The sequence below is a fragment of the Phaseolus vulgaris genome, chromosome 3 (genome assembly GCF_051622355.1).
Source record: "Phaseolus vulgaris cultivar YP4 chromosome 3, ASM5162235v1, whole genome shotgun sequence".
NCBI classification, from domain to species: domain Eukaryota; kingdom Viridiplantae; phylum Streptophyta; class Magnoliopsida; order Fabales; family Fabaceae; genus Phaseolus; species Phaseolus vulgaris.
The window spans coordinates 32288092-32415402 of NC_143500.1; the positions used below are offsets into that span (position 1 = coordinate 32288092).

Here is a 127311-nt window from a genome sequence, read left to right on the forward strand (position 1 = left end):
ATATCAGAGATAGTGGGAGCAAGAACAAAAGAAGGAGTCAGTCAAAGACTTGGGATTATTCAAGTGTAACATGTTGGAACTGCAAGGAGGTGGGGCATTTCAGGAATCAATGTCCAAATGATAAACAAGTCAACATTGCAGAAGACTCCGCGGACGAGGACCTTTTAGTCTATTGCGTGGATAGCAGTGTGGATTCCTGGGTCATGTATTCTGAAGCATTGCAGAATCTAGTTATTGGAGACTTTGGAAAGGTAAGATTAGCAGACAACAGAACTCTTGATGTTACGGGCATGGGTGACATAGTGTTGAAGACACCAGTTGGTTTCTGGACTTTGAAGGATGTCAAAGTTGTTCCAAGCTAGAGAAAAAGTTTGATTTCTGTTAGGCAGTTAGACGAACAGGGACATGAAGTGAAGTTCGAAAATTAGCAGTGGAAGGTCGTCAAGGGAAATCTTGTCATGGCTTGCGAAAGAAAGAGAGGTTCGTTGTATATGGTCGGATTACCGCGTCTGAGGGAGTGACCATCCCAGTTCAGAAGATAAACAAAGTTCGGTTCACAAAATCTCGTGGGTAGAAGAGGGTTGTCTTTACAAGAGAGAAACCTAGAGCCATAGGTCAGATTCAGGATGAACGAGCATGGAAAGGTTCAGGTAGACCAGTCAGAGGTACTTGTGGCAGTGGGAGCACGGGTCGTGCTTCAGCTAAGGTTCTTAGACGATAGTGGGTTAGGAGAACCAGTATTCCAGCGGTTGAAACTTCTCTAGAAAATTTCTTGTTGAATATGGAGAGTGTTTGTTCTCAGGTTATTCCAGGATCCGGCACTTCCTATAAGTGGGAGTCGGTAGGAACGGAGAACGGGTCAGTGACTGACGTATTAAAACTCAGGGGGAGTTTTAACGAAGTCTTCAAAATGATTAAGAAGGTTGGTGGCAACTAGAGGTGGAACATTGAGTTCCGTCTACAGATTACAGAAGTACATGTACACAGTTGAAGCGCAGGTGAACATTGTTCCATGACTTCAAGTGGGAGATTGTTGGGTATGAAGTCAAGACCAATTAGGTTGGGCTGACAAGACACCATGTACACGGTTGAAGCGCAAGTGAACATTGTTCCGTGGCCTCAAGTGGGAGATTGTTGGGTGTGAAGCCTGGACCAATTGGGTTGGACTGACTAGGCACCATGTTCAATGGGTGGGCTTAATCATTATGTCCCTTTTATAATCTCTATTTAAAGAGATCATTGTACTTGTAATTGGTGTGCAACATGACATAATGAAAACCTAATAGTTGCCCGTGTGGATGTAAGTTGCAGTTGGCGACCGAACCACGTTAAATCTTGTGTCGTTTATTTTTCTACAGTTGATTCGTGATTGTGTGTGTTGCTTCCGCATGCGTTTTTCCCATCAGATATCCCATATATTAAAAAAAAATGTGTATCATTTCACAAAGTTTGAAGATATAAACAATTAAAGGTTGATTTTGATTTACTAATAGGCAATAATAATAACCTTTTTGTATAATATTTTTGAATTATTTTTATTAACTAGTGAAGTTCTTATATGATACAAATGTTATTGGAGAATTAGTTGAGGTGATCCAGTTGATACTTAAAGGCAAAGAAAGAGTTGTTTTAAACTTGAAAGATAAATAGTAAATGAATGCTACTGTTTTTTTTGCTATTTGTATAATCAGGATGAGAATAGAAATTAGTCTGGGCGTAAAATTGGATTGACTCGTTCGCATAAAGAAAATACGATTTGATTTTATCAGTATTTTGTGTATAAGAATTAGTTCGCGAATCGGTTGGTTAGCTCGCATAATAAATGTTTTTTTTTTAAATTAATAAAAAATAAAATTTTAAATATAAATTTAGAATAATATTTTTATTAAATTAATTAGTTTTCTTATTTAGATTAATTAGGTAAATATATTAACACCCATGTGTAATAAGACCGTGACTACCCTTTCTAGGTATTCAATGGTCTGTTTTCTCTCTCAACTATCCTTTTTTCACCTCCATCTGCTCTTGTTTGATTACGAAATTCTTTTAGCTCTTCCATCTGCATAAACTTCGATGCTCGTTGCCTTAATTCATCAAGGTTAGTTGCCGGCTTCTTACCGAGACTGTTGGAAAATGGTCCTGGTTTTAGTGTTGTTATCATGTGATGCATTGTGACTTATGGGCTAAGATTTCAAATACCCAAAGCCACCTTTCCAAATCGTTCCATGAACATCCTCAACAATTCTCCCTTCTCCTGCCTTATGTTTACCAACGCAATCGATGTTAAATGATGAGCCCGACTAGTCGTAAACTGAGCCATAAACTTCTCCACCAATGTGTCAAAAGAATCAATGCATAAAGGTGATAAACGTGTAAACCAACTCAGAGCTGCTCCTTTCAATGTGGTTGGAAACACTCGGGACATTATAGCATCATTCCATGTGTATAAACTAACCGGAGTTGTATAAATTGGAATATGTTCATCAGGATCTGTATTTCCATCATATTTGTCTATGGTTGGGCTTTCGGCTTCTCTTCAGGTTTGGGCTTTTGACTTCTCTTCTCACAGATGAGTGTGTGTACCGGCAAGACGCTTCAATGCCAAAGTCGAAAGTAGTTTTACATTCATCAGATAAAATTCACTCTACCTTACCTATAGAGTTGATCATCTATTTATAGGATTTTCTTATTAGACTTATACCTTGTTTAGGCTTTTCTTTCTGCACCTCTTTATTATTTTATACACACCCATTAATTTGAACTCTTGATTTGGATCATGCTACAATGATTATATATATGTTTATTTTATCTTATATATATATATATATATATATATATATATTTCTCGGTATAACTTCTCGATATATTCTCTCGATTATACCTCACGTGTTAGTTCAATTTTAATTATTAGATATTAGTAGAGTTTAAGCCCAAAGATAATTAAATCCAACAAATTAAAGGGTTTGACAGGGGCAATTTGAAAACACAACCATTCTTAAAAAAACTCAACAAAACTTACTTCTTTTCACAATGCAGAAAGGCTCATTCTCCCTGCACCCAATGCTTTGTGACTGGCACCCAATCAGATTTGTGAAAAGACCATATTACCCTTAATGAAATTAAAAACACTTAAATTATGATCTGCACCCAATGCCTGCACCCAACAATAGGGTTCTTCTTCTTCTTCTTCTTCTTCTTCACCGTGAAGCAGCAGCCACCGTGAAGCAGCAACCACCGTGAAGCAGCAGCAGCCACCGTGAAGTTGCAGGGAGACACCGTGAGCCACCGTGAGCCACCGTGAGCAGAGTTGGTTTGCTTCGTCGTGAGTGCTTCATCGTCAAAGAAGTTGAGGTACCGTTCATGGATTTTTCTTCGTAGAGTAGTACATTCCGGATAATTTTATCCGTAGATCACCCTTTGCTTCTGGATAATTTTATCCGTAGACCACCATTTGGTTCCGGATAAATTTATCCGCAGAAGAATATTGGCATCCGGATTTTTTCATCCGGACTTCATTAATGGCTTACGGATATTTTTATCCATAGTGCAAGAATTGGTTCCGGATTTTTTTGTTCGTAATTCAAAAGTGGGTTCCGGATATTTTTATCCATAAGCTACGTTTGACTTGCGGATATTTTTATCCGGATTGTTGTTATTGGTCTGCGGATATTAATATCCGTATTAGTGTGAAATTTTTCACAAGTGTTTTAAACTATATGTGTTATAATTTTGTTATATATGTTGGATTGAATGTTACTTTTATGAAATGTAAGATGGTGCGGACTAGAGGTGGAGGAAGTTCTAATTTGGATCGTGTGCGTCCAACTGCATCGATTAGAAGAAAACGGGGTGGGTCTAGTACTTCAATTCCAAATCAAGAGTTTGAAGATTATATTGAACAAGAAGAAGTTGAAGTTGATGATGAAGGCTATCCAGGAGGGCCATTGGATAAGTCCTTACTTGTTAATTATGAACATCACGTAGCCAAACAGTTGTGGGATGGTTTGGTAAGTAATGAAAAATAAATTTTTGTATTTGTTATGTATTCCTGATTATTGATGATATATGTTGATTATTGTAGGATCGTGGTGAGCTGAAGGTCGTTTCACATGGGAGGAAGATAAATAAGTTAGGAGCACCTCATGAGCGCATAGAAGCTGCTGTAGAATTGTCTGGCTTAGGTGGTCTGCTTCATGCTAGTTATGAGAGTCTAGACCGAGGACTGTTGTGTGCTTTTGTAGAGAGGTGGCATGCAGAGACAAACAGTTTTCATTTACCGGTTGGGGAGATGACCATCACTCTTGATGATGTGTCAAATTTGTTACATTTACCCATTGTCGGTCAGTTTTACACACAGGAAACCTTAGATTCTGATTCGGCGACTGATTTATTGGTAGAAGCCCTCCGTGTTGACCATGCACTTGCATCTGAAGAAACAAGACACTGTCGGGGAGCTCATGTGCGCCTTAGCTGGTTAAGAGAAGTGTATCAAGATGCATGCTCAAGGAGGCAGTGGACTGTGGCTGCCAGAGCATACTTACTTCACCTTGTCGGTTGCACTATTTTTGCGGACAAGAGTGCTACATCAGTAAGTGTGTTTTATCTTGGATTTTTTGTTGATTTGAGGCTTACCGGGGGATATTCTTGGGCAGCAGCTGCCCTAACTCACATGTATGAACAGCTAGGAGATTGTAGTTATGCAAATACAAAGCAACTAGCTGGTTATGCAACATTGTTGCAGGGGTGGATTTATGAGCATTTCCCGTCTATAGGGATGAGACGTATGCAAGCATTGTATTCTGAAGATCAACCTCGGTGCAGGCTGTATGATGCTGGAAAAGGTACTTCAATTGTTGTTGTACGATCACAGTTGGATACATTGACACCAGCTTCCATTCGGTTTTGTCCATACAACGAGCACAGGGAAGAACGTCCATTCGAGTGGATTTCCTTATTCTGTGGTTATTTGAGGCTTGGAAATTGGACACAGCTGCACATGCCAGAACGTGTTCTGCGTCAGTATGGCTATACACAGATCATCCCTCGCAACCCATCTGTAATTGGACATGGTCATCCGGATACAAATGAAATGGACCGTCGATGGTTACATTTCAATGATTATGTCATACATGACTATGCCATAGCACGTCATCCTGACGCTTGCGTTCAAGAGTACATGGGTTGGTTTAGATCTGTATCACATCCATATGTGATTAATACAGATGAGGATGACCGTCCTGTACCGGTACCCTCAGATGCACGTCATCACGAAGCAGTGCCAAGTCATCATGAGGAGTCACATTCTGCTCTGGTATGCTTCTAACCTTGTTAAGATATTAATTTCTATTGTTTTTTTCTAATAGTATGTCATTCATGCTTGTAGGGTATTTGTCGTAGAATTACAGAGACATTGCAGCCATTACTTGATCATGGCGATGTCGTGGAGGGCAGCCCTGTTTGGGAAGGCATACAAGCAGCCATTACGTTAGCACGAGGAGCGACTGATGAAAGAGCTGTTTATGTCAGGAGACATGCACGTAGGAATGATTGATTAGGATTTCTCAATATGTCAGATGTATTACGATTTCTTTTTATGTAATATTTTGATCCATGACAATGTATCTGAACCTTAATTATATGTTTCAATATGATCCATGACAATGTATCTGAACCTTAATTATATGTTTCAATATGATCCTTATCGGTTCTTGCTTCACGTTACTTTTATTTTATATGTTTCAATATGATCCTTATATGTTTCAATATGATCATTAGTACAGAAATCATTGGCTTACGCATATATTTATCCGTAGGCAAAAGTATGACTTACGGATATTTTTATCCGTAGGCATAATAGTGACTTACGGATATTTTTATCCGTAGGCATAATTGTGACTTCCGGATTTTTTTATCCGTAGGCATAACTGTGACTTCCGGATTTTTTTATCCGTAGGCATAACAGTGACTTCCGGATTTTTTTATCCGTAGGCATAACAGTGACTTCCGGATTTTTTTATCCGTAGGCATAACAGTGACTTCAGTGAATATTGTAGGACAACTGCAAATGTACTAAACATCCATAAATCTAAATTATGCTATTACAAATGTTATAATTACAAATATCGTCTAATGGACATTAGTTGGGTATAAACTTGTATCCGGCTAGTGTAGTATGTTGACCAAGTTTGGGCCGCCGGATAACGATGTGATGCCCACAATATATCCGTAGGTGGAATTGGACAACCATCTTTGAGCTTGACCTATAAAGGTAATAAATATAAGGTACACAAATCTTGATTTAGCACATCAATCTTGATTGGTTTAGTTTATACCTGGACAAAATGATTTCCGTGGACATGTCCAATTGCAATGATTCGGTGTTGACGGAAGTTACTTGGTGCTTGGGTTCTTAAAGGAAAAATACTCAATGATTGTAACATGGACAAAGAAACAAGAATGACATTATACCGATTTGCAATAACATATCCCATGTCTGGAATTGTCATCCACTTATCTGTTCCTGCCTGCAAGTACAATTGACAAACAAAGTTAAATAAAGAAATGCAATGTAAAAATGAAATGGTTTTAGTGGTTGGTACCATAGACATGTGTTCCACTAGAAGTGAGTTCTTCAAGTATTCATATCTATCATCACCACCAAAGAGTTGAACATATTCTTGTCTCCATTCACTTAGTTCTTTTAACAAATTCATTCGAACAACAGCCCATGACTCCTCTCCCATTCCCAATTGGGCAGCAACAGCACGGTAGCCACAATGGCCATCAGCCCTAACGTCAACAACATCAACAATATATGGATGATACCCTACAGGGAACTGATCAAGGAAAGGAATACATTTTGCTGGTACAATTTCTGGTAAGCTTTCTTCATTAGATTTTTTGCTTGCACAACTATCATGTTGTGAGTGTAAGAAATCCACATGTTCAAAATAAGAAGGGATTCGCTTAGTTGATCTCATGAATTTGGTAGGACGAGACATCTTTACAGCACCTTTTGTTTTCACCTTATGATCTGGTGCGTAAATAGATGTTTTCTCTGGAAAGGCAATATCCTGCAATTTACTCTTGATGTTAACCTTACCTGCAACATCCAACTCTTTAAACCGCTTCGCGATGACCTCAAACTCTTTATCAATTGACAACTCAGATGAAGATTGTTCAGTAGCAATGTCTTCAAAACTTAAACGAGTCCACATCACATGTACTGATTTAAGTGGTATGCTACCAACACCAAATGAAGCCAATTGACACGCACAAGGAAGACCATGAGTACATGTAAGACTACATCCACACCTACTTTTATCAAACCCCACTGATTTAACCCTATCAAGTTCTTCTGAAATAAGGTTCAAAGCATATTTAGACACAAAACCTAACAATTTTTTGTAAGCTGTAACCTTGAACCGATGTCCAACCACATGCAAACTCTTTTGGAATGAATCTTTGATTGCATTATGTTGTAAAATAATCATCTTATTGATGGAATCCCAGCAGAAACATAAATCCCCCATCGAATTCTGAAGAACTCTCTTTAGGCTCCAGTGTGCCGACTCAACTCTGTTACTTGTTGTGTTTCCTAAGTGCATCACCTTATCTATCCATGCCTTGACAAATTTTTCTTTATGTGGACGTAACCATGTATCCATCACATAATCAACAAATATAGGCCATGGAGAACAGACAACTCGAAGAGCATTGACACGATCTTCAAAGGCCTCAACAATATCACAATCCACAACAGATCCCCACACTTCCATTACTTGATCCCATGCCTCTCTTGGATGCACCAGCATTTTACATTTTGCTTTCACATTTTTATCAATGTGAAACCGACATAGCAAATTATAAGCTTCAGGAAACACCATTCTAATTGCATTCATTAAGGCAACATCTCTATCACATACCACCACCCTAGGGCATGAATCAACTCTTAAAAACAACCCTTTAAGTCTGTCAAGGGCCCAAAAAAAATTATTTTCCTTTTCTGCTGCTAGTAAACAAAATGCAACGGAGAAAGTCAAACCTGTAGACGTAATCCCAACAACCTCAAGTAACGGCATCCTATACTTGTTCGTCTTGTACGTACTATCCATTAATATGACAATGTTAAATGAGTTCACCAATTTTACTGAATCTGGGTGTGTCCAAAATATATCTTGCACAATATTAGAGACCTCATCGCACCTACACCAATGCACGTACCTGTCTCGCTCTAGTAACAACATCAGTTGTTGCATTTCTGTTCTGTGACCTCGTTGTGATCTTCGGTGAACAGTGATTGCATTATAAACCTGCTTAATCGTTGTCACATTCTTCTCATTTCTCTCTTTCATGGTTAGTAAAATATTTCTTGGCTTCACCGCAGTTTTACTCATATCCTCAACCATAACCTTTTCCTCTATACTTAACCTTCCAGCATAGGGATGACCCACCATTGTCTCTGCCAAGTCATGATTGTGAGAACCACAAATTAATTCAACCTTCCACCCTTGACCACCTTTGACTGGTTTGCCTCGCAATCTGAAAGGACACTCACACTTCCTACTTCCAGTTTGAATGACATCTACTTCTTTTTTATACCGTCTGTATTTACCTCCTCTCTCACAACCTAACAATACATAGGTCATCCTTCCTCGTTGGCCCGTCCATGTATCTGACCTTAATATAACAATGACAAACCCATAACTATAGCCAACACTTCTCGCCCAATCTAACAGCTCATCTCGATCACGAAATACCTACAATAACATTCTTAAAAATTTAAAAGAACATCTTGATCATCATGCCAAATTTAAAAATAATTCATATAAAAAACATTCACAACCCAACATTGACCATACCTCATTTGTAGAAAATGCCTCACTACATTCATGTGCCCTGTGTTCATTATCTAATGCGTTATAACTTGTTGACTGCTCCAGATCAACATCATCTAATCCATCCCACACATCAATCTCCCCTAAAACTCCCATGTATGACTCTGTTGAATCCATTCGGTTGCTGAAAAAAATTAACACTTCACTTCCGGATAAATTAATCCATAACCAAAAAAATATCAACAGTTAACTTCCGGATATATATATCCGTAAGGCAATATTATGAACTACGGATATTTTCATCCGTAAGGCAAATACTAGTCCCGGATATTTTCATCCGTAAGGCAATATTATGAACTACGGATATTTTCATCCGTAAGGCAAATATGAACTACGGATATCAGCGTCCGTAGGCAAATCCTAGTTCCGGATATTATTATCCGTATACAAAATTTTGACTTCCGGATATTAATATCCGTAGGCAGAAAATTTGAATTCCGGATTCCGATATCCGGGACCAGCTGAGCTCGAGAAAATAACCAAAGACGAACGAAAATGGATTAATTACCTCCTTTAACTTGCCAAACGAAGCTTACACTCAACTTAGCAACAATGAACGAAGCACAACCTTCTCTTTTGCAGCTCAAACCAAAGCTTCACACATTCATGAACTTCTTCTTCCTCACCATTCAATGTTTTCATAAATGAAGAAGACAAGGGCATTTTTGGATTTTAAAAAATGTGTCGGGTGCCAATCACAATTGATCGGGTGCAGGAAGCAATTGCCATGCAGAAAAGGATTAACTAGAGGAAGATGATGATTTGAGATGAAAAGTGTGAAAGTGAAGTAGAAAGAAGACAACACCCAAAAACTGCAACCACCGCAGACCCATTCCATTCCACCACTATAGTCGTTGCACGCAAAAAAAAAATAAAAAATCTTAAACATAAGTATCTACATGGACGTACCATGTGTCTTAACTCCACGTATGTAAAATTATCATAAGTTAATGTTGTTTGTGACAAATTAATAAAAACGGTTAAATTGCATACTTTTTAAAAAAATGAGATTAATTTTTTTTTTAAATATCATTGTAATAAATTAATATTGACCCTAACCAAAAAGTTAATTAAGAAAAACAGAGAATCACAGAGAAAGTGAGAAGGGTGATTTGGGTAAAGAAAATGGAAGGTATTTTAGGGAGAGCATAGAGGTAAAGCCAAATTGTTGGTCTGTGTTTCTGCGCCTTCTCCACCGCCACCGTCACCGTCACCGCCAGATATGAGCTCTGCCGGTAAGGCTTTTCTTTTCTTTTGAATTCTATTCATTCTCTGTTTCCCCTTCCCTCTTCTTTTCAGCTTTCAATCCAAACGCCCACAATTCCATTTCCCCCAAAACAAACTACTCAAAATGCCGATATCTCTTCTACACCATCTTACTTACACGATTCGTGATTTTATGCGTACTTTTAAATACCCATTTTATTCATTCTTTTCACACTCACTCTCTTTACTAGATTTCTTTTCTCATGCTTACTGTGAAAACCCTAGTTCTCTGCATTTCCCCATTTCTTCATTTATTTTAACGTTTGATTTTGTGGTGGTTGATGTTTTGTTTCGTTACACGCATGGGTAAAGGTAAAGGTAAATCAAGTTTCAGTTTTTCTTTATGGGTCTTGATGGTCGAGTACACTTCTTTCTTGAATCCTATATATGGTTTTTATCGCTGTAGGTCTATTTTTGGGATATAAAATGGAGTTTCTTTGAATCAAATTTAGGTTTTATGTTTCAGATACTGTCAACGCAAGTTCTGCTGAGCCTGTCAAAGAACCTGACATGGGGTCTAGCCTGGAAGCAAAACAGGAGGATACTGGTGAGGTTTTGGCTTCGATATGCATGTTGAGACTTTTGTTTATCTTTGACAATGATTGTGTCTGTGGTGGAGAGTTTAATGTTTTTGTTGGGGATAAACTTGGTCACATCACATGCTCTTTCTCTTGGTAGAAATAAAAGCTCAAGCTGATGCCATGTGGGAACAAATGAATAAGGGAGTATCTAACAAGGTCCTCAATAGATTTACAAGCAAGCCTAAATCCGCCCCCAAAAAAACTGCAAGAAAGACATCTTCTGTAAGGAATTGCTGTTGTTCTCTTCTTCAAGCCACTTGTAAAAAAATAAAATAAAACATTTTTCACTGTTACAGGGTTTAATTTCTTTCCTGATAAATTTGAACATAGAATTGGATGTCTTATTTGGGGTTGGCACCAAAGGCAACTGAATCCTTTGGGCAAGGTGCTTCAAATAATGAACATGGCATGACACAGAGCGGCACCAGTGAAGAAGCCAAGAAGATTGCTGCTGCTGCTCTTGCAGCAGTGAAAGATGATGCTGCCATGGCTGCCTCAAACAGGGGGAAACTTGTGGTAAGCTTAGTGCTATCTATTGTACCTATTTTTGGTCATGTGGCAATCTAGCTGAATTGGGAAAATTTTGTGTGCTTTTAGCCAAATGGAAGCGCAAAATATGTAGACTTGAATATTTTATTTAGTTATATTTCCATATGTAGAGATGTCTGAGTTATATACAAAAAAAAAAAATGCTTTGACATAGATAGAACAGGATTTAGCTTATATCAGGCTGTTTCAACGTGTAATATACTAGGGGTGCCTACTGTTAAGCCCAACGCAATTACGGTGTATACCGTGCACAAAATTTTTCACTTTAAATTTGAAATGCTTTGGATTCTTTATTTTTATTTCAATAGGTAGAGAAGCCTGAGTAATATAATAAAATGCTTTGATATAGACAGGACATGATTTAGTTTATATCCAGCTATTTCAATATGTCATGGATCAAGCCCAGCACAATGAGTATGTACCATGCCAAAAAAAACACTTGAATATTTGAAATGCTTTGGATTTCAACTTGGTTGATGATCTAGCATTCCCAGCACCCATGTGGGGCATGATTCTCCGTGTTTGTTGATTTCCTTTGTTTATCAGATTACTGAGGTTCGGGATTTTGCTGGTCAAGAAATTGAAGTTAAAAAGCTTGTTGATTCTGACTCAAAGGAGGCAATGGAAAGAGCCAAAGCTCCTCCACCGTCTGCAGTGGATGTTGTCCTTGAACAAATCAAGAAGAAACAGAAGCTCAGTGTACTTGACAAGACCAAAAAGGACTGGGGAGAATATAAGGAAGAAAATAAGGGATTGGATGTAGAGCTTGATGCCTATAAGAAAAGTTCCAACCAGTATTTGGACAAGGTTTCTTTCCTACAACGAACAGATTATCGTGAATTTGAGCGAGAGAGAGATGCACGATTGGCTTTGCAAGCCAGGAAGCGACCAGATAATATGCAAGAGGATTGCATATGACTGAAGGTAGTTGAAGATTGGAGTTGCTACAAGAATTATTTACGGTTATGTATTCAGTTGATGGTCTAAGTGCTATTGTTCATGGGAAGGTCTTGGTCTCTCAAGAGGTATAAGACCTTTGATCACATTAATGGAGTGTGATGCTTGTTGAGCATTTGAAATGCTATTCAATGACATGGGAAGGAAAAATACGGGGCTAAAGAGAAACAGGTCTAAATTTTAGACTGACATTTGTTTATTCCATTCCTTGAGAGCCTCAAAAAACACATTTACAACTCGCCATAGGTGGTTTCAAAGAACAGATTTTGTGTCTGTTCATTATTTGGTTGTTTCATTTCCTCTTTTAAGTAAATACTAGGACTCGATTTTTTTGCAGAGCAACTCGATTCTTAGTTTCAAGGCGTAAGTTATCGTGGCCAGATTACTAATAACTTTAAAGTTTTATACGATGTTTTTATTCTCGGCCACTTAATAGTTATTTTATTTTTGTCTTTGATAATGGTATTTTCTAAGGTATTTTGTAAGTTTTGTATCTTTTGCAATCTGCTTAATAAGTAATATATGTGGTCTATTTGAGATTTGGGATTGAAGGAAAAAATACCTTTAGTTATTATTACTTTTAACCATCGTGCCAAAAGCTAATCATGTCTAAAAGGATTTGAAACAAGGTATGTGTTACCGTAGTCTGCCTTACTGTCCTTAAGGATACGACTAAACTACAAATAACATCCATAAAAAACATCAATCCACGTCACGTAAACAATCATAATTTTTTATAATACAGTGTAGGAAGGTAATAGATAAGATAACGCATAATTGTGGCAGCTGTTCATCTTGAAGATTTTTTTTTATCACAAATACACCATGGAGATAAATCATGTGTTTAACTGCTTACTCTGTGCTCTGATCCTACAAAGAATGTTTTTCCTCTTAAATTATACACCGAATTAAATTTTCTTTCAAAAAGTTTGTTTTGAGTTAATAAAAACTGCGTTTGACTTAGTTTTGATAATTTTAGAAAAACTTTCTCAATTTTAAAAATAATTAAAATAAAGTAAAACTAAAATAATTCTCACGTTCTATTTAACTTTTCCACTTCCTTGAAATGAAAATAAAAACTTTACGAGAATAGAACTATTGAAAAATAACAAAAATCATATTATTTTATAACATTCTAACTAACCAAAAAAATTATTCTTCACACTCAAAAATAAAGATTCGGTAAATGAAAATATCTCTAATTTCATCTATAAAGATATCGTAACAACGTTCCGCAATCCCATTAAGTTGTCTTCGCCCTGTAAGAATTACAACATAGTCCCAGAGAGAAGGGGAGATATATATTATTGAACAAAGACAAGAACAACACAATTATTCCTCTTATTATGCAAACAAGTAAACAAGGGGATAATTTGCATTTAAAAACCTGAATCTAAATTTAACAGAGGTGGTATCATCTCCAAGTCAATGTAAAATTGTTGGACAAAAATGAAACGAGAATGAAGAAGCAACTAGCTCTTCATATGTGAATGGGCTTGTCATAAGTGGCCATTGCGGCTTCTTTCACAGCCTCGCTCATTGTTGGATGTGCATGGCACACACGTGCAATGTCCTCACTAGACGCATCATACTGTAATGCTATTGCTGCTTCATGAATGAGCTCTCCTGCATTGGATGCCATAATGTGCACTCCCAATATCTTATCTGTCTCCTTCTCAGCCAATATCTTCACCAGTCCTTCAGCATTATCAATTGCCTTAGCTCTGCTGTTAGCCATAAATGGGAATTTGCCAACACGGTATTCAATTCCAAGTGCCTTCACCTGCTCCTCCGTCTTCCCAACATATGCAACCTCGGGGGTTGTATAGACAACACCTGGGACTTTGTCATAGTCCACATGGCCAACCTTACCAGCTATGTATTCGACACAAGCAACCCCGTCTTCTTCTGCCTTGTGTGCCAACATTGGGCCTGGAATTACATCCCCAATCGCATAAACACCAGAGACATTTGTGGCAAATCTTTCATTTACCAAAATCCGTCCGATCTTGTCAGTTTCAACTCCTATCTTGTCTAACCCAAGTTCAGAAGTGAATGGAGTCCTACCCGCAGATACAAGGACAACATCAGTTTCAAGTATAGTTTGATCACCACCAGCAGCTGGTTCAAGGGTTAGCTTCACCCCATCCCCAGAAGTATCGACTCCAACAACCTTCGTGTTCAGCTGGAATTTCATGCCTTGCTTCTCAAGAGAACGCTGAAACTGCTTCCGCACCTCAGCATCCATGGTTGGAACAATATCTGATGCAAACTCAACAACTGTTACCTCAGAGCCAAGTCGGCGCCATACTGAGCCCATCTCGAGCCCAATGTAGCCTGCCCCAATAACTACGAGTTTCTTGGGGATTTCAGTCAAAGAAAGAGCTCCAGTTGATGATACAATTTTCTTTTCATCAATAGTGACGCCAGGTAGAGATTTCACATCCGAGCCAGTGGCAATTATAATATGCTTGCCTTTCACAACAGTATTTCCACCGTCAAGGGTATCCACAGAGACCTCGGATGGTGAAACAAACTTGCCATAACCTTTGACATAGCTTACCTTGTTTTTTTTGAACAGTCCTTCAATACCCTTGGTAAGATTCGAAACAGCTTTATCCTTTTGGGCCATCATGGCAGCCAAATCAATCTCCACGGATGAAAACTTGACTCCATGGTTGGCAAATGCATGTTTAGCCTCATGGTACATGTGGGAAGAATGCAAAAGCGCCTGAACCAAAATATGGAGGTACCCTCCTAAATGAGTACATAGATCTCTAAAATGCTAATCAATTACTTTATTCAAACTATAAATGGAAACACAACAACAAAAACCATAGTCTTTCACAGCAGATAGATGGATGGATCAAATGAGATGACATTGTTTGTATATAGGAATATATTTGTTTAAAAATACAACGATTGAGATCATATTGGTGATCAATACAGAGAAATTATAGAAAAGAAGTTAAAGTATAATCTGCAGCAGGATGTGAAATGTCTTTATATGGAAAATCAAATAAATTACAATGAATGAGATGAACTTTATTGGAGGGCAGGGTCTCAAGGTGAATTATATCCCTGAATTTTTTTACCAAGTCCCATACCGATTCATGAAACCAGTCCCACCTAGTGAGATAAGACTTGTTGAAGAAAAAACAATTAATTGTATAAAAATTGGAAAGCCAAACAATAAGAGTTTTCTCATCCAGCTAATATTCCGGTTGAGACCTTAAATTTTGATATTGCAAATCAAGCAACTCATCCACACAACAAGAAAAATATACAAAATCCGCGGAAAAAAACAGAGCACAGAAACATACTTGCACTCAATTCCTAGATAGTAAAAACCCCAAAGAGGAAATGAAAACACATGCTCACACACAGTTCATCAGCTTCACTCCATCCTAATTACTTCCCCCTACCACCACCACCACCACCACCACCACCTCACCATAACAAAACATCATCCTCTCACTCCAAAAAAAAAAATAATCTGCAACGCCAAAAATAAGGCCTTTAACTACGAAAATCCCCAATTCAAGAGTTTTTCCTTTTAATCTCTTCCAAAAAAAAAGACAGCAATCAGAAACGACGCAGAAAATATAAACGATCAGGAAACCAAATTCCCAATCCCGTACAGAAAGAAAAGAAAAAATTCATTAAAATAAAGGAAAAACAAAGCGTGAAGAAGAAAATGAAAAGGTAATGAACCTTGGAAGGGATGCATCCAACGTTGAGACAGGTGCCGCCGAGAGCTCCACGCTTTTCGATGCAAGTGGTTTTGAGACCTAACTGCGAGGCTTTAATGGCGGCCACGTAGCCGCCGGGACCGCCGCCGATGACGACGACATCGTTCTCGTCAGATCCGGATGCGAATCCCCTGAAAGTTGTGAGGAAAAGCGACGACCTGGATGATGAAACGACGGCGTAAGCCTTCCTTCGAGCCAAGCTTGCCATGGCCATGATTCTTCTCTGTCTTCGGATTTGATTTGATTTGAGTTAGTTGTTACTCTTCCTCTCACGACCTAACACACCACACAATCCATGCTCTTTCTCTTTATTATATAATTATATATAAACTCCTTCATCTCTCACATTATAATATTATAATTCTAATAAATTAAAATTAAAAATGACAAATAACTAATGTTTCCGATTAACTCTCCCTACCATCTTAGCCCTTAGATGCATTTCTTCCCCTTCTTTACTATTTTTTATTGCACTTTTTTTAAATCTCATGTTTTTCTGTTAATTATTGCTAAATTGCTTTTTATTTATTCTACTTTCTCGCATGGCTGTGCTTTTTGGACCAACAAGTTAGAATCGAATTAAATTAAGCAGGGACATTGTTTTCTTAAAATTATTTTTAATTAACATCGTGTTTTCAACAAATTTATAGTGTTTGACTAAAAAATACTTTCATGTTTTATTACAACATGAAAAGTTACTTATAAAAAATATCATGACATGATTTTTTTTTAAATATACACAAATATTATTTTTTTAAATGATAAATTCGAGTATAATTTGTCATTCTCAAAATTCAACTTTTCATGATATTTGATTTTTCAATTTTCCATAATTTGAAAACATCATTTTAAAAAAGCAATTACAGTTTTGGAAATGATTTGTAATGGGAACATTTGAGTGGAAGAGGCATTTTTTGTTTATTTCCTCATATATTTGTTTTTTCTATACATACAATCAAGAGTTGAAGTGTAAACACGTTTAAGGAGTTATTTGTTGCTGTGATGCTGCATCTTTGTTGGGTTTTGATTTGATAACAAACTCATTGGAGTAGCATACACTTAATGAAATAAATTAATGTACTTTGCAGAGCATAATTTGCAGAACATTGGTCAGGTCTGTACTAAATATTTTACTATGTCAAATTCAATGCATGATAAGATATTGAAATACCTTTTTTATAAAATTTTGAAAAACTTAAATTTATTTTAAAAATCAAGAAAATTTGAATTTTTAATTCAGATTTCTTTAATAATGGCTCTTTCTATTATTGTTACCACACTGTTATCTGAACCCACTAGTATTACCATTATCATCACTCCCTTAAATTAAAGGTTTAAAACTCAACAAGAAATCGTTGTAAGAGAGTTTTATATTCACCGAAAAAACAAATACTAAATAGTTTTTACAACTATATATTTGAGATTGCAGTTTCATGGTCATAATCAATTAGAGGTTACATTACATACTTATACAAATCTTCTTGGGGCAGAAACGGCTGCCATATGTTTAGGATCTGGAAAAGAAGGGATCTGATAGTTGGAACATCTGGGAATAAGGATGCCACACAACAAATTTCCCTAGTCATACGTTTGCAAGATTTAGATAACGAAATAACGGCCTTACACACCTTACCAAAGCCTCTAAGTATTTGGTTGGACTAGGGCAACTGACAGGCTCCATTCCCCCCTCCTAGAGGACAAAACAACACAAGTTGAAAATAATATTTCTATTATAACCGAAAAAATTCATCACATGTGATAAGGTATTAACTTGTATGATGCCAAACGATAATATTGCCCCATTACATAGGTCCTACAGTGATAAGATGGGCCATGCATATCCATCCATAAAACATGGAGAGGGTCAGGAACAATAAACAAGGCTCAAACATGAAATTAGCTATGCATTCGGCTATTGACGACACCTCATCTAAGTAAATATGAAATAAATTTGAAATGAGTATCAATTTTTAGTGGCATGCAACCCAGAGAACTACTGAGAAAGCCTCTAAAATCATTTCTATTTACAGCAGCAGAAACTGTTAAAATGGGAACGGCCATGGTGGCCACCGAATCTAATCCGCCAAAATTACGATTGTCTCTATACCAACAAAACCCAGAACTAAATAGGTCTGAACCCCCTCTACCCCTTACCAAATATCTCTTCTATCCCTACAAAACTGCTGGCTGCTTTTTAGCTCTCTGAAACAGCCTAAAAAACAGATAATTTCTTTTAATAAAGGAACATTTGTGAATCACAAGAATTGCATTTACAGTCAATTTCGCTCAATCAAGCTCTTCAACCTATTACGGGCCTCTTCAGACAGGCTGCAAGCTTTGAATCTTCGCCTTTGGGGTGGACATGATTCAACAATGGTTTCAATGGGCGACAAACACACAACAATCACAGTGAGATTATCCGATGTATCCAGGCGCAATGCTTCCTTGACTAGTTCCATAGCACACTTCTGTGGGTCATTATGCCTTCTTAATCCTCGGCGAACAAGACTAACTGCAACTTGGCTTGACATTACATCCCAAATCCCATCACACCCAATGATCAAGAACTCATCCTCCTCACTCAATGTGGCCAGTCGAACATCTGGCTCAGCAATAAGAGGAGATGCAGCACCGAGTGGAAATTTCAAGTCCCAATCCCCAAGGGCACGGGTTACTGAAAGATAACCATTGAGGTATCCATCATCAAAGAATCCACCTACCTCCTCCACCCTCCGCTGTTCCGGCAGAAAACTTGGCCTGTGATCATTAGACATCTCAACAGCCACACCCCTCCGGCAAAGAACTGCCCGACAGTCACCAGCATTAGCAACAAGCAAGTGCCTTCCAAGTACAAGGGCAGTCAATGCAGTAGTTCCACATGAACTACTAACAGTTTGTTCATCAGCCAAGGCAAGATCTGCCCGTATAAAAGCTCTCCTATGAGAATCCTCTAACTTGTCTAGAAAGAACGCATCAGTATCATATGTCTGCAGCATGTTCGCATCTTCAAAAAATAATCTCATAGCATTCCTCTTAACAAAAGCAGCTGCATCAGGCCCTCCATGACCATCAAAAACTGCATAAAAAGCACTCCGTATCGGGTACTTGAACACAAATCCAAGATGAGCACCTAGATCGTCAATACAAATGTGCTCATCATCCATAGAAACCCGCGGCCCAATCTCAGCATAGCTACCAGAACGCGCATTTGGGACAAAACTCACTTCAGGGGTCTCCATACTGGAACGTTTAATGATATCAGAGTGATTCACTGCCTAACAAACATGTAACACAAAAGTCAGCACATCAAAATTAAAGAGATCGAATCAAAGTGTTAAAGAATAAACATGAACCTGACCATTAAACTCACAAAGCATAACAGCTCGAAACAACTAAAAGACGATAAATAAATTATAAATTTCAACTGAGTGAGGAACCTACGTGTTAATGGCGATAAATAAACATCCAAATCCAAATTCTACTTCCAAAATTCAGATTCATAAACTCCACAAACACTAGTCCCTAGTTTGGTAGAGAAGAGAGCTAATTTTGATTGTTTGGTTTAGGGAGGAGAAAAAACTGATGAGACTACTCTATATTCATCAACTATTTATGTTCATCAATTTATCATTATTCTTATTTTCTATCAAATTACTCAACTTTCAAAATACTTTCTCCTTTCTCACATATTTCTCCTCTCTACCAAACAATTAAACATTCAATCTATTTCTTACCTATTTGTCTTTTCTCAGCTTAATCCTTCTCTATTTTCATCATTTCTACTTATTTCTTCTATACCAAACATACCCAGAGGAGTATTTGATCTTCTCACATTTATCAATAAAAAGAAACAAAATCAAATTCACAAACCCGATTCAGATTTGACAATAAACTAACCTAAAAAGACGACTCAAAAACCAATTCCTTCAAGCATATCAAACCAATAATAACCGCAATTAAAATCAAACCCGAAAGGAAAAAAAAAAAAAAGACAAAGGGATTGAGATAAAAAAACATACTTGGCCAAAGATCGGAACAGAAGGTGAAGGCGATTTGGGCGAAACCTCGACCTCGACGTTGTGTTCTTGCGCAACGCAAATATGATACTTCACGTCCAACATCGGAATGGTCTGCTGACAGATAATTTCCGCTTCCGCTACCATCTTGGGGCTCACGATCATCCTCAATTGCCGTTCCGCAACGAAATCAACCAACTAGAATTTCCTTAATTGAATTTGAGAAGATTTGGAGTTTTCTGTGAAGAAGAAGAAGAAGAAGAGAACAGTGACAAAATTAGGGCTTCTCTTTCTTTCACCTCTATGTATGTGTCTGCTTCGAATTATGCGCACATGATACTTAAAAGGGTGCTTAATCCCAACACACTAATAACCACGTCGGTGCGCGTGGCATGAAAACTCAGTAATGCCCCTCGAACACGGTGTCGTATCGTGTTTGTATTTCCTCTCTTTCTAGACACTTCGCTGAAAGGTTATATGTGTGACGCGAGGACAAGAGCGTGAAGTCGTCACGCCTCTTCTAAGATAAAATTAAGTTCGTGAATCCGTGGAATGAAATGACGTAAGTATCCCTAGATTTGCTTATGATTAACGTTAGTTGTTAGTTTAGTGACCCACAGATTAATTAATTAATACAAATTTAAAAGTTTAACTTTGCGGCTAAGCACGTGGCAATCCATGAGTTGTATGGTTGAAGGTTGAGGTTGCGTATAAGTAATTATGAACAGTGAAGATTGTAGCTTTGCCTTCAGACGTTGACTTAATAGTTAGTGAATAACTAACAACCACGTAAAAAAAAAAAAGTTGTGGTTCTGGCTATGGATGCATATAAAATATTCCAATCTTTCTGAACACGGATGAACTTATCCATATAAATTTTGTAAAGTTTTTAATACTATTATTATGAGTATAAAATGAAATTTTGAGAAGAATGATTTACTTTAATCCTTAATTCAATATGAACTTTATCTAATAATACTAACATTTCCTAAATTTATACTGCTTTTATTTCTCAAATTCCTTGAAATTTTGGGCTGCTATTATTGTGGACGAAGGGTTTATTCAATAACTATACATCATCACTTAAAACGAGAATCCCTTGTATAAGATACTTGAATGGCTTTTATGATATCTTAGAAGAAGAAGAAGTAATAAACACACTAACAATATAAAATATTATAATACACTCACAAGTTATCTTACATTTTTTTTAAAAAAAAAAAAAACTTAGTCAAGAATTCCAATTGCGCATTGCTGAAATTCCACCTTACGTGTATCCTAATGTTTGATGCCATACTTTTATCAAAAATGGTGATGAGTGTCTTATATATAATATGCATTTGAAATAAAAATAAATAAATAGTTTATCTTTTGTTTAAATTACTTTCGAACAAAGGAGATTTTAGTATGTAGGAGATGTTAATGGGGTTAAATATTTATGTGAACATAAACTTCACAGTGACATCCAATTAAAGAACATTTTTATCATAATCATCTTAAATAATGTAAAAACTTTTATACGAGTAACATATATGACTATGAATTGTTAAAATTAATGGGGGTTAACAGGTGGATACATAGGTTGTCTTCGATATAGACGTAGTAAGGTTATTAAGGAATTGACTAAGAGAAGTAACTGCTCCCCAGTTTCCCACACAATGTTCAAATTCAATGCATGCATGGTTAAGTCTTTGTTTGACTATTATTACTATTGGAAAAGAAGCTGTGGAAAGCACCAGTAGTTTCCATTTCAATCCTACTCTAATTTTATATAGTTATCCATGTTAGTGGCACGTTTAGTCATAATCTGATTATGAGTTGAGTTTGATTTTTGCTCTCTCTACCCACTAAACAACAACTAACTTTTCATTTTTATAATCAATATGGAGTTACTTTTTAAGCATGATATAAGATAACCATTATTTTTGGACTAACTGGCTCCTAGTATACTTACACTGATTAAGCCTTTAATAATGCAGAATATTTTGTGTAGTGTTTATATACATGCTACAGTAGTATTATAGGATACAAGGGACCAAATGGAAAGTAGTGGTATTTATAGAGGGACCAGAAGGTAGCACTTCTGGAACAAAACTAACAAAGACAGTGCATGGGAAATGAACAAAAATACAAGACTAAATTATAACCCCTTTATAAAGGGAGATTAAAAGGAAAAGTAATATTTTGAAGGACCAAAAACACCATCCAGAATTCAATGTTCATTGTTCAGCACCAAAATGCCAGAAGTTACAAAACAGTTTTAAGCATTGAACTAATTGTTTCTGCTGAAATGATTGTAATGAACGAATAAATGAATGAGCAATAGGATACAACATAGATGTAAGATGATTAGCGGTAAGTTACATATAACCTAAACATTTAAGAAAGCTAAGACCTCAGAATCAACTGTTACAAGTATAAAAACATAGATATAATCTACTCACAGCATAGTGGTTGGCGTTCTTTCTGCAATTTCTCCCAAAGGCAAAGCACCATCCTTGGGCTTTGATAGTGGGCAAGGACATAATTTGATTCACATCCGGCATTATAAAACCTCTCATCATTCATATAACGCACTTCTTTCCCACCATTTGCGAACTGTTCAATCCATATGCCCATCGCAACATCTTCCAGTTTAAAGAGCTAAGAAATATATAACAAAAGGCAGTCAAATAAAGGTGATCTTCCATCAGAAGACATTGAAAATAATAAATAATACAAAATTTTGTTCAATAAAGACATTTATGACAGGGCGAACATAGGAGCAGTGCAATGATCACAATTAAACTTTTTTACTAATACACCCATATATAGTTAAGATAATACTGGAATTATACAAGGTTATCAAACTTGCGGGGTTCATCCTGAGTAAAATTGTTTTTTGGAAGACAAACAGACTTGCAGATGTATAACTTTAAGTTGAGAAACAAACAAATTAGAAAAACTGTGTTGCTCTCTTATTTGATGAGATTGAGTCTAATAAAATGGATAACTAAAGAAGGAGACAGTGTTGAGGTTGAAGATGATGGTGTAAATGTTGACTTAGCTGAAACAAGTTTAAATGATTCTAGATGCAGCTAATCTTGATAATAAATTTTTTTCATGATAATGTTGATGAACAATTTTCATCATAATCTCGGAGATGATTTTCTTAGAGGATTAGATGAATGAGACATTTAAACTTGATATGTTTTAGTTATTTAATTATCTTATCAGTTTGACAACTAATATTTTGTTGGTGTATGAACTTGTTTATTTTAATATTATAAAATTGGTATTATGAATATTTTTTTTATTAAATTTTGATATGAAATAACGAGTTGAGTCGGGTTTACAAGTCGAATTTGCACACCTCCCATGAGTTTGAGTAGACTCTCGAGTGTGATATCCTTGCTCTTATAGTAGTCAAACTAACTTATATAAATTAATCAAATACATAAGAACTAGCTTATTAGCCTTACCAAACACACCCTATATCTATTTATATATCTATGTAGCATACACCTAAACTTTTCTTGACCATTAGAGTTGGAATATTATCAATTTCCACACACAATAAAATTTATTTCCTACTGTAAGACCATTTATGTAGAAATAAAATTCACAAATAAAATTTTAATTCATAATATTAAATAGACATAATTAAAACTGTTATAGTCTTTAACACCCAGTAGACCAATATGCAACCCATATTATTATATATTGTAAACTATGAAATAAACAAAAAATTGTTACATTTTTTAAAAATTGTAAAAGCTTCTTAAAGCTCAATGGATCTCCAAACCGTGATCACGCACCTAAAATGTTTCAAACTTTAATACTTAAACACACTATTATTACAGTTAAAATATTATATATTACTATAAAATAAAATAAAAAATTGTTACAGTTTTTAAAACTCAGCTAAATTCCCCGATATATTATAAACTTATATATACATATATATACACACGTTTCTGTGCGCCGTTTATGCATGTTTAAAGAATGTTTAAATCAATATTGTATTTTATTTGGTACGAAGGGAATATATTATTATTTGTCTAAATAAAAAAGTTAAAGAAAATAGTAGAGGATATATAAATAATTCCTACATTCTCTTCTAAGTGTGCCGTTTCTGACAGATTTTTGTTTCTGTTTAGCTGGCATCTTCAAAATTCAACACAACATTGTTTACTATATTGTTATTTAGACAAAATATTTAATTAGGTTACATGTATACATTTATTTGATGTAAATATGAAAAGGGTAAAATAGAAAATCTCATAAACATTTTATTAAAGTCAAGAAATTTTTTGGTTTCTCCATAAACCTTAAGGACACTTAAAAAGGAACAGTGAGAATAATTTAAGGTACTATTAATTAAATAAAAAAATGAAAAAATGTTATTGTTTTAAATCTAATAAATTCTCTAATTTAATTTTGTAAAATTAAAATTCCTTCATTATTCTTGTACATTCTGCTCCAGAAATTTCCATTTTCTCAATGTCTCTTTTATCTTGACTTAACATTTTGTTTTCCTCGTTCTCTTATCATAGGTTGAGATAATATGTCAGGTGACTTACAACTAGCAAGAAGAAAGTTTTCACACAGTGCATCATCCAATGCATTTACATCATTGAATGAAAGTATGGATTAAGAGTCGATGCAAATTATCATGTGTTCTTTTTGTATTCTTTTTCAGTCTCTCATTCTACTGTCATTTATATTTTAAATTTTTTCATAAATTTTATCATGTTTTCCTTTCTTCTCCTAACATTTTCATTTTCTCATTGTATATTTTATATTGGTTTAACATTTTTTTTTCCTCATTCTCTTATCATGGTTGAGAGAAAAAAATATATAGCCCAGTATGTCTAAGGTGACTTACTATCAACTTTTTTTAAAAAAATTAACTACTTTGAAATTTATTTGATAAAAAATACTAATTAAAAAAAAAAACTTTAACAAGCATATCCTTGAAATATCGAAAAGACTCTAAAAAAAACACATTTTTAATCTGCCATCCTGTAATGGGAAAGAAGAAATTCTTACCTTGAGCTTTCTCTCTTGGTGGCCATTGACAATGAATTTTGCTATGTCTCGAGAGATAACATAGCCAGGACCATGTGCCCATAGTGGGTATGTATCATGTGGCCATTCCTGAAATTATAATAATTAAGAATATAAATAAATTTGGGGAAAATGATAATGTAATTAATTAATAGCACCATACAGGCATGAATACCTCCTCACTGATGTACCACTTGCTGCCTTCATCCCTCTGAGGAGATGATTTAGAAGATATGAGACCGTATAAGAGGCCTTTGGATGGCTTTTCTTTAAGGCTCGAAAGCACTTCATCAATCCTAACAAAGGCATCATCATCTGTTTTCATTATGTATTTAGAAGGGATGATTTTTGTCTGCAATTTTCAAAAATAAGACCACATTAAATACCTTGTAGAAAGTAATGGCCAAAATAGAGAGTCTACACAACTTTTAAATGATATATTTGAATAGATGGATAACAATTGTTCAATTGTTCAATTGTTGAAATCATTTTATGGTCTTGAAAAAAGTTACAGGCAACTTCTTGATTTTGATAAACAGATAAAGTTACAAAAGCCATTGCTTAGATAAAAAATGACACTGTCACAGAAATAAAGGTTGTTAGAAAGAATAACTCAGAATATCATTATTGGATCTTTATAATACAAAGTGTCTTACATGATCTTTTAGGACTAGGAATTAGTGTTTTTTATTTTTTATTTTGTATCACATCTTTCACAACAATTTCAATATAAGTTTACTGTTTTGATAATTCCTATTTCTTTTCTAATTTTGATTACTCTTTCAGTTGTATCCCTCAAGCTTTCCCCTTTCTGTTCTTGGGCTGTTTCTTGGCATTCTTAAGTTAGAACCATAATTACAGGAATAATTAACTCTTGAAGAGCTCTTAGAACTTTAATTAAAGTGTATACATGCAGATCAACCAGACCAAAAGTGCAATTTAAACCACCATATGCGTCAGGTAACATTTTAGCAACTGTACTGCTATCCAATGCTTTTGTTAAATATTTAACAAAAAAAATCAAAGAGACCAAAATTGTATAATTATGACATTTGAAGAATCAAAAGTGCAATTAAGTGTAAAACTTCATACCACACCAAAAAAAAGTGTATATATATACCTTCATACCACTCTATCTTAGGCTGTAAGCAGTTGACTCAATAATTTGAATCGAGATAAACAATAGCAATCCCAATATATTATGTGCATAATATCTTAATCAACTTACCCCCATAATGCAAATTGCAATTGTCTTCAAAGAAATCAAACTATAGTAATCTACAAAAGGCATTAATTGAATATCTCCATATGCTTGAGCTTCAGTCCATAACTCAAAATTAACCCTATTGTTCTTGTGCTGCAATAAAATCAAATAAATGTCACCCAACAATTATTTGAAAAGAGAAAAACATTTTAAAAAAATTGCTATAATTTAGAATGCTTGGTGGACTCCGAGATACAGAATTTTATGGGCTAGAGTGCTAGAGATCAGCAGCTTTGGTTTTAGCTTTCGATCACCATTTTCCTGTGCTAAAAACTAAAATAAATTAAATATTCATTTTAATAATGAATCCAACTTGAGCAATTCAGCTAATATCCCAACCACTTCATACTGTCATTCTACATAATGTAATTACTTGAGTATATTCCTTAATGAATATGGCACTAGCACTCCAGACCCCAGTTGTACTAAACTATTTTACAAATTGATCTAAGGAATCATAAAACAAAGCCAAGAGAAGAGCTTGACTTAGGAACCATTGACTGATTATACGTATAACAATGAAGGTCAGTATTCATCGATCCCTTTATAAACCAGCCAATTTCATCCATATTTCTTTCAAACAAAGAGAAGTGCATAAATAACCAGGAAAGCAGATCTTTAACAAAATTCTCCGAGGCAGAATTAGTGCTAAACTAGAACAAGAATTATACTAATGTATAGTTTCACTTGTACAAGTTTAAAATGCATTGCTTACAAGCCCAATGAAAAATCGGACAGCAACTTCTCCAGAACGTACAGCCTCATATTGCATCCAAGACCTCCTCAGGGCCATGCGACGCTCAAAGTTGTTTCCAGTAGAGAATACTCCAATTAACAAAATAAGCCTTTTTTTGGGGATTGAAGGAGCCTTCAGATTCTCAACATCAACAACTATATCATTATCTTCAGTAACAGGTAAACCTTTAGCCAGGATTGATAAGAGACTTAAACTGCCTGCTACTTTAATACTGCTGACTAACCACGGTTCAAGGTTCTGCATTCATATAAAACCTGTACAAGGTTAAAATGACTAGTCTATCAAAAGCTTTTGTTTTTAGCAGTATTTCTCTTCCCATACCATACCTCCCTATATGCAAAAGATGTTTCATGCCTTCCATTCACAGTCATATGAAATCCCTCTGAACCAACCCACAACGTGGAAGTGAAAGCATTACCCTCAGAAAAAGGGAAAATAGCATTTCTATGTGCACTTTCTGAGGAAATATTAGAAGGTACACTAGCAGGTTGACCAAAATTTCCATTCCCTTTGGTGTTACTTCTGACTGCTTGCACATTGCAGAGAACAAGTCCATCAACTACAACATCCAGTTAGATTATTTAGAAGTTACAGCAAAACTCCCTCTTAAACAATTGCACTCAAGAGTAATAATGGGTCCACAATAACACAAAACAAAAGAGCTTTTTGTTACGAATTATTATATGATTAGTCTTACAAAGCTATAGCCTATTGTAGAGGGGAAATGATATTTTTAAACAAGACATCATCCTGGTTACGATATAAATTTACAATTTTACATCCTCTACAAGAAAAGGAAGATATTTCTAGTTAAAAAGTGCTTTTTATCCATTATAGTGTGCAGAATAGACTAATTTAACAATTAAAGATCTATAACTGCTCATCACTTACAAAAATAAAAAATTCACGATTAAAATGAAAAATTACTAAATATACCTTCTTGGATGTTGGCAGACCCATGTGCAGGACACCTTTCCTCTTTTCCCCACCCTAAATCACTAGTCCATGTATTTTGAACAATATATGGTTCCTCTGTCATGTTTTCTCCTGGAAGACTCACATTATAATGCAAGATAACTGGAGGATTTGGCTCCCCTTCTAGCTCTTGCCCAGCAAGGCCAATCTGGAAGCTTCTGTTTTGTCCATTGGGGATTCCAATCAGTGTAATAGAAGAATCTACAACCAGACCACAGGGGAGATCAAGAGTGATTCCACTATCTAGTTCAGCCTTACCAGGTGAGGTCACAGAGAATGGGCAGTTTTGATTTTCAGGGCCATCCATCCTATTAACCTTAGAAGCTTTGTCCTTTTCAATGGTGGACAGCAACTCTTTCCATGCTACAGAAGCCTCTTTAATTCCTTGAGCCGTTTCATCCAAAGCATCTGACCTTGACAGCAAGGTACGTAAGGAATCCCAAATAAGCACAGAATCCATATCTCCTTTGGATAAATTTTTCATGCCATACAGATCATTAAGCCCTGCAACATGTACCAAATGTGGCCTTCTTGTTGGTTTCGGTACCCTTTTTAGTTCCATCTCGGAAGAGTTTACTGAAAGATTGCTGCTTTGTTTGATAGAATCATCTGGTGTATGGTTATTAAAGAAATTGTAGGCTGATTGTTTTGCTGACTGCTTCTGTGGCTGAATTCCTTTTAGGTTGTAGAGGAAAAACAACATCATACCCAAAGCTATTATCAACAGGCCTCCATACCACTTCCTCATTTTCAGTAAACCTTGAACTAAATATAGTTTTTTTCTGCATGCAGATAAATTACACAACTTTCACTACAAAATAAATGGATAGAGTCGCACCACCCACTCGATAAAAAAAATAAAAAAAAGAGCTTATTGACAGAATACAATCGATATGATCTAATCAATGGAGAGATCCTATTATAGTAATGAATTATCATCAGCGCTCCTTTTATGCCCTTTTGAAACTGATGATGGGGAAGGAGCACATCCAGGTTTTTCACATCCGCATAGGAAATCCATACCATAATAAGGCATGGTATATGAGTGGATGGGCATCAGAGTAACCTATTGAAATATTGAAAATGCATTACGAGCACAAGCACTTGATTTGCAATTTGGTGTTCAATTTACCATAATAGAGAGAAAGTGAATAAAGTTCAGATTATTGATACCATAAGCTCTATTCAATTTAGTCCTTGATATTATAATAAGAAAACCAAGTTCCCAATTATCAGAATCGACAATCAATTTTACCCTGAAATTGGTTTGACCAATCGGTCTCTATTAGTCCCTCAGATTACATAATCAATTACTTTAGTTCCTGCATGTGTTAACATTGACAAACTGATCGCTAAATTTAACACTCATCAATCAACTAGATACATACATTAGGAATCAAATGCTTGACGCACATCAAAGATAAGGATTATTAAATTGACCAATGTGTACCAAAGTCAAAGACCAAAATGACTATAGTAGTCAAGCATAGAGACCAAGTAGACAGATCCTTAACATCATGGACTAAATGACTCAGTTGCTAACTTCAGGGACAAAAACATGTACTTAAATGTAAGTAATGGTCACTGCAACTGATATTCAAGTTCTTTGCAGTAGAACTGAAACAACAGCCCAGAATAACATAATGTTCTGGTCAGCGTTTAATTCAAATCTTATGGGGCATAAGAAATTTTGTTGTAAAGCCTCCACCTTTATTTTTTTTTTCCTCCACAAAGGTGTACAAAAGAACAAGATCCGGAGAACGGAAGAGAGAGAAAAGAGGGACTGACCATTGAAATGGTGGTTTGAAGTTAGAGAGAGAGAGTGGGACGATGGGTGACACTGAAATTCCTCCATAGTTGCACCACCATTCCCATTTCCTTACTGCTACTCTACACCCACTGGACGACGTCGTCTGGTGTTTGGTGATGCGAAAGACATGGATGGACACTGTGGACACTAACCTAAATATGATGTATTGAACACATCCAATAACAGAGTGACACTCATTAATAAAAATAATGTTAAATTAAAAAGAAAAGGAGTTGTTTCATTTCATCTCTGACGTTGCATCTTCCAAATTTGAATGTGTTGTGAAGTATTTTCGACTAGGGAGTGAAAAAAAGCACAGAAAAATAAGTGAAAAAAAAAAATCATATTGTTTGGATTACGAAAGAAGAGTAAAAGGTAAGTCAAATACTAGTTTAAAAAACGGCTAATTCTCCTGGATTAGATTAATTCTGACTTACATTCAACATTTTTTTAAAAATTCTAAAATTTTTCTTGTCACTTGTATTTAAAAAAATATCGATATTTTGACACCTTTAGTAAGGTTTTCTAGAATACAACTAGGTGATATGTCAATTTTAATATTAAAGAAAGAGTGTGTGGGTTCCACTTGTTGAGTTGGAAAAATTATAACATTTGAAAGGTGTGTTTCTGAAAGGGTTATTGGAATGCGTTCGTGAAAGGGTTTGTCGAAGCAATAGGGATTTTAAATCCATTGATCGGTGCGTTTGAAAGGTAGGATTGTAGATTGTGAAGGATTGTGGACATCGTTTGCGTTTGAGGTTCTTCATTGCGAAAGAACAGGTTCGAATTTGTGTGCATTTTGAATTGGGAGGTTGTCGATTGGTGGGGTTTCAGAGTGTAGTGGTTTAGGGTTTTGGATTGGGCGCTAAACAATTGTGTGACGGTTATTGAAGGTAGAAAGACGTTTCATAGAGGTCTGTTGGCATTAGGGTTTTGGTTGAAGAGTGCAATTTCGAATCGAGTATGTATTTTGGTTCGTTTGCAATAAGCTTATTTGTTTGATTGTTTTGCTTTTGGTTTGATTTTCGTAGTGTAGCGTTGAGTGTAATGTAATTGCGTTTGATTGTTTGTTGTTGTGGTTTTTGAGTTTTGAATTTTTAATTGATTTGGATTTCATTGTTTTTTGTTTTTTGCTCTGCGATTTTTGGAGTGGTTTTCAACTTGTTGTGTGTGTTATGAGTTGCTGGTGATAGAATTTAATGTGAATGTTTGCAATGTGGTCTGTCTAGGTAAGTGGTGACCCCTTTTTATGTGGTCACCTATGAAAATTTGATATAATTTTTTTAAAGAATGTTAGTTAAAGAAAATTTGTATCATTATGAAAAAGTGCAATATGTAATGACTGTTAATCATAAATAAGTAAAATTGTTAGTAATCATCATTGTCATACTGTTCAATAAGAGGGTTTGATTACATAAAAATCATGAAAATGTGTAGATTGTTGGACATATTAGAAGAAAAAAAACAGAGAAGTGCTTGGAATTATAAATTTAGAGGAATAGAAAAGGAAATAATGCAAAAATAATGGACCAAAGAAGGATAAGTGGCAAATAGAATAGTGGTTGTAGGCCACCTAACATAGATTTGGTATAAAACCTTGTGTAGTTTAACTGAAAAGGGTCAATACGACTAAATTTATGCCATTGAAAAAATGAATTTAAAAAAAAACTTGATCTGCAAAATGCAATTTCGTTAGTTTGTTTGGTGTTATGGTTTTTGAGTGTTTAAGTTTAAATGCATTTGATTTTCATTGTTTTTTGTTGTGCGATTGTGGGACTGGTTTTGAAGTTTTTGTGGGTCGAGTAGGTTAGGGACTAAGTTAGTGGTGATAAAATTGAATGTGAATGTTAATGTCCTGAATTAGTGACATTGTCATGGGGAAGTGGTGATCCCTTTGTTTTTATGTGGTGACTTATGAAGCACTTTTTGCACTGTGACATTGTCTTACCACTGTTATGTTTGCATGTGATGTTTTGGTGTTGTGAGGGTTGAAAAGGTAGTGCACTGAGGCGATTGAAGGTTAGAGAATTGATTATTGTAAGGGTAGGTTCAAATGTAATTTGTATAGGTATTTATGCATTGCCTTGTAACCTTCAAAGTTAATGTTTGCATTTGGTTTTTTTAGGGTTGAGATGGGCAAGGAGGATGGGGAAGGGGTGAGATATGTGGGAATAGGTGGTGACCTGCCACCACGTATATGCATAGTTAAAATTCGTGTGCTTTTTATTAATTTCTTGCATGTATTTTGGTGGGGCAGTATTTATTTTGGTTTTTGTATAATTGAATTGTGGTGTTCATGGTTTTCAATTGATTAAGTAATTACTTGTTCAAGATATAATGTCAATTAGCGGATGTTCAGATGAGGAGGTTCTTATGATTGATCGTCATCCCGAGCCTCAAGCTAAGGTTTAATTGAAATGATGATTTGTGTTTTAAAGTAGACATGATGTTATATTTATTTTTTTATAATTTTATATATTAAAGTGTATTTTTATTTGATTTGATATACAAATGTTTAGGCATAATTGCATGTCAAAGTGTTTGGAATAAGCAATTAAGTTTGAAACGTGGGAACGATATTTCCTTAGAGGACTTTTGTAAGTTGTACATCCTGTTAGGTCTGTCAAAGTTTATTTTGCCTACTAGAATGAGTTTAGTTCATGATGGATTGTTTAACATTGTTAATGATTTAGACAAACTTGGTATGTATAATTGGGGGGTTTAGTGTATGACATTTTGGTTGATAGTTTGTGTTTGACTTCAAAATGGATGACCTAGGAAAGTATGTCGTCTATCCATGTGGATGGTTGTGTTTACCTCTTGCGGGTAATATGAAACATTTTTCTTATTGGTAAATGTTTGTAATAATTGTGCATGTGTTTGACTTTGTAATAAATGAATTTTTTGTATTCATTCTTCAGATATGGGCGATGGAGCATTTGTTCTCTTATAAGCGTCAAGTACCTAGGAGTGGAAATAAATATCCTCGTATCATACATTAGATGGATGTTAGAGTTGATGACCATGAACCTCGACGTGGTTTGCGTAAGAATAAGGTATGTCATTTGTATTGGAATTTGTATTACATTAATGTTGTTCTAAATGTAGATAATTAAGTTTGGAATTATATATGTCAACGAACATGTTGTTGTTGAGTTATGTGCTTCCAATGAAGAACTTTGTAGTGAATTTGTTCAAGAAGGTTTTCACCAAATTGGCTGTGGAATTAGGAAGAAGAAAACAACAAAGGATGAAGTTCGTGCAATGACGGTGAAAGTTGTTGAACTGATGCGCAAATATGAGGAACATGAAGTATTAATCACGAGTATGGAGAAAGAGGTCAACGACATACTTGAGTTAATTGCAAGTAGAAATTCGGTTCCTGATGATACTTGGTCGGAAGTAGTTGAAGTTGAACCTCTTTCAGTGGATTGCACATACTTCAAAAAGCCAAAAAGTAGTCACGAAGATGTAGATGAAGAGAAAAACTTACATGGAGATGAAGATCAACCAAATGAAGAAGTCAACATGTTTCCTAAAATGAACCATGAACCCAAGAAACGTTTCAAGACTGCTATTTTAAGTTAGTGAATGTATGGTTTATTGACATTGTTTAAACGATTGTAATTTGTGGTTTTGTACAATTTATGTTCTTATGAAATTGTGGTAACACAAATTTTTGTTGAAGATTAATTTATTGTGGAAACTCACAATGTGTGAGTGGAATAATTTTGTTATTCATTCATAAATGTTTATTGCCTTGGTCAGCTTTGCAACTATATTTGTGATTGTTTTGTATTGTTCAAATGTTTTTGTTGAACTTTGTAGTGAATGTGGTCAATTGTATTGTGTGTAAATTGAGTTCAGTGGATGTAGTTGGTGACCCATATGTATTTAAGTGCGGACTTGTGAAGAACTTTATGCATTGTTATGTTACAAAGTTTGCATGTGATTTTTTTGGTCTTTAGAGGGTCCACATGGAGTGCATTGAGCTTAATCCAGGTTATGCAATTCAATAGTGAAAGAGTACCTTCAAATGTGGTATGTGAATGTAAGTGGTCACCCCTTACTTTTTAGGTCGGGACCTATGAAGAACTTTATGCAGTGTGGTATAGACATTGAAGTTAATGTTTGCATCTCATTTTTTTTGTGTTTTGAGGGTTGAGATGGCAGTTCAGTGACCTCATTGCAGGTTAGGCAATTCAGTAGTGGAAGAGTAGCTTCAATTCTGGTGTGTGAATATAAGTGGGGACCCTTTCGATTTTATGTGAGGACCTCTGTACAACTTTATGCACTGCCATGTGATCCTCCAACTCAATGTTTGCATGTAATTGTTTTGGTGTTATGAGGGTTCAAATGGGACTCCAGTGAGGTCATTGGAGGTTAGACAATTGAATACTGGAAGACTAGCTTCAATTCTAGTTTGTCAATCTAAGTGGGGACCCCTTTGATTTTATGTCGGGACCTGTGTAGATCTTTATGCACTGTCATATGATCCTCCAAGTCAATGTTTGCATGTCGTTTTTTTGGTGTTGTAAGGGTTCAGATGGGACTCCAGTGAGCTCATTGGAGGTTAGGCAATTCAATACTGGAATAATAACTTCAATTTTGGTGTGTGAATGTAAGTTAGGACCTGTGTAGAACTTTATACATTGTCATATGATCCTCCAAGTCAATGTTTGCATGTCGTTTTTTTGGTGTTGTGAGGGTTGAGATAGGACTCCAGTGAGGTCATTGGAGGTTAGGCAATTGAATAGTGCTAGAGTACCTTCAATTCTGGTATGTGAATCTAAATGGGGACGCCTTTGATTTTATGTGGGGACCTGTGTAGAACTTTATGCACTGTCATGTGATCCTCCAAGTCAATGTTTGCATGTCATTGTTTTGGTGTTGTAAGGGTTGAGATGAGACTCCAGTGAGCTTATTGGTTTAGGCAATTGAATATTGGAAGACTAGCTTCAATTCTGGTATGTGAATCTCAGTGGGGACCCCTTTGATTTTATGTGGAGACCTGTGTAGAACTTTATGCACTGTCATGTGATCCTCCAAGTCAATGTTTCCATGTGGTTTTTTTGGTGTTGTGAGAATTCATATGGGACTCCAGTGAGCTCATTAGAGGTTAGACAATTCAATACTGGAAGAGTAACTTCAATTCTGGTGTGTGAATGAAAGTGGAGACCCCTTTGATTTTATGTAGGGACCTATGTACAACTTTATGCACTGTCATGTGATCCTCGAAGTCAATGTTTGCATGTCATTTTTTTTGTGTTGTCAGGGTTTAGATGGGACTCTAGTAAAGTCATTGGAGGTTAGACAATTCAATAGTTCTAGAATACCTTCAATTATGGTTTCTAAATCTAAGTGGGACCCCTTTGATTTTATGTGGGGACCTATGAAGAACTTTATGCACTGTCATGCGAGCCTCTAAGTGAATGTTTGCATCTGGTTTTTTTGGTGTTGTGAGGGTTATGCAATTAAATAGTGCAAGAGTAGCTTCAATTGTCCTATGTGAATCTAAGTGGGGACCCCTTTTATTTTATGTGGGGACCTGTGTAGAACTTCATGCACTGTGATGTGAGCGTCCAAGTGAATGTTTGCATATCGTTTTTTTGCATCACCCCAATTTGGTGAATATAGCAAACAATATGTCATTGAAATATAGGAAACAATATCTCATGCAAATGTTAATAATCGTCATTTAACATTATTCGACGTTACATAGAAGTTCGACCTGGATAACATTGATGAGTCTAATTCGTTATTCTTCGATGACCTTGAATAATAACTCCATCTTGTTTGCATATGAAAATACATCAGGAAGTGAAATGTTTGTCAATAAACATGGGCAACTTCCATTATACTTTGTAAAGTGTTGCTCATTTATGGTATTGTACCTCGAGTAGGTGGTGGAAGTCTTATTACTGGATAACAAGCACGAACTAAGTCCTCAGTGGGTAGACATATGTCAAAATTGAAAACTTACATGTATGACAATTTAATTAAAATCATGTAATGTAATGTAAAGAAAGCTATGATTCTATGAAGTAGACTTGTATTACACTTATGTTGTTTGATTACCTACCTTGACAATGTTGTTAAGAGTTATATTAAGGTAGAAGTTCCTTCGATTTAGACTGAAAATGTGAACCTAAAAAACACACAAAACTACTTCTATGAATGAGATCACATATGGAATTGTAAGAGAATTGGTTGTTTTTGGTGGATTTATACATTCTTTAAGACTAAGATAGAGCCAACTGCAATTAGACATCCAAATTATGCATCCATTAAGACCTTTCCATGAACACTTCCACTTGTAGTCCCCGTCGGATCCTGTAATGCAAAAAATTTAATATACAACTTCTTATGCACAATGTATGAAAGACTACATAATACGTATGTTACCTTAACCGTTATTAACATGTGTCTTAGACCAGTGGGTTTACATGATTTGATAACACAAGTTAGGAGTGGGAAAACATCTAACTCTTTCAAACTTCCCAGGGATGATATTTGTTCACAATCATGTCCATCAATTTGTCCTTCAAAATAAAATTAAAAGATCATAATAATTATATTTGGCGGTTGAATCATAAAAAGGTAGACTCAATATTACATTGGAATTGAAGGATTTTTTCTGCCCATTTCCATGGGTTGGATGTAAAATCACGCTCATAACTTTGTTGACCTATACGGTTTATAAATTCTTGAGTGTTTATTGCATCGTCAGAGTTCCAATTAAGAATCACGACTTGCACATTACCAGCTGGTCCCGAAATGACATTAGCAGGAGAATTGCAACGACATACAAAACTACCAATGTCCTTGTCGTCGATATCAAGTCGTTCCCATGGCTCCATTTGGAATGGATGTTTACATAGAATTTCTTAAGAATGTCATGCAATTTATGTATGACCGGTGCCCACGCCTAATGGTTGAAGGATGATTGACTATGGCTGAAGTGCATTGTGCAAATAACTTTAGGTCATGTCAATTAATTAACATAATAGGAAAACAAATTTATTTTTAAAAATTTGTTAGGTGAGCTGCAGTAAGTCTACCTAAAAAGTAGATCAAATACTACTTTTTTAAGCTATAAAGATGGAAATAAAGCTTCGATTGAAGTACAATTTTGTAGGAGGTAGGTGGCCTCCTTAAATGCTCACCTTCCCCACAAATAATATTATATTCGTGGAATTTATGTTACCAAATTTCCATCTCCGTGCACACAATAAAGACAAAAAAATCGTGGGCTTCATCAAACTACATGAGCGTCCGGGTTCCATTGCAATTCTTTCGAAAGTGAAGACATACACACGTGGTTCTTTCATTCACTGCCATCGTTCTTGTTCAGGACATTTACTACACATTCAACTTTGCATAACCATTCAAGGGATTGAAGGTACAGTTACATTCAATATAGTTTCATTGTTGGGTGGAAAGTCATTAAATTTTTTTTCCTTCCATTCCATTGACGTTTTTGCCAATTCTATGGTGCATTGAATTTTTTTGTTCCATTCTCACCCACATTGAAGTCTCCTAATGGTGCCACTGTGACACACACATTGCAACTTATTAGTTAGGTGGTTGGACTGGATGTGGCTTTTGCAAATTGCAACAAGTTATGCTAAAATTGTTTACAAATTTTTTGTATGCATGGTATGTATACTTTATAAAAACCTATTGGATGAAAAAGTCAATGCATTTAAAATCTTAAAATGAATTAGTATTCAATATTTTTGTTTTGGTTAATAGATTTCTTGCGTCTTTAGATCTTTAATATTTATTAATTTTTCACAATGGCTTCTGGTAAAATTTCGTAAACAACAACTACTTTTGTTTCTTCTGCAATCCACGTTTGAGGTGTGTGGATGAGAATCCAAAACACAGCTGTTGATCTATCCCAATTCTATATGAATAGGTTATTAATAAGTTACTGCAAAATGTTAAATAATTCATAAAACTATTCATAGCTTTAGCCAAATTGTTAATACATTCAATGTAAAATCATATTCCTTAGTCTTGATAGTTTTATCTTTTAATGTATATTTAGAAGGAGAAAAAAAGGAACACGATGAGTTACTTTTAGGGAGACTTCTCTGTGTCTAAGAGTTAGCATAAAAAGTTTGTTTTGTCTTCCCTTTAGTTAATTTTTTTTTATCAATTCAAATGTATCTGAAATGTAGAATTATTTTTTTCATTGTTTCAAATATTGAAGTCAAGTTATATGAAGAAATTTGTATTGATATGCATTTATCTTTTTCGTTAATGTAATTTAAGCTAACCATAGTATGCACAACCTTTTAAACTGCACAGTTCTAAGTTAATGGAAAATTTGTCACTTGATGACATTTCCTTCTTTGAAGAATCTTAGCATTGGAACCCTTTAAATGTTGATGATTCAGTGGCAAATATAGTTGATGAATCAGATTCTCATATAAATGTTCATGACACAGTTCCAAATGTAGTCCATGAATCCGTTCCTACAGTTGGAATGTGTTTTGACACTACAGATGGCGTCAAAAGTTTTTACTGACAATATGCCATTAAAAAGGGTTTTGCCATTAGAACACGAAGTTCAAGGAAAGGACTTGCAAGGAATTGAGGTACTTTATCTTGGCATGTGAAAGGGCAAGAAAATACGTGTCTGCGATTCCTCCCGAAATGAACACTCGCCCTACTCAGATTGTTGAATGTCCAGCTCGTATAACTGTTGGCTTAAAAGAAGGGAAATGGTATATTATGTTCGTACATGAGGAAACACTCACATGATATGAGCCCCACGAAGTCTAGATTGTTTCACGGTAATAGGAAAATAAGTTTACACACAAAAATAGTGCTTGATATAAATGACGATGCTGGGGTCCATATAAATAAGACTTTTAGGTCTTTTGTGTCTACTGCTAGTGGTTATGAGAATCTTGACTTTGTTGAACGAGATGTGTGTAATTATGTTGCCCAAAGTAGGAGAGTATTGAGGAAGGAAGGTGATGCAAAAGCTCTTTTAAGTCATTTTTGTCGGATGAGGGAATTGAATCCATAATTTTACTTTGACATTGATTTGGGCGATGATAACTGACATGTATTTTGGGCTGATGCTAGAAGCAGGGCAGCATGGGATAGTTTTGGAGACATTTTATGTTTTGATACCACATACCTAACAAATAAGTATGATATGCCATTTGCACCTTTTGTTAGTGTAAATCATCACGATCAATCAATATTGTTGGGATGTAGACTCCTATCTTCTGAGGACACAAATGTATTTGTGTGGCTTTTTCAGAGTTGGTTGCGTTGCATGTCATACAGGCCCCCCGTAGGCATTGTGACCGATCAATGCAGGGCAATGAAAAATGCAGTTGAAGTTGTTTTCCCAAATGCACGACACAAGTGGTGTCTCTAGCACAATATGAAAAAAATATCAGAAAAACTTCAAGAATATAGTTAGTACAAGGAAATCAAACGTGCAATGAAGATAGTAGTCTATGAGTCCACAAATGTTGATGATTTCTTGTCTTCATGGGCGAATTTCATAAATACGTTAGACTTAAGTACAAAACGATTGGTTGAGTACGTTATTTGAAGAACGACAACGTTGGGTTCCTTGTTATCTGAAATCATTTTTTTGGGTCGGAATGTCAACAACGCAGAGGAGTGAAAGCATTAACGCTTTTTTTATGGGTACATTAATTCAAGCACAAGTTTGCAACAATTTGTGCACTAGCATTGAAAGACAGTTCCAATCACAATACACACATGCAAAATTCAATGAAGTGCAAGCTGAGTTTATAGGAAAAATGAATTGTGTTGTTAATAATGCCTATATTGAGGGTGATGCATGTCGCTTCACTGTTATAGAGGAGCCATTCCGAAATGGTCAACCAGAACACCGTAATGTAGTTGTTCTTTTTCACCGGCAACACCTAGATGTATGTTGCACTTGCTTGTTATTTGAATTCAGGAGAATTTTGTGCCGACACTGTCTCATTGTCCTTGCCCAAGAAAAAGTCACAAAAGTTCCAACAAAGTATGTATTGGTAAGGTGGAGTAAAAACATAAGACGAAAGAACACGTACATAAGATCATCCTATGGCACAAAAGATAAGGATCCACAAGTTGAAAGGTATGATGGGTTGTGCAAGAAGTTTTATGACATAGCTGAACATGCCAGCAGGGAAAATAATATAACAAAACTCTTGCATAAACATCTTGACACATTTATGATGGAATACGGTCAACGAAGACATGATAAAGATACAACAAAGCATAACATGTGTGGAGGTCCTGAACAAGCAACACCAAGTATTCCTACCACAACAGTGAACATTAACGGTGATGTCCGTAGCCCTATAGTTGTGAAAAGAAAGGGTCGGCCGTGATCAACACGAAAAAAATCTTGGTCTGAAAAGGCTCCGAGAAGAAAAAATAGATGTACTAGACGTCAACTTCCATGTCATCGAACTACGGTTAATTAAACTATTTCTTTTGATTACCTTTTTGTCAATGTCTTTAGTATGATGTCTGAAATGTAAATATTATATCTAGTTCACCATTAATTGCCTCAGGAAATTGAGCAAGAAAGATATGTGGGAGGTGTTTCTTCGGTGTTGACCAATGAAACTGAAGTGAACATGAATACATTGAATGGGATGAGTCATGCAATTCCAGGGGTACGTGTAAATTGTATTTGTTGTTGTAGTCATTCACTATTTTGGACGTTTTGAAGTTGTTGTTTTGTTGAATTAGTACAATTAAATTGTAGGTGTCAAGTACAGGGTCTGTTGGCTTTCTTTCACTGTTGAACTCAGTCGACACTAATTTACCAATTTTCCAACAATCAAGTGCATCACAGTTGTTTAGGTTTGCTACCCAAGCCAACAAATGTTGTATACATTTAAATTTGTTCATATAACTTAAATTAATTCTTTGGTTGCAGGTTGTAATGAAGGAAGCACAAAACTTTTTGCACACAAGGAAGTGCTTAATATGAGATAAGAGAGAACCTTTATGATTTTTTCTGCATCACAACTCTTAACTACCATAACATACAAGGGATACATTTCTATATGTATTGAATATATTTATTGTGGTGTAAGTTTAACTTACAAATGAATTTCATGTCTTCTTTGTTTGAATACATGGTTATATAAAAACCACTATTGCACCAGTTGGTTGTACGTCGGGAGATGAACAGAATGATATGCATGATATGTTCAAAATACAATCATTTATAATTTATTGCATTGAATTTGATAGAAATGAATGGCAATTAGGTTCCTGAAAAAATAATATTAATCCCCTCCCCTGTGCCCTTATAACATATTGTCCAACCATTCATCAACCCAAATACAACCCGAGGCTTCACAAATATGCTTTATTGCAACTGCCCCAATCTCGTTAAATCCACGCCACATTGCCATGACCATGCAGAAACCTTGTCATGTGTCCCCACTTACACTACAAGGGTTCATATGACCACCACAACATGCCTTCACCCACCCAATTCACGTTCATACCCTCCACCTAGGTGCCTTCACACACATCATGCACTGACAAGTGCTGAATCCCAAAAAGCAAGATGAAAACAATGACCACACAAAAACCTTGTCATAGGTCCCCACTTACACTACAAGGGTTCCTATGACCACCATTACATGCCTTCACCCACCCAATTGACTTTCATTCCCTCCACCTAGGTGCATTCACACACATCATGCACTGCCAAGTCCTGAATTCCAATGACCAAGATGAAAAAAAACACCATGCACAAACCTTGTCATGGGTCCCCAATTATTGACACCTGGGTCCCCACTTACACTACAAGGTCTCCTATAACCACCACTACATGTCTCATTCACCCACCCAATTGACATTCATACCCTTCACCTAGGTGCATTCACACACATCATTCAGTTACCTGTATGTCGAACACTACCAATAATTTTTTTCACTCAACAAACAACATTCAATATCGGTGAATCTATTAACATACAACTTCACATTCTTCCGTCCAATGACACATTTGTGCCGAAAATATGATATATAACAATAATACACTATGTACAATGCATACCTGCTTACACAAAAACAATAAAGAAATTTCTTGCATTCCATTCAAATCATACTTTAATTAAATAACTTAAATCAAATTGAAATTGCTTCCATTCATCAAAGAAATGTATATACATAGTTCACTTGTAGTCATAATAACTAACATTTTTGTAAATCATAACAAAACTGTAAAATTACAAGGAAAAAATGTCATCAAGATCAAGGCCAATCCACTACCAAATCTGTCAACACGGTTTGTCGTTCAACATTACGTTCATCCAACACCCAAGACAAAAGCATTTCTTGATGAAACTGTAGGAGGTCCTTTGAATAATATATGATGGAATCAGTTTCCAATGACCAAACTCTAAATTAAATGTGTAAACTCATCAAAATAACTATTACCGTAGTATAATCGGGAAAGATATTCTCATCCAAGTGCTGTGAACCATTCCACAACTCGATATATTTGACAACTAATATGCCACAGTCATAACTGCATAGAACAAATAAATTTTTAACCCTAAACAAAAATTCTAAATATTAAGTCCAAACCAATTAAAATACATATAACATTAAAATAAATAACACTATTACTATCAACACTAACTCATTTGGTTGTAGGGGAACCTTTTCTTTTATCAATGAAATTTGAGAACCACTCTTTCTAGAGAAGTCATCAATAATTTCAAAAAGATGTTGTAGTCGACCAATCTACAACATGCAATTTAACAAGAATTATAAACAAATCCAAACCAAATAAATTCATTAACTATTGAAGAATATGCAACTATTTACCATTGCTTTATCAATCCTCTCTTGACCTTCAATTCCATCACCAATGGAGTCCAACACATGCAATTGCCTTGTCTGACAATTGAGTGCGTACAACCACCAATGGTCATTGAACACAGTTGGCACAAAGACCTACAAAACAGTCCAAAATTTAAATTGACAGTCAACATGAGCATTCTAAACAACACCAACAAATTTTACACAAAACATGACTAATACTAACTTACAAAATGACAATAACATATTCCCTGATATGGGAATAAACCATTCCCATAAAATGACATGTAATTAGAACTGGACCACGAAATATGTCCCCCATTCATGTTCATCTCCTCAATTACACGAGTCTACAACAAACAACTCTATTATTACTATTACCAAAAACTTAAAACAGATAAGAAGAAATTTAAATCACACTAATCGTAAAAAACAGATTGAATGAAAACTGATTCAGCACTCCAAATTTCACAATTTGATTCAAATTTAACAACCCGGTTACAAATAACATTACCTACAACCACATTCAACATAACTATGTAAATAATATAAGCAAATACAAAAAACACAACAATATGTAAAATTTTACCATGTTGTCAACTCTAGACCGCGACCTTAATGATTGCAAATTCAGGCTCGTCAAAATATTGTTTTGTATGTCCAGAGTAACACTACAAAACATTTAACACCAAATCATCAATCATGCAATAACAACAAATAAAGTAATGACTAAATTACTTATGTTGGAGAATCAATATATTTACTTATCGTTTCATGTCAAACTTAAATGCAAAAAATGTTTTCATCTCCAAAATATCTAAACTGCATGACCTTGAACCAGTACAGGTTGCACTTGGAGAGGTTGGGTTGGGTTCACGCACGAATCCAACTGACCACTGATTTTCTTTAACAAGCAGTTGTCGGACCTCTTTAAGTTGCTTATCTAAATCAACAATTCTATTCTGGTTATCTGCAACTTTCTTCTAACAAACTTCCTGTTGGTCAAGTAAGTTGCCCACTCACTTGGTCCAACACTACCTTTCCCAACTCCCTCATCTGAATCAACTAAGGCTTCTTTCACAATTTTTAAACCTGCCTCTTGAGTAGTGACTGACCAATTCCATACAATCTGAAAAAAAATAATAACTTATAATTACTGCAAAAGCATGTACAAAAAATTTAACAAATCAAAAAAATACCTCAGCAGATAAAAAAGGTTTATGTAACCTTCTTCCATGATTATTTACACACGGTCAGTGCAAAAATCGTGGAAAACCAATACACTTGGCACAATCACCAACACCCACATGGTGAACCGCCCACACCTATTTCCAAAAAAAATAATACACAAGTAAATAACATTTAATCAAAATGACCAATTCATTAAAAAAACATAATTGTACAAATTTTCACTAACCTACAAGATGGCAACACAACCTACCAAATATATTTCACTAGCATTCTTCTCTTGATAGTACACTTCGGATGCCCTCGTTAAACTTGTACATAATACATTAAAAATTGCACCCCCAGTTATATAAATCTAGCGCATCTAAATTGTCTAACAATTTAAAAGCAAAACAACTAAATGTCCTAGAAATCCTAAGAACATAAAAAACACACAACCCAAGTAATATGTATAACCTACAAAAATTGTCTACACTTTTCTTTCTATTCAATATCTTGTCCCCCAACTTTTTTAAAATTGTTTCTAATTTAATTTCCTCCCCATCATCAAACAACCTATTCACCAAACCTCCCCCATCATTCTCCATTTTCACCTCCTCCCCCACAACTGACAATCCTAATACAAAACATACATTAACAACTGAAAAAGGAAGTAAACCTTTTGTAATCCTAAATGCATTGTTATCGGATGACCATCTACTTAGCAACTCTCTCAGAAGACTGTTTGAAATGTCCAATACCTTGTCCATTTCAACCATCCACTTAAATGGAGTTTCTTGTATCCTTTCTCGTTGATAGCTAGCTGGTAAGGTTATGGTTCACATGAACAATATATTGAGTTTGCACATTGTGCCTAACTCGTACCTGCAAAATAACAAAATAAAACAAGACCATATTTATTTTTTCAACAATGACACTTCTTAAAGTATTAAAATAATATGCACAAAATAAATAAAAAAAGTACCTTCAATTCAGCTTTTGCATGGGAGACAAAATTCTTGGACAATGAACTTTCCATTCTCTAAACCTTAAAAAACAATTCATTTAATAAAAAACAAAACAGAGAACACAATAAGTAACACAACAAAAAATTGAAAAGCTCACAAAAAACACATAAAAAACCAACTTAGTTCTCATACACAATACAAAAAACAACATGCGAACATTTAGTTAAAATGTTACATAACACTGCAAAAAGTGCTCCATAGGTCACCAAATAAAAATAAAAGGGTCACTACTTACATTTACATACCACATTTCAAGCTGCCCTTAGAATTATCGTTTGTGTAACCTACACTGACCTCACTGGACTCTCTATTCAGCCCTCACAACAACCAAATAGGACATCCAAACATGACAGTGCAAAAAGTGTTTCACAGGTCACCAAATAAAAGCGAAAGGGTCACCACTTCTATTCACACACCACATTTCAAGTTGTCCATACAATTATCATTTGTCTAACCTACAATAAGCTCACTGGACTCTCTTTTTGGCCCTCACAACACCGAAAAGGGACATGCAAACATTTATTTCAAAGACAACTTGACATGACAAAGTTTTTCATACCCTAAACCACATAAAAATGAAGAGATCACCACTTAGCTACACATATCACATTTCAAGCTACCTTTAAAATAATCAATTGTTCAACATATTCAATGAGCTCACTGGACTTCCTTTTGAACCCTCACAAAAACAAAAAAAAAAGACATGAAAACATTCACTTGTAACACATCACAGTGCAAAAAAGGGCTTCACATAAAACAGAATGGGTCATCATTTGTCCATGTCACTGTCACTAATTCAGTACACTGACATTCACATTAAATTCTATCACCGGTAACTCACAAGACACAAAGAGTTCTAAACCAGTCCCAAAATCGCAGACCACAAAATATTAAACAATGAAATCCAAATCAGTTCAAACTTCAAAACCTAAAAACCACAACACCAATCCTTCATGATAAAGTTTAATACTATTTCTCAATAATACAAACTTTCAAATGAAAACAAATATACAATGATTAGGTTTCAGTCCAAAAATAATATCAATCATCAAAGAAGAGAACAACACACACAACAGAAAAACTCACGTACTAAAACCCTAAATAAACCCTATATCGCAGAAGCCACCACCACAAACAACCCACTATAAACCCTAAAATGCAAGAAAAATCAAAATAAACCCACTTACCTTCTTGTTGTTCCTCACACTTCAGTCACAACCTCTCACACACCACCACAACCTAAATCGTAAACCACCACAACCTAAACCCTAAACCACTGCAACTTCGCACTGCGACGTCGTCGCCCTTCGCACTACGCCGCTGTTACCCTTCACACTTTGTCGTCGTCGCCTTTTGCAGTTGCAATGTTCGTTCCAAGCACTCTTTCCCGTTGGTCCTCTCTTCCACGAATGTACTACTCAATTGCGCTTTTGGTAATTTAAATATCCCATATGCCTTTCTCATTTTATCGAAATGACCCTGCCACGTAATCACCCTCTTTGCCTTTCTCATTTTACAAAACTGCCACTACCACTTAATCAAAGTTCTCATGTCAGCGCGTTGTAATCTGGCGCAAGGGGCTTGGGGATGTTGAAAAACCATTTTCCATTTAAAAAAGATGTAGAGGAGCTCCTTGAGCATGGTGGTCCAATCGGGTCGACCCACAACCCGCTAGTCAAAAACGCAGGACGAGCTTAGTTTTTCAAGCCACTAAACTGCTTCAACCCGTCCCGCATAACTCGTAGCCCGCGCGGGCCAACCACGGGATGAGGCGGGCTGGCTTGCTAGCCCGCAAAAAAAAAATTGTATGTTGACTTGGGTTGGGCTTGGCAGTGATAACTTGGACTAGAAAAAAAATATTAATGTTTTTGAATTAACTATGTTAATTGTAATGGTGTTTATGTTTAATGTTTTTAAATTAGTTATTTTTAATGTTTTGAAATGGAAGAATATTGATATTTGATTTTTATCTTAATTGAATTATTGATGTTTGACTATGTTTGAAATGGAAGAAAAAAATATTGATGTTTGATAGTAGGAAATATAAGGGTTTAATTTGGAAATTTCAAGAACAAAAAGTAAAAAAAAAATTTATTGAATTTCTAAAAAAAAAAAAAAATGCAGGTTGCCCAATAAACCCGCGGGTTGGCCCTTATGTCGGGCGGGGCATAGAATCTAGTCCACATTCATTATGCGGGACAAGCCAACCCGACCCGCATTTTACAGGCCAAGTGCGGGGTAGGCCGACCCGCTTCGCCATCCCTAATCGATTTCACATTGATAAAAATGTCATAAATAAAATGTAAAATATTGGTGCATCTAAGAGAGACATGAGATCAAGTAATGCAAAATTATCATAGACGCCTATAAAGAATTTGAAGTTTGTTTTTCATTACTTATATTATTTGAATATGTGATCCATTTACAAAACACAAAAAATAACAAAATTGCGGCTGAAATTCGATGAAAGATAATTATTTTATAACATTATCCAATTTTTCATATACCGTGATACTTGTGATACTTTTCTTTCATTAAGTATTTTTTAAATTTAAATAAGATTATTTAAAAAAATATTTTTTTAAAATATAAATAAAATAAAATATAAATTATTAAAGATGAAACTTTTTAGTTGGAAGACCAAAATACACATCACCTCCAAAAGACTAAAACCATATTTAAGTCTTCATTAAATTCTTCCAAAAAAAAATCATTTTACTCAATTAAATTCAGATAAAAAGATTTGAGTATATAATTATTTACTATATCTTTAACATCACTAATTATTTACTATATCTTTTAACATCACGTCTACTCCTTGAGATATAAAAGTAACATGTAACAAAACTAAAAAAGAAAACTTAATTGGTGAACCTAAAGAAAAAAATATCCCCAACTTGAAAAATTAAAGACATACTTATATTTTAATATAAATAGTTTCATTTAGATGTCATTGTAATTAAAATAAAATAATGTTTTTGATTGCTCCATATATGACTTGGAGATATATATATATATATATATATATATATATATATATATATATAATCGTTGCAAATTTTTGTATATTTTATTTAAATTAAATTATGACACCTGATTAGAAATTATTATTATTATCTTAGTTTATAATTTTTAACGTGATAAATTAATAAATTTATTCTTATAAAATTAAAACATAACCACCGTATTTCTATTATAAAAATCAAATTGCTTAATTATCCTAGAGCGTTATCTTAAATCTTAAATAAGAGGTGAGAATTGATTGTCTTTGCTTAGTGTTTTTTCTCTAAACTTATCCATCTACTTATTATCTACAATCATTGTCCTTTACATGAAATTGTCACCAGCTCTTTTTCTGAAATTTTAATTTATGGGAAAATTAATAATTTGAGAAAATGATGTTATATAACTTTAATAATGTTATTGTAAATTTTAAAATATGATATAGTAATATAATTATTAATGACTATCAATATTCAGTCTTAATATAGTGTGTACAGAAATTGTGATTGTAATAAGAAAGCATTTTATATTCTTGCTTAGTCGATCGCGAGAGGAAGTTAAATACTAACTTTTGAGAAGCATTAACAATTTTTGAAATATGGTTCCAAAAAATGGAAGATACATTCAGATATCGTATTCCGTCATGCAAAGCAGACGTAATATGAAGATATGAAACTTGAAAAGGGCATGATGAGGGCAAGTAGGATCCTCCTATCCTATCTTAGCTGTGTGATTTTGTATATGTACAACAAAAGCTATTACATTCAATATAATACAAGAACTATTGGATATTATATTTGAACAAAAAATGGGAGACACGGGCCTTCTACAGGATTCATAGATATTGAACCAATTCCCTCCAACTAACCGTAACTGTTATCATCGGGTAGGTATATGGTTCCAGAAAGCAGCATTATAATCTCAATGCTGATACGGTGGTGAGACAAATGGAAAAAAAGTGATACCATTTAAACTGAAGGGCAACTGGGGTTCATCTTGACCAAGTACGCTGATAGAATTCAATAGAGCACAGGACTGTTGAAAGTGATGAACAATGATGGTCCTAGTGACGGGCACTGCTTCCGAAAGTTGAGGAGAGAGGGGTTGATCCAGGCATCTGTTGGGGGGATAGATCAGTACTAGAGGCATCAAAATGGGGTGAATATGGCTTTGTCACTTTATTTTTCTGAACTCCCTGAACAATGAGACAGTAATTTCACTCAGAAGTCAGCTTTAATATTGTGTGCATAAACATTGCGAACAAATAACTGATTTTTAAGCATGTTTTATGAGTTCGTTAGTTTTCCAACAGTTTAGGCTTGGTGGTCACTAGTGAAACAATTGCTTGAAGAACTAAAAAGTTTAAGGAAACTTATGAAATAAAACATACCTTTGATACTCCTGGGCCGTATGTGTTCAATGCATGCATAATAGAGGAGTAAGCTTGAAGAGCTTGACGGGTTTCAGAGATGCATTTTATAATGCGATGATTTTCTTTCATATCCAATGACCTAGACTGCAAATATAAAATGAGCCTTGAGGGGGGACCTTTCGGGTTGTCTTTTTTGCCATGAGTTAGTTCCATGGTACCAAGGTCATCCCACAGAATATCCCACAATATTGAGCATGGATCCCTTGCAGGGCTGAATTTCCTCTGAGCAATCATATTCGATGGTTGCTGGCAATGACAAACAAATATTGATAAGTAACAGTCGATTAAAGAAAATGAGGTTTTATTCATTGTTCTCAATCACGACTACATACTTGCAATAGTATGACTCTTGTATGCGTGACCATGAGAATTTTTCCTTTTGGAAGCATAAAGTGATCTTCATAAGCATCTGATAAGGCAAACTTTCCGCGAACTTTGAACAGATCAACCTGACCAAAAAATGAACCTGATTCGGCCAACTGCAATATCACCTTCAAGACAGAAGTATTGCAATAGTCAAGAGTAGGAAAAGGACATGAGGTAATTTCATTGATAGGACTATTTACTAGTGCAGTATAATCAGTAAATTACAAAGTAAAATATTTTCATAACATGGCCATCCACATAATTAAGGATAACAGCTAATGAAGCTCAAAATAGGTAATTGAAAAATTTTAGGTTTTGTCACTACGTTAATAGTGAGTTAATAAATTTAGTTGAAAGATAGGTGAAAAATTATGTCAGGGAAGGTGATAGTTTAACAAGAAATACAAGGGGTGGGGACTACAAAAGTCTGACATTATAGTTACTCTCTAATGTCAGAAATGGTCAATAAAATAAGTAAGACTTGTTGAACCCTGAAACTCTTTAATGAACATACTACTTGAAAGAAGGATCCTCAATTGCATTAATACAATTCCAGCTTTTGCCTTTTAGCCTATAAACACAGTATCTGTCAAAATGTTGCATAATTTAGAATTAAATTGTATATAATTCGAACATTTGTTTCTTCAAAAGTGACAGAAGGCAATATCTCTACTTTAATCTACTCATCATGGGTCTAAACCACTGTGTCTTTTGAATTTCAATTAGAACTAACTTTCTTTGTATCAAACATATATCGTTTACAATATTTTACGATTAAATCTCAAATGTTAAAATAACAGATGAACTTCAGATCTGCCATAGCAAGCGGAACCCATGTTACCTGTCCTTGAGCTTTGTACTCATCATATAGTTGAAGCAAATTATCACCACTTATAACTCGAGGCAGTCTCCTCCGGAGAAGTTGTTCATCTGATGTTATAGCAGACGCAATTTTCATTCTCATAGCATTAGCACCTTCTGTTGTTTTTGACAGAAGATCCAAAACTCCACTCATTGGCTGTGCAGCTGCACCAATAATTCCCTTCCCAACACCCTGAACAAAACCCTCGACGCCAGAAGATTTTGCTCCTTCCAGAGGCTTTGTTAAAATACCAGTTACCCCTCTGAATAAACCTTTAGCAAATGCTCCACCACCCTCTCTTATAACATCACCAAAATCCTCGACACCTTTGTTTTCCTGCACACAGTTATATTAAAAGCAGGTGTTTGCATTATATTATATTAAATGTCTAACACATTAAGCATTAGAAACAAGGTAAAAATTGCACAGGAGAATGTCCAATCAAACCTGTCTCTGTCGACTTTGAATGAATTTTTTATCCATAGACAATGCAGCTACACCTTTACTCATGTGTCCAAGTGCACTACTTGCATTGCCCAATATATCCACACCCGAGAGAAGCTGAAGTGGTTGGCCCAGAAGATCCTTTCGGACATTTGAGATAGCCATGCTAATCATAGAACTCTGCCTCATGCATACGTTCTCATTAAACCTCTGGTTTATCCTAACCTGGTTAATGAATAAACATTCATTGTTAGCATTATTTCACCTTGTTCCCATATCCAAAAAGTGAATAAACATTCATTGTTAGCATTATTTCACCTTGTTCCCATATCCTAAAAGAGGATAAACATTTCTGAGATATTATAACATGTTGGAGATCACACACACTAAAGATTAGGACATTTCATAGTTCATAAGTGAGTACAAACCTCACCTTATAAGCCGGTTTTATAAGATTGAGTTAGGCTTAGAGTTCACTTCTTAATACGGTATCAGAACCATTTAGAGTCTATTCTAGCGAGTGTTTATTGGGCTTATCAGGTCACCCGCTATCGGACTATTATCGAACCACCCATAATATATGGTCCCACACACGAGTTGGTAGCCTCCGCGTGAGGTGTGCATGTGTTAGAGATCCCACACCGACTAAAGATTAAGACATTTCATAATTTATAAGTGGGAGCAAACCTCACCTTATAAGCCGATTTTATGAGGTTGAGTCAAGCTTAAAGTCCACTTCTTAATATAATACAATTAGTTAAACATTGCTAAAGTGATAAAAAATATTTGGGATATTATTATGTATCATAATTTATGAGATTATTTACCATTTCTTTTTATTGCAGAATTGGTGTTTAGGGATTCATACTTAATATAGGAATTGGCTCTTTTTTCTTTCCTTTTTTACCCTTTTTTATACTAGTTCAATCATTCAAATAATATATGAAGAAAGTCTTGTGATCCTACATCTATGCTTCATCTTTACTTGTACAAAGAAGATAATATTTTATGAACCTAGTAGTCAGTTGTCATTCTGTAGGTGAAATTTAATCACTTTGTGAAACTTACACAATGTACTCCTAGTTTGAAAACAAATGAGACATAAGATTGACAACTTGCGTTCAGCAAGTACAACAGATTTTGAAGTGGTTCACCAATTAAGGTAACTTACAGAAAGAAATTAACATACTTACAGGCATATTTTCTGTATTACCCAATGCAGTCATTAAGGATGCCCAGAACCCAAGAACACCCCTTGGTCTTTGACTTGGTGACATAGCCATTGACACTTTGAATCGAACTTCCGAAATATTAAGTACACTGTAATTCAATATAATGTCATATGCAGTTTCAAGCAAACCGTACAAATATAACAAGACATTTCAAAGAGTCTTACATACCCAATTTGAATGATTGGATCAACTGATGCAGCGGTAGTTTGAGAATCATACAGCCTACTGAGCTTCACCTGCTGGATCATTTCATGAAGGCGCCAAATAATAGGTTCATGAATGTTTATCAGAAAGGCAGCAGAACTTTCTGGCCCCTGCGTGAAAGAAACCATGATTAAAATAAAACAGTGTCATAATTTATAAACTTAAAACATTGCCATTTTATTTTTCAGAATAGTAAATATAACATCGTGTGATGCTCACATGAAGACCAATATACGGATAGACACAAAGATCCAGTGATCCATTTGACTGCATTGTAATGGAGCACTTCAGGATATAGTCAGTTTCTGATACAACTCTCTGTGGCCTGAAGAGAACTGGCATTGGAGTTAATGGCAGCTGGTTGTCCAGTTGTAGCCCACACATTCTGACTTTGAATCTGGAATAGGATTCAAATTGTATTTCAAAATCAAATGATTGTACATACAGGAAACCTAAACAGAAATAAACCTTCTAAAGTTAATTTAAATCTTTTATGCAAATGATCAAGTTGTCTTGGTTGACTAGATAGTTAGATCTACCAAGACACATGAGAAAATAACTAATGGAAGATAAATGACCATGATGCAAGATCTAGCCAAATTCAAAGATTGCAAATCTTACCGACTAATTCCTGAGCCCAGACCAGTTGAATATGCCAGCACAAGATTCTGAATAGAGAGATACATAATTTCCTCAGGTGTATGGTCAACAATAGATATCCCAAGCTCAGCAAGATCAACATTGATGTGGAATTCACAATCTGTAATTGACATTAGTTGTTGCTTTTGAGAATCATTCATTGATGATAAATGTCTTCTTGGAGCTCCTGTAGGTTCATTTTCTGGCAACCAATCACTTATCTTAACAACATTTGATTTTTCATCCTTTACTATTGTAACACGCAAGGCTCTAGTTGATCCATCTTTTACATTGACAGCTTGGTGATCAGAAATTTCATCAATATCATACTTTAGGGATTTCGCTGGGTCAGTTCCATCTACCAAGAGTTCCAGTAAATGTCTTCTACCCAGATCTTCCCATAGAAACGAAGCAGCAGAATGTGGAAAAAGCAGCTGCCAGGAATCACTAATACCTTCAACTTGACGAAAACGAATGGGCAAGAACATGGAGCAATTTTCAATCCTGTGAACATAAATGCACTTAGAAATCATTAAAAAGCTAAATAACAAACACAATGCTGTGAAGTGTGTCATGAACGAGTCCATAAAACTTTTGGTCTTGACTCTGAACAAAATCAAGATCATGACAATATAAATAGATGAAGAAATGGGGAATCCACTCTACTTCAGATGTTAATAAAACATAGTAGGTTTGATTTCAGCTAAAAACCAAAAGACATTTAAATGAGGTAGGAAACATAGGACTTTCCAATATAATACATGAATACAAGTGAATTCCTATATTTCCCTTCCTCAATATAGAAAAAAGAACAGACAGTATTATGATGGTTCAAAGGGAAGAAACTAAGAACAAAAACCTATAAGGACTTGAGAGTGAATCTGGACGGAAAACAACTTCAAAGCGTGATCTCTTGGCACCACTTCTTACTGCTACCCTTATTTGCATTGGTTCATCTCCAACATCTTTTTTCAAGCTAATGCGCATTACACCTTCGTAGCTTACACTAAATGGTGTACTCCATTGGTAGCCATCAATCCGCAACTGAATCAATATAGGATTCTTTATTAGGATATAGAAAATAATACAAATATGTAATGTAAGTTTGACATATATTTTGAAAATTGATAAAACATACTTTCAAAAGTTCAACTCTGGCTGATAACTTCCAACCAAAAGGCTTTGGAGGATCAGTGGGATGGATCCATACAGCTGACTGAGTATCACATTGCTGCAGGCAGATACTACATCCAAACCTATTAATGAACATTGTGTGTGGCTGGAAATGAACAACCTGGACATTAAATAGCTTAATAGTTAATTATAGCTCAACTTTAGGAATAATCAGTCATATATTAACTTGAATGAGAGAATAGTTTTTATTGAATTGATTATTTGAGACAGTACATCTACATCTGTATATTGAGAAATCTAACCCTAAAGTAATGATTACAAAGATTTCTAAAATCTTCTAACATATCCTAACAAGACACTTGTAATTAGTTACAATATTCTACCATAGCTTATCAGTCAAGACTCCTATTAAGTTGATGAGTGATATCTATCATTCCTAGCTTGCATGTGAGATCATGAAATTGTTCAGTGAGAAGAACTTCAATAAATAGATTTGCTAACTAAAGCCTAGATGGGACATAAGAAGGATGATATTGCCACTATCTAGTTTTTCTTTAATAAAGTATCAATCTATCTCTATGTTCTTGGTCCAATCATACTAAATTGAATTGTGAACAACACTAATAGCTGATTTATTGTCACAATAAAGAGTCATAGACTCTTCACAATCACTTTAAACCATTTAGAATAATTTTCAACCTTAACAACTCACACACACACCCCATGTGCCATAGCTCAGAATTATCTACACTAGACGTTGCAACAACATTTTGTTTTTTACTTCTCCAAGTCACCAAATTTCCAAGAACATGCAATATCTTGAGGTGGATCTCCTATTTGTGACAAACCTTGCATAATTCGCATTAATATACACATCCATTCTTAATTTTTCATTTCTCTAGAACAATAATCCCCTTCTTGGACTTATCTTCAAATATTGAAGGATTCTTGTTGAAATATGGGTGTAAATGTTGCACATTTATTGTACAATAAATATAGATTTGTTTGCAAGAAATTCTTAAAATTAAGGATTGGCATTAGGAGTTTATTTGGTAGATTTTCTCCTGATTTAGAGTCTTTATGTCTAAAGATTTATTTCTTTAGATATTATAAATATTGTTAGATATTTCTATTTATGTAATGGACTTAGTCCATATGTTTCTTTTCTTATATAAACATGACTTTATGTGTTCAATATACACAAGGGATTTATCCTATTTTTTCTTTTCCTTTAATATGGTATCTAAAGCTAGGGTTAGGGTTCAATTTTTATTGGTGAACCCACAGTTCACTAGAATTTTCCAGCCACCGCCGAAGCCGCCACTGCCGCCGCCTCGCCGGATCCTCCGTCGGAATCTTGCCGAAGCCGCTGCAAGAATCTCGCTGCAGCTGCCGCCGGAGATGCTGCCGGAACCGCTGCTGCCGCCAATTGACCAGTGATTGGATTTGTCCTTATCATCTATGGCTTCTTCCGTTCCTTCCTCCGCTGCCATTATGCCTGATCTGTCTATCTATATTAATTATGTCAACGTCCTTTTGTCCATTGACAAATTGGATGGAACCAATTATGACACTTGGGCCTCAGATATTAAATTATGGCTTAAGAGTCAAGGTTATGTTGATCATCTTACCCGTCCCAATGTTACTGAAAATGAGATTTGCCGTAGGTCGAAAATTGATGCTCAATTATGCATTGTTATCAAATCTACCATTCACTCATCTTTAAAACAAATTTTTCATACCTATGAGACATGTTCAGAAGGTTGGGAACAAGCAAAATTATTATACACCAATGATACTTAATGTCTTTATGGTGTGTCAAATTCTCCTCAAAGTTGTTGCTCCCAATCGTTTTGATGGTACAATGGCGGAATATCTAGGTAAACTTCATGCTCTTCTTCATGATTTTAATGAGTTATTACCTCCTATCCCTACTCTTTCTCAAGAACTAGAACAAAGATCCAACTTCTTCATGTTATTGGGTTTACATGGCCTTCCTAATGATTACTCTCATGTTCGTGATCAAATTTTGGGATCTCTTACCGTGCCCAATTTTACTTTTACTTGTACCCTTCTGTGTGTGTCAGGTAAAGACACCACTGATATAACACCTCATGTTGATGACTATTCTGCTTTAGTCTTTCTGCATAATGTTCGTGCTCATCCTCACAAGTCAGGCAAAGCGCGTCACAAGTGTGACCATTGTGGCAAACTTGGCCACAAAATTGACAAATGTTATGCTTACATGGTCGTCCTCCTAAATCTGTTGCGGTTGCCCGAACTACTCCTGTGCAACCTTCTACTCATACTTCATCTTCATTTGATACCCTAAGTTAGCCTGTTATTTTCAATGAATATCTTAAATGGTATGAGGATCGTCAGAACCCTGGTTCCACTGCTTCTGTTGCACATTCAGGTAGATCTTTTGTTGGCCTCACTCACTCTACTTCCCTTGGCCCTTGGATTCTAGATTCAAGGGCTATAGATCACATTACTGGTAATAAATCTTTTTTTCTCTTCATAATGTACTACGAGTTATTTACCTTCGATTACCATGACCAACGGATAAAGGGTACCATCACCTGGTGTTGGTACTATTAATCTTTTTTCCTTCTTTATCTATTCATAATGTTCTTTATGCCTCTGATCTCCATTTAACTTATTATCAATTAGTTGTTTCACTTGTTCCCTTAATTGTGTTATTTCTTTTACCAAAGATTTTGTTTCTTTACAAGACTGGAGTTCGGGACGGATGATTGGCACCGAATGTGAGTCTCATGGACTTTATCAACTACAGATCTCTGCACATGTTGGTGCGATTATGGATTCTCCATCTCTCATTCATGCGGGTTGGGTCATCCTAGTCTTGCCAACATGCAACAACTTGTTCCAAATTTGTCTATTGTATCTAGTTTATCGTGTGAGTTGTGTTAGTTAAGGAAGCACATTCATAGTTCTTTTCCTAGTAGTGGCTCACAACGTGCTTCATCTCCTTTTGCCTTAGTTCACCCTGACATTTGAGAACCAAGTCGTATTAAGTCTAATTTAGGATTTCAGGATGATTATTCAAGATGTACTTAGGTGTTTCTAATGAAAAACCGTTATGAGTTGTTTTCTATATTTCAAAATATTTTACAATAAAATTAAAAATAAATTTGGAATTTTCATTCAAATTTTGAGCAGTGATAATGGACGTGAGTATATTTCTCATTCTTTTAAAAAATTTATGGCTTCTCATGGTATTCTTCATCAAACTTCATGTGCTTATACACCTCAACAAAATGGGGTAGCTGAGCACAAGAATAAACATCTTGTTGAAACAACTCGTACTATTTAATCCATGGGGAAGTTCCTCAGCGTTTTTGGGGTGATGCGCCATCTTCAGTTTTAGATGACAATATTCTTCATTCTATTTTAGGGTGTCTTTTTAGGGTTCACTAGATCACAAAAGGGATATAAATGTTTCTCACCTTCTCTAAACCGTAATTTTATTTCAGCAGATGTCACATTCAATGAATCTTCCCTTTACTTTAAGTCTTGTCCTTCTCCTTCTACGTCTTTATCTAATCAAGTTAATATTCCTCTTGTTGTGCCTAGTGCACCTAAAGATTCACCACTGCCACCAACTCTTCAGGTGTATAGTCGTCATCAAAACGTCTCAAGCTAGTGTCTGTGAAGCATTGGTAGCAATTATGGACACAAATTGATAGCAATAATATAAAAGGAGAAAAGAAAACAATTATCATATATGTGATGAATTACACCAGAGTCAGAGCCACAAACTAAAGTAAGGAGTATGCCACCAAAGCTATGTTACTAGTGGATTGACATGTTGCACACCATTTGTTAAAGTCTTCAAATGTTGTTAAAGGTTAATGTAGAAATAGCAATTGACTCAACAATATATTCTTGATATGGTGTGAACGAGGGAGTTTCATGTAGCTTTCAACACCTATCAAGTGTACGTTTAATGTGGTGACAATGTTCGTATTTTTGACAATATTTAGAAATACATAGAGAAAGCATCTAAATTTACTTGTTATGCAAAGGCAATTTTTTCCTTGAGGTCAAAGTATGTGTCTTCATGTTTATTTTCTGAGGGATAGGGAGGAATGTAGATGATGCAATAGTCATAGTAGAGTTTACTGGTGATTCCAAAATCTGATCATAGGTAGCAACATAGTTTTATGGGAAACCATTAAAGCAACCATAAAAGCCCAAGGTCGTAAAGAACATATAGTGGTTTTGAAGTTCCTTCTTCACATATTCAAATGGTGGAGGGAACTCATTGAAATCAGGCAAGGCAGCATGAAATCACCCAAGATAAGTGGACATAGGACCTCAAAACGTCAGCAAGAAGTGATAAGAGATCTTGACACACACCATACAAACGCTGTGTCATTAGGTACAGAATTAGGTTTGTGTGAGATGTGAATAGTGGATTTAATAACACGACAAAGTTGAACATCAATCTTTATTCATTGTTTTGATTTTCTGCAGGAAGAAAGTCAGCAATGATGGTGAGATGGGACTTGTAGCCTAACTCACGCAACCATAACTGTTAGACTCATCCTACTTCTTAATACTAGCAAAAATACAGCAAGGAAGGTTAAGTAATATAAAATTTCCTAAAATGCATCATGAACAATCACGATTCTAAAATTATGTAGGTTGGTCTTGAACCAAGTGATATGCAATAGGCATTGATAATAAGAATTTCCATAAGAATAAAGGGAGATAATCAAATGATTTTGATTTATTAACTTGTAAAGGCAAGGAACGATGTATACAGACTATAGACAACCTTTGTTCTGTCTGATGTCATGTTCAACAATGCTGAAAGCTTGTAGTAAGATCCATCAGAATCGAAAGTTTTGACATCAATACGTTCCTGTGAGAGTTTCAATGAACATTAAATACCAAGATATAATCCTGAGGAAATACTTATGCAAGTAAAAGAGATAGAGTAGTTGGTTAGCCCCTTTTTTAAAAAGCACCTTTTTTTCGAGTTCAAGCAGAGAAATGCCAGAGCTGTAAACTTCAGAAGACTGCATAGAAACAGAAATGCCCAGCCTAGGTGACAAATACGTATCTTTAGGAGAATGAAACATTGTACTTCCACTACGCCCAACATAATCATGTGGAGAAAGCATGCTCGGAAATGGATTGTTGTCTTCAATAACTTCAAGCACTTGCACGCTTCTTCTTGAGTTAGAATGCCTTCTATCTAATGAGCTTATGGGACTTTTCAAGGCAGTCTTGGCAGACTTAACTGCCCTAGAGAGTGAGACGGAATCCATCTCTGCATTTTCCAGAGGTTCTACCTCCACCACACGATATGCCAATGATAGAGAAGTATCGTTGACAATCCAATAAGGGACAAAAAGTCTTAATGTTTTTGGAGCAGCACTGGTCCCACCCATATCATGTTCAATGCTCACACGTAATTTCCTGCAAAATGATGATGAAGATAATCAAGGTTAAAATAAAGCTTATTCTAATTAAATAAAATGAAAATTGGCAGTGTTATTGAACAAAGAGTTTGTTAAAAAGAATAGCCAACAGTTGTTCACCATTGCATAACTCTTGGGATAAAATTGTAAGGAGGAATAATGCATTATTAGACTAAAATTTGCACAAGTGAAAGTATACCATTCCACTTTTAACTTTCTACCCGACACAACAAGCACATCATATAAACAAGAACATTCATTTCAAGAATACAAAGTGTGTAAACTCCTTAATGGAGTAAACTAGTTCTAGTAGAAAAATATAAAGGTACAAGAGTGATAAAATATACTGTTGGAGATACTATATCAACTAAACATACGATCAAATTATAGGATACATGTGATGTGCAAACATCCGCTAACAATTTTGGTTTGTAAGATTTAGTTAGATATGAACTCACTTTCTAAGAATCTATCATATTGAGATTTGTTGGCCACCTACTATCAAACCATTATCATATTTTTTGAAAATATCTAACCAACACTTGAGATGTCCCATCTTGGGCGAGAGGGGTTGTAATGAAAATTTCACATTGATTATAAATATAACCAAGTTATATTAATTAAGTGGGGTGTAACTTTATCTTACAAGCCAATTTGTATGGTTAAGTTACACAAGGGGAATTCTCCAATATGATTTATTGATTTTCCAAGTCCCCTAATGGTCTTAGATAATCCTCTTTAATATGGTTTGGTTGCTATTCGATTATTGTACAACAATTTGGTTTGATTTTTTGTGAAACCAAATACTTTGTCTTCTATCGCCACCATTCACCTAAGAAAAGCATTTATCCCACTGTATCTGTTAATGATATTTTCACTAGAGGCAGTGGCCAAAATGGAATTCTCAACCTCAAGTACAACCTATTAGTTCTAGACTAAAGACCTTGGAGAGCTTTGGTATTTTTAGGTATAGAAGTTCTGCAAAGGAACTATATTCTTAACATACTAGAAGAAATTGGCCAAGCAATATCAATCCAAGGATTGTAATGTCAAACTACTACCTAATCAGAGGGAGCCCTAATTACATCCTAGAAAGTGTTGGTTGGTAAACTAAACTATTACACAATCACTTGTACATATTCCTCTAAGGGTGAGCCAATTCTTGAGTTCTCTTTGCCAAGTATTTAGACTGTAGTGATTTAGATATTCAAGTATATTAAGAGTGCTCCAAACAAGGATCTTGTTTATGAAGACAGTGGACATGAGCATAGATACTTAGAACTGATTGGATTAGTTCACCTAATCATAGGTGATTCACTTATGGGCATTGAGTGCTGATTGGAAGAAATTATATATCTCAGTAAAAAGCAAAATGATATAGCAAGATCAAGCGCTAAGGTACATCTCTTTAGAATCTTGTGAATTTGTATGACAAACACAACTACTTAGAGAACTCAAGTTTGAAAGGGCTACACCAATGCTAGTAATTTATGATAATCAAACAAATTTACATATTGCTTGCAATCATGTATACTATGAGAGGATCAAACATGTAGAGTTAGGAGAAAACATTTTGTTAAGTTACAAAAGGATATTGAAATTTGTTGAAGACTCTACATTGACTAGGGATATGGTCAACTCATAATATATATGTAAAGTAAAAACTTCACCTTACAAGCCTGTTTTGTTAAGTTGAATCAAGCATAAACTCACTTACCAAGATGGTATCAAAGCATATTATTAGAAAAGAAAGAATAGGGTAAATCCCTTGTGTATATTGAACACATAGGGTTATGTTTATAAAATAGGGTTATGTTTATAAAGGAAAAGAAACATATGGGCTAAGCCCATTACATAAATATGAGATATCTAACAATATCTATAATATCTCATAATATCAAATAATATCTAATTATATCTAATAATATCTAACACATATCTTGACAAGGTTTGTTGGCCTATCATGCTACTTGCTATTAAGTCGTTGTTAAATATCTAATTCCATGCTCTAAATGTCCAATCCTTGGCATGGAAAAGAATGTTAGAGATCCCACATAAATAAGCCAAATTATAATATATAAGTGAATGCAAACCTCGCCTTATAAATCGAGTTTGTGAGGTTAAGATGGATTTAAAATCCACTTCCGGATAATATGATATTAGGGCATTCAAAACCTATCATAGTCATATATCTAATCCCACGCTCAAGATGTTCATTCCTTGGATGACAGGGGTATTGGAGATCTCACATTGGTTAAGAATATAATCAAATCATAATATGTAAATTGGGTGCAAATTGTTGAAAGTCAAGATGCAATTCTTTCTAGTTAATAGCATAATAGTCCAAGCAACATGATTTGATTGTGACTTGGCTCATTTGGCTTACGTCACGGGACAATTCATGCACCTTGCAACAATCTCTTTCTGAACAATTTTCCCACTAGGAATCCAACTTTACGATTGTGATTCGGCCTACCTGGCCTATGCCACAGGTTAATTATGCCTGCAACAATCTCCCCGTAAAGAATTGTCCCACTGGGAATCAAACTCTTGATCTTGGCTCTAATATCAAGTGTTGGATCGAATGCTAACCACTAGGCTAAAAACTAGCTAATAGTTAGGACGCAACCTTTTCTACTTAAGTATATAACACACAAAGCGCCACAATTCAATTATGACTTGGCCAACCTGGCCTAAGCCATGGGACAATTAATGTACCTTCTAACACAAACCTCATGTTAGAAGTCATTTTTGTGAGGTTGAGTTAGACACAAACCCATTTACTAAGATGGTATCAGAGAATTCAAAGCCTATCCTAGTCAAGTTTGTTGGGGTTGTTGTGCTACCCCTTACTGGACTCCTATTAGACCACCAACAAAAATCTAATCCCACGCTTGAGATGTTCATTCTTCAACTTGAACAAGTGTGTTAGAGATCCCATATCAAACAAGATTATGGCGAAATTGAATATAAAAGTGGGGTGCAAATCTTACCTTACAATTGGTTGTGAGATTGACTGATTATGGTATTAAAGCCTATTCTAGCTATGTTCGTTGGACCTATTGTACTACTTGACTGATTATGGTATTAAAGCCTATCCTCGCGATGTCCAGTCCTTGGTGTGAGATGCATGTTCCAATATAGATAAGAGATCCACCTTAGGATATTCTTGTTCATGGGTGGAAATTAAATGACTTGAAGAAGAAAAAATAAAATGTTGCTACAAGGTCTAGAGTAGAGACTGAATTCCAAGCTATGACACATAGGGTGTGTGAATTGTTACGTCTAAAAATTATTCTTAACGATCTTAAAGCGACATGTGAAAAGCCTATGGCTCTTTATTATGATAATAAATCAGCTACTAGCAATGCTATCAATATAGTTCAATATGATGGGACCAAGTACATAGAGTTAGCCCAAAACTTCATTAAAGAAAAATTAGATAATGGCCTAATCACCGCTTCTTATGTCCCATCTGGGCTTCGTTTATCTTATATGTTTACAAAAGGTCTTCCCATAGAACGATTTCATGATCTCACATGCAATCTATGAATGAGATTTCCATTCACTAGCTTGAGAGGGAGTGTTGAGTCAAGAGAAAATATTTGTTAAGCTACAAAAGGATATTGTAATTGTTGGTAATAGCATATTATTAGGATAAAAAGTATATCTTGATATCTCCATAGTAATTAGGAAAACTTATCTTTAGAATCTTTCTATTCATTTCAATAACTTTTTATTTCCTTTTTCAAAGGTTTTAATTGTTACAAATAGAGATGATGAGAATGTAATTGGTGTGATTGTTATCAATCAATAAAATAATTATTTTCTTACATAATTCATGTGTTATCACTACAAGTGTGCTCTTGACGGATAGAGATGCCTAAGTAGTGTTTCATTTATTCAATTCAATTCAATAAAATCTTTTTTCTCCAATATAGTTTGATTCTTCTCAAGTAAACAAATTAAGATTGACTGCTATTTTCATAAGGGAGAAAATCAAGTTAGGAGATATTGCCACAAGCCTCATCAAATTTGTGACCAAAAGAAACTTGGTACACATGATTTATATATTCTAGCTTAGGGAGTGTTGACAATCAAAATAATAATTTTGTTCACTATTATAGTAATGTAATATTTATTTTAGAGGAAACAAAATATTCTTTATTCATGCATAATAAATGTATGGAGTATATATAAACGTGTATCCGTCATGTATTCAGTCACATATTCAGTCGCACAGTACTCACTCCAAATTCTTGTGTTCTCTATTTTAACATATACATAGACAACGTTATGCTGGAGGACAAACAAATATTCATGTTTCTGTTTTCATTGCAAAAGAATATAACATACTTAACAAGTTATAGTCATATTGCTTTGATGATATGATAAATATACAACATAATGGGTGTATTTCAAGGAAAAATACTGATCAAAATATGAAAGCCAAAAACTTTATCCCTCGGAACATTATTGAAAGAAATGTTTGTATAGAATTTAATACACCACAATTGCAAATCACTTAAAATAAAATTTATGCTACTTACTTTGAATGAAAAACAGATTGCATACCTTTTACTTTGCCTGTGAATCATCCAGAAAGATGAAACGTGATTCGAGAAAGAAGGATCGAGCACTAGAATTGGGTCCTGAGCAAATGAATAGAGTAAAGAAGTCTAACCATATGAGCTAAATTGCAAAACACAGACAATTTAAGACACTTTCTTCAAAATAAAAGTTATCACCTTTTCCATGACCCAGCCATCCTGCACACTCAAAGTAATATACAGAAGTTTCTGAATATCTGCTGAATAGATATGTACACTATGACGAGAAGATACGGTACCACGATGTCGCTCAATACAATTTCCTTCCTTTATTTTTTCTGAGATTGAAAATTCAACAGGACAAGGTAGCCGGTTCTCCAATTTCAAAGGAGAGCTGATAGATATTCTCCAATCATATACAGGTACATTTAATTCAGTATTGAGAACTGAGGCATCTGTACACACACTAAACCACAATTGTTTACTTCCACTATTAGGATTACAGCACAGAAGTATATCTTTTTTCTCAATCTCATTAAGCTTCAAAGAACAATTGGGTGTTACAGAAGGTAATCTAGAACTTGGATCTAATAGTTGATCTTTGCTATATATATAACTTGAACCAACAGCAATAGCACAACCCCATGAGTATGAGGGCTGAGAATTATCAAATTTAGGTCGAACTTGCAAACATTGGTCAGAGTCCTTGGATGTACTTCTCCATGATAAAACAGCAGAAGCACCAGGGTGCACAGTGCTTGCTCCACTCTGCAAGCACTCTGTACCTTGGTCAGAAAAAGAATGTCTAGTACGAATCCAACGTCTTCGACGCACAACATCAGAGGCTGATTTGGTTGAAAACTGTGAAGAAGTAGGAGGCCATCTTAAGCTTATAATGTCAGGCCCATATGCCCAGCCTTCCTTGTCAACGTATTGAGACTTATCTATGGACCAACCTGAGGACCATTTCCACCCTGGAGGAAGTGGAGGTTCAAAGAAATCCTTCAAAATGATACAAGTGAGTTAGGACAATAATCATAATGACAGTATCTTACTTGGGCGAGTTAACTAGGGATGACAGAAATATATAAATATACCGACCTTAGATGAGTTTGAGAAGTCCCTCGTGCTCCAATGTCCAGGATTATCATTGTGCACACCTGGCCAATTGTTACCCCAACCAGTTGACGGCTGGTAATACTGATTTTGAAAGACTTCTTCAGTTACAGTATTAGAACTGTTTACTCCAAGTGAGGGACCAGTACTATGAGATGCATGGCTTGTCATAATATTCAAAATAACATCTGAATCATTCACTACTGTAACAAGACCCCTGAAAATTACATGCTTCTTTCCATTTTTCATCACAACTTCCATACCAATATATTGCTTCTGTAATGATACTGGAGTCACTGAAAGTGGAAGCAGGGCTCGTATACTCACCCACTCACTCTCTAGGCTGAGCCCCAACCAAAAACCTATGTCTCTATCACCATCGTTCTCACTTTCCATATCATTTTGAAGGTTAGCAATTTTGTTTCTTTCAAAATAAGAGGTTGAAGCAAAGAGGCATCCATCATGCATGGCTTCAACATTTTGCTCAACCTGAATAAGTGAAAGAGGATATAAGTAAATAGAAAATTCTAGACATTTGATGATTTAAATTATAGAAACTGACCAATCTACTAAGTGGATATGTTCTAATACTCTGGGCATCATTTGGTGGTTGAAACATTCTCACGGAAGCAACCTTCTTTAGAGTATTTGCACCATGTCCGACAGAAAAGGATAGTGCACCCACAACTTCCCCTGCATGTTGACTACATTATTTTTGGGAAAAAGCAACTGAGTTGGAAGAAAATATATAATTCCAAATAATAAATGAGAACTAATAGTTGAAATTGAAAGAAAACATACATTGATTTAATTGATTAAATTACTCCAATGGATTCAATCAATAGCATTAGACTTTGTACAAACAAAGTCAACAGGACATCCATGATATGTATAAAGTCTCACAGAACAAGTCATCAAAGAATTACCTTTCCCAGCTTTTGCTGCGAGATTTGTAACTTCTATTTCCAACTTAGCAGGGGCCTGTAATGAATTTCTCAATGTAACAGTAAATGCGGTGAATGCCTACATAGTTTAAATTGATGAATGCAGACACCTTATGTGCTCACACACATATATACATAGGGTGATGTTGGGTAGGCGAAAATGTGGACTGAATAAACATTTCAAAAACTCCAAGGGATGACCATGCTACAGCTTGTGTTAATACTAAAGCAGGTATGAAGTATAGAATTAAATGAACACAATCTTTGATGCAAGAATTAATAAAATAGAGAAACCCCAGCTGGATGTAAAATGACAATGTAGATATATGAAAATAAGTGTTGCCTAATAAAAATAACATTTCTAAAGTAATGGCGTTATTTTCTAGTAGGCCAAACTTTCAGCTCAAGATCTTCCTATAAAATTTTCAGTTAATGAGCAAATTGGAATAAAAAGTGAAGCAAAATTATAAAACCAATCAATTAACAATGCAGTACCTTTCGGGGGACTTCAAATATGAAAAGTTCGTTCCACTTTACTCTACCTTCAACCTGATCTTTAATTCTTGATAGAACAGGCTTCACACACTTAGTTCTTGCACTCTGGGGAAAAAGCTTTTGCTGTTCTGATGCCTGGCTGTCAACAAGAAGACGCAAAGCACAGAAGAAGTTGTGGCTGTTACCATCATCAATGATAGGTAAGCCCTACAAAATATGAAATGAATTGAATTCAATGTTCTGGGTAGGGAGGAAAATCAGGAAGGAGATTGGCATTATGTATAAACCATTTTCAACTTATTATAACCTTGGCTTCAAGTATCTGCACGGCAACATAATAACGTGCTTCCCTAGATTCATTTGCTACATTTAACCTATTTGAAAACCTTGGAGGTGGAATCCAGACAGAAGCACAATTGCCATGTTCCAGCTTGTCAACTGTATCTACATCATGCTCAACTTTTTTGACAAAGATATCACACCCAAGTTTATTTTCAACTACCACAGTCTGCAAGTCATCCTCATCTAGTGCAGAAAAAGTAGTATTTTCTCCTTTGCCTTGTTGACCACCAACCTCCTGCAAATCCAAACAGCAAGGTTAAGAATTGCGAGCTTAAAAGGATAAAAGGGATTCTGAATTTTACCGCATTTAGCTTCGATGTTTTCTCTTCTAGCTCTAACTGTTGTCTCCATGAAAGAATGCTTCCTACAAAGGATTCAAGATTTGCTGCACTAACATTTACATTCAAGATACTGGTAGCAGAAATTCGAACTCTCTTCCCAACTCCTGATGGTGATTGTGCATTGGTATCAAAAGTTTCAAACCTAAACAAGTTATAAAGTAAGCATCTAATTAATGGAATATTCTCAACAGGATTGACTCATGCTAAAAACAAGAAGATATTAGGCAATCAATATCAATATGTAACTAAAATATTGTACGAAGAAAATTAAATAATGTTAATTACTTGAATATTCCATCAAATGGTTCCACAACAGGCTCCCATGCCTCTAAATGGGCATTGAAGGTTGATGCAACAATTGAAGCAATCAGTACAGCGTTCATCCCATGTAGTCCTCCATGAGTTGCAAGCTTAATATTAGTAATTGTAGTGTCAAATAGGGGTCTCATCTGCAAGGGAAGTTGAATAATACATAATGATTATTCCCTACATAAAAATTATTGTTGGAGAAGAATATAGGGAAGAATGACAACTATTTTCACAATTCATAAGAGGTATAGAAAATAAACCATTCCACATAAGCTGTCCAAAATTGTCAAGGAAAAGTATCGCAGCTTTAGCTCGGCATTTATGTTTTCACGAGTCTTGGGCTTCACAGAATCACCAATTATGTATGCTAATCTGCTTGATGGCTTTTTTAGATCAGAACGAGCTAGAAATGTGCAAGCCTGCAGACACACAGTATGATAAGTACATTTTTTTTGTTTCACTTAGGAGGGGGAGAGGGTTGAAAATATGCTATGTAACAATAGCTCAATATGATCATAAGGTCCTGCTAAAATTTCTCTGCTTTTGCTTTCAAAATTAAGAGTTTCCTATTTTAATAAGTTTGTATAATAAATTAGGAATGTGGATGCTCCCCTAAGCTTTTTTCCATATCACGTGGATCAAATTAGCATCACCCAAATTGGGAAAAACACCAAATTCCACATGGAGTAGAGATAAAGCTAAATTAGTGAATATAACTTGAAGGTAACCCTTACCTTATAAATCAATTTTGTGAAATCCAGTTAGACTCAAATTTTAAGATGAGATAAAAAACTGTTCCATTTATATTGTTGGTTTACCTACTACAATAACCACGAGCCAAACTCAATAATGCTAGGTGTGGGAATTTAGACCCAAACCCAAATTCTAAGAATAACTGCCATTTCTTAATACCACACATAAATAGAGCCTTCAATAGAAAATAATTTTTTAGAGTAAGCCAAGTGAATTGGATGTCATGTTTAACCTGATTTTCTACTTTCCATATGCTCCAGCATTGAGGAGACTTTGAACTTGAAGATCTTGAAAGAGGGACCTCATGAATGTTTGCTTGGCTAACCAGATCCATCCTTGGACAGCAAAACAGATCCAACCGTGGAGGTTCATCTAATCTGGAGACAACACATCCTAGAGAAACATAACCAGGAGGAGCTATAGGGTACCAAAAGAAAACTTCATCAATCCCTTTCACTGCAATATGGGAAACTTTGGTAAATTGAACAGGTTTTGAAGAGATATCAGGACTGTCATTCTTGAAGATTATTCCTAGTGCAGGAGGTTCTAGGCTGAAGACAGGAGAAGAAAGAAAAAAATATTAGTCCCAACCAAAACATTGAAGTAGGCTGAGTAAATATAGATCATAGAAAGTTAGAAAAAGGCATAGAGGGCAACAGGTCTAACCCTTCAGTGATGCAATCACCCAAGACAGCATAACCATGACGTGCAATTGGTCGCCAAATGGAGACTGGACGGCGGAGGTCACTGCCTTTGTCCCACCATATCCTTTCAAAGTTAGGTGTAGACATATAGCAGTTAGTTGCTTTTGAAATGGACTTGAGAATATCCCATCCAGATGTATTCACACTTTTGCTTGTCTGTGCATTTTTATTTTCATGATCAGAAGGATAATCTGGCACGGGATTTATCAAGGGGGCTCGATTTGAATTCCAGACAAGCAGATGATTTAAGTCATAACATCTGTCTTTGGGAGGGCAACCAGTGGAAGAATGTGCAAAAAATGAACCAATAGCATTGTCAAAGCGCCATATGCTAAAGCCAGAAGTAAAGTGACTATTTAATGGTATATTCAATACGCAGTCTGTATACTTTGCTGATGTTACCAGATCAGAGCGTAAGCAATGAACAATGTGATTTGGGGGTGGTTCGTTCCCAACATGCACAACACAGCCTAGAGCTGTGTACCCAGAGGGTGCAATGGGCATCCAAAGAGAACAATCATTTCCATCAAGAGAATGATCTTCACTTCCACTACACCCTTGAATGTTGAGGAATGACCCAATAAGATGGAAATCAACTGGCTTCCTTACACGGCCATATGCGTTACTAACAGCCATTACTGCCTGTGAAGGAGGAATTGGCCTGAAAAGACATGGAAATGTAAAATTAACACAGTAAGGAATCTATGTAACTTAGGATGTGTCCTATCAAAAAAAGAGGAAAAGAAATCATAATTTACAACCAAATCTGCTGGCAAAATATTTAACGTAGAATACTAATAGAACACAACTATATTATCTGTTGTAATCCAAAATTGTTTTTGGCAATTCAAAGTAATCAAATTAAGAGCTCAGATGCAACAGATTCGGCGGTGCAGAATCTCTCTTTTCTCTCTCATTCTTATTTCACAAAGCATAGAGCGTACAACAATATCAAGAAAAGGACCATCTCAAACTATATTTCATGACATTTTCCTGATGTGATTTTGATGTTTGACCAAGTTGAAAACTTCCTAAAAGTATTACATCGGGAAAGTGAATTCCTGAAGATTAGAATGCAAAAGCAAGGTATAAATGGAAAAAAATAAAGAACCTTGAAGTTACACAATCTCCCAATACAACATAATTTGCAGGAGCTCGAGGCCTCCAAAAAGTTATATGACCAGTCTCTGCAAAAGAAAAAAATCAGCCAGGTTGATGAATTGATTACATAAAAATAAAAGAAAAATTGCAACCAGGAAATTCCATAATTAGGAATAAACCTTTCTCAGACACCCAAATTCGGTCGTAGTTGGTACATTGAACCAGAGGAATTGCATTTCCAAAACTTAATGCAGCAGATGCCTGACTTTGCAGATTTAGCACAAGAGAAAGAGCACTAAGTGAAAGATGTACACAGATGTCCGTTGATAGCAAAGATATATTTGTTTTGTCTTTCACAGATGTATATCCCCCTGAAATATCCACTGGATCTAGAATGGTAAGACCAGAACCAGCCTCAACACTGAAATCCTTCAACAGAGCTCTAATCCAAGTGTCTTTTTCCTTGGAGGCATACCTACTCAAATATATTAAAGAAACTAACAGGTCAAGTTCTAGTCCGAGAAATTCTTAGAGTTTTTTCTGAAAGAATCAATGCAAAAGAGAGAAATTGAACACAAAAAATGTTATGAGAAAGTTAGGAGATATAGTTTGGGAATTCTTGCGCAAAACAATTCCACCTGAAAAACATTAACAAAGTTTCATAATGTTCAGAAAGACTAATTAGCTAATGGTCTAACCCTGAACAGGCATTAGGTCTGTTTGAACAAACTTTATCGTAAACACTTCTAGGAGAAAAAAATAAAAAGAAAAACGAAAAGGCTAATTTTACCTTAGAGAGATTCTAATTTCAATTTTTCTCTAGATTTCTCTCTTAGAAGTACTTATGAAAAAGCACGTCCAAACAGGTCTGTGGTCACTTTGTTCCAAAACTGGAAATATTTCTAACAGGAATTCTAAAACCATAATTCTCTCAAGAAAATTTAATGCTGTATTCAATGAAACTCACATGAAACTTAGATCCAACTTTGCACGAACAAGCTTCTCGCCATAAGATGAATCATCAAGAAATGACTTAGTGCCATCATAGAAGGTAAATTCAGAAGAAACAACCTAACAACAAAGTACAATAGCCATCAGACAACAAAAGAATATGAAAATATCATCTCTTGGGGGGTGGGTAGGTTTAAAGTTAAACAAATATCTAAGTTCTTTTGGATTAAAGTTTGACAAATATATCTAAACAACATTACCTTGCATCAATAAAGCATTTTGGGAGCTATTATTCTGGGCTTGGATTATGATGAAATTAAGGGCTTGTTTGAAGAAACTTCTTCATAAAGACTTCTAAGAGAAAAAATAAAGTTTAAATAAATGAAATTGACTTCTCCATAAATAAAAATTAGTTTAAGCACAAACAAATTTGTACAAGCTGTCTCTTCTTATAGCTTTCCAAATACCCAATTTGAACGTGTACATAAGCTCATTTTTAAATTACAGAGAAGTCCATTTCCTTTTTTTCTCACTTTTTTTCTCCAGGAAGTCTTAGTGGACAAGCTTGTCCAAATAGACCCTACGCATGGATAATTATTGATTCAGTTCAACGCGGATTGATAGGTTAGACATGCTGAACCAAAAAACCAAAGCCAGTTTTTTTCAATTAAGAATGTTGGTAGGAATTTCATATACATTGTATTTTCTCTGTTTCTGAACATCTTCAACATGACTGAAGAACCAAGCAATGGAAAGAACCAAGCAAAATTGCGGCAACAAATGATGCAGTTGCCAAGGCTGTTTAGATTCTATTAGAATATACCAAATGATCTAGGCTGGTATCAAACAAATATCCTGGTAAGGACAAAAGTATACCATTATCAATGTACTAGGAGTTTGAGTATTATGAGGTGCCCAATGCTTGGTGGAGTTCCCCAAGTGCATGGGTACTTATTAATTGGTATAAGAGCTGGTAGTTGATAAGAATGAAACCATCAAGACATCCCCTCTTAGTATGGGATGCTCGATGGAGTATGTCAGTGTCTGGGCTTTATATTCCTCCAAAAACTATTGAAGTACAAAACCAATTTTCCCAACATAAAATAAAATTTCTGATCATAATTATCTTGTGAATCTTCTATATAAAAAGCAATGCATCTCTCTTGCCTCTCAAACCATATACACGGTCACACAACAACAAATTATGATGTCAAAAATATGTTTTCAAAGACGCAACAAAATCTGATAGACTGGCATAGAAAAAGGTGGTGATGTACAAAGGACAGAACCAAGAGAAAATACACAAAATGGCAGATTCTAAACATTTAGAGTCAATAGTAGAGTCAAGCTCCCCAAAGATTGAGAGAACCTAAGACAACAATACAACAACTAGGACAGGCAATCCAATCTTAGGGGTCAACAATAATTCCTTATCCAGAATCAAAGTACAGTCCTGAGCTGACTAGGGATAAGATATCACAAAAGGGATAAACCTGAATATCCTAACTACAAATAATAATTCTCTTGCCAATTACTCACCTTAATCTAAAATAATTATAATTACTTACTCCACAAATGAATCATCCCCTCATTCGGTTTTTTATTGTCATTTCAAAAAACTAGTTTTAGTCAAAAGAGAAAAGCAAATATTACAGAGTTTGATAAAAAAATTCAACTTAAGTACACTCATTCTAGTATCTAGATCAACTATGACCTGATGTTGCAGTAAAAGGGCTTTGGTGAGCAGGTGGTGTTACGATTTAATATACAAGTTCTGATCAATGAACTACCAAGCGACAAAAAATATGCAGGCAGTCCAAATACGCTAATGGTAATAACAAGAAGGAATGTAATGTCTTTTTGCATATGTGGCACTAAAAAGCTTTGTACATATTATTCATGGAAACATGAAATATCATACCTGGGTCTCAAAGGAAAAACTCTGAGATCCATTTGAACCACTTTCAGAATATGTAGAAGCGCTTGATAACTGATTCAAATTGTCAAGGCTTTTGTTATCATTAGATAGAAAATTGCCTGGATCTGCCATGTCAACACAATCTTCACTAGAGATTGAGTAGCTGCTATCATTACTGAGGTATGTATACTTCTGTAGAAGAGAACCATTCTGGTGAATAAACAAAAAACTGTGAGCTTCTAATAAGCAAGCAAAATAGGGAAAGGGCAGTAACCCAAATTCTACATTGAAGTGGCTACTGGACAGTGTAAGAACAAATAAATTGTGTGCGTATTCTTCTAGGTGTACATTTTACAAATTATTATAATTAGTATTAGTAACATTGAGGAAGCTTTGGATTCCTTCGAGAAAAAAAAAACTATAGAACTCTCAAGTAAACGAAGGAAATTAGAAATTAATTACAGACAGAGGAAGCATATTACCTCAATTTTTACATTAACAAATCGCAATTTTTTGCCATGTCCAATGACTATAATTGGTCTAAACTTTGTTATGCGAACTTCCTTTGCATCTGTTTCAACAGATAAACAAATAACCTTTCCACAACCATCATATGTATATTCATCAATGCCTACCCAATCAGCAATTAACTGTTTAGATGGGGAGAGGTGAACCACATCTTCTTTCTGCTTGTAAATTGATTCCATCAGCACTATGCTACTATTTTTGCTAATTGGATCATTCTTTGGATCCAGTTTCTCTTCTCTTCCAGTTAGTGCTCCCAAAGAAGGCACAAAAAACTCAGCCACAGCAAGAAGAAAATCTGGCACAACAAGGACTCGAGGTTGCTGCACACGAATTACATATGATTGGGACGATACCCGCCACCTGTAGTCAATCAAGAACATTGTTGAAATAGGCATATCATCAATTCCAACTTCACTGGTGGTCTTTCTAAAGCTACTCGGGTTAAACAAAAAGGGAACATTTCCAGTAACTGCTTGCTTGGAAGCATCAGCAGAAGATCCTAGCATCAGACGCATTTCAGGTTTTGTATCAGGGCGGACATCTAGTATAGAGAATTTGGGAATAGTCACAAAAAGGTCTGTCTCTGATAAAGAGGTCATACGATATGAAACCCATAGACCTTCCATCTGCAAAATACAGAATAACATAAAGCAGAAAGAGAGATGTGCATGTTCCATTCACACATATCAAGCTAAGTGCAAAAGGTGAAATGATTTAGCTAAAATAAAATCAAACTATTGAAGAAATGCCATGGAAATGAATTCAACTGTGTAGACATTTAACTCATTTTCTTAAAGTATGAACTCACAGCAATATGTGCCAATGGAGATTCCCCACCAGTGCCATTACAAAGCTCCAGCAGTGCATGGTTAACTGTAACAGCTATGATTGTAACTGTTCGTGACAACAGAAGTTGACTGTTCAGATTAACCTTATCAACCAGAAGCCTAATGGTATCCCTTGAACCAGATTTTCCACCACGAAAGCTAGCAGGAAGCCTTGGTTCTTCAGATAAATTCATGTATGTACAATCCAAAATCACCTTGTATTCTTTATCCGACATTATACCATGCAATAGATCCACCTGCTTACAAGCACAAAAAAATTAGAATTTGGTCCCTTTTTTGGGGTGAAATACAAGAACTTGAGCATAACAACTACTTGCAGTATGAAACTGATTTATGAGATACACAGATTTTCATATTTTTAGATATATTCTGTTTGGAGACTTGCTTTGAGTCAGATCTAGAAGACTCCTTATAAGTAACTGCTGGGCCGTAGGCTAGACAACTAGGGAAAAATGTTATAGCAGTGTATACTATGTTGTTTTTAGGTGTCTTGGCAGGAACAGAAATAAAAATTTATTGAGGGAGAATCTGAGTCCCTACACTTGCTTCAATAGATTCACTAGAAAAATATTAACTACAAAATTTTATTGGAAAGCTTAAAAATCTACAATAATTCATACTACATTAAGGTTGTCTAGTACTTGGGTTTGGATATGTTAGAGAGCTTATTTCCTCTGTTTTACAGTTGTAGTTTGTTTCAGCTGATCTTTCTTTATATACATGTATATGTATGTATGTATGGGCTTTGTAAGTAGGAATAGGATCATTGATCCCTGATTATTAGGCAAGATCAGGTAGGATAAGTCAAAATCGAATCATGTTTGATTCATAATGGGGCATTGCTGAGGAGGAGATTATTGTAAGTTGCACCAATTTTCCCACGGCATAGACCAAGTGAGTCAAACCACAATTGAATTGTAATGCTTGGGCAGCTACGCTCTTAAGTAGAAAGAATTGTCTCCTAACTATTAGCTATAACTTTTAGCTTAGTGATAAAATGCTCCTTTCAACAATTAATATCAAAGTCATAGGTTTGATTCTTAGTGGAGAATCCACAACTACCTAGACCAATTTAGGAATCATGTATTTATGTCAATACTTAAGAAGAACCCTTACTAAAGAATGACTCTTTATTTATACTTTGTCAATTGTTGCATTTAAAAACATAATAGATGGTTCTCACCTATGACACCTCAACGAATCACACCATTATGCTTTAAAAAAATACTAACATGTTTGTTTCCCAATGTAACCAATATGACCACAAATACCAAACATAAATACAACAGTTTCTACTGAGATTAATGGAAACACAATTTATTCCATACAGAAAATAAAAACTATAAACACCTTTGCGTCCAACTCTATGCATTTAGTGGATAAGTACTTCATCTTATTTTGAAAAGTTGTAATGGTCTAGCCGAAAAACATCCTCAACAATATCCACCTGACCAGTTAATAGCTATTAAATATGTCAATAACCTATGACCTAGACCTATTAATTACTTGAGGCATATTTAACCATTAGTTCCACAAGTTGATAATCGTATTCAAACATTCATTTTATAACCACTTCTGAAAAAAAGTTGATCACCATTAGACATTTTAATAACATCATGACACTATTGATCATTTTTAAGTGACATACAAATTGATAATTCGATGGACCCATTCATTTACTCTTAACCAGTTGCGAGGAAAAATTAACCATCATGGGGCATTTCAATAACTTCGATGACATTTTTAGTCATTTGAGACGTTTAACTATTATTGTCCCAACCACAACACAATAAATATATAGAATCACAATATTTTACATATAATTATCCACACAATGGGTGAATGTTTTGATGAAGAATCCCAGCAGAAATTTGTCATTACCCAATTATTTTGGTACAAGTGATATATTTGTTCCAGAATTGGAAAAGAAATACCAGAAAAGACTTTAAAAAATAGGGTTTGGAATTGGACTTGCCTTCACTTCAAGTGAAAATGTCGGAACTTTCCGGAAAACATCCCTCAAGCTTCGACGGACAAATATATCAAGTCCTTGACCCTCGCGTATCATTGGTTTTCCAAGACAACCATCAATTCCAACAGACATGTTAATACCCAGAATCTGTCATTTCATTTTGACTCAGAAAGATGATGCCTATGATTTTAATTGGAGAGCACTTATGACAAGAAATGTGTACCTGAGCATGAAGAAGATCAATATGCACAGCTGAAGGATCTTCTGCTTGAGATCCATGCCAACTTAATTCATTTTTAATCTGTAGCTTTCCAAGATCAAGTTGTATAAAACTGGAAGTCAATAAAAGAACAAGAATAAGATTTTTCAGCTTCTAAAGTATAAATCTATTCCACATCAACTAGAGATATGACTAAATTTTAATATATAAGTAGTACAAACTTCCATTACAAGCTGATATAGTGAGGTTTTGTAATGTTAGGTTCAATTAAGTTTAAAGTCCAATTCTTAACAACTATTTATCATCTTTCACCTAATAATAGCTTAAGCTTAGGAGAGGTAGCTTTGATAAGGTATCAGAGTTTCTATGGCAAAGTGGTCAGAATTTCAGTTCTTACCACCCACAATCTTCTAATAAAAAGAAGAAAGTAATCATAAGGTGCCTGGAGATATGCATTGTCTATACTTCAAGTCAAAAGGAATCTTGCATGGTAGAATTTAGAAACTTCTCCATACTTACATATCCTACCAAATGAAAGATATAAATATATACAATTTTCTAATAGAACTATTACCATCTGAAACTCTCATATAATCAAGCACACACTATCATGCTTATTGCAATTCAATATTACCATCAACTATAGAATAATCATGTGATGCAATTTTCACCTATTAAATTTGGACTTTTACATGTCTAGTCTGTTTAGACAAACTTCTCCATAAGTACATCAAGAATAGAAAAATAAGAAAAAAATGAAATGAACTTTTCTGTAAGCTAAAATTAGCTTATAAACAAATTACAAGAACAATTTAAAGAAACTATGAGAGAGAGAACTTTTACAAATTAGCTTACAGAGGAGATAGTTCTAATTTTTACTCTTTTCTCTTTTACAAGTGTTTATGGAGAAACTTGTCCAAACGTTATGGCATCATAAAAATCACAAAGCATATTAAATAAACACTTCAATTGACACCACAAACGAATCTAAATATCACTCACTCTTTGCTCGTTGAATTCCTTGGAACAATGATAATTGGGGTGTCAAGTGCCAGATCAAGTTTAAGTGCAGTAGCTCCATCCATTTCATACTTCTGAATGAACCATTCAAATCCTCCAACTTTATCAACAAGTTTTATTGCTTCATCGGTATTAGGGGAGGCAAGTTCCATAAAGTACATCATTATCTGTAACAACCAACAAACATACAAACAGTTTCTCCTTAAATCAAAATACTAAATGAACCCAAACTTTTTCTTTTAGTCCTCCAAATTTAAAAATTGTTTATTTTGTCCCCAAATTTCAAAAAATTATCTTTTTTGGTCTCTCCCTACAAACAATGTTACACTGTTTGCCCATGTGGCTACCGATGTCCATGTTAATAGTGACATTTACCATTCAAGTAATTATGCAAAAATTTTAAACCAAATTTTATTTTGGTCCCCTAAATTTAAATTTTTTTTATGTATTTAAATACTACCAATTTTTAAATACTTCCGATTGATTTTGAAAGTTGACATTGTTGAAAATTTGTTGGCTAACTGACACATGTTTAATTTGAGAAAGACAAGTAGTGACCTGGATGATTACTACTACTACCACAACGATGCAGTCCCTTCTTATCTTCTATCTTCCTTGGTCTTGTCACCTTGTCATGAATAGAGTTTTGACTTCAAGTTTGGAAGGAAGGAGATTGAGGTGTGCATCCTCCGGATGACACTATTTTTCTATGTGAAGACTCCTTCAACAACGTGGTAACCTTGAAGGCCATCCCAAGGGGGTTTGAATTAGCCTCAGGGTTGAAGATCAACTTCCATAAGTCAAAGCTTGCAGGCATCAATGTTCAAAGTAGTGATGTAGCATGTTATACAAAGACGTTGAACTCCAAACAAATGGGAGTACCGTTTAAATATCTGGGCCTTGAAGTGGGAGGTAACCCCAGGAAGAAGTAGTTCTGGGATCCGGTCGTTAACAAGTTAAAAGCGAAGCTCAGTGTGTGGAAAGGGAGATTTTTATCCATGGCAGGGAGAATTTGTCTTATCAACTCTGTCATATCTGCTATACCTCTGTATTATCTCTCCCTTTTCAAAGCCCCTGACTCAGTCTGTAAAAAGATTACCTCTATCCAAAGGAGATTCTTGTGGGGTTGGGGGAAAGAAAGAAAGCCAATTTGATGGGTTAGTTGGGAAGATGTGTGCAAACCTAAAGAGGAGGGTGGATTGGACTCAAAGTATGGGTTGGAAAGGTGGAAGGAGATATTGGACTCAAAGTATGGGTTGGAGCCTGGAAGCGTCCATATACTAGTCAAACTCCAATCTTGGTGGTGGAAAGATCTCTACAAAGTGTGCAAGGAGGGAGGAGGAAAAGGATGGTTTCAAGAAGAACTAAGTTGGAAACTAGGGTGTGGAGACAAAGTAAAGTTCTGGGAGGAGGTGTGGGTTGGGAGCTCTGATCTCAAATCCTTGTTTCCTAGATTGTTCTCCCTATCCTTAAACCAGGGGCAAACAATGGGTGAAGTTGGCGTGTGGATTAATTCGGATTGGAGATGGAGGCTGACATGGAGGGGTGCCAGATTTGAGTGGGAATCATCACTGGAAGCAGACCCTGTTACACTGCTATCAGAGGCACTAATGAGAAGGAATGACGTGGATGTGCAGGTGTGGGGGAAGGAAGAACCAGGCCTTTTTTCTGTGAATTCTGCTTATGAGTGCCTTGCCAAGCAGTCTCGTGGAACCCAATCCGATGTGTTTAATCTCCTTTGGAAGACTAAGGCATTCCCAAATGTGATCGTGACAGCTTGGAGAGTTGTTGGATAGAATCCCAACAAGGGTGAGTTTGAGTAGGAAAGGGGTGATGATGAAATCTACGCTATGTGCAATGTGTCAACTTAAGGAGGAGTCTTGTTAACATATCTTCTTGGAGTGTAAATACGCACAAAGGGTATGGTCCTTGTGCTTCAAATGGATAGGTATCTCTTTTGTTCAACAAAATGATTTAAATCTGCACTTTATGAGTTTTTATCTGAGCAATGCAAGCAAGAAGCAAAACCTGGTATGGAAAAGTGTTTGGACATCTGTTATTAGGTGTATCTGGGACCAAAGGAACTTGATTGTATTCAAAAAAGGGCTAGTAGATGCGGAAGAGGTGTTTCAGAAGGCTCAACTCAAATCCTGGCTTTGGATGAAGCATAAGGTGCATTCCTTTACTTATTCTTTCGTAGACTGGATTCTAAATCCAATGTTTTGCATTAGAAGTTATAATTAGGACTCTCAGGTGCCAAGAGTTTTAAGACTACGGCCTATACTGGATTTATAGTTGGTTGGAAGTGTTGGTGGGTTTGTCACGGCCTGCAGCTGGTGCAAGATGGAAAGGACATATGTGCTTGTATGCAAGGGAGTCAAAAGGAATGTTAAGGACATGATGGAGGATTCTGTTTTGGTGTGTCTTATAACAGACCAATAGAAGCAGGGTGTATGCTGGTTCAGGTTTCTTTATGCAGGAAACAAATCCTGTGTTTTTTATGTGGTGTTTTGGTTGTTGTGGAAATCCCTAAGTGTGTTTGCTGATCAACTAGTGGTCTCACATGTGGATGGTAGCAGTAGAGGTTGTGGTGGGTATTCAGACATGTTGGGGGATGTAAGTCGAAGTTGTAAACTCCAACCAATCTAAGTGCGAGATGGACCTTGGCAAGTAGGAAGTTGGTTTCTTATAAAAGTGAGTTTAAAAGGAGCAAATAGGGGGAAGCCAAAGTCCAAAAAGGAGCGAATAGAAGATGATGCATTGAAGTGATTAATTCTGTGACAAGTGCTACAATCGTGCCACTGCAAGCTAGGTAAAAGGAATGTCAATGAGGTGGTGGAGATAACCAATATTTTGGTGTATTTTGATAGTATTGAAGCTGCAGTTTGCAGTGCTTATAGCATTCCAATACGAGCACGGTGCTAGCTGGAATAGGATGTTTAGCTTATGCAGCAAACATTATCCATCTATTGCTTCTGGGGTGTTTGTTCATCTCTTTATTCTTGGAGATTCTTAATGTGGTTTGGTTTACGTAAAAGGATTGGGATACCCCTTTTGTATCCCTCTTAATTTAATTTCATTCTTTGGTGATCAAAAAATAAAATAAAACTTATGACAGTATAGTATTTGTTGTGTATAGAATGTGTGAATACAAGGTTTTTGTTTTGCTTCACTAAAATCAGGAACAAATATATCATAACTGTATTTGAATTTTAGGAAATATGTGTCTAAAATTTGTGTGTCTAATCATATGAATGACTTCTCTGTGTGTATTGGGACTTCCCTGCTGTGGGCTAGACTAAAGTGAACACTGAGGGTGCAGCTCGGGGGTCTCCAAGCCCTGCTGCTTGTGCGGGTATCTTCAGAGGGAGTCCCAGGAATATAAAAATATAGGTAGTTTTCCTGCTTTTTGGGTAATCAGAATGCCTTGCTTTTTGGGTAATCAGAATGCCTTGTATGCCAGAGGGTTGAGTTTAGAAAGCTTTTGTTGGAGGGTGATTCTACTTTGCTCTATCAAGCTTTTTCTTCTGCAAAAGTGGTTCCTTGGACTCTTAGAGGGAGGTATGTGTTCGCATGGATTTTAAAGTTTCTCATATTTTTAGGGAAGGAAATGCTGATATATTGGCTAATTTGGATGTTGATAATAAGTTAGACTTTTTTGGTACTCTGTTATGCTTCCTTGTATTACTTTCGATTTTTTCCATAAGAAATACCAATTTTCTTTATTTCGTATTTAGGTTGTGTTCCTTTTTATTACATGGGTTTCAGTTTGGTCCCCCCATGTTCTGTTTTCTTTTCTGTTTTCTTTTTTGTTATGTTTCATGTGATGGCCGATGATTGGTGGATTTTGAGATGTCCACCAAGCTAAGATGTCAAAATTCTTAGTGATACCTAACATGATTTTTTTTAATATCATTTGATAACCTATTCATACAATAAAAAAAGGTTGACAAAGATTATATGGGTAAATTTATTTATTTATTTTTTCACGTAAAGGAGTGGAATGAAACAAAACTTTCACATTCAGTCTTGAATTATAGACGTTAATTCTTTCCCAATTTGAGGGACTAAAAAATAATTTTAAATTTGAGCGACTAAAAATATCATTTTTAAATTTGGAGATTACATGAAAATTTGACCTAAATTCAAGTAATTAAAAATATATTTCAGCCAAAAAATCTAAAAATAATTTCCACATCATTAGTTTTGGTATACGTGTCATTGTTGACGTCATGTCATTAATCATGTCAACAACAAGCATAACGCTATTAGAGCTGAAGGATACAAAAGAACATTTCTAAAATTCAAGGACTAAAAAATGCAACTTTTAATTTGGAGAACTAAAAGAAAGAGTGACCCAAATTCGAGGGACTAAAGATATTTTAACCTTAAAATCTTAAAACAAAAAAATACCAATTAACATCTGACTCCAAATTTACTGAGTTTTGGAGCATACCTCTTGCACAAATCTATAAAGGAAAACAATGCGAACTGCTGAAAGTTGGCCTTGCAAGCTATAATCATATCCTTTATAGTCATCGTCATCAGCACTATAAGAATGAAATTTGAACTGAAAAAATAAAGATCGTAAAGTTGTCATTCCAACATTAATCAGTGTGAAAATCTATTTTGAATACATTACCGAATTATGGATTCTTAAATATTAAAAGACAAAGATAAATGTATGTGTGTATGAGAGAGACCATCACAGAATTGGGAATTTCAATAGGGTGCCCACAAAGACTGTTATGGGTGCATGGTTATCAAATTCACGAGTTGTGAATAGTCTGGTTCACACATATTAATGTTACCCTTTAATTTTTAAATCAACCGCGTAACCAGGAAAACTAGTGTTTTACACAGTCAAACTGATATGGTTTTAGTAACTATGGTTTTCCACGAACAGCTTGAAACTTCAGAACTTTTTTATCCAAATATAATATTAAATTAAAAATAACAAAACATAATAAAAACAGAGTATAGTTTTAACATATAAAACACTAAAAATAATAACACAAAATTAACTTTAAAGAATTTCTTTTAAAATTACACATCTACATGTAAATTATAAATGATAAACAAAAACACAAAATTATAAGGCATACAAATAACATAAAAAACAAGAAAAGCAACAATATTTTTTTATAAATTTAGAATGAGTTCTGTAATTATTCTTTACTTTGTTCAAAGATTTGATAGATTATATTGAATATAAACTTCTCCAAAATCAAAACAAACCAATTTAAGTTGGCACAGTGTGTTGATAAAATAAAAAGATATATGAAACCCAAAATAATTAATGCAATACAAGGGGTAGAATAATTTGTTTGAATAGTGGAATATTGCAAAATGTAATCGAAATAAATAAATAAATAAAAATACGCAAGAAGAATTTATAGGCAGAGAACACACCTTTATAAGGGAGTCGACACCAGGATTACGAATGTCACACAGCCAATCCCAACACTGATCTGACCCAAGGGACGTATCACAGAGTCTAACATTGCCTAATGTTCCATCAATGGAAAGAGAACTTGGATGAACCTTGACAGAAAAAATATTGGATTTCAGAGCTTGCATACATATGACAGTGAATAATAGAAAGCACAAGTGCTTTTAGAACAGAGGAAAATGAAAAAGAATAACTTGTATAGACAACCAATAGCATTGAGAAAGCCAGGGAAAAGAGAAAGGAAGACTCTAACTTGCAAACAAAAAGGTTTCTCATTACCTTAAGATCCAGAAGGAAACTTTCTTGTACTAGTGTAGCGAGCTGAGAACCATCTTCCTTGTTAAGAAAAACAGTTACACTGTCCACATTCATGTTCAAATAAAATACTACACGGTCTTTACCATATCCCAACAAACCCCTAACGGCCCCTTTTTCATCCTTTACTGAAAGTTTATCTGAAGAAGTTGTGGCCGTGTCAGTAGAACTTGTGACTTTATTTCCAGAGCTTATATCCAAGCCAAAATTTATCAAAGCAACTATAGTAGGTCGGTTGCAGAAAAATTCCAGTTTGGACATACGAACACACATCTGAAGAATAACATTCAGAAAAGTGAAAACTACAATGTATCATACTTAAGAGAAGACCAGAAACTCCAATTCATCATCAACAAGGTGCAACAAGTACCTGTGTGTCTACACCATCATAATCAGGCGAAGCAGAACTCCTTGTAATGAAGGAAACAGACACAAAATTTGAAGTATCACTTCCCTGCGCCTCATAATATACCTCACGAGGAGTGCCTTTTACCAACTCAATATCCTTTTCATGTATTATTCTTTCCAGAGACTCAAAATCAGAAGCAATCCCCACAAATTCCTGATGTCCTCCATCAGTGTGAGCAATGAAATCAGATAATGCATCCGTAAAGCAATCATCGTCATCATGAAACAATTCCTTCCCATGAGAATCAAACATGTCGGAGGATAAAGTTTCATTTGTCAAGACTGAAACTGCAAGATAACAAGGAGCCACTGATACACGACTCTGAAGTTCATCCTTAATTTTTAAAGAATGCAATTTCAACTTAACTGTCAGGTCACCATCTGCAAGAAGGACCTGGACCTGAGAAAGAAAAAAGCAGCCACAATGCATTTATAATTGAACCAACTTACAAAATAGGAAAAATACAAAAATCTACTTCCAAAATTGGAATAATTTTATTGGCAAAAAGCATAGTTATAATCACTCAATGGATTAGTTGACATAATATTTTTAATTTCCCCATTCCTAGGTCAGAACTACAAATCATTTTATGTGACCGAGCACGGCCATGTTCTTATGGGGTTCCAATTATAAGCAGATAATAATCCACTTTAAGAGCTCACATTTTCACAGCAATAGTCTATTCCTATTTCTGGCAGCTGTATAATATTCACGCATCTCAAAATAATTTTGTCAAGGTTCTAGAAACTATAAGATGCTTCAGGCTCTCCATGTTTATGATCAAAATATTTAATCTGCAAAATACCAAAATAATTAAATTACATTTCTCCCAACAGTGTCTCTTTTAGAATTTGGAAATGAACTTAAGTCAACTCCATATGGATAATATGGTAGGTAACCTTCCTTAATAAATCTAGGATGTGGAAAAGCAAGAGAAAGCTTGTTAGACTAAATCAATAATTGTTAGTTTGTACAAGTGTTACCTTTTACCGCTACAATTACTTTTGTTGTAAGCGGTGCCTATAAATAATTTTGTATTCCTTTTATTTCATGTAAGCAAAAGTAATAAAAGTTTGTTTGTTCATCTCGTTCTTTTTCTTTAAGATGGTATCTAGTGCTAGTTTTTTTACGCTTCATCTTCTCCAAATTTAGGATTCATCTTCATAACATTTTCTTCGCGATTTCGCTCTGAGAATCTCTCTTCACAGTTTTCTTGAATTTTTATTCCTGAATTCAATCTCGTAAATCTTCTTCATAGCATCTTCATTTTTGTGAAGTCTTCCTCTATTTCTATGGCTTTTGCATCACAATCATTTCCATCCTCCATTCCTGAAAAGCATGATGATTTGAATTATCTTCATTAACAAGAACATGTTGTCGTAAAAACAACAACGATCTGTTCTGAATCTCGTGGTTCCACCTCGTTATCTCACAGAAAATAATCACACACTTGATCGTGTTAATCCAGAGTATGAAGTGTGGGAAGTTTAGGACCAAATTACTTGTTTGGCTTTAGTCTACCATCTATAAGTTTGTTCTAACTCGCACCCTTGGTTCCAATCCCTCTTTTGGGGTTGGGGAGAAGATTCATGAATATTTTGGTCGTCAAACCATGCAAATCGACTTGATTGCAAAACAATGGAAGATTATCTTCTCAAAATTAAAACTTATGTTGATGAACTCGTTGGTGTTGAAGTTTTAGTACCATGAAGAAATGCTAATGCAACTCTTGAAGGACTTCCTTCTGATTATACACCAATACTTTTTGTTATTGAAAGTTAAAAGTGTACACCATCCATTGTTGAAATTGAAGCTCTTCTTTATGGCCATGAAACTTGTTTTGATCGGTATGTCAAGGAGATGCAAAATTTGGTATCTCCTTCACTAAATTATACTCAAGCCTCGTATGATCCTGGTGGTGGAAATCATGGTGGCTGTTGCAATATAGTTACTTCTTGTGGTTGTGGTTTTGGCAAAAGTCGTGGAGGTGGTAAATCTACCAATTTTTAAAGCCCGTCATTTTAGATCTGATGTTTCTTATCAACCTCAGAAATCTTTGTACTACATTGATCTTGCTACACAACAATATATTCCTTAATATTGTAATGAAGTTTCCCTTTGCAAGTGCAATTTTTTTGTTGCTTTGACAAGATATAAACCCATAAGATGATTTCGTCATGCGGTCTCTAGCTCGATAATGAACTACCCAGACACCTTTGAAGGAATTTAAAGCATTGAGTGCATAGGAATAAGGAATATTACATGCAGATGCTAAGGAGCAATTACTTGAGTCTATAGGTTTTCTTAACGTGTCCAACAGCCCCTTTAATTTCATACTCTCCTGAGTTGAAGTCTGTGGTGGGTCATGAAGAATTGTCTTCAGCTAACCTAGTTGTGCCATATGGACATTATTATGTCCTCCAACTTGATTTCCTTTAGGTGTCCAAATCTCTTGACCATCCTTCTAATTGTGGAATGTAATTAAATCTACTAATATTCTACAAAGATTGTGGAATGTAATTTTAATACTATGTAATTAAAATTGTACAAGAAAATATTATCTACAACACAAATTAAGGGCTTCTGACAAATATTATTAAAAAAGATAAATGAAGCTTGTTATAAAAAAAGAAAAAGATAATCCCTTAGGATTTTTATATTTCACCAAAATATTCAAGAACACTAACTTACTCTTAAGTTACACTAGTCTTTTCTGACCATTCCCCAATATTGTGTTACGTATGGAATAGAACTTAAAACAAGGACGCCTCAAAAAGTGCATAACATGACTATTAAAAAAATTATCAATCAAGGTCCATTCAAATTAAAAAATGTATCTATCTATACACAAATTGTAGAAATATATGCACAAACCTTCCCCCCATCCGCAACAATTTCAAGAATAAGAGACTCGTCAAGCTTTCCATTTGTGGTGTCCCCAACCTGCACAAATAATATATATATATATATATATATATATGTGTGTGTGTGTGTGTATATATATATATACACATATAGACATATCTCAGTATAGATTTTGCCATGCACACATAACAACTATAAACAATGAACATAAACAAATAAATGCGAGGAAGAAAAGATGAAAATATCCCAAAGTACCAGCAAAAAGCATATGTTCAACATTAGACCTTAAACTACCCATTAGTTCAAAGTAATTGTTAATAGAGAATAAAACAAAAAATTGCCAGAATGAGAATACTACTCATATGTCTGTATGCAACGAATATTACTCACTCTATGTGCTATTTTGCCAGGCCAAATCTTAAAATGAATTCACCTAACCTTTCCATATATAAACAGCTTCAATTCCACCAGTGCCCCATTTATAACAGTGTCAGCTGTTTTTGAATTAGTGGTACTAAGAACATTGTAGGAAATAGCATCACCCTCTGAGTCACCTAGCAAATCAATTGATGGAGGAGTCTACATGCAACATGTATACTTTTATAAACTGATGATAAATAAAAATATATCATAAATTAACAAAAAAAAAAGCATGATATGAAAGTAGATTAAAGATGCCATACAGAAGCTTGATACGTGGCTTGAACAAGTCCTTTAAACCAACTAGCCTTCTCATCCTCATCTCGAAAATCTAAGATCCATGTGCTAGAAGATTCCAGAGCCTATAAAATAATTTAAGAGAGAAAAGGTCAGCAGAAAGTTACAAAAAAATGTATTTCTAACAAAAATTTACTGTTTACGTTCCACTTAATAATTCCCAAGATCATCTGCTCTTCTGTCACCCCATTTCCTTATCATGAAGTTAACAATTGAATGATAGAAAATTTTTATCGAAGTGAAACAAACTACAAGAACAACGGTGAGTGTTAGAGTATTGCATTTGTATACACTTGATTCAAATGAAGTCTGTTATGTAAACATTTGCTAGCCTATAAGTTGTTTGACTTAGTAAAGCAAGTTACGAAGTGTAGTAAGCTATAAATAGCTGAATCTCTTTGGTTACCTGCGACTTTTCAGAAATACAATTTCTTAAATTTCATTCTAAATTCTCTCGCTAAATTATTTAATATTTATTAAGTTTAGTGTGCACAACATGAGCTTTCCTTCTCAAATTAGCAAGTCTATTATCAAACACATTTACTTCATTCTCTATATCTGTCTCCCATTTTCAATTTTTAGTGGTTCTGGAGCCAGATAGGAAGAGTGCTTTTCAGTTTAAACTCAAAATTTTGCCAAATCAAACTGCTAATTGTGTACTATAGACTTTCTGAATTGTTTTTTAAATACCTCTGTTTTTAAAGTCAGTCTCCAGAAATTCATTCTTGATAACCAATTTGTAGATCATAAACACCCAGTCAATTCAGTTGGCTGGGCAGTGACATTTTGCAGGACAATTCCTTTTCCACACTACTCTTTCTCCTGATGAGTGTAATGAATGTACTGCACAGGTTCTTAAACATTTGGGCAAATTTTCTTCACGATAAACTGGCTACAATGCTATGGAATAACTTGCTTAAGGCATTCCATCTCTAGTGAGACTAGAACACACCAGTGATGAAAATACACATATAATTGAAAACTAGAGTCCACAATGACCAGTGGCAGATTAGGGTGGACTGTTTCGAGAATTATAGTCGTTCCAAGAGATTAAAGAAATATTTGGCTTACCTTCTGAATGTCCATTCGCTTAATGCTTAAAGCAATACAATATGCCGAACCACCAACATATGTCGAGGGCACATCAAGGACTTGCCTACCAGCCATGCTGCAGAGATGAAAGACAAATTTACATAAATTCCAAAGATATTATTGTTTTTAAACTTAGTTTAAATTTAGATTATGTGCAGCTTTGGACCTACAAGATTTTGAGCAAATTTAGTTCCTCCAGTTTTAAAATTACACAAAGTTGGCTCTTCCATTGGTTTTTTTCTACCTCAAACCCTCAAATGGGTTTTCATTTTCTATCCAAATATTTGAGTAATGTCATGGATTTGGGAGACAGATGTAGAAGAAAAAATTTAGTGGAAAAATCAATAAAATTTTAATAAAACTACAAAAAATTATATGGTGCTGGATTAGGGTATGAAAGTGGACAAACTTGAGATTTTTTTTTTTTTTGTGAAATTTTGGATAGGGAATTTTGAGGAAAGGAAAGATATGTGAGGATTTTGAGTTTTAAGTGAGAATTTGGGGGTTTTGGGTGGAAGGAAATTGACAGAAGGACCAAATATGTTTGATTTTAAAAATAAAAGGACTTGCTCAAAAAATACTTCAGGAACCAAAATCGCACATTATCTAAACTAAAGGAATTAAAAATGGAATTAAGCCCAATACAAGAGGATCTTAAACAATTCTAATGATGACTAGATTATAAGCCCAATATAATGATAACTTGCTCCTTTGATATTTACTTCCTGTCACAATAACAATCATCTACTCAATGCTAGTAACATGAGAGGATGAAGATCTGCCAAGCATGTACGTGATGTGGGCATGCAATGCAACACTAGAATACCAACAAATCTACTTGGTTTATACTTGTATTCCATTTTTTAAACTGAGAAAGTAAATGAATGATAGAGAGGTGAGAGGAATTTTGAATGAGAAAAATAACAGAGTGAGATTAGTCCCCTGACTCCATGTTTTATTTACAATTCTTGTTGGTCACAGTTACAGACACATTCCCCGAGTAACCAACTGTCAATGTAGAGACAGAGCCTAAAGCTTGTTTATACATCTTTTCTGAGGTCCTCCCACAAACTACTGCTTTTTTTTAATTTTATTTCCAGTGGGACTAGCATAGCAGCTACTTCACTAGGATGCAGTTGATTTCCTACAAAGCAGTTAATTTGTGATCTATAAAGGGAACTGAATATGCCTTGGTGCTTATTAATTAATGATTATGTATTTCATATAAAAAAAATTTGACAAGAATCAAAGTGGCTATTTTATTGGTTTGTCTGCATTTTATAGCAATAATTTGCAATTTATTGGTTCATCTGCAAGGAGAAGGATTAGAAAGAAAACCCAAGTTCCACGTTAATATAGGAGGTTAACCTCACAAATGAACTTTTTAAGGTTAAGTTAGTCTATAAGATCATGTTCTGATCAGATTGGTTTAAAAGAGTTTCTAATTCTGACATGTACACAAACTCAGCAGCCTTTTCTTTTTAGGGTTAAATAAGTCTTTATACCTTCAAAAAATGACCCATATTAAAATTGGTACCTCCAAAAACTTTAAGCATTTTTTATACCCAACATATAACAAATATGCTATTTTGTTCCTGATAGTTTCTCTCTTACTTTGAATTAACAGTTTTGACATGTTAATTTGATAAGGTCATATGCTATAATACCTGCAAATATCTCACGATGATGATTATATGTCAACATCATTGATTCAAGAGTAAAAAAGTTACTGTAAAAAATAAATATTAACATATTTATGAGATGTTGTGTATCAAAAGCACTGAAACCATTTCAGAGGTACCAATTACAGTGAGGCCAATTTTGGAGGCACAAAAAATTTATCTTACCCTTATTTTTGTTATGAAAAATGAGGAACATCACATTGCAACTGTCCACTCATCATCCACAAGACACAATTAACCAATTTTAACTACCATTAGACATTCAATAACCTCGTAACGTAAACCAGTTCCAGGAACATTTAACCATTAGTTACCCAAGCATACTCATTAAATCTTTTGATCATTTATGAGGCAAAGTTAATCACTATTAAACATTTCAATTATTCCTGACACTTTTAAACATCTATACATGTCAGGAACAGGAATGATTTAAGAGATAAAAGCTTCTTCATTTTTTATTTCCAAGTGGCCTGCATACTTGGTACAGCTATGTTCAATCCACTTCGGAAGTAACAATATCTTAATTATTCTCTAGAAAATTGTTTTGTCATTAATTATCTTTGCCATATTCTTCAATACAAATAAGTTCTTTCTGCTGGGAGGAAAAAACTGTTAAGCCAAGTAAATGCTCTTCTCTTAAAAAAAATCATAAAAAACATTGGAATTGGTGTCCAACAGACAAAAGAGAAAGAAGTGCTAAAAATACCTTAGGTATCGCTGGTAACTCTGAGACTTTGCGGATTCAAATACATAAAGATATGATCCTGAAAGAACCAGGAAACAAGGACTCCATGTAGCAATAGAATTGCCAATTCCCTGTAAAATAAAACAATATTTTCAATTTCATTGACAAGAATGACTCATTACATTAAACATAAATGGAAAATAAGTAACTTGAACAAGAATTGTGGAGTTACCTTCCAAACTAGGATTCTACCATCAGTGGTAAGATCAGAAGGATTCCAAGGAACAGGTTTAGATTCGAAACTATCAGTTGTAGCCTGATTACAAGTTTCCATAGCCTTATATAATGAGCTCAGCAGCTCCATAATTCTGAAATTTCTCTCTGATGAAAAGTGAATGCCAAGGTTTGGCACTTGAATGGAAATAAGAGTGGATGGATAACTAGGATGAGGCACTTTAATCTAGAATAACCAGAGAAAGAAACAGAATATGAACAAGTCATGCACATCCAAATGCCATTCAGATATAAGCATTTAGGAAACAAACCTGATTAACAAGTACTGCCATTCCACACCTATCAATGAGATAATACACGTTTTCATCTTTTTTGCCAATAGGTGAATTCAATACTTGACTCTCATACATTGGTTTCACCATACTACAACTCCCGAACTCGGAGCCACAGTCCGTAAAAAAGGCAGCAATATCTCGACCAGATATGTAAAACCGAGAATAAAGATTTTGCCTCTTCTCATCAGACTGGCTTTCCTGTGAGAAAAGGAATCAATAAAGAATATGCCAAGTCAAATCATAAGCAGGGTGTACAGTGTAAAATGACCAAACTAAAATCTTGTATTTCAAGTAGCTTACTGCAGTGTGTAGTGTAAAATGACCGAAATCCAGAACAAAATGACTACCACATCTGTCTGAACCACTAATTCTGAGAGGAACTCTAACTTTTGGAGCATCAAGATCAATATCAAATGCAAATCTGAAATTCAGTCAGAAACAAGAATCTGTAATTCAACATAATGTGCCTTTTCAATTTAACACAAACAATGACAAAAATAATCAGAAAAACAAATGTACTGACATATCAAGTAATTCAAATCATGCATGCCAAGAATCAAAAAATGAAAAAATAAAAAAGGAAGGGATTTCCTTTGCTAAATGTACCCAGAAGATTATAATGCTTAGGAAATATTTTATTCTCATATATTCAAAGAGAAAAGGCTGCCTACATCTCACAAAAATATTCAATATTTCAAAAAATAACTAGCTTGATGAACACTGTCAAAAGGTTTTCAATAGGCATTAACTTGGAAAAAATAGAAAATAAAGGCAACAACAATCATTTAAGACAGAAAAACCAAAACATCCACCCAAAAGAAAAAAAGAGAATTAACTATAGATGAAACCTGCTTTGCTCTTCTAAAGCCATTTGAAACTGCTCCTGTGCTCTACGAGTCACTTTCTCAAACTTCACCTACCCTCGGAAATGTTGGTTACATGAGTCAGTTTAGGATGAATATGAATTTACTTTTCTCCATTTAGATATACTAATCACACACTTCCTTTTCCACAATTTACTTTTAATTTCAACATAACCATAATCAATGCCTTGAGAACCTACATATATGAGAGAAAGATAACATAACCTCCGAACAACCAAGCAAAAATATAAATAAGAGAATAAAATAAATATCAATGAAAACTATATGGTCCCTCAGCATGTCTTTAGAGAGGTTTTGTAATTTATAGAGAAGCAACTCACTCCCAATTTCGCAAAATGCACTTTTTGTCAAGGAACTACATCTCCTCATTTTAATTCATAAATAACATTTTGTTTACATAATACACATAAAAAAATTGGCATCAGCTTGATCCTTAGCAATACAACCCTATAAGCAAGAAAAATTTAAAGTGAAGTCCATGCAACACGTACATTAAGTCTTGTAACCCATATGAGTGTCAACATTGAACGTGTTGTCACATTGGAATTTTTAAAATCACAATGACTTACTAGGCAATCTGATCAAGATTTCAGATTAACTGTTGCTGAAAATAGCATATTGTTAGGATAAAAATATTCTTATATCTCCATAATAGTTAGAAGAAAATATCTTTAAAATATTTTTATTCATTTCAATGCATTCTTATTACATTATTTTAAAGGATTTCATAATTACAAATAAACAAGAAAGTAAATGGTGTGATTGTTATCAGTAAAATAATTCTATATATCCTTACATAGTTCAAGTTGGTATCAAAGATTATAATCTTAGAAGCCCTATTTTCATTGCCTGTTAATTACGGCCATAACATTGTTCGACATCGTCGTTAAGGTTTCAAGTGATGAACTGTTCGATGTTGTGATTGCTGGAGGGGGGCACACCTTTATGACCCACTTGAAACCTTAACGACAAATTAGGCTTGTGTTCACTGTGTGTCATCATTACTTGTGTTCACATTTACGATTCCTTTTCTTGTGTTCACACTGCTTGAGAATTTTTCCTTAAAGCCTTCGACAAAATTTTTTGCTTATCAATGTGGCCAAACTCTCTTGTAAACACACTTTAATGAATACAACTGAATTTGTGAGACAACTTTTGAGTGTCTTGAGAGTGTTTTACTCTTGTCCTGATTCTTATCAGAGAGAGCTTCTTCAAGTGGTGAATCCTTCTTGCACTTATCCTTTGGATTTCTCTTCAAAACTAGCGTGTTCTTACTCATTCCTTTTGTTAATCCATTTTCAATTTCCTTTTGGAACTTATTCTTGTTTTACATTTGCCGCCACCATTGTTATGCTTCTGCCAACCCAATCTTTCTTTTCCACGGATTTTTGGATTCTCCAACATCTCTTCAATTGATAAAGATCCAACCATCCTATTAAGGATTACATCAGATGTGAAAGCTTACAAAGAGGAAATTGATAGTTTGAAAACTATGATTGAATCAATGACTAAATCCTCTGAGTTGTACACCCATTCCTTGAAACATTCAATACTATTGGTTGTTTGTTTGTCTTATGGTATTTGAATTCTTGATTCAAGAGCAACTAATCACAAGACTACATTTCATAAGCTCTTCAATTTGAATGTCAAAATGATTAATGAACAATCCATTATAATTGCAATGATAATAGTGTAACCATATGCAGATCTGAGAATATAACTTTACATGTGTCACAATTGACCAATAGTCTTATCTTAATACAAAAACATAAAAAAATTTGAATTGTTCAATAAACGCAAGACTTTGCCATGACGAAAATGGTTTTAATTGGAGCAGAGTGATTTGTATCTATTGGAATCCAAGGACCAAAACAAAACAAATGTCACAAGTCAACAAGCAAACATGGGCAAGTTCCCAAATATAGCTTCAGCATAAAACACTTGGGTATCCCTCATTCAACCTTATCAAAACTTGTTGCCTCATATGTTCACTAAAGAGTCTATTAAGTCTTTCAAATGTTATATTTGTCAACTATCAAAGCATCACTATGCATCTTATCCAATCTTTTATAAAAATAATAATTTCTTATTTGACTTGATCCACTATGATGTTTAGGGACCTAATTCAAAATCTATTTCTATATCAAAGTGGTTTATAACTTCTATCGATGATTATACTCGTGTCACAAGAACATACATTATAAAAACTAAATTTGAGGTCTTTCAAATAATTGTCAATTTCTCTGTAAAACAAATTTGGAAAAACATCCAAAGAATTAGGTCTAATAATGGTACTAAATATGTGAATCATAATTTCTCCAAAAAGTATATAGAGCCCTCCTTTTCTACATGTTTGCTCTTAAAACTACTGGGGAGAAGTTGTGTTAATTAGACATACCTAATCAAGTTACCCACGTGTATCCTGAAATAACAATAGTCCTATTAAGTTTTCTTTATCTTTTGTTCTCTCTACTCCCCTAGTGTCAAGACTTTAGATGTTCTATATTTTTTTCACTTTCATAATCCTACTCACAGTAAAACAGATCTCAGAGCTCTTAAATGTGTATTTATAATAAGATATACACGTAAGAAAAAAGAGTACAAATGTTATCATCCTAAGAGCCATTCAGTCTTTATCACCATGGATTTTATCTTCCATAAAACGTAATCTTTTTTTGTCAGCCCCTATGCTTCAATGGGAGAAAGCCATTAAACCCAAGAAGATCTCCTTCCTGTCATTACCATATCTATCTTTCCGGGATGGTTAAGATCTAAGTGATGAAACACCATAAATGGGATCATACCAACCAACGAGGAAAAAGACAAATTCTTTGGCAAAAAATATCAAAAGAGACAATACTTGGACATCGAAAGAAGAAGAATTGTCAAAGTCATAAGTGAAAAGCTCAAAAGGTAATAATGAGGAGGTAAGTATTACTGAGAATTTACCCATAGTGTTGAGAAAAGCAAAAGATCGTTTGTTAACTATTTTACTTCTAAATATGTCTACATTGCCAATCTTACTAATAAGCATTGAAACTTTAGTACTACTATTGATGCCACAGAAATTCCTACCCTAGTCAAAGATGTCAAGAGAAGTGAACATTGGACTCAAGCCATGAGAGAATAGATGGATGCATTAAAAATAAACTCAACAAAGGAGATTATTGACAAACCAAGAGACAAAAAGGCCTTAGGATGCAAATGGATCAGTAGACAAGTAAAAAGCAAGATTGCTTGCGAAAGGGTACACTCAAACTTATGGAATTAACTAGAAGGAGACTTTTTTTCCTGTAGCAAAGATGAACAGTTCGAGTTGTTCTTACTCTAGCAACTCATTTCGGATGAGACTTACACCATGTTGCATAATCAGGAGAATTATTTTATAATTAAGTGCAGATTCCATTCTATATTTATTAGGACAGATTTGTTAGTGATTTGATTTTATTTGATTTGTACAGCTTTAAACACCTATTATTTCTGGCTTTCGTTACCTATTGTTTTTTTCCTTAATTAGGTTGTAAAACAGTCTATAAATAGATACTGTAATTACATTTGTAAAATATCTCAGAAATATATTTCATCTATTTCTTTCAACTCACCAATCTGATGTGAACAACGTCTATCTTCTCGGAGCATTAGAAGTAGTGCACACGCAAATTCCATCCAGTTTTAAAGCTCACAATGGAAGGAATATGGTATGTCTCCTAAAGTAGGTGTTATATGGTCTTAAACAATCTCTAAAAGCATGGTTTACGAGATTTACAAGCAATGGTTTCCTTCGAATATAAGCAAAGTTAAGGAGATCATACTTTATTCACTAAGCACTCTTTTACAAGAAAAACTTTCAGTGTTGTTGGTCTATGGAGATGACATGATTATTGAAAGAGATGAGGAATAGAAAAATTGACTTTTAAGAGAAAAAATTGCAACCTAATTTGAAATGAAAGAGACCTAGGAAAACTTAAGTATTTCCTTGGAATAAAAGTTGCTTAGACAGAAAAATAAAAGGAATTTTCATCTCTCAGAAAATATGCATTAATCTCCTTAAAGTGACAAGTAACTAGGGATGTAGAACCTCATGAATACCTAATAAACATAAGAGAGATCTCTTGTAGAAAAAAGCCTAATATCAAATATTGGAAGGAAAACTTATTTCTTTATCAAACACAAGACTGGACATTGCACATGCGGTTAGTGTGCTAAGCCAACTTATGCATGATCTGAGGGAAAGACACATACCAGTAGTTGACAAAATTCTTCAATACATTAAGTCAACCCAATAAAGGGCCTACTCTTTAAGAAAAAAGAAACTTTGATCCTAAAAGTTTGCTGACCCAGGGAAGCAAAAAATTGAATAGAGTATTGATTAGAGAGAAAGCCAAATTATAGTATCAAAATGAGATAAAAACCTCACCGTGCACCCTTGTATCAAAAGTAATTAAGGTATAAAAAACAGAATTAAAACAAACGAGAGGAGAAATTCAGGAATGAAGGCAGTGGTGTCCTCATATATAATATTTATTCAATTAACAAATATTTTAATTTAAGCACAAGGATATAATCACCTGCAAGGCTGTAGCTGTCTCGAATGCAACAGTAGGACTGACAGCTTTGCTTCGTTTTACAAACTCCATGACACGATCTATACTTTCCATCAAAACCTGTAAGTAAAGCGTAAGAAAGGTTCCAACAATATAACTGATGAAAATAAAGAACCTGCTAAATTGAATAGTTTGATTTGAAGCCATTTAGAAGTAGAAGTTTTTTATTTGTATAGCATGAGTTTGCAGCCATCTTTTCAATATTTAGTTCTTACAAATTACAATATGTGATGAACAACCATACTGTCAACTATTTTTTGAAAGATTTGTTCTGTTTCAAGGCTACGAACAGATGGCTTGACACACCATTTAGAGGTATTACTTCCTTAGAAACTCTTATAGGAGCTCATTTCTAGTGCCATCAAGTCTTAGGTCAGTTATTTATGGAGGGAGAATGGAAGAGTCTTAGTACAGGGCCCAGAGAAATATTCCCAAAGAAAATAAGAAAATCATAAAACAAAGAGAAGAAATTGAAAATGGAAGAAAATGGAAGAAAACGGATCCACTTTTGAGGAAATTGGTAAATAAAAAGGCTCCTTTTTCACTCTTCCAAAGACTGAAATTACCGTAACATGGCAGGGTGCAATTGTAGCAGACAATCTCCAGTCAATATTCTCCCCAATCGGTAAGTACACAAAACTAGCCACTAATGCGTTCACCTTCTGCTCACTATGGACACTCTGCACATCAAGTAGACAACAACTACCGAATTAACAAACAAAAAATCGAAAAAGAAAAATTGTTAGACTTGACTTATATTAACAATTGAGACAGACTATTAGATTTTAAGGAGAACCCAACAAAGGGACAGGTAAATAGGAAAAAGAGGAACCTGGACAAGGTTAATTTATGCCATAATAAAATGTTTGTGCAGCATTCATTTCATAGAAAGCAAACCTGTGTAAGTGAACCTTCCGGAGCAGATAAACCATAAAATTTTAGTAACACATCACAGTAAACACTGCGATGCCTGAATTTGGTTGACACATGAAGTTGCTCAAATCGACCACAAACAATTTCCTCTTGATGAACACTGATAATCCTGCCAGCACCCTGACCAACAGATACAGTTACCAGTAACTGAACCATATTCTGCATATCTTTTGCAGATCGTAACATCAAGTCTTCCTCAGGCTGGTAACTTAGAAACTTATTGATAGCCTGCCATTCTTCTCTAAGTTGTTGCTCTTCAGAAGCATCATCCAAACAAGATTCTTCCGTCTCACCCCTAGATAAAAATGAAACTACAATAAATGCTCACGCATACTGAAAAAACCTCATGAAAACAGATTCAGCAAGACCAATAAATGTTGCTGAAGTTAATCCACAAAAGAACTAACATGAAAAGAATCAGAAGTGATAATATGTAGAAATAATGAAGTTCACATGTACCATGAAAATGAAAACCAGCTCTTTTTCTTGATCTTTCTTTCCTCGGCTGCTACCTTTGATTTCACAGATTCAACCTTGGCATGAGCTAGTAGCCTATAACAAACAAAATGAACACAGATACAACATCGTATGAATAGACATATATTGCAGGAAGAAGCCAAACGGTACCAACCCCCCCACACACACAACAAAAGGAAGAATAAGACAAAGAAGATATAGAAAAAGAAAAAAATAATATGAATTAGCCTACTGACTTCTTGGAACGACTGTTAACACATTATTTAAACAAAAAAAAATGGAGAAAATACAGAGTATTCAACTCAACCTACACTAATGTGCTTTTGATTGATGTATATATATAGGTTACAAAAAGAGGCAAGGCACTTACCTTAAACCATAACCCTAAAGCTGGGTACATAAAAAAATAATAATAAAATAACATTACATTTCAACAACATTCTTATCAGATACAGCATAAAAGAGCACAAAGCAGATTGAAACACACAGATAAGCACTGCCAAATCACCAGATTCAGAACCCAGAATCTCTATTCTCTCTCTTCATTTCATTTTCATATTCAGAATCCAGAGCTATTCAATATCATTGAATTGTTATTTAAAAATAAATAAAAATAGATTACTTAGAAACTAATGCTTACATGCTTCTTGATTCAGTAAATCACGCATGCACAGAAATGTGTTTTATCTTATTCTTGAAATGCCAAAACAGAAGTCACAAAGCGTGATCTTTTTCAAAAAAAAAATACAACCACCTTTAACAAGCATCAGCACAATAGGATAAAAATGATTCAGACCTCCATAGAAGAATCACTTTCGAATCAAGATCTTTCTCTATTTCTCTGATTTCTTTGTGATTGACATTTGATGATTGTTGTAGAAAAGCCACGTACAACTGAATATACTGACGTCGACACTGACAAAGATGCCTAATTTGGTCCCATGACAAGCGGTAACTGATTCAATACAGAAGCATCAAGTCAGCCTCAGATCCACATTCCAGGAATGAATGGTGATACATATCTTATTAGAGGTTAAGTAGTTACTGAGTTAGTTACACAGCTTTCATTGTCATAAATAATTGTCTATAGGGTTTTGTTAAGGTATAAGCTAACTTTTAAGTGTCATCATCTCTGTAAATGAAAGATTGTATCTCTCATTTTGTATCAGTACATTCATAACAGTAGCTATCTCTTCAATAAGTTCTTTCAAAATTCTCTTTGTACCATTGACATGATATCATATCCTAGATACTCAACAAAACTATACTTTAGCTATAAAACAACTTCGCAAGCTTGACACTACGTCTTTGGCATTTAAGTCAGACATCTTCCAAACGTTCTACTCTCTTACTCAATTAAACTAAATTAGAGATCTTCTGCATAAAACCAACATGACCAAGGCCAAGTATGTCTCCTCCCTTACTGCCTCTAACTGCAAGCTCACAAAAAATTACACAAACCTTCTGACCGATCTTAGTCTCAACAATATAATACATACAATTCGATTCAAGGAGCTCGCAATGTGAACCACGCTGCTAATCATTTTGGTGCCTGAACCAGATATGATTGTGATAAGGACTTTGATATTATGGAGCGTCACATCGATAGTATGGACAACTCAATGAAGTATTTAAGTTTGGTTCTCCGCCCTAAGCAACTAGATTTAAAGGTAGGTTCCCCAAGTACTTGTTAGCTTATCAAATTGTAAAAATAGCAGATGAATAGATCAATCCAGGTGAATCATACGATATTGGTGCAAAAACAATGCCTAAAATGCTTTTTTTATTTTCAAGAAATTAGTTAAAACAGGGAAAATTGAGCATCCCTTAGCAGCCACTGTCTTCAGCCCTTCACTAGCTTGTGCTCATAGCAGGAAAAATGGCACTGCCTTCAAATTGCTTGCAGTCTTACCAGCTCGAGGTAAAGGGTTGCAGAACAACTTGCTATTATTCAGAGACAACCTTGACACACATGTCACTGTTGCATGTGCGTCTCCCTCATGTAAATATATAGAGTTATGTTATAGTATTTTTTAAAATTATATTATTTTTTATAAATTTACAAAATGTATTTTTTTAATTATCTAATTATCTTTAAAATTTTAATATATATTTTAATTATGCACATAAATGGGTCAGATATTTTATTTAATTCAAAATATGATTTTATGTTTAATATACTTCCTGATGTTAAAATCATTTTAGATTTGTGGCTATTTAATTCAAAGAATGTTTTTGTTAGATACTATTAGACATTATGAGATATTATAAATATTATAGATATTGTTAAATATTATAGATATTGTTAAATATTTCTATCAATGTAATGGGCTTAGCCTATATTTTCTGTATGTTTCTTTTTCAATATAAACATAACCCTATGTGTTTAATATACACAGGGATTTATCATATTCTTCTTTTCTTTTATTTTAATATGGTATCAGAATTATTTAGAGTCTATCCTAGAGAGAATTTGTTTGGCTTATAAGGTCACACGGTATCGAACCACCCATAAATATTTAGTCTCACGCACGAGTTGAAAAGTCTTGGCGTGAGGGGGTGTGTTGGAGATCCCACATCAACTAGAGATAAGGACATTTCATAATATATAAGTGGCTGCAAACTTCACCTTATAAGCTGAATTTGTAAGGTTGAGTTAGGCTTATAGTCCACTTCTTAATAGTTTTAATGTTAGATATGTCTCCTTATGTTAAAATCCTTTTAGGTTTAAGTTTGTTTAGTTATTGTTTATAAATTTGTGCATTTATGTCTTTGTTAATTGTATATGCTATGCTTTATTATTGAACAAGAATCTCATGATTCATAATTCGATCCTATTCAAGACTAGGCCTTCTAATTCAAGATTGGAATCTTGATTTCACTAGTGACTATGATAACCAGAATACTATTTCTCTAGCTCACAATCATGTTCTCTAGCACATGGAGATTTACCTGTTCTTTGCTAGATAAGAGGCTCTCAGCATACATTTCACTATAATGCACGTTCTTGCCAGAGATTAATGTAGATTCTACAATTCTTTGAATCTTCTAATGATCTTATAGTTCTTTGTGGGTGAGCGAAAACCTTTGTAATTATTTACTTTGTGATGTAAACCCAGTGAGCTTAAATTGTGCTCTCTTTAAAAGTATTGTTTATTTTTTTCTGAGATGTCTGAATCTCAGGGGGCGGTTAAGACGATATAATCAAGAATGGTTTGGGTACTCTTTGTAACCAATAGTGGTTTGTGTACTCATTGTAATCAAGTGATTTAATTAGTGAAACCTCTTGAACAGTCTTCTAAGGAAGAACTGGAAGTAGCTCGTGGGTTTGGACAAACCAGTATAAATTTTGTTTGTGTTGTTTTGTGCTACTTTTGTGCTAGACAGTCTAGTTTAGTTCTCTATAAAAAAAAGCTCAGGCTCTATTTAACCATACTTCTAGAGTCGGTTGTTCCAACAACAAATGTTGTATAGAGACCTGTTTTTAACTTGCTCTCTTGGGTAGTTAGAAAGTTTATTTTTGTAGCACAGTTGTCATTGTGTCTGCTATGTCTATAGACTTCTGTTAAAATCTAAGATAATAGTTCAGATCTCCATAAATGACTGATTGTATCTCCCTTTTTTGTATCAATTACAGAAAATACATCAATAACAATAGTATTCTCTACAATCTTTTTCAAAATTCTCCATGTACAATAAACAAAATATGAAGATGACTTATTTTAACAACAGAAAATTCAAGTTACCACTTCTGCTGCTGCTGGAGCGAAGCCTGTGCAGCAAACTGCCACCACAAACAAGGAGCCTTGGAGATGGGAACTGCAGGTCGTAAATGAGAAACTCCCATATATGTCTTGTATCTTGAAACAGCTTCCAAAAGTTTAATCCAATCATGATACTGAGCCTATAATTCACAGAGGAACAAGTAAACAACAATTTTAAAGCAGACTAAGGGTTAGTTAAACCATGTGAAGTTTGCAAGCAAATTGTTAGAACATCTTGAGTATTCTTTGTCTGGCATTATACCAGTCCTACTACTCTTATGTTCTGAATCTAATTCATTAAAATAAATACATACACGACATATCCAACTACTGTATGTTGGAGATCTTTGTTGATCCCATTTATACACACAATATTCTAATAAAATTTTCTCCCTTTATCAAAATAAAAAATATAATAGGAAGAAAGTAATAAAAGAAAAAATTGAAATCAAGTGATACATCAAATCTAAAAGATGGTCAAAATCAGATAAAGAAAATATGGGAGGAGGGTGAAGAACCACTCAACCATAAAATCAATTCCGATGACTATCCAACAAGGAACCCCTTCATACTCTAGTATAAATTTTTAAAAAAATTGAACATAACATAACTAAGGAGAAAAACCAAAGAAAAACGTTTTTCTCAGCTTTAGATAGACACAATAGGCAACCAACAATTGTCAAATACTAAAGCTATCCTACACTTCAAACTACATTGGCACAAAAATTAAAAATATAAATTATAATATCCAGTAAATATTCAATTCAGGCAGTTATCTTACAAACAAGGAAGATTCTTTAAAGTATAGAATACAGGTAGAGTTATCTCCTTAATCAGGGTCCTGTTAGCTCTAAAATCATCATTGATTCAATAGAAATATCAAATAATTATAAAATAAAATACCTCTGTGAGAGTAAGTGAGATCTCTGTGAGAACAAGCGTAACTTTTTCAAATGGAATTTCTGGATTAACTCTTTCTTGGTTTCCAAGCCGATGATACTGTAGAACTGCGTTGATAGGATAAACCAAGTATGCACGATTCCTAGCCCACTTAGATACAAACTTAGGATCATCAGTGGGCTCATTTATGCCATCTTCAAATATCTAGCACCAAAAAATAAAGAAAGACATGTGAAAAATAAGAAAAAAGTCACATGACATAGCAATAAGACAAAGCATTTAACGATTATATATATGTAGCTCATAGCATAAGATTAAAGTTATCAAACAAAGTACAATACCTCAATCCATTCTGGTGCGTTGATATCCTCCCATCTCTTATCAATCTCCCAAGGAAGGTGGTCAGAATCATGATAAAGAGCTAGTCTCTCCAGTTGCACTGACTGTAGTGAGAACAAGTATACATCAGATCAAAAATAATAAGTTACTGTAAACATACAAAATCCCACTTCAACTGTAAGCTAAACAATTAAATAAAAATGGAGGTAACAAGAATCAAACTATATCAAAGTGGATAAATAATTTAGGAACCAAACAATGGCTTTGTTAAACCAAGAGTAGAGCAAAAATTGTCCATTTTATTCCAGAATTATGAATACCATGTAAAGAACCAGAACAAAAGAGAAATCAAACTGAAAATGTTCATTAATTTAAAATGTATTCTGATTACATAGAGACAAAAATGCTACAGACCTTTATATACTGATAGGCTAGGCTATAAACTGGACGCTACTAACTCACACTTAATTGATTTGCAACTAACTCCAGGTGTTATATCTGAATGACAGCTGGTTCAACTATCCAGAAGCTGGTAGATGACTAAGAGCTGGGTCAGTTATTAAAAAAAATTATACAGATAACGGAATCATACTTTACACAGTGTGTAGGGGGTCCACTAAATTCTGACTAATGTAAAAACAATTCTGTACAAACAACCAAACAATAGAAAAGTAAGAACACAGGTATACAAACAACAACATAAAAGACATTTGATAGTGTTGTATTCAGTTTGATATAGCTTTTGCTATAGGTGTTTCTATCAGCTCTTTTACAGCTTTGTTTCTTTTAATTCTCTATATAAAGAGAATCCTTGTTTTCCTTTGTACATATTTTATAAAAGGTTTCACTCCAGAAAGCATCACTATGAAGCTTTGAAATCCCAACTAGATTAGCACCCCAAAGCTTCAACAATCACGTGCTTCTAGAGGAAAATGCATTAAAAAAAAGAAAAGATACAAAATGTCAACCAAACTATGTGGGGCAACACTAAACCCATGTAGCAATCAAGAAAACCAATAATCTGGAAACCCATACTAATTACTAAAATGTCCTCCGTAATACAAGTGGGCAACCTACTACCATACCAAGCAAACTCTACCCTAGAATTTAGACCAAATTAGCAAGTCTGTCAGCACACTTATTTCCTTCTCTAAATATATGAAAAACACAAAAATTAATAGCCCTACACGCTGAAAGGAAACAATTCTATCTGTTTTGTCAAAACAAAAATTACCCTTTCTGTTTCTCTTTTCTCTTTCTCTCTTTCTATCTCTTAACTCCAATAACATTTAAAAGACAATGCTCTACTGCATCAAAAACTATCTTGGAATGTATAAATTTGGTTTCTCAAGTTAGAACTAACATTCAATACTGTCAATAAAATTTTCTTAGGGAGGGACTCTTTACCTTCCTCAACCTATCCAAAGCGCCACTTGTATCAAAAGTTTCATTCCCCTGCTCATCCATTGTAACAGCAGCAAGCTTAGCCAAAGTCACACCCGAAGAAAATGGATGGCCTGGATTACTGCAAACAACACTTATGTGTGTAAGCAAATGAAAATAAATAAAACGAAAATTTCATCAATTAAAAAAACTGAAAAAAAAATGTCCATTTTTCATGCCCACTTTTCTGTGCAAAGGAAATTAAAATGGTACTTATAAACCAACCTGACTGTATCTTCATATCTGATATGCACATTGCTGATTGATATCTTGAGGTTTCCAATGATTGTAGAAATTAGAGAACTCAGCCATGAATTTCCAGAAGACGGCTGTGAGATAATAGTAACAATCTTGTTATCTCAATGTTTGTGTTTATATGTGATTTCTTGTATCGAAAGAAAGTATGCTCACTGTCCATTTGACTTAATCATTTCAATTCTCAGAAAAAACATCTTCCAAAAAAGCTACCACTTCACTCTTCTCTAATTTTGTTTAAATACAACCAAATGCAATTATACATTGTATGTCCAAATTCATTTTACTAACCAAAACAACAAACATGACTGGATCATTCATTACTTAATTCCTCTATCATTAACTAACTCCAAGTAGCTCTCATGAACTCTCAACACTCTTAAAAAGAAACCAAAAATGAGTCACATTTTATCAGTGCATCCTTTACATTTTAATGGGAGACATATTCCTCCACGTATACCCTTACAGATCAAGATAAATAGCCTCTAGCCTCTAGCCTCTAATGAAAACAAAGCGTGAAACATGATCAAAATTTACCAATAACTTATTCTGAAATACAATCAAAACAAAACACCGTCATTCAGATTTATTTTCAACAAAACAGATGACTGCCACAATGTACAGATATATGGACAAACTTCGGTATGACATGTCAGTCTTTGCTTTAAACAACTTGATGACAAAATGAGTAATTAAAACAAAGAATCAAATGTATTCAAAACAATAGCCAGATTACAACATCATACACTTCCCAACTTGGACTTGGATATTGCATCAAGTGTAGCTGCCTCTGCTTCCTGCATGAAGAGAAATGAAAAAGAGACTATAGGTCAAAACAATCTTACAAAAGTAGGTTTAAGAAATAAAGGTAAATGAACAGAATTCAAATCTGTAAAACAATTTCTAGTGTACATATTGGCTTAGCTCAATTGAGTGTTGGTTCTAACTTTCAATTTAAGTGAATAAAAGACATTGTCCAAGACAAATTAGAAAAGAAGAGACTAAAATACATGGAAGAAATGTTAAAAGATAAAAAAACTAATTATGCATGAAACCACGCAATCATTAATATCGAATGATAGTGTAAAGCCAAGGGAGAAAAAACAGAATGAAGCAAGGTGTTAATGTTCTGCATCAAAACATATATCAAACACCTCCCCGCCTCCATTTCCTTTTTTCAATAACAGAAAATAGGGTAAATCCCACTCCCCCCATTCCACTCATGATAAAGATGTTTAAATCACACCATCCTTTATGGGTTCAAACATGTTAGTGTTGTATTTAGTTTGATAAAGTTTTTGTTATAGGTGTTTTTATCAGTTCTTCTTTTACAACTCTATTTCTTTTCATTCTTTGTATAGAGAGAAGACCAATTATCCTTTGTACATTTTATCAATACAAAAAATACCTTTTCTCTTTCTCTTTTCTCTTTCTCACTCTCTTAACTCTAATATGGTATCAAGAGCTCAGATCCATTGATTCAGAAAATAATCCTCCTCCTCAACCCCCACATCCACCGCCTACTAGTGACTCTATTTGTTCTGTTTCCTGTACAAGTTTTGTCGAAATGTCAGAAAAACTTGATGATTCCATCTTCTTGCTTTGGCGTCAACAAGTAGAACCATGCATCAAATCACATCGCCTTCAACATTTTGTAGTAAATCCCTCTCTAACTCTTCAGTTTCTAAGTGAAACAGACTGGGATAGTGGAACAATTAATCCAGCCTAAGTTTCTCGGGGAACAACAAAATCAGATGATGTTGATTTGGTTGCAATCCACCATATCAAGATCCTTCCTTTCACACATTCTTGGATGTCTTCATTCTTATCAAGTTTGAAAATAAAGCATATGATTATTTTCACAAACAAACAAGAGCAAGAGTACAGCAACTTGGTAGGAACTCTGTTCCATGACTCTTAATGATTGTTCAATCAGTAATTTTCTTCTTCAAATAAATTCTTCAGTCGATTGTCTTAACTTTTGTAGTAGATCCTATTTCTCTTCCAAAACACATTGATGTTATTCTTAAAGGCCGGCCTCAAGATTTTCAATCTATTATTTATGTTATTGAAAGTAAGTTCAAACCTCTTCCAATTGAAGAAGTTGAAGCTCTTCTTGCACATGAGTCTCGTCTTCAAAAAAATCGGAAAAAAAAGACTATTTCTAATTTTGTTTCTCTTAATCTAACTCATGCACCTTTAACAATTTTGTTTCAAACAAAGATGAAGAACCTTCTAATGCTCTAACATTGACTAGTTCATTCATGATACTCAAGTGCAGGTCAACAACTTTTGTGGCTCATCTTTTCGTGGTGGTTAGTGAACACAGGGACAACCATAAAGGGTGTTTTGAAAATGTTCAATGTCAATTATACTTCAAGACTGGGCACGGTGTTGTTTTCTATTATTACAAGTTTGATCACAGTTTTTAACCTTCCACTAAGTAATACTAACTCCAACTCTCAAAGAAATACAAATATGTTTGGTCAACAACAACAAACTTTTGCTCCAGATCTTCAGTACCCACCAACCAACTATCATCCTCCCTGACCTCATCTCTCCACTTCACAACATCCTCTTTCTACCATGCTAACCAACGGTAGTGTTAGTTTATTGTCAACCCCCATTGTTCCTCATTCCAATTCTAAATGGTACCATGAGTTTGGGGCTACTTTTCATGTTACTGGAAAAAGTCAAATATTTAATAAAACATCCCTTATGAAGGTCCCTGACAGATCTATACTGGCAATGGTAAAGGTTTTGCTATTATATCTTTTGGTCCTTCCAAATTTTTTCTACTCCAAAAAAATCCTAGTTTCTTTAGCTTTTCATCAATTACTGCATATTACTATCACAACTAAAAAATCTAATAAGCGATATTAAGTTTGCTAAGGACAATTTTGTTTATTTCAATTTTGTGCTACTCGTTGTCTTGTCAAATCCAGGTAACTTATGAAGTTCTTGTTCAAGGAGATATTGGGCCAGATGGACTCTGTGCCTTTCCCACCTGTGGCATCCATCAACCTCCTCCTCTTTCTAAATATTGTTTTTCTGTCAATAGTGGCAATAATAATAATATTCAATCCGTTTAGCATGTGACACTAAGGCATCCTAATACTCATGCTATGAATCTTATTTTTTAGCAATGTAATTATCCTTTTCCTAGGAAAAACGTTGTTTCCTTTTTGTAAAGAGTGTCAAATTGGCAAAGTTCACAAAATTTCTTCCTCCTTATCTTGAATGGTTCATAATTATTCTCTAGAATTTGTTTATACTGACTTACGTAGTCCATCTCCGGTATTGAACACTAATGGTTTTTTATATTGTGCAACAATTGTTCATGCTCTTTCAAGATTTACCTGGATTTCTCCTCTTAAGCAAAAATTTGGTTTCTTTATTGTTTTGCAATAGTTCAAGATTGTGACTGAACTTCAATTGCAGCAGCCCTTAAAAAGTGTTAAGACTGATTGGGGTGGTGAGTTTAGATCCTTTCTTGAGATTCTAGTAGACATGGGAATTCAACACAGGATTATTTGTCCTCATACTCATCATCAGATTAGAGTTATTGAACAAAAACAAAGACATGTTAATCTTTGGTCTTACTTTGATTAGCCATGCTTCTCTTCCTCTCAAGTTGTGGGTCATGCCTTCACCATTGTTGTCTACCTATTAATAGACTTCCCTAAGCTTCTCTTCAGTTTCAAATACCTTATATGGTATCTATAAGGTTTCTCCCTATTTTCTCTTCTTAAAGACTTTGATTGTGCTTGTTTTCCTTGTCTTAGAACTTACAACAAACAGAAATTTGATTTTTGATGACATGAATGTGTTGTTCTTGGCTATTCTTCCTTTCACAAGAAGTACAAATGTCTCTCTCCTAGTGGTAAATTGTTCATCTCCAAAAATGTTATCTTTAATGAACATAGGTTTTCGTACTAGTTATTTTTCTATCATGTACTAACACCACATCTAGTTCTTCCCCAATTTTCAGCTCCACTCCTCTTGTTTCTTCCTATAATAATATTGATTCTACTATTTCGTATCATACCACTACATTAGTTCAATTTGCGCACACTTCTTCCACCGAATTTACTTCTCATACACATTCCATACTTGTCATTACTCCCCTTCAACCTCTTCCTATCAATACTCATCCTATGCAAACTAGGCCCAAATTTGGTTTGTTCAAAAAAAAGGCTTCACCCTTATGTTTTTCTAGCTCATTTTGAACCCAAAAATGCAAAAATGTCCCTCTAAGTTCATAATTGGAACATTGCTATGAAACAGAAGTATGATGCCTTGGTCCACAGCAATACTTGGATTCAGGTTTCCCCTCCTTCTACACACAACATTTGTTCCTGCAAGTGGCTTTTCATAGTCAAAGAAACCATTGATGGCTCTCACACAAGTATAAAGCTTCTCTAGTACATACAGGTTTTCATAACCAAGCTAGTTATGATTTTCATGAAACCTTCTCCCCTGTCATCAAACTAGTTACTATTCATATTAATTGTCTTTGGCTCTTACTAATCACTTGTGTTTTCTTCAATTAGATGTTAATAATGTTTTTGAAATGGTGTTTTGCATGAAACTGTTTATATGCAACAAAAACTCTTGGTTGTGAATTTGATGATCCTCCTATAGTGTGGAAACTTAACAAGGCTATCTGTGGCTTGAAGCAAGCCCCTTGTCAATGGCTAGCCAAACTGCAAGGAACCCTTGATCAATATGGTTTTACACCAAACAAGTGTGATCATTCTCATCAATGGCAAACTACCACTATCACTTTGTTAGTTTATGTTGATGATAAAATAATAATAGGTAACTCTTTCACTTTTGTTCAAAGGATTATTAATCAACTTACTTATGCCTTCTCTCTTAAGTCATTGAGTCACCTTGATTATTTTTTTGGAATAGAAATCAGAAAACTTAAGGATGGTTACCTTCCTTTAACCCAATAAAAATATATTTGTGATCTTTTACAAAAATCTAATATTTGAAGTTAAGTCTATTTCTTCCCCTATGGTCTCTAGTTGCAAATTATCAAGACAAGGTTATGATTTTCTTCTTGATACAACTTCCTATAGATCTATTGTGGGTGCTCTTAAGTACCCTACTACAACTCGTCCATAAATCAACTATATTGTGAACAAAGAGTCTTAGTTTATGGCTCAACTTCTTGAATCTTACTAGACTGTTGTAAATAGGATTCTTCGGTATCTAAAATGGGCTATTTTCCATGGTCTTCCTCTTACTTCTACGACTTTTGGCTGTCATTTTCCCTTACAAGCTTGTTGTGATGCAGATTAGGGTACGGATCTTGATGATCGCAGGTCCAGCCCTGGTGTTGTTGTTTTCTTGGATCAAATCTCAGTTCCTGGTGGTCTAAGAAACAAGTTATTGCGGGAAGGTTGTATAGAAGTGGACTATCATAGTCTTGCCCAAACAACTGCTGGAATTCTATGGATTTAAACTCTTCTTACAGAACTAGCAATATCACAAGGTCCTCCTGCTATCTTTTGTGATAATCAAAGTGTAGTGGACTTAGCTCATAATCTTGTACTTCATACTCGAACCAAGCACATGGAAATTGATCTCTTCTTTGTTCAAGAAAATGTTATGTCCAAATGTTTATATGTTCAACATATCTCAGGCCAAGTACAATGGGTGGGACCTCTCTCTCCTACGTGTTTTATGCTAATTAGGGGCAAACTCAAAGTGATTTTCCTTTCTATTGATCCTCACACACCTTTAGTTTCCAGGGTGGTGTTAGTGTTAAGATTTATATAGTTTTTGTTATGTTTTTCTAGATTGTTCTTTTATAGCTTTGTTTCTCTTCATTCTCTATATCCTTGTTTTCCTTTCTACATTTTATCAATGCAAAAAAATTACCTTTCACGTTTCTCTTTTCTTTCTCTATTTCTTAACTCTAATAAAATGTAAGAAAATAGAGGACAAAATATAAAAATGAAGATATGTACTTGTAATTTTATCAAAGAACAGGGGTATATTTATACAGCTGCCAGACACAGCCACTGGAGACAAGTTTTCTCTATATGACTCTTGAGCATTATCGGCAAAGAATTTTAAAACTTTGGTAATTGATATTTGGAGTTCACAAAGATTTTTGGTTGTGTTTCAAAGATTTATGCTCATATACAGAGAGAGGAACAAAGCCTTTGTGAAGCTGAAATATAGTTGCTCACCACCAATGCTAAGAGGTTCGTAAAAATTAAGATGCACTGAAGTATAACACATTTCATCACTTAGGGGAAGGAAGTACAATTCTAAACTCCTTAAAATTACAGAAATGGATGTAGTATTTGAAGCAACTTTCTGGGGATAGAAAAGTAATTTATTGAAAAAGTATTAGAAAGACAGAAAGCATAGTAGATCTGGCAGAGTGTGCATTCAACTGGTTAGGGCAAAAGAGAAGTGGCCCAAAAATGTTAGAAAGCAGTCCTAGCATCAACAATCGAAGTTCCTAAACACCCTAAGTAGGGAAATAAGAGAAACCAAAAGCACTATATTCTCATCAACAAAATGTAAGGTCACACGGATACCCTGCGAGATATAGGCATCCATTCTTCTTAACAAAATAGAACGAAGAACTACACAGCCAGTAAACTGCCACAAATTATAATCATCTTATTCCTCAATAATCCTTTTCATCCAGAATCACATTAGACGACAATCTCTCATTTAGTTTATATTTTTCAGTGCACCCGTATCTCAGAAGATTTTTCACAAACGATCCTTCAAGTACACAAAGAACAAGATAGCCAGTAAACTGCCACAAAATAATAACCATCTTATGGCTAGAAAATCCTCCAATCATCCAGTATCACATTAGACAACAATTACCCAATTAGTTGATATTCTTCAAAGTAAACGTATCTCATAAGAAATTCACAAAGGACTATAATGCAGGAATCTTAAGATAAGCCATCCATTTGTTTGGAAAAAAATATAGGCACAAATGTAACCAAGGATTATAACATACTACTACTTAAATTACTTGGTACATGATTCTTATAAACATGATCATCTCCACGACATAGCAGTAAATTTCCATATCACCATTGTAATTTCAAAAATTAAAAGGGATTTTGTTTCCATAGATTTCACAAAACCCAAACAGGTAAATTATAATTCACTCAACAATATAATTGATAGAAAATATTGCTTACATACCGAAAAATAGGCATACAAAAATAATTATAAATACCACAATCAACTGACAAATAACAAACATCTATATACCCTAATAAATAAGATACAAATCTATATAGAATCTGACCTCAATCTGCTGAAGCTTGGCTTCGAAAAGTTTTTCCCTATCCTCTTCCTATGACAAAACAAACTCAATTAGCGAAAGAATAGATATTAAGGGCACAATTTGGTAAACAGTTCAATTAAGTGCTTATTAACAAGTAATAATCAAATAAGGACTTATGAATAACATGTTTTTATAATCCAAAGAGAAAATATGGTTAAACTTTTTATATACAAGTTGTTTTCCTAAGCTATCCTAAGTTTTTTTTATTGAAATAAACTGAAAACAGACTATGGACATATCATAAGTTATTTTTATAAGTTTTTCCAAACACTTATATTTGTGCTTATGTTACAATATTAAAATAAGTTGTAAATAACATCTTCCAATCACACCCGAAATAGACCAAATACAGAATATCGTTGTACCTTCATAGTCCGACTATCAGCAGCAGGATGAGCTAGAACAAACACACGATCAATCAAAACAATCACAGGTTCTTTTCCCAAACTTTTCCATGGAACCTATATGACATTAGTAACAAAAAAAATCAAATAAACACACATTTGAAAGCACATGGATTAATTCAAGAGACAGTGAAAAACGTAAAAAAAAAAAGTATTATGGTTAGGAAAAGCCTAAGTCTCACATTGATTACAAATAAGACCAAGATACAATATACAAGTGGGGACAACCCTCACTTTACAAACCGGTTTTATGAAATTGAGTTGGACTCAAACCAACATTCCAAGAACTGTAAACAAAAAAGCATTCACAAAAACAATATAACGGATGCAACTGTGAGTAGGAGGTTGATAACTTTGATCAAACCAATGATAGCAAAAAGAAGCAGTATGTCCATGTTAAGACACTTGACATTAAATATTGGCAAAGCGGCCTCCATTCCACTGCCACAACCCCGATATCTGGAGCCACAACCACCACAAAAGCCAATAACAAGTGTTTTAGCTTCTTTCTAAAATTTTGTAACCAAGACTTATGCACAATAAGTAAAGCTTCAACTTCTTCAATCGGTAATGGTTCAAACTTACTTTCAATGACAGAATCATATTCTTGACCAAATCTTCAAGAATAACATCATTGTGTTCTTGGAGAGAAACAGGATTTTCAATAAAAGCAACACAATCAACTAATGGTTTAACACGAACAAGAAACTTTGCCATGGGATGTCTTTAAGAAATGTGGATCAAAGTTCAGCGTGAGTTGTCGTAATACGAAACAAATTTGTTTAGAACTCTATCCCAAACTTGATAATAATAAACACTTCCTAAGACTTCAGAAAGAAACAAGTCTGATGATCTCAACTGGAGCCATGTCAACAGCATTTGATCTAGTGGTTCCCAAGCACTATACACGAGATTGAATTTTCTAGCATTTGTAATTTTTTTGGTAAAAAAACAAAGAGGAATCAACATATTAACAACAAAATATTGAAGACAATGTAATTTAATACATGGCTCAACATGTTGCCGCAATAGCAATAAGTTGGAATCATCAAGCTTCTGATATATGGAAGCAAGCATCGGATGATAAGGAAGGACGAGGAGGAAGATGACCATTGAAGCTATACAAACCATATTGATATAGAGAAAAAGAAAGATAGAGAGCGGAAACTAAATTTGTTATTGCTGTATTAAAGTTACTTACAAACAGAGTACACAATGCTCTTATATAGAGCTTAACTAATTGTAGCAGCTGTCATAATAACAGCGGTTTAAAACTAACTAACTACTGCATAACAGAAAAATCAACAATACTCTAATTGATTAACAATAATATAACTTTCCGAGTAAAACAATACTCGAACAACCAGTAAACCTAAATGACTGAATGTACCTTCAATGTAATTGTACCAACAAAGCCAGCTTTGACAGTAACTGGTAGTTTTAGTGCATTTAGTGCCTCTGCCTTCAGTTTCAAATCTCTGAGGACAACATCGCCTGCACACACCAATAATGCCTTGGTTGGAATAACAACTAACAAGTTACAAATCATTACAGTAATGTGAAAATTAATAAGCATGAAAACAATGTATTTTATAAGAAACTCATCCAATGCAAAATATTCACTCGCACAAGTTTGAATTAGGTTTCACTGAAAAAACACATAAATAATAAAATGTGTAGAATGAAAATATAGACAAACATGTGAAAATGAAACTACATCAAGAATATACCTGCACATGTTTCATCACAAATAAAAAAATCAAAGAACAGACCTCAAAAAAAAAGTTTGGGAAAACAAGACCATGTCAAAGAATATCAATCTAAGGACAATAAAGTTGCACTCCAACAAAATGTGCCAGCAGTCCAATTAAAAGAGCATAATTCCAGCATATTTGACTTTCCTTTGTGCCCACAGAACTACTAAAGTGAATTATAAAACAACTAATCGCCTGCACACACCAATAATGCCTTGGTTGGAATAACAACTAACAAGTTACAAATCATTACAGTAATGTGAAAATTAATAAGCATGAAAACAATGTATTTTATAAGAAACTCATCCAATGCAAAATATTCACTCGCACAAGTTTGAATTAGGTTTCACTGAAAAAACACATAAATAATAAAATGTGTAGAATGAAAATATAGACAAACATGTGAAAATGAAACTACATCAAGAATATACCTGCACATGTTTCATCACAAATAAAAAAATCAAAGAACAGACCTCAAAAAAAAAGTTTGGGAAAACAAGACCATGTCAAAGAATATCAATCTAAGGACAATAAAGTTGCACTCCAACAAAATGTGCCAGCAGTCCAATTAAAAGAGCATAATTCCAGCATATTTGACTTTCCTTTGTGCCCACAGAACTACTAAAGTGAATTATAAAATTAAGAGGAAAAAAATTAATTCCAAACTAGAACAAATCCAATGTTATCCAAACAGCGTACTCCATATCTGGCAATTTACCTCACAATGCAATAAGTTTTAACAGGTTTAAAGAGTTGAAAAAAAATCTGAGCATATGCTCAGTTTGATATAAATTGAGAACTTACAAAGACATTTGACAAAATTGGTTAGTCGCCAGCTGGTATATAAATCAGAAAAGAAAAAAAAAAAAGTGGAGCAACATGCGTCCATACAGAGTATAGAAAGTGTATGTAAAAATAATACACCATAAAGAATAAACAATAAACCTATTTATCGAACTTGTGCTCGAAATCAACAGACGCAGTAAAAGAAGTGAGTAAAATGTGAGAAAATAGCAGAATACAAACCCTTCCAGACACTTATTCTCAAAGCCTCCGTAGAGAGTCCGTGCACATATTCACCCAAATATCTTCGAAGCAAATGCAGAACCTGTCAACAAAGCAACGTCACTATCACCTTCGTCACAGGATTCACCGAGAACATATCACGCAAACCGAAGCAAAAGACGCACACAAAATTCAAATCCAACTCAAATTCAACAAACAACAAGTAATAGAAAGCAACATTGCAAACGCAAGAAGCACATTGAAATTCCAAATTAAGATTAAAATTCAACTCCGACATGCTCGCTGAAAGGAAAGAGGAGTAAAGAGACATCGCACTTGCACACACGCACGCAGATGAAATTAAAATTGAAAATCAAGTTCGAGATTGTTGCGCAAAAGAGAGTAAGGAAGGAGATTCTTACGTGAGCTTCGAACATGGTGAAGGAATCAGAGTGCGATCAATTAATGATGAAATTGGGAATGATGCATGGTGAAGAAGAAGAAGAAGAAGAAGAAGAAGAAGAATTAGATGAAAGACTATTAGAGAGAGAAATGGATTAGGGCTGGTGATCCTGAGATTAGGACGGTTAAATAGAAGAAATGGCGATAAAAGTTGAGAATGTGTTGGTCTTATGCTTAAGCTATATAGGTCCCGTTCACTCGCAATCCCAAGTTTATAAGCGGGGACATGTAATGTAATGCCAGAACCTGGTACTTGCTGACACCGACCCTGCGGTCCAATAATTTCAATAATATTGTATTCTTTTTCTCTTCTTAATATCTTTAGATCTTTTTTAATTTACTCCTCTTTCTCAATAAACTAATATTATTACCTTTCCAACCTGGTGTAAGAAAAACACCAATATCATTACATAATTAAATACAAGCGACCTCAAGCTGTATATATTATGAATTTATTAATTCAACTTTTAATTATTATTTTTATCAATGGTTATAGCTATAGCTATATTATACAATTTAAACCTTTCTTTGAATTGAAATAAAAATAGAAAAATGAAATCAGTTTCTAAAAATTAAAAATTTATTTTCGAAAAAAAATTTAAGAAATACTACAAATTAATTCATATCTTTTTTAATAATTATTTTATTTTTTCTATTCTTTCTACTAAAAGTATTTGCAGATAAATTGTACCGAATAAACCTAAATTTTACAAATAAACTAATATATATATATATATCACATTAAATATTAAAGTTCCACTTCAGTAGATTAAGTTCACAAATTCTTATAAAAAAATTAAATTATATTGTATTTATTAAATAATAAAGTTGATGTTTAATATTAGAGAGCATCATTAAATAAGTTTACTTAAATTTTGTTTTTATTTTTCAAGTCATTTCCTTGATTGTTTTTTAATCTACCTTTGATCACCTACTAGTAATTTTTGTTTTGAGATATTGATTATTTATAGCAACTAATTAATATCAATCTAACAAACAAGTCAAAATTATTGATATTTCGAGAAAGACATTGTGCATATACGTGCACATAATGTTAAGCTGATTTTATAGTAAACAATTTATTTGATTTTTACTTTTTGCAGTGTTTCAAAAATGTCAAGAACCTTGTTCTCACATACATGTATGGTAAAGAATTATTTTATAATGCTGCAAAAAAAAAATTGACAATATAACTCCTTCAAAAGTTTTAAAATCTAGGTTTACTTCCTCAGATTATTTATCTATTATATTTTAATGTATTTTTTGAAATGCGTTACTTTTAGTTCTCTAACTGAATTGGATAAAAATTTATAAAGGAAGAAAGGTAGTTTCCAAAATATTTATCTGTTTATTTTTTTAAAATTTTGAAATAAAACTATTTATAATTCTCCAAAAAATTCAGATAAAAATTTAGAGGAATGAAAAAGTAGTTTGAATAGGACTTGAAGGATAAATCGATGTGTGTTTTAAAGTTAGAAAAATTTAAAAAAAAAATAACAAAAATTTAAAATTAGTAAAACTAAACTTCAAAAAATTTTGGAAAGACCAAAATCATATTATATCTATTATTTTTTTATAATTGTTTTGAATTTTATATATAAGTCTATGTTACAAGATTATTTTCATAATTAATACTAGTAGAACATAGGCGTATTTGCATTTTTTTATTTTGTTATTAATATGTATTTGTATTTATTATTATTTATTTAATTTTTTATTTTTACTATTGATCGAGTTAAATGTGGAATACATATCAATTTTTTTTTCTATACATTCTTCTTGGTGTAAATAGTTTATTTGTCTTCTGTTGAAGGATCATTATTCGTCTTCTATTTGCAATATTCAATCTCCAAATTTGTTTTTGTAGTATTGATCTTTTATTACTTATATTTTTTCTTTTGTTATGTAATCTATTAAAATGTAGAAAAATAATAAATATTAGAAAAAAAAATTTAAAAATTAAAATATTAATATTTGTAAATATAGTTATTAATGGAAGAGATATACAAAAATATTGATAATATTTAAAGTATGCATTTCTAAATTTTTAATATAAGTTATTAATTATTTAAGAAAAATAAATATGTTATAAGATTGTTTATATGATAGAATATCGTGCAAACTAAAATGAAAGTGAAATATGTACTTTAATGAAACCAACCCTTCATACCAAACTTATATTTAATGTTTATCGGAGCAATTTTTTTTTAAAAATAAAGCTTTTATTCATCAAAATCTCATAATTCAATACAGAATTATAAAGAAATACCAAAAAAATTAGTTTTTAGAGACAAAACAAAAGAAATATTAGAAAAAAAAACTAAGAAAATAATGTTAATCAAATTTTTTTCATAAAAAAGTGAAATTCTAATTTTTTTTTCTTTCTTAAATTTTTATATGTAATTTTTCTTTATTATTCTTATTGAGTTGTTTAAAATGAAAAAAAAATACATTATTCTTTTATTCAAAAAAAATATATAAAAAATAACCTTTTTTAAATTGTACATCTTTTAATATTTTTCTTAGAGATTCTAAATTTGTAAATCTAAATATGAAGAATTAAAATATTATAATATAAATTTATAGTTGACAAAAGGTATTTATAAGGATTTAGAGTCTTTTATGTGAAACTATTTCTAAATACAAAATTTATTTTTGACAAAATAACTTGTAATTTTGTTATGCAAATTTTTAATAATTTTTTTTTTATAATTTTATCTACCATATGAAAACAAAATAACCATCTGGTTTAAAAAATATAAATTTAAAAATTAAAAGAGAAAAAAACTTATATTTGTTTTCAAAAAGAAAAATAGAAAACAAAAATAATTATAATCATCCTATTATTCGTTATCTTCTTTTAATTTATCTTTTCTATATCTATAAATAAATTTTAAGAATTTTCTTTTAAATTATCTATAATTAAAAAAAAAAATCTCTTCCAGCTCTACATTAAGCATTTCAAGCAAATAAATTTTTGTTATGGTTTGATGGCCGAATGAGTAGAAGAAAGTGGTTTGGGATGAACAACGGTTAAATTTGTCTTTCTAATTTGGTGCACATTGGAACATCTAATGTTGGTAGAGCTGTCAAGATCAACCATATAATTCTAAAAGTAGTTTAGTATTACTATAGAGATATTTGGCGATAATAAAGTAAAACATTTTACATGAAAATGTGTCCCTCAATATAGTATCCCCCAAAAAAAATCAATGAGTGGAATAATTTATCTACCAGTAAGATGATGTGAATGAGGACGATCTTCAATATGTAAGTTTTCTTTCTCTATGCAAAAATTGGATTGATACAATTTGAATAGTTTTTTTAATATCTCAATCAATATATCATTTTCGTACATCAATATAGTGGTGGTGTGGTGTTTCAATCCTTGGTTCCCATCATATGACTTTGGTTTGTTTCGAGGTTTCTTACCGGAGGTATTTGGTGGGTTTAACCATTTGCACAAAAAAAAAAGAATGACAAGAACGAACTTGATTTCATCAACAATGTAGCCTAGGAAGTCGAAACCTAACCGAGATTGGCGATAGCGACAGAAAGAAACACTTTGACAAAGGTGCTTATGGAGACACAATTTGAGTATTGAAGGACACACTATTCTTGTCGGTGTTATTGCACATCTAAATCTTCCTATTGTATTAGAAAGCGAGACTGTGTGGGCAAAATAAAACCTAGTGAAAAGAACACAACAAATATCTTTAATTTTAAAAATCAGAAAAATAACTTACCATTCTCTCCACATCTAGCAACCATTAAGTGACAATAAATAAAAAATTAACGGAAGAGTGGGGAGTCAGCATATAAAAATTGTACATTAATATTAATTTAAAAATTAAAAAAATAATTTTATTTTTAGTAAAATGACAAAATACTTCATTGTACTAATAAAATGAGATATATAAACAAGGATATAATCGGAAAAAAATTGTCTACACCAAAAAATGATTATAGTAGAAAATCTCATATATATATATATAAATACAAACATAAAATAACTTTATAAAGTTAAATTAAATTTAAAATTAATTTCTTTTTTATTATAATCATTTAAAATATATAAATGAATATAAACTTATCGATTTTTAAAATTATATTATAAGTAAAATACACTTCTTAGTATTATAAAAATACTGGTTTCATTCATCTAACCTTTAAACTGTAATTATACTTATCTTTATTATTAATTGTTTTAAATATTTAAAAGTTAAATAACAACAAAATCATGAGATGAATTTTATTTTCATGTATGTCAATAAAGAACTTTAATTCCTATGGAAGTTTGAGATAAAATTATATGAGAAAAGGTTATTAAATGGTGCAGATCAAAGGGACACAAGTACATTTAATTGTCTCTATTATTGGGTTGTATTAATTAAGCAGTGTGAGAGGTGAGGGACAAGTTTACACTTAGTTGTCTCTTCAAGGCAGAAAAGCAAGTGTTTACAATTTTGTAATCTTCTTGCGTCCGTCTAAGTTGGACTATTTGTTGAAACTTTTCTGCATAGCACTGTGACAATAATTGGATAGTTATTATTACTATTCGTCATTCACGCCGGCCATTATAATTCATTTGATCGCAAAAGAACCACGTAAATGTGTTAACATAAAAAACAAAATAATATTGTCTTGGCATGGATTTGATGTAGTGCAAGAGTCACAAAGGTAATGAATTCCAAATTTCAACACCCAGAGTTATGTAAGACAAGCTTTTATAGTTTCCATTTTTAGGAACTAAACAATAATATAATATTCTTATTAAAAATTTAACTATCTTCACATTGAATGATGCAATAAAAATAATATGATTGTTTATTACAGTTAAGAATAATAATAAATTAATAAATACATTTATATTTCTCTCGTAAAAAAAACTGTATGAATCCTGACAAAAAGCTTTTACAGAAAATGATTTTTTTAAATATTATTTATTAAAATATAAAATAAACTTTTAAAAAAAGTGTTTCTAACCTTTTATTTTTAATTAAAAAAAATGAAATATTTTTTATAAAATATATTGATAAAAAAATTAAAAATATTATAAATTTATATTTAATTCGATTACCTAAGATGAAAAACTCATATTTTACTTAAATAAAATATTGAAATTCTTTTTCACATTTGCACAAACCCAAAAACCCAAAAGTGTATGTAGAGGAAACATTGCTTTGATTAAGTTTTAGTGATTTCGTAGGTGTGAGTTTGAGTATATGAGTGACGAAAGTTATATTTCTAAATGTGCCTTTTATCAACATTAATGGTTTTTTTATTTTATTTTTGTATATTGTCTATGGCTTAGAGTTAAGCATTGTTTTGATTAAGTTTTAGTATTTTCGTAGGTGTGAGTTTGAGTATGTGAGTGATGGAAGTTATATTTCTAAATGTGCCTTTTATCATTATTAATGGTTTTTTTTTATATTGTCTATGGCTTTTTCCCACTTTTCTAGGTAATAGGAAAAGTTTAAATTGTGTTATTATATATATATATATATATATTCTTGATTGATTTTTTTTAACTACATCTTTCAATGGCAAATAAACCTCTTCCAATAAACCTCTTAATTTCAACGAGAATATTTATATATTAATAAAATATGACTACATGTAATATTTGATTTTTCAAATTAAATACAAGAATGATATATATATATATATATATATATATATATATATATATATATTTCATCTTTATTATTATACTCATCACAATATTTGTCTTTGTCTTCATACTCGTATTTGTTTTAAATTAATAAAACAACCATAGTTTATAAGAAAATAAATTGTTTTTATTATTCTTTTTTGTGTTTAGTTTTGTTTCATTTTTATAACCCTTATTTCTTTCTTTTGTTACACAATTTTTTATTATTTCTCTCAATTGTTGTTCGACTAGTTTAATATTTACAAAGTTCACTTAGATTCCTAAAATATTTTTTTTCTTTTTATAACATTGATTACACATATTTTCTTTGTTGCGTTTCGTTCGAATGATGTATTGCCTTTGTAGAACTCAAACCTCAATTTCATCAATGAAATAGTTTTTAGGACATACATTTGATTATTTTTATTCCTTTTTTAATATTATCATTTATTATTTATTTTGGTCACATGAGAACATTGACTCTCCACTCAAAATGTTCAATCGTGTCAAACCTTGGAATGTGTGCCCTTTTGACATTAAATCCTTAATAATATCATGTTTCATTTGTGTTAAAAAATATTTAATTAATATTTGAAATCATAAAGGGACGGATGCAAGTATGACCTTTAATCGATAGGGAAGAGAGAAAATTTAATACCTTCTTTTATATAGAGATGGGTTGAGAATGAATTTTACTTTAGGGAAGAGGATAGTCAAACTTGCACTTGTTCCATCCCTACTCCACACACTGCAAACATTGGCAAAACCATTATTTTGCTACTTTGAGTGCTCCTATTGTAGCCAACACTCTTGGCTTGTATTAAGTGTCATTTTAGTGCTCTATCTGCGAGCTTTACTGTTGTTGTATTAGTCTTTTTCATGTTTTAGTTTTGTCAGGAACATTTCGAACTAGTTGATTTATAATATTTCCAATTTTTCAATCTAAAACAACATTATGGATTAACCAATTTGAAGAAACAAATTTGGATATTATGTTTTTTAATGTGAAATCTAAAAGCATGTTGTAGATCATATAATTTTAAAAAAAAAGACTTTCTCATTGCATACTTCATCTCATCAACATTGTTGATTCAATGTTCAAAGCAAGAAGAACTCACAAGAAAAGACAAAATAAATATTTTTAAGAAATGTGGGTGTACGAGGAAGATATAAGGTGTAGTAAGAAATTGCCTTTTGTTTGGAATTTAGAGTGTTAGACACTCTATCTTTAGGGAGTTCCTTCATGCACCCTTACGTTTTTGTTCCTGCACCCCCACAATTTAAATTTTTTTGAAACTGACCTTGATCTTTTATTTGAAAAAGGGCACCGTGGATGAGTTAGTTTGGCACTGTTCTTCTTCTTCATTCATTTGAGGCGTAGGTAGAGGGTCATGTTAGCTATGCAGAGCAAGGTGGAAGAGTGGGTTGCATTGTCGAAGTGTTGCTTGGCTTTTAGAGGTAAAAATTAAGTTTTTTTTAAGAGCATGGGTAGTTATGAAGTTTTTGTGGTTATCGGAAATCGGGATCCCGAATTGTGTTATGGATTGATCAATTCGGAAGTGAAAATGTGAGTTCCAAATTCGTCATTCCATAAGTAAATCATTTTGTTTTCCATAAGAGGGTATGTTCCAGAAGCAATTTTTTAATAAATTGTTGACTTACTGATTGTTGATTCTGGAAGCCTAATTTCTATTAAAGATTAATAGATCCAGAAGTTATTTTGACTTATGAATTTCTGAATCCAGAATGCATATTTTGAATTACGGATTGGTGGATCTGAAATGACATATATCAATTACGTAAAAACTTTATAAGAAAATATAAATAAAATGCATAAAAATAGACATGACATCTTACTAGAATACTGTGATTAATTTACCAACATTTGACCTCATAGTTCACTACCCTAACACAAACAAGGAAATAAAATCATAGTGAATACCAAAATATATCAACTCGTACCCAACAATGGACATTATATTTACAGTTTTTTCATGCCCATAAAGTGTAGCATTCAAAGCACGTTGTCCTTGTCCGCCACTAAAGCTAAGAGATCGTAGTCAAACAATACCATTTTCTCCTCCATTTGCTAATACTCTGTTGCTACCCCTCACGCAATAATTTATTTGACAGCAACAAGACATGACCTACTACGGATCTGCCAATCCGAAAGCTTATCGGACTCACCAATCCAGATGATTTACGGATGCCCAAATCCAAGATTTGTGCAGATTAAATTCAAGAATGCAAAAAAAACAAATGTGGATTTCCTATTATGAAACCTATCAGATTGCATTGTTTGGAATCACTATGTATGAACTGCAGAAGCGAAAATCCGCAAAAAACAAAACAAAACTACATATATGAAAACCAAAAATAATTTACTTACCTTCTTCTCCGCACAAGGAACCGCCAAGAGAAACTATCCAACCACCACCAAGTCGCCGAGACACCACCGACCACAACCAACAGAAACACCTTCCTGTGCCAAGAGATGGAGTAGCGTCGCCGCCGTTCAGAGAGCAATGAAATCTGTGTGTGAAATATGTAGGCAAAGGAAGAAGAAAGAGTTGAGTGTGGATTTTATATGCATTTTAGGATTTTTAGAAAATACTAGAGATAGGTTTCTCTTTACATAACACTGTGGCGGTGCTAGAAGAAAAACATAGGAGTGCAGGAAGAAACTACCCTATCTTTAACACAATGTTTGGATCTAGGGGAGGTACTGTTGTTGAAGACGGATGTTGAGTGTCACTCCCGTTTGGTTCCATGGTTGCATGCGGGTGAGGGAGGAGATGGTGAGAAAGTGGAGGGGCTAGTGGTTCATGTGAGGAATGAAGAGAAAGGAGAGAGTATTGAAGGGAAAACCACGTCACACATGAGAAGTTACCATGCTACCCTTCATATTATTCATTTGATTCTTCCCACAGGCAATGCCAAACCACAACCACTGCCATGCACCGTTCATGCAATGAGATTCCTGACTTTGGCTCAGGAATCCTTTTACCACAGAGTGCCATTTGAATTGCTTTGAATGTAGTGGGTTAGAGTAGATGTGTGCCAATAAATTACTGATTCACGTATATAAAGTCATGCCTTTGTAAACTTAAGAATTCACTCAACACAAAATCAAACTATCTTTACAGAGTTGTGAATTGGTTCACTGGGCTTGGAGAGGTTTGTGAGGTAGCAAAGTGGTAGGGGAGTGAGTTTCGTAGTGCTTGTTTGACCTCAGTTAGCTTTTTCTTACTTTTCTAGAGCATATAATCGATTATCGGTGAAAAACAACAGATTACATAATCGATTATGCTGTTAAAAATAGTGGATAATCGATTATTCTCGTGACATAATGACATAATCGATTATCCGTTATTTTTTTTCCGAGCATAATCGATTATGCACTATGTGTAAAAGTGAGGTTAATCGATTATGGTTTGAAATAATAAATTATGTTGGATTTATAATTGTAGCAATAACCAATTATACCTTTGAAAACTTTGGATAATTGATTATGTTGGATTTATAATTGTAGTAATAATTGTTTATGCCTCTAAAAACTTTAGATAATCGATTATGCTGTTTTTATAAGGCAATGGTTAATCGGTTATCTTCATGTGTTTTTCCAGATTTGTGAATTTTTGATTTTTTTGTTTTATAATAATTTTGTGAATTGTTTTCAAGCACAACTTTATATTGTGTTCTTGTGATGCTATTCTTCATCCAAGTTTAATTAATCTTCTTCTGTTGTTGTTTAGTTTTTTTTAATATGTATTTTTGGTTTGTGTTTCAAATTTGTGGTTTATATTTATTTTCTGTTTGGATGTTTATGGTTTTATATTTAATTTGTTTAGGGTTTGTAATTTTATGTTAATAAATTTGTAATTTTATATGTGAATTTTGATATGAAATTCAATAATTGTATTAGGAAATTAATTTTTCCTGTGAAGTTGCTTATATAATTTATTATTGTGTTTTTGAAGATTTTTATTTTATGAAAAATAAGTTTTTATTTTCTTTGACATTAATTTAAATTACAGATGTCAACATGTTTTTTGAAAATATTATTAGTAATAAAAATAATATAATTATTTTCATGAAAATTAATTATATATTAATTTAAAATAGAAATATTAAGATAGTAATGGAATTTTAATATAGACTAAATTAATATAATTATTGTTTTTTATTGATTAATAGGAGTTTATTTTCATATTAGTCATAAAATATTGAATTTTCTTTTCTGTTTTGAGAATATTCCTTTACTTTTTAGACTTTTTTTTACAAAAGTATTTTTTGAACATTTAATTCTTTATTAAAAAATATTTTTTTATTTTAATTAATATTTTGACAGTATCTTTTATTAATTTGAGATATTATATATAGTTGAACATATTAATTTATATATATTTATATGTATACAGTTTACATTTTAGTAATTAAAACTGAAAATTGAATGTTACATTTGGATTATTATTAGTAATATAAATTAAGTTTTTCGTATTAATCAAAAATAATTATATACATTAGTTTAAATGAAAAATATTAATATAGTAATGGAATTTAAGAATGTTAATAAATAAATTAATATAATACAAATTAAATAATATAATAAAAATTATTTTAATTAACTAAAATATCCTTTAAATTAATTAATATTTCATTTTTTTTTATATAAACGGTAAATTTTTATATACATATTTAAATTTTATATTTTATTTATTTATTTATTTGAATTCTGCACTTTTTTTTATTTATAATTGAAATTTTAAATTATTTTAATTAAATGAAATGTGCACAAAATTAATTATCATTTTTTTATATATTAGGGTAAATTTGTAATTGTACAATTTACACAATTAAAAATAATTCAAAATATTCTTACAACCATCATATCATTCACATATTTCAATAAATTTTTCTCACACGTCCACTCTAACATATCACTATCCAAATACATCAACTTTTAATTTTCTTCACACTTTTTTCACAAATATTCACATTTCCATTTCCCCACACCCTCTAATCCAAACAAAGCATATAAAAAGAGTTATTAAATAATAATTATGAGTGGGAAAGTATCTTTTATATTGATATTTCTTTTAGCATCTTAATATCTCCGTCCTTCTTCTTACATCTCCATAAGTGTAGGAAAAATCCAAAATTATCCAGTTGAAAATATTCTTTATAATTTAAAAATCTAGACCGTACAATTTTAACTTAAAATAAAATATAAATATATTTTTAAATTTTATAATATGGAATCCATAATATATTAATGAAACTGAAAATGTATTATAAAACCTACTATCCAAAATACATTTCTATTTCTAGATTCTGGAATGAAAATTAAGAAATATAAATACAATGTGAAATGCATCTTTTAATTACATAACCCAAAATTTTAATATATATAATCCATAATTTTCAAATTAGAGTAGTCTAAAATACATAATTCAAAATGTATTTCTACAAGATAGAACTCATGTTTTCAAGTTTCTAAATTTCACAATTAGAAAA

At 33.9% G+C, this 127311-nt stretch overlaps 6 protein-coding genes across 8 annotated transcripts; 1 reads left to right on the forward strand and 5 right to left on the reverse strand.

Annotated features, from left to right (window-relative positions):
• Positions 1–6070: 6070 nt before the first annotated feature.
• On the reverse strand, positions 6071–9233 carry LOC137805532 (protein FAR1-RELATED SEQUENCE 6-like). The gene is made up of 3 exons (XM_090299976.1): positions 8862–9233; positions 6333–8759; positions 6071–6260 (listed from the first exon to the last, which is right to left on the reverse strand). Exons 1-3 carry the CDS (start codon positions 9012–9014, stop codon positions 6114–6116), a joined length of 2727 nt encoding a protein of 908 aa, XP_090156102.1. The 5' UTR covers positions 9015–9233; the 3' UTR covers positions 6071–6113.
• A 720-nt stretch (positions 9234–9953) lies between these two features.
• On the forward strand, positions 9954–12592 carry LOC137807052 (craniofacial development-like protein). Of its 2 annotated transcripts, none has more exons than XM_068607476.1 (5): positions 9954–10132; positions 10630–10710; positions 10842–10966; positions 11075–11260; positions 11840–12592. In XM_068607476.1, the coding sequence occupies exons 1-5, from the start codon at positions 10120–10122 to the stop codon at positions 12209–12211; spliced, it is 777 nt and encodes a 258-aa protein (XP_068463577.1). In that variant the 5' UTR covers positions 9954–10119; the 3' UTR covers positions 12212–12592. The 2 variants fall into 2 exon arrangements, with proteins under 2 accessions (XP_068463577.1, XP_090156766.1); XM_090300640.1 differs by having other exon boundaries at positions 10025–10132; positions 11041–11260.
• A 942-nt stretch (positions 12593–13534) lies between these two features.
• LOC137807054 (leghemoglobin reductase) lies at positions 13535–16529 on the reverse strand. The gene is made up of 2 exons (XM_068607481.1): positions 15965–16529; positions 13535–14981 (listed from the first exon to the last, which is right to left on the reverse strand). Exons 1-2 carry the CDS (start codon positions 16214–16216, stop codon positions 13731–13733), a joined length of 1503 nt encoding a protein of 500 aa, XP_068463582.1. The 5' UTR covers positions 16217–16529; the 3' UTR covers positions 13535–13730.
• A 1404-nt stretch (positions 16530–17933) lies between these two features.
• Positions 17934–20518, reverse strand: LOC137807055 (putative protein phosphatase 2C 13). The gene is made up of 2 exons (XM_068607482.1): positions 20022–20518; positions 17934–19277 (listed from the first exon to the last, which is right to left on the reverse strand). Exons 1-2 carry the CDS (start codon positions 20181–20183, stop codon positions 18279–18281), a joined length of 1161 nt encoding a protein of 386 aa, XP_068463583.1. The 5' UTR covers positions 20184–20518; the 3' UTR covers positions 17934–18278.
• A 1682-nt stretch (positions 20519–22200) lies between these two features.
• LOC137807053 (Galactosyltransferase family protein) lies at positions 22201–30286 on the reverse strand. Of its 2 annotated transcripts, none has more exons than XM_068607477.2 (8): positions 29852–30286; positions 28025–28845; positions 27415–27647; positions 27047–27325; positions 26296–26424; positions 25243–25419; positions 25050–25157; positions 22201–22661 (listed from the first exon to the last, which is right to left on the reverse strand). In XM_068607477.2, exons 2-8 carry the CDS (start codon positions 28809–28811, stop codon positions 22455–22457), a joined length of 1920 nt encoding a protein of 639 aa, XP_068463578.1. In that variant the 5' UTR covers positions 28812–28845; positions 29852–30286; the 3' UTR covers positions 22201–22454. The 2 variants fall into 2 exon arrangements, with proteins under 2 accessions (XP_068463578.1, XP_068463580.1); XM_068607479.2 differs by having other exon boundaries at positions 27415–27614; positions 29852–30220.
• An 18197-nt stretch (positions 30287–48483) lies between these two features.
• Positions 48484–116414, reverse strand: LOC137807056 (calcium-dependent lipid-binding family protein). Its single transcript, XM_090300641.1, has 63 exons — positions 116102–116414; positions 115701–115782; positions 114311–114414; positions 112882–112977; positions 112478–112525; positions 105924–105974; positions 105148–105251; positions 104887–105004; positions 103482–103583; positions 103144–103344; positions 102223–102380; positions 99273–99431; positions 98459–98551; positions 97964–98294; positions 97633–97746; positions 97031–97126; positions 92427–92494; positions 91879–91999; positions 91555–91776; positions 91242–91469; positions 91031–91140; positions 88622–88718; positions 87517–87615; positions 87272–87412; positions 86843–86911; positions 83930–84367; positions 83524–83832; positions 83205–83336; positions 82249–82362; positions 77775–77959; positions 76776–76884; positions 76556–76699; positions 74541–74816; positions 73687–74358; positions 73208–73414; positions 71303–71406; positions 70515–70810; positions 70346–70421; positions 69197–69895; positions 68763–69081; positions 68038–68196; positions 67754–67917; positions 67430–67610; positions 67093–67362; positions 66786–66992; positions 66273–66327; positions 65909–66039; positions 65332–65835; positions 64429–65232; positions 64256–64332; positions 59225–59678; positions 59032–59118; positions 54232–54387; positions 53953–54137; positions 53076–53597; positions 52674–52851; positions 52419–52564; positions 52212–52338; positions 51022–51243; positions 50554–50910; positions 49679–49837; positions 49305–49592; positions 48484–49109 (listed from the first exon to the last, which is right to left on the reverse strand). The coding sequence occupies exons 1-63, from the start codon at positions 116114–116116 to the stop codon at positions 48978–48980; spliced, it is 12672 nt and encodes a 4223-aa protein (XP_090156767.1). The 5' UTR covers positions 116117–116414; the 3' UTR covers positions 48484–48977.
• Positions 116415–127311: the final 10897 nt, after the last annotated feature.

Bases quoted from the DNA above. Each gene is read 5' to 3' on its own strand.
- LOC137807052 (XM_068607476.1), top strand. The intron at 10,967-11,074 runs GTAAGGAATTGC...ATTTGAACATAG, and splicing joins CTGCAAGAAAGACATCTTCT to AATTGGATGTCTTATTTGGG. The intron at 11,261-11,839 runs GTAAGCTTAGTG...TTTGTTTATCAG, and splicing joins CAAACAGGGGGAAACTTGTG to ATTACTGAGGTTCGGGATTT.
- LOC137807053 (XM_068607477.2), bottom strand. From the start codon at position 28,811: ATGAGGAAGTGGTATGGAGGCCTGTTGATAATAGCTTTGGGTATGATG. The intron at 27,648-28,024 runs GTATATTTAGTA...TGGATGTTGTAG, and splicing joins GTCTGCCAACATCCAAGAAG to TTGATGGACTTGTTCTCTGC. The intron at 22,662-25,049 runs GTAAGAATTTCT...TATATTTCTTAG, and splicing joins ACCAAGAGAGAAAGCTCAAG to CTCTTTAAACTGGAAGATGT.
- LOC137805532 (XM_090299976.1), bottom strand. From the start codon at position 9,014: ATGGATTCAACAGAGTCATACATGGGAGTTTTAGGGGAGATTGATGTG. The intron at 8,760-8,861 runs GTATGGTCAATG...ATGTTATTGTAG, and splicing joins AGGCATTTTCTACAAATGAG to GTATTTCGTGATCGAGATGA. The intron at 6,261-6,332 runs GTATAAACTAAA...TTACCTTTATAG, and splicing joins ACGGAAATCATTTTGTCCAG to GTCAAGCTCAAAGATGGTTG.
- LOC137807054 (XM_068607481.1), bottom strand. From the start codon at position 16,216: ATGGCCATGGCAAGCTTGGCTCGAAGGAAGGCTTACGCCGTCGTTTCA. The intron at 14,982-15,964 runs GTTCATTACCTT...ATTTTGGTTCAG, and splicing joins TTGGATGCATCCCTTCCAAG to GCGCTTTTGCATTCTTCCCA.
- LOC137807056 (XM_090300641.1), bottom strand. The intron at 70,811-71,302 runs GTGAGTTTCATT...ATATTTGAGTAG, and splicing joins AAGTTGGATCTAAGTTTCAT to GTATGCCTCCAAGGAAAAAG. The intron at 66,040-66,272 runs GTAATTCTTTGA...GTCAACATGCAG, and splicing joins CGCAGCAAAAGCTGGGAAAG to GGGAAGTTGTGGGTGCACTA.
- LOC137807055 (XM_068607482.1), bottom strand. From the start codon at position 20,183: ATGATCGTGAGCCCCAAGATGGTAGCGGAAGCGGAAATTATCTGTCAG. The intron at 19,278-20,021 runs GTATGTTTTTTT...CATGTTTGTTAG, and splicing joins CTGTTCCGATCTTTGGCCAA to GCAGTGAATCACTCTGATAT.